Below are 134,028 nucleotides of genomic sequence, written 5' to 3' on the forward strand. Positions count from 1 at the left end.
ACTTTGTGTGTGTGCATACGTGTGTGTATCACTTGTGTGGTTATTAATGATTAATTTTCCACCATCCAAAACTTATATGCTCTTCACTTAACTTCACTGTTTACGTTATAGTAAAGTGTCTTTTAAAGCATTTCATGTCTGTCTTCATACCATTTCATTGGTCGACAGAATTATGATTCTCGCCTTTTGACTGGAAGTGAAATAGGCTACAGACTAGTGATTATGTTTTTAGCATGATCCACACGAAAATATAGTTTGCTTGCCAATAATTTCCCATTGATAATATCACATCAGTGATAACAAGTCAGCAAACAAACATGAGTTGAACTATCTTTATTAAATAATGTTGACTGGGATTAGTTCATATTTTGTCACATACACATGTTGTGGAGGATTAGGGCCTATTCTCATTAATTTAGGAGATTAATGTGGTAAATTTAAGCTCTTAAAGGCCTACACAGTAGTCTCGTAAATTAACGGGTTCGAGACCAGCCGGAGTGAAAATGATGAAAGGAGAACTCTTAACGTTTTTTTGAGAGAATAAAATCTTAAATTTACGACATTAATGTTATTTAGAAGATTAGCAGCCGCCAAGGTTAGAAAATGACACACGTGCAGCATCTGCATGACAAAGGTTTCACAAAGGAACTAGGCTACTTTCTATGTCGGTAAAAAAAACATGTCAAGAGGAGTGTTGTTGTGTTCGGGCTTTACAAATATGAACCACATTTCCTTTTGGCACATCATAATCTTCACGTCATGCACTGTGTAGATTTGATAGTGAAATTTGAACGTTTGAGAAGGGAGACAATTGTATGCTATATTTTGTTAACTGAATATACAAACTTTATTCAAGAAAGATTGAGTCCCTGGAACACTGGGACCATTAAGCTATGAGTGCTCTGGTTACAGTCCGGCCTTGCCTCACCTGATTCTGAGATTTCTTCCAGAGGGAATTGGCTTTTCTTTTTCTTTTAACTTATATTAACATAGATGCAAATTATGTTGCATTGATGTTACATTCTTTATCAGTAAACCATCAAAAAATATAAAGAAACAATGGTGTGATTGTGTTTGATGGGAATTTACACTGCAACAGCCTATCACGAACTGACTAAAAAGAAAGTTAAGCTATGTACGAGATGTAGCCTACGTCACTGCAGCCACTTGACGCTACCGCAGATTTTTGAAAACTGGATCGGTTTGTTGATGAAGCAGGTCTCGCTGGTGTGTAGCACATGTCCTCCATATTGTGTTTCCTTTTCTGAAAACTGTAATTCAACTGGTCCTCCAAAGATTCTCCATTCAGGAGTTGATGGCTTTGGATATTTTAATAAAGAAAACTGAGAAAAATAAGCAGTAGCATATTTTTAGAAACAAAAAACAAACAACCTAACATACTACACTAGTGATCACGCTCCAAGTTCCCAAGGCAACACCTTCTTTTAAAAAAATAAAATAAAATAAAAAATGTATATATATATATATATATATATATATATATATATATACATGAAAATTGTATATATATATATACATGAAAATTGGCCGTAGATTAACAGCAATTGCTTTCAATGCGCTTTCAAATAAAGCTTATTGTTTTTTTGTGCAAATACTCGTGATATCGTTCTGATATTGTGGTGCAATATCATCACACTATAACCTACATTAACATAACATGTATAGTTTACCTCAACTGTGTCTCTGTCTCTCTGGATTACTTTGCTTGCTAATTTTGTTTTGTAATGTAGCATCATAGACTGTAAATATTACGCGCAGCATACACCCACAAGTTGTCATTAACATTACAATATTAAAAAAACTCTCCTTTGTCAACCAAATGAAATTGTTGAGTTAAATTATTCAGACTTCTTTATGTATTGTGACAAGACGTTAGCTGATGTAAAAATGTTCTTAATTTAGAATTACATAAACATAAAGATTATATTCAATGCAACCAAAATAATCAGATACTTAAACATTTTTGTTTGAAAGTTACTTAAATAATCGCCACAAAATCAAGGACGCATTTATATTGAATACATTTTATCAGATATATTAAGTTAAATGTACATGACTACAGAATCATTTATTAGTGTACCGGGTCATATTGCTGGTGGTTATGTTTAACGTGATGTTTGCATGCTGCACGAATACAGTACAGGATTGTTAAAATATGCGTACCGGCTGATAATAATTGTGCCCCCCCCCATGCATTTCATATGCCCCCCTTAGGACTGAGGTCTGGCGATGGGTCTGAACGTCTGTATCCATATGCAAACAGTAAAAGCACAAACACCACAAGTTGCCCCAGCTCCTAGTCCTCACCGTGGCCAACAGGCAGGTCCTGTGCCTCGGCTGCAGCTGCAATAACTGTAATTCTGACCTCTGTAATGTTTAAGTTTTGTGTTATGTTGTAGTTTGGTAATGTTCTGTTTGGCCCACAAGGGGGCCCTCTGGGTTCTTCTTTCAAAAAATATGAGTTTGAAAACGAGGAAGAATAAGGGCACAAGATAATGTGATGCAAGCTGAAATGAAACTAAAGAACCTTAAAACTATACTCTGCTGTGTGGAATATTATTCAACAAATTTATAGATTCTAACTTTTTTTAATAAGGGCAAACAGGAGGGCTTTACATTGTAGTCTGAGAAATATTGAAGACTCTACTGGGCCAACATAGTAGCAAAACAGAAAAGTACATCGAGTCATTAAAGCACTTGATGCTTCTTTTTCTTTTTCACAGGGTGGTGGACTGCAGGGTACACACAGAGTAAACGCACTATTTTTTCCAGTGTCCATGGCAAAGGGTATACCCACTTCTAAATTCTCTCTAATTCACACCAATAGTTGAATGACAATATGTGTGTGCTTGAATTTTTTTTTTCCTAGTATGGTGGTAGGATGACCCTCTCCTCTCTCTCTGTGACTCTAATTGACTCACATGCACTTAGTAAATATTAAAAATCCTCTAATGGGCCACATTTACCCAGGCACTACTACACCACTGGACGCAGCGCTGTCCTATTATTAGTCATACCAATGCCATAGCATCTATGCCTCCTGTCTTTCCTTATTTTTTCATAATCTTCTCTATTCATTTCTCTCTCTCTCTCTCTCTCTCTCTCTCTCTCTTGTTTTTGTTCCAACATCATCCCCCAAGGTGACATTCTTTCGTTCACAGACACTGCAGCTCTTCCTTGCTTTGTTCTGGAAGGCCTGAGTTTGGATGAGAGATGTGAGAGAGGCAGACCGGTGGAACAAAAAGAGAAATTGAGTGTGATTGGTGTGAAAGGGGAGGATATTGATGAGGTTATCAAACAGGAGTTGGGAAAACATGTGTTAAATTACTGCAGAACTCAGTAAAGCAACAAACACACACCATGTGTGTTGACAGATTTGTTCTGGTAAAATGAAACATGGAAAGTTAACATCAAAAGAGTATCTTAACAGATGCTTACCTGACTAACAATTTGCATCTTCATAGTACTGTTGATTAGCATGGTCACATCACAGGGTATGTACAGTGGGGATTCAGCACAGTCATTACCAAATATTGCAAGAATATGGGACTGAGTTTCTCAATTTAGGAATTAGAGAAATAGAAAGTGGCAACAAGAGATGTAGAAAAGTATGGACAGTTGGACAATAGACAGAAGTAGAGGTCAAAGGAGAGGGAACAAAATATATCTAAGCAGTGTCCTGCATGACACATAACAAGACTACAAACACTGCTGCATTTGTGGTGAAAGCACAGTGATAAAGCACTTTATTTATTAAAGGAGTCTTACATGTGACAAATTGACAAAGTCGTTCTTTTACTGATAGTAAATAATGGAATTTGTTAATCTTATGATTAGATTTCATTTTTCAATTCTTATTTTATCTAAAATATATTGTGAATAATATGTTTATGACAACAAAGTATTAATTGTATAATATGAAATTGATCATACAGATTATACATCTTTTACACCTACATCTTTTCATTTTATTGTTAATGCTATTACGTCCTAAAACAAAGGATGCACATAGGGATATTCCCTAGCAGATAAAATCTATGCAGACATCTTGATAAGTAAAAATCAATATTTGATAACAATTAATACACTGAAAATAAATCTATAATCTATAAACTGACACAGTGAACAGAGAGAGATCAGTTCTTAGATAGATCACCTTTTTATTACAGATTCTTCTCTATACAATAACACTTAATATAAATCTTATACAATACTAATTTTTCTCTATACACATGGTCATTATTGTACAGTACAGTGTACACACATACAGTATTAACACAAATACAATTATTTGTCTTTACAGCAACTTTCCAACTCGCATAGAGTTTATCACAATGGCTAATTTTCTGTCCGGCAGATGATTGTGATGATTTCTTTTAACTAAAACCCAGACACTTAAATATTTACATCCCTGAAAAATGTACATATACGAACAAGAATTATTGTAATCTGTCTGGGTCACAAGTAGTGTAAAAGAGGTTTGAATGGAGGAGATAGTCCAATGCCCAAGCTCTTCCATACAAAGTTTTCAATGTACTGTATCTACTTAATGACATAAATCTTTACCTACTGTAACACCCATTGTACAAGAGTAGATTGCGGGCTGGTTTATTGTTTCATTTCCAGCAAGTTTGGATATGAGACACAAAGCCCTGAGGAGATAGAGAGACACAGATATATTGTAATATGGACACCTGTCTGCTTTTGCAGTCGTCCAAAGTGCTAACAAAAGCAGCAGCACTGCCTCAAGAGCTCAAACAGCCAACCAAAAGTAATGTCCCAAAGCAGATTTGGGGACTTCTCTGGTTAAAGATGCTTGTTTATCTTTAGTGACACAATTTTGATGACGTTTTTACAAAATGTTGCCCTTTGATTTCCACTTTTAAAAACTGAAGTGATACAATACCAATAGTATTACAGTGAACTGCATTGTTACAATTGCTTCTGGTAATTTGCTTTTGCTGTTAACAAGAATAATTAGTCTCTTTTCTTTTCCCTTCTTCCATGTTATTCAAGCCATTTGTAGAAAATCTACAATTATGTGTTCACATTCTGTTTTAGTTCACATCCTAGGGGTCATTGCTTTGCTCATGATTTATTGCACATAATCATGGACACACACGCACACACTTGTGTATCCTTACTTGCATACATGCATGCACACATGCAAACTTCCAAACAAAACCACACATCCTTGTCTTATTCATAATAACTGATAAATCAAAGTTGATTAAAAAAATAAAATCATGCCTTAAAATTTAACTTCCACACATTCTATGGTGCTTAAATGAAATCTGATATTTATTTTTTGCAGTTTCCTGGTAGTTCACCCTGTAAACTTTGAATCTGAACGCTTGCATTCACCTGCTAATTTGCCATACCATACAGTATGCATAAACATTGTTACTCTGATACATTGTTGTAAACATACAGCAGGACACTCAGCACCATAAGATCATATAAATAACTCAATAAAGGCATGAACAAAAATAAGGAAAAGAAAGAGAAACCTAGACTTCCAATAATATTCTCATTGAGAATATCTGTGCAGGTAGATATTGGTGTGCTTTCACAGATAATTACTTAATATAGATCAGTGTGCAGTAAGTGTGTATATGTGTAAGTGTGTGTCTGCCTGTTTGTCTGTGCATATACTGCATACATGCACATGCAAGTTGAAATTTCACAAAGGAGCAATAATTTATTAGTTGGCTGTTGTCTAACCCTAATCCTGCACATGGAGTGTATGCTAGTATTTTCAGTGACTATGGCCAAGGTGTTGGCCAGAGTTGCTATGGAGACACAGTGGCCACCTTGTCAGTCAGACATAGACTAATGAGGGCATGTGAAAGGAGAGCTGAAAGAGGGCTCTAATTAGAGCTCAGGACTCACCTGTCTCCACATATAAATGGAACCACAGGTCATGGGATTTGTCCTGACCTTTGTAAACTACCTGGGACTCATTTTTCTCTCATTAATATACACAATGCTTCTCTAACAAATTGGTAGGATGCATTCAATTCTTCATATTCAGACTCACAACCACACGCCTACCAAGACCAGCCTCATTCCCTCACTGCCTCTGTGAGGCAACGATCAGTACCATCACTAGGTTCTACCCGTGGCTTGCGAGTCTTCTTCTGAGCTCCCCCCTCCACCCAAGAGTTATGAATAACTGTACCGCCACTTGGAGCTGGGTCCACCTGAAGTAGGGACACTACCCTTTTCTTTACTCGTGTTTTGAGGGCACGGCGCAGTTTTTGCCTGGTGAAGGCGTAGAGCAGAGGATGAAAAATAGTGGTTCCATAAGCCATTGCCAAGAAGCAGAGGCGTAGCCGCACAAGGCCGTCACTGGGACCCAGACAAAGGATCAGAACATTGACTGCAGACAGAGGAGCCCAGCAGCCCAAGAAGGTGGATATGATGAGTAGGGACATTTTGAGGACACGGCGTTGACGTTCTCGACGGTCCCTGTGCCTACGCACTGCCCTCCTCAAGGCGATGATTGCAGAAACTGAGGCCTGTACACCCATGGAGGAGGCTGGCAGTGGGGTGGTGGCTGGGGGCTGGGTTGAGGCTGAAGTTGGGGTCGGAGAAGCAGGAGTGGCTGGTGTGGTGGCGATGGGTGTGGTGGCAGCAGTACTGACAGTAGTTACTGTTGCACCACTGTCGGACATGCCCTGGGGCATGGAGGAGATTGCTGGGGGTGATGTTGGTGTAGGGGTGGGTGAGGGGATGAGAGGAGGATGACTGAGGTTCTGATTCTGATTTGAGGATACTACCTCTGTTGGTAGGCTGAATTCTTTCTTTCTCTTCCTCCTGCAGCGTATCCTGCAGGTGGAGTCCTTGGTACGTTTACCTCTCATCATGTGAGAGCCAATGCGAATGTTGAGGGCCTGAAGGATCCTGGAGTAGGTGAACAACATGACGACTACAGCGATGAAAAAGCATGGCACTTGGAGTAACAAGTGGTAATACATAGCCAGACCTGTGTAATACCCTTGCCCACCTACACACAGTAGTGTCCTGTTCTGCCATACTGGAGGCAGGTGGTGTGAGGGGGAGGGAGGATCAGTTGATGGTAAAGATGAGGGAGAGAGGGAGGGAAAAAATGGCATCTGTCCAGTCGTGAGTTCAGAGTCATTTTTGTGCCTTTCAGAGTCCTCACTGCCCTCAGCCCTCAAAGAGAAGAAGTCCCCCTCAAGGAAAGGCAGGAAGAAAACAGCAAGAGAAACAGCCCACACTGCTGCAAGGAGCAGTGCTGCACGCCTTGGGGTCAGCAGGCGACTGGCTGGACGGACTGAGATGTCGTATCTGTCCAGACTGATCACCAGTACATTGACCGCTGTAGCCACGCTAGTGAATGTGACACAGGCCTCATGAAAGCAGCACAGTGTTGCCAGGCTGCTGACTCCACTTCCATTGGCTGGTAGCAAGATCACAGCCACAGTCAGTGGCAGACATAGCACACATACTAGTATATCCAGGACATGAAGGTTGACTGTAACAAGGTTGCTGACTGAATCCACCAGATTGGACTGGGCACAGTAAAGCACAAGCACGGTCAGGTTGCTGCTGAAACCCAATACAAGCTCCAGTATCAGCACAGTGGTCAAAGATACTTGGAAGCCCAGAGGGTAGGGTGTGCTCCAGCCCTCCTCTGTCCCCAGCTCACCCCCTCCATCCAGCAGGCCTACCCCCTGACCATCACTGGTCTCCAGGAGTTCACGATAGCCTTCGGTCTCCATTGATGCCACAGCACTCCTTCACACATAGCAACAGTGGGGGCCACACCAGACCATGCTCTGCATTTCTCTTTCCTCTGGCTCGAAAGTGACAGTCATGTGGCCAGATCTGTGGTGATTCTGAAATATAAAAAAAGGCATATAAAGAATAATCAGAAAACAGAGAACGATTAAGTTATCAGTCAGCTCTTTTAACAACAACAAAATTATGTACAACAAGTACAGTTAAACATGTCTTATTTTACAAGAAAAAGGAATGCTGAGTCGACAATGATTTAAAAGGGAAAATTGGAGACATTAGGTTGCAGTTCAAGCTAGTGCTGATGACCCATGATGCCTCACTGAGTTGAAGCAGTTAGATAACAACATACTTATCATAAACAATGCTCAGAGAGAAACGGAGCAGGTTGTCTCTTGGGCTGAATTTGCAGGTATGAGTGCATTTAACAGGGACTCAGCAGGAACCCGAGCAGTCAACCACTGGGGATTTATTCCCTGACTGTGCTTACAGTTCATGCACTACAGTATTTTCTCTTACAATGATTTAACTCGGCGTGGATTTTTGATCCATTATGATATTACATCGGTTAACATAAAGAGTGCAGAATTAATTATATGGACTTGTGACATGCTACATATTTTTCACATAATTAATAAATATCATAGCATGTATTGTATTTTACTGAACTTAATGTACAGAACTTTGGTCCACCTTGGCTGTTATAAATGTGCTATATAAATAAAATTCACTTGACTTGACCATTTTTCCTTCTAGATTGATAGACTTTATCACTGGACAATATCAGTAACTCTGAAATGATAATTGACCAAAATCAATGAATGTATATACTGACACTAGTATCAGCATCCTAAACTCGCCCTCTGTGAACATGATTAATACCTAAAACGTTTTTTTTCCTTCTTTTTTTTTTAACAAGTTAACTTTAAAAGTCTTCCTTTTCAATCCTCTGTTCCCTTTTTCAAAGGAACAGAGGATTCAAAGAACTGTTCGCATCTACCTGAAAGAGGAGAGGTGGCAGAGACATTTGTGGGCTGCAGGAGGACCGTGCACTGCATGTCAACATAGCAGGCCCCCAACTGAGGATGGCAGCAGTTAATAGTTCTCACAGGGAGTCGTAATAAAGACGAATGGATCAATGATCCTCCGACAGTGGCACATAAACAAAGCTATCAGAAGAAGACCGGCTCCCCTGGCATCTTCTCCCAACACCCACTTCTTTTCATCTGCTGTCCTACATCCATTCTGGCTCTGTTCTCTTTCAGCTTACTGGCTGGGACAAATGACTTTGCATGTAGAGCATGTCACTTGCGGCTGGTTGGGTGTTCTCTTTTGCTTAGAAGGGAATTATACAAAGTATTTGCTGATTTCATAGGACATCTGGTTGAAATACAGTAAGAAAAATATTGTCACTGTAGTCTTTGAACCAGAAGCTGCAGGTGTGTCTCAATATTGACCCCTGCCTATTCTGTCAACCTGTCTACTGTCACGGCTCTTGTTCACACCCTCTCATTCGCCCTTTTCGCTTTGTGTTATTTCACAGTTTTTTCTCCCATTTGTCATGTGGAAAGGACCTCCAGGCAGAACAAGACTCAGCGTGGACCAGTGGTCTATTTTAATCCACTAATGGGTTCCACAGGGTTTGCCTTGTTGCTGGAACATTGATTTAAAGCATCATCGAGCTTCCAATTTAACAAACCTGAGACAAGGGAGCACAGAAGCACACTACCCATCTCATCCTTTCACAGGTACCTGTTGACTCATTTAGGCACTGCATAAAATAGCTGCAGGCAAATTAGATATATCCCCTTCTTTAATCACCAACCACATTTACAAAATGTATTTTAATGTTGACTTTGTCACAGATCACAGGAATATGAAGTACCTGACATTAATGAAGAAATATATGTTTTTATAATGTTAGGCCTATGTGGAATTCCCTAAAAAAAACGGAGCTCATCATGGAAATTTGCCTTCTGTGCTACAAAATTACAACAGAGTTTAATTGACATTCCTCTGATTGTAAAAAGAAAATCTCGACTCACTCTGTGTTTGAAAATATTCATAGCAAGCACAAGAATTTTCAATAAGCTGTGACCTCTTCCAAATCCAACATGGTTTACAACGTAGGGTTTCTGACAGTCAAAGAAACACTGATAATTTAACAGTGACCACTTCCACTAAGCAATCACATCACAAAAGCAACAGGCACGTCAATACTGCATTAAACAAATTGCATCTTCCATCTCTTGTTAGGGGTATTTAAAACATTACAGAACTAAATCATGTGCTAATACATACTATGTTAATGCTGATCATGTAAGATGATTGAGAAATTATAAGGGAGACATGTTTATTTGTTCTTTTTACTTGAGTTAAATTATCCATGGTGTTGTTTTATAACTGATTTGATCGGTCTTATCCAACAACATGCATCATCTGTTCCTCTTAACAGTACTGCCAATGATTATAAGTGGACGTGTGCGCTGGTGAAATAAGCAAGCTGAAAAGCTCTCAACAAAAGAAATTTATCCTATTCTATGACTAAAAGAGACAATAACCCACAATCAGTGTTATGACGATAATGGATACTAATCATGTGGTGAACTAGTAAGAGATATGAAGGGTCACAGACAAAACAGTAGAAAAGTCTCTGTTAGCATTTGGATTCGACGCAGACCAAACGTCACAATCCCAGCCATTAACAGATATAATAAGCACATTAAAATGTGTAGGCAGGGTGTGTGCCTATTTTAATTATCACTAAAACTGGTGGGAGAATTGTAAATACTGGGTTAATGGATTTGCAGATTCAGGTAACATAATTTGTGGCGCTGGTTAATGATCAGAACAGGGCTGCCGAAAAAGTCTGTGAGTATGTGAGTGTGAAAGCTGATGCACAAGTTATATGTTGCAACAGAAAATAGCTGGGAACAAGGTGAGGCTCATAACACACAAGCTAGGGATCAATTTAAAAGTCAAATAACTTGGAAGAGGGCCCAGCAAACTAAATTACTATTGGAAAACATGTTACATTAAGAAATAACCCAGACATGCAGGCATAAACATCTTATAATAACTTTACATTTTTCTATCAATTTAGTTATGTTTGTAGTTATTCTTGATTATAAACACGTGATGCATTTTTTTTTTTTTTTTAATCGTAATTTTGAGTTCAGTCAAATTTGTTCGGGAAAAAAACATCAGTAAAAATTACAATAATGCAAGAAAGTTCAACAATGGGCCTTGTTTGTTCAACATAGAATCAAATAAGTAACTGTAAAATACAGATTTAATTTATGATCATGACTTAATGATTTCATTTAATCTGTATTTTGGCTTTGAAATGAAACTTTGTGTTCTGCCCCAAAACAACAATAATAAACAAACAGTGTCTAAGATGGTATAACTTCCCGGGCCCGGCTGTCAGGGTTATTATATGGTGTCTTGTAGAACAAGTTGTCAAGCACCTTTTCACAATATAAGAGAATAATCCTCTGCTACATCCTGTTTTCTTCAAAGTTCAGTTTCTCTCCTTTTCTAATTTTTTCTTGGCTCTTTCACTCTTGCATGCTCTACAACACACACTCTAAGCTATCTGTGTTTTGTTTTTTTTCTCCTGACTGAACAGTTCCTGCCAGAGGCTAAATTACTGCTTCCCATCATAAAAAAACGGTAAGTATGTTCTTAGCCCAAACTGTGTCTAAAGGTAGTATAAATCAAAGGGAGAGGTTTGACAACAGGACAAAGGCTCAAGCTTATATTAAATGAAAATATTTAAATAACAGTATTTAAAAGAATGGTGGCAAAGATGTGTCTTATGTCGCCCTGTCTTTCCATGATGACTGCTGCAAAGAATAGCAAGAGTTTTATCAGGAGTGCAATCAACATGGTGCATAGCTGCTTAATAGGTATTCCTTTTAGTTCAAAGGAGCTGTGGTTTCTCCAGTATAATTTCCACAATACCTTCTTGATTAACACAATCCCACAACTGAATCTTCCCAGACTCTGACAAACGCTTACATACACCCAAATGTCATTCCTGTATTCCTGCCTCATGGATTAAGGCACACTTCAACTATTTCACATATGATGCACCTAAGATGACAACTGCACTTCCAGGCCAGTGCACCTGTCTGATAAACAGCACGCACAAGTTTCCCAGCATGTCTGAACTGAAGCAGAAAGGGTTTATTAAATCTGGCCCTTTGTGTCATCACTGCTGCCCATCCTGCTGTGCTGAGAGTGCTTATCCTGCACTGGGCCTGAGGGCACCCTTTTGCTTGAGCCTCAAACCAGGGCAAATACACAGGAGATTTCAGTTGGCTAATTATTTAAATGTAAGTATTGCCTGAGCACTCTTTAAAACCTTTTTGTGCTTATAGGCTGGTTGGTGCAACTTTCTACAGAAGACACTGCCAGTTAGTTTTAAGACTGTAATTGTCTTGGTATTGCTTATTTTACCATTAGCAGTTTTTTTTTTAGGAATCTCATGTAAGTATTGTTAACTTGAGCACATCAACCTACAGAGTAAGCTACACAATGGAATTCTGATAAAGACAACTTGTTTCTTCATTATACCTGCTGCTTTGGTTTGAATTCAGCAGTTGGAAATCATCCAACTACTCAGTGAGCCACTGCGCCTGGGTCCACCTCAGGGACAGGAACCGTCAGTACTGTTTACTTGCCGATAACAATAACCAAAGTAGATGTGTGTGTATTTTTCACACAAAAAATAGATTGGAAAAATAATTGCTATAGCAGGAAACGGGGCCTGGCTTTTCAGATAACAAAAGAGACCTCTGTAAGAGGGCATTGTATCTGACTACAGATGCACAAGATGAAAGTGTAGCAGCATTGTATGGTGGTTTATTTTAGGTTACTATCCATAGAGATTTTCTTATCTGCCTCTGCTTTGATGGCTTTCCTCCTTGTTAAAGTGTAAAATGTCAGTGTCACATGTTGGGACTAGAAAGAGGCCTTTGCTCTTTTGATTCTATGGGACTGACACCAAAAGTTGACATTTGGGGTGAGGGGAAGGATACAGAGGAGAGACAGAAAGAACGTGAGTGAGGGGAATAAAAGGGGGGAAAATGAGGAAAGAAAAACAGGATGATGTTGCATCCAACAAGCTGACTCATGGCTGTCTTAGCTATTCCTAATGTCCGCAGTGAGACAATCGATCAAAGACTTAATTTTATCACTTTATTTCTCCAGCAGCGCTAAAAGTGAGCCACCACCTGCTGGAGAGCAGCATCTCTGGCAGGCTCCCAGAAGCCTGTCTGGGCCAGCAACACAACGAGAGAAAGTAATAACATCACTCCCGATGACATCTTTCTGATATAGTAACCTTAAAGGGAAATTCAGTTATAATATGAGAGCATCCAATAAACTAAATACTGTATGTCCAATACAAGGTAAAGTAAACATGTTTAAACCAACACTGTGATGTCAAGCAACACTTAGTAGTGTAACACTTTGATAGGGTTTATTATAATTCATGCCAAACCTGATGAAGATGCACAAGAACACCATGTGGTGTGCAATGTGTTCCTATCTGCCATTCAGCGATCCACACAACCACCCAACACCACCCAGCTCCAGCCCACGTCCCTGCACACTCTCCCTGTCCGTATGCTCTCTGCAGAAACATCACAAGATGGATTGCTGACTGAAGTAAATGACAACTTGTGTGCTTAAGAAAGTGCTATATCCCATTCGTACTTTTGCTTGAGTCTTTTGCTTGGGAAAATGGTGCTGCTGGTTAACGGGAGGTAAGATGAAAGCGTGAGTGCAGTGAAGGAATGATGGATGGGAGGGAGGCTTAGTGGCTGCAGATGGATGTGGAGCCGCGTGCTCACTGGAGGGAATGTTTGTTCCCTGCTTACTCCCTCTATCCATCTCTCTTTTGAACGGTCTCAGATGCACAGCCTCAACTTCCCTCTACACAATCCATCTTATCTCAAACTCATGACTTGACTACATGGTGCAACATCTTTGTGTAATCCTCCCAGATTGTCTCGAGGGACTGTTCTGTGATTTTTAAGGTAGCGTTTCATGATGAAATAGCGCAAGTAGCCTCTCACAGATTCCTGTTGTTGCATAATAGATATTGTAGTTCAAATGCAGACTCATGAAGAGTCACACTCTACATGACAGGCTGCTAGCAAATCATTAATAAGAAAGATATGTACAAACTATGTTAAGCCTATAATCTATAGACACAGTTATGGAAAGAAAGAAGACCTTGGATTTAGACAGATTTGGTGTGAGGCATTACTATCATCAGTCAATTTCATTTGGCTCCACCATTCATTCATTCACTATTTATATCTAATAGCAAGCTGATGTTCAAAGCATGTCATTTTGGTGTTACATGCACAAGCCATCAGTGAGGACTGTTTTTTTTTACTCACTCACTCATTGAAAATGTTCATAAGTATAAATATATTTGTACAGTATACTGTATACTGTATGTGTGCCTGTTTTGCAAACGCTGCTGTACAGGACTGCTCGAAACAAAGTTTTGTTGTGTTCTTCATACATTGACAATGAATAGTCCATCTATCATATCAAAGATCTCAGGAAATCATTGTTCTTTCAAACGAGAAGAAATCATAATTAAGTTGGGAGAGCTTGTAAAATGAAGTATTAGTCAGAACATGTGATGTTAGTAATGTAAATCAGCGATCATGAAGACTGTTCAGCTCAATTGAACAGAATAGCCTTGAGTGGTGATAATTATAAGACAATAAAACCAGGATAGAATTGAGAGGCATAGAAGTATGTATTTTATTCCTATCATACCATTAATAACTCACAATTTTCTTTTCAAGTCAAGTGATTGGATGTGATTATTAGCTTCCCCCCTTGATTTAAACAGTACTTGTCATCAGGATTTAAAGGATTGTCCAATTACAGACATTAAAATAACCTCTTTCCTGCATCTAGATATGCTGATTTGTGTTGTGAGTGTTGTAAATAAATCGTCATGTTGCAGTGCAAGATCTGTGGCTGCTTCAGTGTCCCTCTTTTGACAAACCACCAGACCATAGAGTAAAAGCTGTGACCTGTACCCACATGAACAGAGCTGCATTGATGTGAATGCAAAGACACAGAAAACACAACATATCTCAAAGTGCTAGAGGTTCTTATCTTTTCTGATGTGCATTTTTACAGTTTAAGTTACAATTTCACTCTCATGGTTAAGTTTATATGACACAAGGAGTTTTAAACAGCCTGTAAAATACACTTTGTTAATGTCTTCTGTAACTCTTGAAAATGCGTTCCAAAGCTGAAAAAAAGCCCTCATGATGTAATAAAATTGGACTTGAGAGTTGGAATTTTTCAGACAAGGAAGGTCAAGACTACAACTGCTTGAGTTTAACTAGGTACTAAAAGTTAGATATATTGGCCACAGTGGCATAGATTTTGAACAACAGTGACTCTTGGACTAATTTTTTTCATTCTTTTTATTCATTCTTTTTAATTCATTCTTTTACAATGTCAGTTGAGTTGGACATTTAGATGTTTACCTGATAATCTTATTATTATTTGCACCTTTAATGTATGCACCGACTGTTGTTTAAAGTCTTTTTATATCATTTCACACTACCTTTATTAACAGATGTTCCTTTTTTTTTTTTTATCAGTGTTGTTTGCACATGTAAATTGCACATATTTTGATCCCCACACAGGTTAAGCAATATTCCTTTGTATAGGTCTATTGTTTAATTGCACATTTTTTAATTTTAACTAATGTATGGGCTTACTTAAATCTTTCTTTTAGGGTTAATATACAGTATGGAGGGCATGGGAGACAGCTCTCTCACAAAGTCAGCAATGACCCAATTATCTGATGCTTCCAAAGATTGTCTTGCCAGATTTAACTGTGCTGTAAGTGATTTTACCTGATGTGCTTGGAAGATGATCAGGGCGACCCCAGTTCAAAACTGCAAATATTTAAGTAGTCAATATTTGCGATCAGAAGTCTTGTTGTTTAGGAACAACACTGAGAACAGCCGAGCACAGACTATATGTATTGTCATGTGGAACAGAACAATACATTCAACAGTAGACAGAGGTAGAGGAAGAATGCTGCATGTCTAGCCTTCAATCTGGAACGTTACAGCTTCTGCTAGAACAGTGTTTGTTTATTAAACGTTTTTATATGAATAAGCAGCATTTGTAGAATCAATGTTTAGAGGTGGCTGATGAGCAGGCTTGATAGCGTGGGTTAAGTTTCCTTAAACAAACTATTTTGTTTTAAGATGAATAAATTTGTACTAGCCTGTGTCTATATTGTTCTTTTTCAAGTCGAAGTGATTTGGAAAATGTTATTATTCTGTAAATCATTTTCAACTAATGTGAACACCAGCTCTTTTGAAGTATGAATCTATCTTTTGACATGAAATGTTGTCGTTTCAATCCCCATGAAATGAAAAATACTTTTACTTTGTCCATGTGTATTTAAAAGCATTATCTGAATATTTTTACATCAATAACTGTAATTTCCCTTCCAACGTTTCAAATGCCTGATTCTGCATACAGTGGCCAAATTCTTGACCAATTCAAAAGATTTGTTGGAGCTAATGATCCAATCAAATACATCCCAACATTATGTCTTACCTTCTTTTATTGTGACTGGTTGTATCTCGCTTCAGAATTCAAAATTCTGCTTTTCATTGGAAAGTTTTTATTGTTCTTCATATTTATATTTTGACATTACACAGGTTTTAATGCCTTTTATTTGTTACAAAAACGTGTTTATGTCACAATTTGTTTTATTTTTGTAAGATTATCTATAAGATAGTAGCAATGAAAACTGGTTGTAGGGTGCCCCTTTCACTCAAAACAGTAAATCAAGTGTAGTGTTCACCTTCAGCTTAAGTTTTGTTAAATGTGAAGAGAAAAAAGATCTTTATGACCTTGACTATGTTGTACATCTCTTTTAAAAAGGTTCCTGCTCAGAATTCAGGGTTTATTGGACTATTTGTAGCTGAGGAGGTAAAAAAAATGGACTTGAGAGCAATTTGATAACAGTGGAGGAGTAAATGGTCCTGATTGAGTACAAGAAAAATTAAGACTGAAGTTGTCTGCAGCAGGTTAAAATGATTAAGCTATTTCACTGCAGAAGGCAATTAGAAAACAATTAATGCAATTTATCTTCCACAGACAGGACATCATTGGCCAAGAGAGAGGAGGGCACCACCGCAGGCATCCTTACTCTCAGAACTAATGACAGGCAGAGGTCTAACCAGAGGGGTGTTAGACCAACACGCACACATAAATAAAGCCAAATATTCAGACATAGATTTACCATACTCACATTAAGAGTCTTCATTAGAAAACCAGTGAGTAAGCGAGAACAATTTACACCTACAGCTAATAGCAGACAGCCGCCAACTAAAAAAGCTGGTGTGTCCAGCATGCAAAATACAAGTGATTACATCAAATTAAATCTAAATACAAAATAAATATGCAAGACAGCAGCTGTATTTCTGTTAGCAGGAGGAAACAGAGACAAAACATGCAGCAATAAATCATTGGAGGACAAGAGTGGAGTGACCAGGACGAAATAGGCTATCAAGAGGAGGGAGACAGGGGAGACAAGACCTGTAAACAAAGACTTTACTGACTCAGTGTGGAAGACTATAAATATCTGTGTCTTACATTTTTTCACCATCCTCCTGCTTTTGCTTTGTCTGTTTCAGCCCTCTGTCCGTGCACCTAAAGGAACATCTTTATTAACTATTAGCTTAGGGAGTAAAGTGCAGTGTGCTGTTCTGCTGTACACAATGTGAACATGAGTGTTTACCAGAACAATGTGCTGTCTCAGACTTCATTACAGAAATGAATCTACAGGAAAAGCTTCTACTAAGATTTATGTAGATTTTTTTTCATTCTAAAGGCTCCTTCTTTTAGGACTGCTCAGTTAATTGCAATGAAGTCATTGTATTATGAGTGGTTGCAATAAGGAAACATTTTGCAATAAATACGAAAAAAAATTTTTTTAAACAAACAATGTTTTCTCATTCAGATTGCTTTTATGTTAAAGGGATACTTCACCCATTTACATGAAGCTGTGTATCATTAGAAACATGGTAGTAGTGTTGAATGGTTGTGAGTCCAGCCCTCATTTTGCCCTGAGACGAGACAAATATGTTTTTCTTTGCCTGGAAGTTTTCTTCATGTGATGCAATATGACGCTTTTTGCATCACATGAAGAAAACTTTCAAGCAAAGAAATACATATTATATATATTTTTCTCGTCTCAGGGCAAAATGAGGGCTGGATTCACAACCATTCAACACTACTACCATGTTTCTAATGATACAAAGCTTCATGTAAATGGAGCTCAGCGTAAGTTCAGACAGGAAGACTGGTGTTATTCTTTCATTCATTCACCTCTTCATTCATTCTTAAACCACACCCCCCTAATACTACCTGTATCTCTCTCTGGCAAGCAGGTGATCATGGGCGTGTATCATCTTGGAATTAACCAACCAGACTCTGCCACGACCTTTCTCTACCAATCAATGGCTTGCTGTCAATAGTTTAAAAACTCTCTCTCTTCCAGTCATCCTGTAGCTGCAGGCATACGCCGCAACCCTCCTCCACCCCAGTCACCTCCTTCCAGCTCGGCAGAGTCCAGGCCCAGGCTGAAACCCACTCCTCTTCTCAGCCTCCATCCTTTTCACCACCACCAGTGTCTAGACTCCACAGGGGGGCATCCTATCCCGCGTCGGCCTCACTACCCCTCAGAGCTCATGAAATCGTCATGATGGAGTCCAGCCCCCAAAAGACTTTGCACATTTCATTCTACAATTGTTGCACATTTCATTGTAATAAATAATTGTTCATTCTTAATTAAGTCTCTCCTGATTGAAATGGGTGAAGTATCCCTTTAACATAATGATAGCAGCTTGGGTGTTAAGGTCATGCTCGCAATATTTTGATGCTGTTAAGTGAAGCTTGTTATTTGGTGCTTATGTAGTAGTGGAAATAAAATGATGGATTAATTTTAATTTAGGAAGGTAAAAAAGAACAGCAGATAAGACATCGTAAACGGTTTATTAACAGAAAATAAGCACTATAATGTTTATTAATCACACAACTGTTGCAGCAATTTTGAACAATATTATCACACTTTGCATATTTTGTCATATTGTGCAAGCCTACTTCTTGTGATTTATGACTTAAACTATTTTTTCAATTTTAAATCTTGAAATTCATGTTCCTGTGAAATGTGTGGTTATGGCTTGGACAATTAAAAAGGATAAAGTCAAACCATTCTTATAGCAAGGGGTAATTAGGGAACATGGAGATAAAGTTTTATCAATTAATTAAACATATAATTAAAAAAGCATATTATTAGAGGCCTTTCAGCATAAATCTGATTCTGTCTATTTTTTGTGATATTTTGATTCAGAATCTGAGTGTGAAATAAAAGAACACAATGTTACACAAACCTTAAAATAACATTCGTAGTCATTGAAAATAACAAAAATCAGCAGATCAGCTGCTCTTGCCTATCTTGTGTGCTCTTCCCTTTCTGTTATTGTGCTATGATAACCTCAACAAGACTCTGACCAGATAAAATCCTTTCAATCAACACACGAAATCAGAAGTACAGAACTCCTGAATTCAAAATGATCTACCTCACCATATCAAACCATAGAGTGACAAGTGTGGAGGAATATTCCCCTCCAGCAGCATCAAAGCTTCTCTATAAATACATGCACAGACGCACACAACACACAATGACCCACATGCAAAGCAAACACACAGACTGCCACCATGACAGTGATTGGAAATGGGAAATCATGTTAAAACCATCGCCCCTTTGGGATTTAAAGCAGAGAGTACACATGGAATGAAAACACACATGCTCAAACACACACAGAGAAACGGAACATAACAGGAAAGGTTGGCTTCAACTCAATCTTGTGCATATTTCTCTCATAAAAAAAGGTTAATTCAAAGGAAAAAATTCCACATTAAAGCTCATAATATCAACCAAAATAAGTTAGTCGTATGAATAAGTATAATGACTATGAGCTAAAAGGACTTCTTGTTTGATAAAACCATAAAATAAAATAAAGTTGTCTATAGTTCTGCTGATGTTAGTGTAACCTACATGTTTCTCCTTTTTACATGTATTCTCAATATCCCATGTTTCTCTTTCTTCTAACCAACTCAGGTACATTTTCCAACTTCAAGATGCATTTTCCTTTTTCAGATTGTGTTGAAATTACTTAATAATGCTAACAAAAAAACAAAGCTGCACCTGTAGAAGTTGATTCTAAAATTTAGGGAGGATGTGAAATTCAAAGAAGTTTTGCGACCACAGTGGACATTTTGAGGGAGAACTAGGTAATGTTGTTTCAGCAAACCTTTCAGCGTTCTGACTCCAAAATCTCCTGCCTAGAGCAGAGATCCAAAGAATCAGCGTTTCTGTCACAATGCATCAATATGATGGAAAAAAAAATCTACAAAGAAAGCACTATATCACTTCCAACAAACATGTAAGCTGCATCAACAAGAGGAGAGCAGGGATCAAAACTGTTTGTCACACCTGGCAAGACAGGAATGGATCACAAATAAGTTTGTATAAAGATGTCCTAATCATTACTCATATTTGGAGATAAAAGAGAGCTTAACACTTTGCTGCACTCTTAAAACCGAACATTTCACAGATTTAAAATTTACATAAATGTAAAAGACAGGCAGGGAATATGCTAATTGTACTGTCAACCTCTAAAAAATACACATTCCTGGCTGTCTTCCCAGTTTTTCTAATGAAGGCAAATAACTGCAGAACAGCCCTGATAAACAATCCTTTGAAATCATGCTCTCGTGGGGTTATGCTGGACCAAGACTGACGGATCACGTGCTGTTTGGAATAATTGTAGGCTTATCTAATTTTAACATTAAATATCAAAACAATGGGGTAGTTGGAGCATTGCTTTTAAAAACAACCAGACGGCCACTTGCGTGTCAAGCGTAGCGCATCCATGTGACTGAAACACATCAGTGAGGGTCCCTGGGGGGAAAAAAGGAGTCTGGTACGAGATTACTATAACAGCGATCGATTCTGATCAAAAAACAAGTCGATGTAGATCTGTTTCTTCTCATGCGTATTTTGAGATTATAATTTACTCTATGGTACAAGTGGTGTCTGAACACAAGATGATCAAACACTGCGAAAGGATATGCTGCTGTTGTTTTTTTTGTTTTTTGTTTGTTTGTTTTTTGTCACGGAGACGCATCCAGCCTATCAAAAAGCGCACACAAGAGATCGGAATCACAAGTCCAGGAGCTGTTTTCTGGCCCCTCATAAGTCCTGGTCTGACATGCAGGTGGTTTGTTATTGTCGCCTCCAGTCCACCACAAAACAGGTTAGGACTGTCTAGCCCAACTCATGGGTCATTTTGCACAAAGACTGCATCCCTTAAAGAGCCAAGATCGCTTCCAAGTCATTTTAAATGAAATTTAAACACAAATGCTGTATTTGCAAAGACATGTTCTTAAATACTGTTGGATACATTCTTAAAAATTCAAGTATGCACAAAGCTGCATTCGAGTGATAAACTTACCACTTTGCTGAGTGGGATTTCCCTTTACATCCTACTGCAGGTGTCGGTGCGCTGCGCTATACCTCCAACACTGGACCCGGATTCACTCCAGCGCTCTCCAGGACAGCCGGCTGTCAGCCAGAAACGTGACCAGAATAATTTGCCTCCGTTTTGTCATAAATATTACAGCGGGAGGGGGGAAGCCCTCTGCAGCTGCAGATACAGAGCAGTAGTAGCAGAGGTTTAAACAAACAAAAAAAGACAAAAGGTAAAATCAGTCTTTAGGCGTTTTCTCTCTTTCTTTAATCTCCCTACTCAACACGGCGAGCTACACCTGTCCACTTGTATGCAGAGGACTTACACAGTATCCCACACCCGGAGAGACCAAACGCATGATTATGCGCTCAACGCTTGCTGGAGCGCAGTCGCTCCATCCCAGCGACCAATACGGTGATCTGCAGGAGGAGGAAGGAGGGAGGGAGTGGGAGAGGGATTTTTGTAGGAAGGGGGAGGAGACAGGGATGCGGGAGGAGGACTGGGTGGGGGGTGGGATGAGTAGTCTTTACAAGGACGACCTCAGATTCCTCAAGGGTGAACACTCCTATAGTCATTCAGATTTCCCAATTACTCCTACTAACCCTTAAAAAAATGTTAAACCCTTCACTTGATGTAACTTAAAGTAAAATGTCTTGACTCAGTCTTTGCTTGATACATTTTATCTCTCCTGTAAAGCAGGCTTCTGTCTATGCTCTGCTGCACAGTGAGTGCTGTATACAGTGAGTGTCAGACTCTAAATTTCCATGAGTTGACTTCATTGCTGCTGGTTTAAGGGGAGATTTGTGATGCTTGAAGCCATATTTTACCTGCAGGATAACCATCTCCTCATAACATGGATCATGTCTACCACCTGCTCACCTGCTGTCTGAGTACTCTGTCACTTGAGCTGAGTGCCGGGTTCAAAGTCATTGACTGTTAAATTTGTGAACTTGGGAACTCATACATGTAAGGTCCCTGTCACTGAAGCTCTTACCCTGACTCACAGATTGTTCAAGCAATGGGTTTAAATTGCTGTGCAAGAGTACAGCACAGTATATCTGCGAGATATACTGTTCAGAGGTGTATTTTGATAAAGGTGTGAACGTCTAGGTTTTTTTTAGGAGGTAGATTATGTCAACTGTTTATTGTGCAAGTAACATGAAAGTGGAAGATGGTCTAAAACACTCCTAAAACCTTTACACATTTGTTTTTCCCAAGGGGATAAAAGCCTGAAAACCAGATTCTGAATTTATAAAACCCATCATAGTCCTTCCTGCACTCTCAAACACTGAAACATCTACTGAACTATTAATTTCAAAACTTAATACTGTGATTATTTAATGCTGGATGTCTTAATTATGCTCAGATTTGGTTCAGGTCAGACCGACCTACTGCTGTGCTTCGATCTGCTGCTTCATGTGTGGAACAAAGAAATCTGTGTAAAGGGACCACAGGTGCCTATTCTTGGAGGGAAATAAAATGGAACATAATGACTGTGTGTGATCCTTTACAGATTGTATGAAATAACACATGGTCTAAATATTTAAGCAGGGTTTTATTTTTTTTAATCTTTTTTTTGCCCCAATAAACCACTTCACACTCTCTGCCCTCCATTACCACATCTTTTTCTGCAGCTCACCTTTTCCCCCTTGTTGCACCACATATTTTGCAGGAGACAGAGACTGAGGCCCCCCTGTGAGCTTTCAACTGTCTCTTTTTCTTTGTTCGACCAACACGAAAAACACAGTGAATTGCCCTTGCTACTGATCTGAATCTCTTGCTAAAACAGTCACATACAAATGCAAAGCTAGCCAGTGATTAGGAGCATCTGCCAAACACCCACATACCATATGCCTGTGTCACTCAGCCAAAGAAAAATACAGAAAATGTGCACTCACAATCCTAGAAAGCAAACCAAAACATTATGAAACCAAAAGCTTAGGAACAGACACGTGTGCAAGAAAACATACATGTAAACACTCAAAATATTGAAGTATCTCTGCATTCCATCACCTAATGTGTTTTACTGATTTCCATTATTTCCCAGAATGCCTTTCAGCACCAGGAGATAATGCAAAAAAAGTCTTAAGAGAATCGTGTATCTCTAATTCTCTAAAAAGGCCTTTTTGTATGGTTTTCAAATGTCAGTACAAAATGCTGAGGCTATAAAAGAAACTCTCCGGTGATGTTAAAATGTGCCCTTTCCTTGTGATGTGTCAGATCCCAGTAAAGTTTTTGGTCAAGCCTCTTTGTAGCTGCACTGGAAATTCAAAAAGCCAACCAAACCAAGATGTTAATTATCCTCTTTAGTGTATAAAAAAGTGGGAAAGCATGTGTATATGAAAACTGGACCCAGAGAAAATGCTTAGATATGTGTCTCTGTAGTTAATATTTCACTGTAACCTCCCTGTTTTTTCCCTGAAGAGAGATTTCCCCTTCAGGCATCAATAAAGCATCAGATCTATTTCTCTCAGTGGCTTTATATTCTTCACAAGCTAGTGAACTTGAACACTCTGCTGTCATATTACTAGATCAATGCTGAATTAAAACATTTATTGAAATGATAATGCACTTACTATTGTCTCTGTGGTGTGGGTTATTGCTTCAGCCATGTTTTCTGTCAACAGCATGCCTGGCAGCGACCGGATTTTGTGTCTTCATCTTTCTGCTACAGCGTCAAAGATGCCGGTACAACCTCTGGTAAACCTGGCCTCAACCAAAGATTTATACATTTTGGTCTCATTTATTTCAATGGTACCTTTAGGATGTCAACATAACATTAACTCTCGACCCAGAAATGTCTTTATTTGGAAACGCCTTAACAGTGAGAAAAGTCAAGCACAGTATGTAAAACTGTGCAACCCAAGTGTGAAGTTTGGCTATGGTAGCTGGTGGATACTTTACATGTAAAGAAACTGAGAACCCAATTCGCCAGCACATTAAGGACTGACAAACCCTGTACCCCACTTTAGAAGATGTACGTGTGTGTGTGTGTGTGTGTGTGTGTGTGTAAAGATACAAGATACAACACTGACTTATTGTAAAAGAAAAGAAAAACTTTTGTGAAGCCTTTGTGGTTCGTCAAAATGACCTTGAGCTGAGTTTTAGGAAGGCAAACACTGATCCTTGAGCACATGGTGGCCAAAGAGGATTATGAAAGAGATAGACTGAGAAAGACTGCTAATAAAGAGAGAAAGACAGAGAGAGAGAGAGAGAGAGAGAGAAGATGATCTACAGCAGCTGTTTGATCAGAGTCCAGCTATTTACAGTTTTGCATTATGAATGAACAGATTCAAATGTACCTTTTTCCCTCACAAAGAAGGAAAAGCGGGGCACAGAGAGGCAGATCACTAAATGCCACATTTGAAGTGTGTTTGTATAAGCTAACAGTGTCCTGCATAAGGAGGGGGTAGACTGACAGCTTGATTTACCCCCTCATTAGCGTACCAAGGAAGTAACCCTGGACCTGCACTCCAGGTTGAATATCGAGTGTGTCACGATGACTGTGCGACCTGCCATGACGGGGCGAATCACCTTTAGCCTATATTCAGTGGTGGCTGTAAACTATAATTTTCCTGATGCTCACTGTGAGTCTCCTGGCTCATGCTTTTCAAATATGCCTAATGGGCTGTGAAATTTGTTTTATCTCGACGCACAGTATGACTACAGAACAATTGTGTTCTCTGTAGTCTCCCAAAAGTCATGAATTTGAAAATTGTTTTTTCACTCTATATTACATAAAGCGAGTGATTCCCAATTTACATGTACAGCTTTTCTTTTTTAACAGTACTTTTTAAAGAGTAACATGACAATATATAGAAAGTTTAACGAATGGGTAGACACTAAATACTCTGGTTAAGTAATAAAACACTACGAATGGCTCCCAGAAGAAAGAGAGAACGAATCGTTGAATAAAAGACGTTTTTATTTGACTGGATTATATTTTTGTCTTGTATGCATGAGTGAGCACAGGTGTTTGCATGACTAACCATTCACCTGTGCTCCTGCAGTCAAATCCAGTCAAGATATTTCTGGTTTGATTGAACCGCAAAGGGACTTTTTGATTGATGGAAGATGCAACGTTCACTGACCTGTCACTTCTTCCTCCCCTCCACACTCTGTCTCTTGGCTCTCTTCTTCCTGACCCTGCCTGTGACATCTGGATGGCATCAAACATCATTGGCCCCTTTCTTCATAGTGGTCCTCCTCTTCCTCATCCATATCAGTGACTTGACTCTTCGTCTGTGGTTATTAACCACAAACAATTTAGCCATGCTGCCTCTTCTGTGTTTTCTTTAATAATTCAATTCAAATTCAAGTTAAAAAAAACGTCATTTGTTCCCGGAGGGCAATTCAAAGGCACACAGAGCAGTAAATGAATGCCAGTGCAGTTATACTAAAATTTAACCAAAGATAAAGTGTCAAAATATTAGTACAAAATTATAATAAAAAAATACAAAGTTAAATACAAAAAAGAAGGTATAAGTGGACTGTGATTGGACTATAGATTTAAACAGAAATATATGCAGTTGTGAACAGATGTAAACAGAGTCTATGAGCCCATTTGATCAAAAACAATATATTACCTGTAACCTGCCGGATAAAATATGCTGAGTAGAGACAGAGAGCCTCTGAGCTTGGTAATGCACACACATACGTCCTTACAGACAGCCTCCATACACCCGTCTACTACAGGGATAAAAAGGAAATAATCTCTCTTGCCTCTCAAGTCTTGCTCTAAATGTCTATATCTCTCCATCAGTTCTACCCTTTTCTTTGTGTTTTTTTGAAGTTGAAATGTTGCAACATGCCACTAATCAGTCAAATAAAGCCTTGGAGGTAGGATTTATACAATCAATAGGTAATTACTTAGGAAGTCGTAGTTCTTGCATGAGGTCAGTTAGGCAGCAGAGACCTGAAAGTCATTGAGGTAATGATCCCATGGGTCCAGAGCAACAGCACAATTTTTGTCATTAAGGGAATGAAGATAATATTGAATACCACATTGAATATTTCACAGAAATTACCCTGAATGGATGTAGAAGTTAAGCAGAGTAAAAAGCAGAGGACCAACCTATTCAAATTCAGAAATGAACTGTAAACTTGAAACTGTAGCAGGATCTCGCTGACAAAGATGTCTGGCTGCTCCATACGGGCTAAGTGGGGTCAGAGCTCAACAGGCTGTACTGCAAACTCTAACCCTGACCCTGTCTGAGAGAGTAGGGTGACCTTGTAGCCAGCGCAAACAAACTACGGAGGATTGAAGAGCCATAAGTGTCATTAATAACAAACAGAATAACTACAGTCTGCAGCCATACTAGCGCTGCTCTGTGAGACCGTGTACAAGTTGATGCAAAAGAATAAATGCTAACAACAACATTTCCTGGATGAAGATTTTCTTGAGAGAACTTTTTCCTTATGGAGTAGTAATGGAGTAGTGATGGTGAAGGGAAATTAAATGAGTGTCCTAAATAGATTGTCAAGCCTCTTTCCAACATGTTTTGAAATAATGCTCTGTACAATGGGTTCTTTACATAAGTGTCTCTGACAAAAGTACAGTTGATATTAAAAGTTATCATGAGAGGTATACATCTGCAAGATCAAACTATGGTCACCTGGTTATCCATGACATCGTTCTGGGTGTTGCATCAGTCCCAACAAGCAGGAACTGCCTACAGGACCGTATCTTATTACCATATCCCCCTCTCTTCCAGTAACCAACAATTTCCACCACTCTCTGCTTCCTAGTCAGCTGCAAAATTACAGATCACAGATTTGCTTACAGTCAAGAGAGGGAAGTAGGGACAGATTGAAAGAGGCAGGAGAGAGATGGAAGTGAGAGAGAGAATAATGGATAGGGAGAGAAACTTTAAAAAATGTCAGGCTGGTCGAAGTTTGAGCATACATTTAAATGGAGCATTGGCTGCTGAGTGACAGCAGGCAAAGATGAGAAATGGCATATGCTAATTTGGGTTCATGTGCCTGAGAGATCCTGGGAGATTCTTCTAATAATGCTGAGACATTGGGACACTCAGGTGGCCTGTACTCATCACTGCCATAATGAAGTGAATATGCTAATAGCTGACTCATCTGCTGGAGGAAAAATTAAACAAAGTAAACAACACCTTCACTGCTCCCTGTTAGAATGTGCAGGAAATGGACACGAGGGGAGAAAATGTGAGGTGGCAGAAGAGAAATGGTGGGAGGAGGTGCAGCCTGACTTTAGCAATGAGTTGTTCATGCAAAATCTCAAAAGTTAGCTTTTTTAACAGCTCAGACATTGGTGACCTTTCAGTGTCTTTAGATCTTGAAACAAATCCTTATGCACAAATCTGCATAAAAATCAGGCTTCTAGTTTGAAGCCAGCAGAGATAACATGGCACCTAATACATATTGAAACTGCTTTGTGTTAGAGTGCTTAGGTCAGAGAGGTTAACCCACTCTCTCAGATCAATAGGCCGAATAACTGCTGAGGACAGGAAAACTGTGAGTGCTCCAGAGAGAGACTTTCGAGTCAGAAAGAACCTCTGATGCCCTGTTGGTCAACTCTCAAAAAACTGATGAGGGATCAAATAGAAGAACCTGTGGTCAAAGTATCGGGGGAATCTGCTGTGAACAGCACACCTGAGATTTACAGTAATCCTTCAGTGGACTTTTTTTTTTCATCTTTCCTCTAACACACATGCATATGGCAAAGACTATGTGTATGCACCCAAACAGGATTCACCCACAGACAGCATAAGTCTTGGTAATGAGCAATATATGAAGAGAGTAAGATATAGAAATAAAGACAGAAAAGATACGGCTCATATGCTAATATGGCTCAGAGGGTAAAAGTGAGATTGAGCATATATCTAGCATGTTACATTGCTATAGCAACAGCCTTTGTAGTTGTGGAGGGAAGTGGGTGGCAGGAAAATGAGCAAGAGTGAGAGGAGTGATGGAGAGAAAGAGAAAGAGAGAGAGAGAGAGTTGGCTCGCTTCTCTCTCTGGCAAGGTTCTACCAATCCAGCTCTCTGCCAACGAGTGACTCCTAGGCTTTGAACAGTCAAGGTCACAGAGGAGGAAAAATGAACAACTCCTAAATGTATTTGTGCATGCTCGACATCAGTGAGAGAGCCAATGAAGAGCAGTTCTGGCTCTTACAGACAGAGGGAGCCACCACTCACAGCAAGTGCTCCTTGAGACCCACTACAAATGAGAAGCATGGTGGCTGTGAGATACCCTTGAAGGGTCACAGATTTGGAAAAGGGGCTTTAATCTTCATTGTTCATTATTCAGATGTCTGTATCTGGCAATTATTCTAAATTTTACATGGAAAAACCAGTAACAGCTAACAGATTTTTAATTTTTTTTTGTAAATTCAGGCAAAAAAATATTTTGCATGCACAAAATATTTTTCATTTTTTTATTTTTATTTTGAGTGGATCTTTATGCCAATAGTACTGCTCATAATGTTGAAATAACAACATTTATATAGCTCAGAACATTATGCAGTGAGGCATAGTTCATAATTACATTTCAGCGTTGTCCAATAGTCACACAGACACACACAGACACACACACACATACACACATTAGCATAGGTATGTGAAGGACAACCTTGAGTCACGAAACCAGAGTGTGTGTGTGTGTTTACAGAGGAAGCCCTGGAGGTGGCAAAGTGAATATCAAATTAGATCAAGTTATTAAAACCCCTTGTTTAATAGAGACCTACATTTGCAGCCTGTCTTCTTAAAGCCACCCACTCCAGATACAAACACAGGTTTTTTATCCTCAAATGTCCTTTCAAAGACTTGTGAGAGTGCTCTGAAGGCTTCGCTGGCCGTGTAAAGCTGAGTGGTTACGGCTGGTGTGCTGATATCAGTAATGGCAGCTATTTTTAGGACATGTGAAATGTATCTCCAACGCACAAGCGATGAAGAAATATGTGTGAGTGCCAGTGAGCACACAGAGACAAAATCACACAGTCTAGAACAATTGAGCAGATTTAGGAGAAGGAAGGGAGAAGTGCGTGAAACCTATAAATGTATGCAAGGCAAATTCAGGCCTGTTTCTGCTGCGGGCACTACAGTGCAGTCATGTAAGGTGTATGTCACGAAAGCTGCTCATTACATAAGGCAGGTGATGATGAAGATTTATGGATAACTCTTGCTCAGACTAAGATAGACTCTGAAATGAAATTGCTTAATTACCTTTGATCCCAAAACACTCATCACATAAAATGTAAAACTAATCTCAGCTAATGACATTTAATTAGAGTATGAAACAGCTTTTAAACATTTTCTGGTCGCCTTTAACTCAACAGTCTGCTGCAGAATCTGTTTTAGAAACAGATCTTTTAATATAGATTTGGCCAAACATAGATCGAAGGTTTAATCCTGAGTGAACTGTAGCTACATTGCCATGTGGGACAGGAAGTAAGCTAACTCTAGCATACTATTCATTGTAATTTTGAGCGTCCTGTGCTTTCATGATGCTTTCTGTTTCGAGCTGCTCTTCATTCTGTTCTGCTGCATGTCAGTGAACATGTTAATCATTCTCATTTGAAAGTGGCATTTAATGTAAATACTTTAAATGAAAGACTCATCCACATAATGTTTGTGTATATTTTAATACAAACTACTGTACCATTGGAGTAACTTGTCAGTCAAAATGTTAGGTGTTCTGATATTGTTTTCTATCCTTTCATAAATCTTCACGTTTGTTTTAGAGCTGGTTACTGCGTCCAAGACAGTAGTAAGCTTTCGTGTTTATGTAAAGTCCTTTATGAAATGACGTAAACCCCATTCACAGTTTTAGATTAACTAATAAGCAGTGAGCCTGACCATATCGCACAGCATTATCATCAATTTCAACAGAGCCCTGTTTCACAACGCCCAAATAAACAGCTAGAAAAAAACATGTTTGGTATTAAAACATTTCTGGGGCACATGTGACCTCATGGTTAGTTCACACGACCCTTGTACAGAGGCTGTAGTCCTCAAAGTGTGCAGCCAGGGCTCAAATCCAGCCTATAGGTCTAACCACTGTCCTGTCTCTCTCTAAGCCAAACATGAACTCTTCCTTTCATTCCACTTTACAAAAGGTAAATCTAAAATATCCGTTTTAAAATGTAATCATTTATTGAAAGGTATATCTATATCAACGTTAGCCATAGCTTACTGGCCTGGTTCGGTGTATGCCAGTGTGATTGTGCTTGTATAGGAGAGACAGGTTCTTACCCGCTGGTTTTAACTATTGCAAGCCACCAGCAAGTTTGCAAAATTTAAAAAGCTACTCCCCGCCTTACATACTGTATATCCATTATTAATACATAAATGTTAGTAAACATATAGTGAACATTCCATGTTTGAATTGCCCCCCGGGGACAAATACAGTTTTTTGAATTTGAATTGAGTTCCTTCAGGGTTAATGATTGATTAAATCTTGACTGTCCTCCTACTATTACAATTATATGCATTCATTTAATTACTGAGACCAAATATTGTATTTTTTAGCCAAATTGTTGGCTTTAAGAGGCTAATGGAAAACAATAGTTTTAAGATGGAAATTAAAAATGTCAACACTGAATACCTGAATAATAAACAGAGCAAAATGTCAACATCATTGCTATATGTTAAAGTGTGGCACAAAGAACTGAGTGTCCTGTCATGGTCTGTCACCCTTTCAAAGCAGTTAGTATTACATCCACATCACTGTCAGCATGTAAGATTGTCCTCGACCAGAGTGCACATCATCTGTGAAAGCTGTCACACAGCATCTTGAAAACACATATAATCCAGCCTGAGAAGAAGTGGCCTGAGAGAACATCTGAACTCAATTCAGTAAAGGAAAGGCTCGAGGTGATGGTGAACTTGTGTGTGACCTGTTGGAGTGTGATGAAGTGGACTTGCAGTCACTGTTTTTTTACACCGTGGGGAAATCAAGCGAGGGTAGAGAGCATATGGAAAAACTGAGGACGGAGCAGTCATGGCCAACATGCAGAAAATCCTCTCATTAGAAAAATCTGCTGATGAAATTAAAACATCTTGATCAGTCACACACACATCTCTCTCATATCACTTGATCTTCTACATTAAGCCCTGCATTAAAAACTCATGCAGTGAATTTCCATTATTAAAGTATTCATTCATTCATGTCATGTGATGTGATTTAAATGTGTTGTCAATTGTTGTTAGAGCTAAGCTGCTAACATAGTGTTAGCATTAAAATATGAAAATGACAGAACTCCAAACGACTGTACTTTAAACTCAGTTCTTTGGTTTATTAGAAATGCTTATATGTTATATAATACAACAGATACCAAGGGGTTTCTCACTATATAAAAACACAAGCTTCCATCTTCAATACACAGTATAAAAATACCGTTAAAAATAGCACCTTTTTCTCTGGCAGGTAAACATGCAGTCAAGATCACAAACACAACTCCCTCCCAAAAATATAAAAACACATTATTTACAAAGCATTGGCAGAACACTGTGCTTGATTCTTCATATTTAATACAAAAATGTTACTATTATTTCAGCCAAATATATGTTCTTGTGAAGTTAATAATTAATAAAAAACTATGTACTATTATAGTTAATATTAATTTTTTTTTGAAGGCTTCAATCTACTTGTTGGCTTTTTAATTTCAACCAAATGAAAAATACATCTGGTCTTAAATTAAAAACAAGAAAACGAGACAATGTGAGTAAAAAGAATCCTGGAGAAGTACATTTCTTCCTTAAAGGGACACTGCAGTAAGAAACAATCTGTGCATGTTTCTATGAATCTGAAGCTACTTGTGTAAACATTTTGAAGTCAAGGATTAAAGAGGCTGCTAGTAATTGTCTCAGAGACGCTATGCTCTAAATAAAACCCTCCAGAACACATAGCTCTGCAAACTTTGTTATTTTTTACGATGTAGTGCTGATAGTTATACAGTCTGTACATTAAAGCATGGGCACAGTGATAAAGAAAATTATGAAGTAGTATCCATGCAGTAACCGCCAATTTAGTGAGAGGTGTAAAGTTTGTGGAGTTTGTTAAAAAATGGGCCTTTTTATATAATATTACCATCTGGATTAGAGAGGGTCTACAAGTGCTTTCATTTATTGGTGATTATTATGCATCAAGTAGAAAAGTATCAAAATAAATTGTCTTTAATTTTATGGCAGCATAATATCATCATGAAGTCATTAGGAAAACACCTTCATTTAAAAAAGGAAACACTGTTCAAATATAAAACTTTTTTTTCCTTTCATCAATTGATTGACCTGCGTCTCAAACATTGAAGCTCTATTCTCTCACAGAAAACACTTTTAAGATAATGTTCACCTAATAAAAAGGTTAAAACAAAGCTCTGGTAAAACAAAAAACAAAAAAAAACACTGAAGTCAAAGAAGTCAATCTCTCTCAGGGGTGAACTCATTTAACTGATCATCACTTCCAAACAGAGAGAAACTTCAATCAGATAGTTTGTTCTGGTAATTAGAGGAGTAAAAGGCTCGCCATAATGGTATTTACTGAAGGATTATTGCATCAGACTGGAAGGTGTCAGATCATTTGTTCCCTTTCTCTCTGTATGCAGAAGGAAATCTCATTATCTTTGTGCAGCATGAAATGGAAAAAGGTCCTGAAGCACCTTCATACTTGGGCATAGTTATACCTGTGAAAATCAGAGTGAAGGCTGATAAAAATGTTGCTTCTAGGTGTGCAAATGTTTATATTTCTCTTTTAACTTAATAAACCATATATATTGTCTTTTTCTTGGATTTGAGGACATGAAACAAGGAGGCACTTTGGCATCCCCTCTCAACCTACGCTTAAGTTTGGTCGGGTTTACAGAAACAATAAATAAACAAAAATTGATCATACATGTGACAAAATAAATGATCAATAAAAGATAAAAAAAAAGGCTAAAATTCCTGCGCTGAGGAGGGTTAGGCCACAATCACCGTGCTGTCGTCAAGGGACCTGACAACAGATCAGTATTTAGAATGCATATGTTCAATATGTAGGAGAAGTTTGTTCGTGTGTGTTTGTGTTTGTTTAAGTACCTTTGACCTCCCCAAGGCACGCCTCCTCACACTCCTCCAGCTGAAGGAAGCGGTTGCTGTTTCCTTCACAGCCGCTGTAGATGAAAGGCCTGCAGGCCTGAACCTGATTGTTAAAGTACCAACGCATAGTGTATCGCCCACAGCTGCCCTCCTCCAGTGGCAGAAGGCACAGGTCTGCTGGAGCTGTGGAACACACACACACAGACACACACACACACACACACACACACACACACACACACACACACACACACACACACACACACACACACACAAAAGTGAGGGAGAGCACATACAGACTGACAAGAGGCTCATGCAGTAAGAGCAGACGAGGAGAAAAGGAGCAGAGCAGCAACACAGGGCAACAGAGACCCAAAAAAAAGCATCCATCACAACTGAGCTATATCAACACCAATCTTTCTTTTTTAAAGATTCTTTAGATGCAAAGTTAATCATTAGTACTCTTTAGTTCTACTCGATGCATTTCAATAAATAAACAGCCAATGCAGCCTGACACATGCAGGGAGGGCCAAACACCAGACAGGCAGTAACCCTTTGTAAATCCCCAAAGAGGACAACAGCACGAAGAGGTTTACCTTCCCCTGAGACTCCCCTCTTGGACCTGACTGATTTGGGTTTGACTTCTCTCAGAGGTGCAACTCTTACTGCTTTCTGACCATGAACTGTTGCTGCTTTCTTAATGACAGCACTGGCTGAACTCTTTGCTTGAACTCTGACTGTTTTGTCAGTTTTATCTTTGACAGCCTCACCTGTCCAAACACACACACACACACACACACACACACACACACACACACACACACACACAGACACACACACACACACACACACACAGACACACACACACACACACACAGACACACACACACACACACACACAGAAAAACACAGCATTAAAACAAAAGAAGGGATACAAATACATTATTGTGTAAACGGAGGTTTATAGATCATATATCTACATGAAAGAACATGGACTGAGGACGGTGTGAGCCTGTAGCAGGATGTGTTCAAAACCAACACAGCCTCAGAAAATGACAAAATGAGCACCAAGGGAAATGCATAAATAACATGAGACACGCTCCTCCAGCACAAATTGGATTATGTGCTGATTGATTAAATCAAATTATGGGTCATGAGCATAAAATTTGTAACGCCCTCTTCTGTTTATTATCACACGAAACAGCAAAGTTTATAGCATGTAAAGCAATTGAATTAATGTCGGGGTCATCATTGTGTGACTTAAATTAGTTGGCTTAAGGGGAATCTCGGAATTACAAGATGTGGTTGTCTTTCCATATTTTAGTTTGCTGTGCTCTGATCTGAATACTTAATTTAACTCCGGGATTTCGAAAGAGATAAAAACCAGTTTGGAAGACAAACACTTGGCGGTCTAAGTTAGTGAGACAAAAGTTGTTTGGAGTCAAGTATTATTACTGATCTGACTCTCAAAGAAAAACCTACAAAAACAAATGTATACTGTGCTGTATGATTAAGGTACTGTTTAGATTCTTGACAAGTTGTCTTATTATGGACCAATGCAATATGAATACAAGGCAAAAAGAGACAACTGTCAAAATGAAAGTACATCTAAGTTTAGGAACTTCAAAAAAAACAAAAAACAAAAAACATTTAAGGTGGTGCTGCTTTCGAACTACTCACTGAGCGGTCCAATAGTTTGTGGAAACAGCTTAATGTTCTAGGGCAGACTGTCTGCACCTTTTCATTTAATTAATAGATTATTGAGTCTCCATCCTCTGTGATTGTCAGAGAATTACATTGATTTCAATGTTCTGAGCTGGCACAAATAATTTGGTCGGACACATCATTGTATAAACTAGTTCCTCAGGCATAAGGGGCTCTTAAGGATGCAAACTGTGTGGTCTGATGAGAAACAGTTTGCTACATAGGACTCTGTTTTCAGCTGTACTTTTAAGTTTGTAAAGCTTTTCAGACAATATATTTAGGTCACAGTATTTCCCCTGGAACCAGAGTTTGTTAGGTGACACTCAGCATGTAGGAAAAATGTCATTTCCCTGCATGATAGCATTGGACACAGTACCATCGCTCTGGTTGGCAGAGGGAGCGAAGAGGAGCAGCTCATCCAGGGGCTCGTCGTAAGCCTCGATTGAGTAGATGTGTTCATAGTCCGGGTCGTTGGTGTTCACCACCACATGAAGCTCACGGCCTGAAGGAAGAGCAACACCACACAAGTCAGAGATCCTTCAAATCAGATGGGGAACAAAAAATGAAATAGAAGCAATAACCAAATACTTGAACACGTCCAGATATGTTCAGTGACAAGAAAAAAAACATATTATGCAAAAATGGAGTCCTCTGTTTTCCTGTTGAGAAAACAACCCAGTGTTGAGAGGTCTCCATATGTGGCAACACCGAGTCACACCTTGTTGTTAGGCACGGACACAGAGACAGACACATACACACCGAGATCAAGGTGACAGACAGAGCAACAGACAGACACACTCACCCTCCTCACCCTTCAGGGCCACTTGTTGCTCCGCAGCAGGCTGAGCCCTGACCGTGGGCGGGAAGCGACTTACTGGGCCTGAACCTGAGAGAGCCAGATACAAGACAGGGGAAGCGAACATGGACACAGAGGGAGCAGGGACAGGATTCAGGGAGTGAGGGAGACCAGGTAGGTGTTACATAGGAGGGAAAAGAGGAAGGAACCAGAAACAGAAGATACTGGTAGTAAAACCTTCAGCCAAAACAACCCCCAAGACATCACAAAAACCACTCCAGCCTTCCAACATACACACCGGCTAAAAGGATTTACAAAGTTTTTGTAAGAAGTTCACACGGGGCCATCTTCCAAAAACTAACTGTAATCCTTTCAGGACTTGTGTCACCAACAACCAGTCCAATATTTTTTTACTTGAATCAGCACTGATTCAATAAAAGCTCGCTTAATCTGACTTATTTTTATTATGAAACACACATCTGATCACTTGGAGAGTAATACACAAACATGAATTAAATGTTTGTCTTGGCGTTGTTTTCATCAAAGCTCCATATTTGTTAACAGCCTGCCACACAGCACTGGTCACATGCTGCTGCTGCAGCTGCTGCTTCAAAACACTGATGAAGTCTTGCAGCAATAAAGCGCTCAGACAAACACATTAGTTCAAACTTAGTGTGTGTCTGACTTTCTTTAAATACATGTACTTAGAGTTGTTTGTTGTCATTCACTTACACTGTGAGAACATTTGACATTCACATTTCTTTAGTTAGGGCAAATAAGGTAATTCAAAGAAAACAAATGTGTGCAGTCATATAAAACTGATTTGAGCTGGCATATAGCACATAAATATTTTAGTGTTCTCAAATAAATCCCATATAATAGAGGGGAATTATTTCAGTCTACAGAGGCTTGAATGGTGAGGCATTTTAATCATTCACGTCCCACATAAATGTGTTACAACTGCTACTGCACTAGAGCAATTGATATGAGATACTGTATATGAGCCTGACTGCTCTGAGTACAGACTCTGCAGCAGCATATGTACTATACTACAATGCTGTGACTCATGCTCAATCACGGCCCGTCTGTCCACCCTTCTCCCTCTCTCTCCTACTGCAGCCGAGTGGCTCACTCACCTCCGCACGCTGAGGATCCGACAGATGGACAGGACGGAAGCAGAAAGAGAGGAGAAAATAAAGGTCAGTCAAAAAGAGTCACTGCTGTACTTCTCTGCAGCTACTTCGAAACGGTGTAGAGTTGCGCTGGGAAGCTGTGACTCACTCGCTGTGATCACCATTTGAAGTTCAACTCGGGGACAACTCTTTTATAAATTAGTAATGCAGGCTGCATGAAAGACTCACCACAGTGCTGACTCATCTCAGAGCGCACGTACTCTCTGACCTCATCTTCCTGAATTCAAAATAAAGAGGGGGAAAAGGAGGAAACTTAAAAAAAAAACAAGAAAACAAACACAACAATAATATAAGCTCTGTGCAAGTGTCCTTTTGTGATGGCGTCTTCAGATTGAGCCCAAGGGTTGGGATCAAGCACTGACCGTCATGCCTGGCTCTCCTCTCTCTCCCTTGGCTCCATCTGGACCAAGCTCTCCCTGCAATATGGACATGTATCAGAACACACAGACCCACAGAGAGGCTGGCAGCACATTACCGTAAATTCCGTACTATTGAGCGCACCTGGATATAAGCCGCACCGGCTAAAAATAAGTACCGTAAATTCCGTACTATTGAGCGCACCTGGATATAAGCCGCACCGGCTAAAAATAAGTAAATAAATGTATTTGTACATATATAAGCCGCACTTGATTATAAGCCGCAGGTGTCCACGCTATAACAAGAGCTATTTACACAGACGTAGGCTACCGGTAACATCCGCAAATACTGTAGCGTCCGTACGGACGTTAAAGGACGACGAGAGCGTTCAAATAATAACTTTTAATAACCCGATCACTGTCGGCCGTGACCACGCCGTTTACAGCGGAGAACAAAACCATAACTTGCCGTAACAATCCAACTCTCTCCCCCAGCGTTCTCTCATACAGCCACTCAACACGTTCTCGCTGGTGCATTCACTGACTCTCCACATAATCGGAATTATGAACACATTATCAACTACTGACTTTACAACATGAACCGTTACAATACGAAGCCTAGCCGACGGTGTCTGTAACACGGCTGATGAAAAAGATGACCGTAATATATTTCACAAGAAAAAGTCCATCCATTCACTGCCTCAGAATGACTTCATTACTCACTTCCTCAGTCTCTGTTGTCGCTGTCAGTGTCATCTTAACGTGCAGCAGCTCTGTTAGCTTCTTTGACAGCCAGGTCGATCGCCTTTAACTTGAAAGCTACATCATATGTATTTCTCCGTGTGTTTTCCATGATGAGGGTGCGTGCATGAAGCGCAAAATGACTGATATTAAGATCCGACGTGACGAAGTCAAATGTTTTTGCGGCAGAAGCTCATTGTCCCCCCATAAAAAATCCATGCATTAGCCGCACCGGAGTAGAAGCCGCAGTGCTCGAAGTGTGAGAAAAAAGTAGCGGCTTATAGTCCGGAATTTACGGTAAATAAATGTATTTGTACATATATAAGCCGCACTTGATTATAAGCCGCAGGTGTCCACGCTATAACAAGAGCTATTTACACAGACGTAGGCTACCGGTAACATCCGCAAATACTGTAGCGTCCGTACGGACGTTAAAGGACGACGAATAATAACAAATAATAACTTTTAATAACCCGATCACTGTCGGCCGTGACCACGCCGTTTACAGCAGAGAGCAACACATAACTTGCCGTAACAATCCAACTCTCTCCCCCAGCGTTCTCTCATACAGCCACTCAACACGTTCTCGCTGGTGCATTCACTGACTCTCCACATAATCGGAATTATGAACACATTATCAACTACTGACTTTACAACATGAACCGTTACAATACGAAGCCTAGCCGACGGTGTCTGTAACACGGCTGATGAAAAAGATGACCGTAATATATTTCACAAGAAAAAGTCCATCCATTCACTGCCTCAGAATGACTTCATTACTCACTTCCTCAGTCTCTGTTGTCGCTGTCAGTGTCATCTTAACGTGCAGCAGCTCTGTTAGCTTCTTTGACAGCCAGGTCGATCGCCTTTAACTTGAAAGCTGCATCATATGTATTTCTCCGTGTGTTTTCCATCATGAGGGTGCGTGCATGAAGCGCAAAATGACTGATATTAAGATCCGACGTGACGAAGTCAAATGTTTTTGCGGCAGAAGCTCATTGTCCCCCAAGAAAAATCCATGCATTAGCCGCACCGGAGTAGAAGCCGCAGTGCTCGAAGTGTGAGAAAAAAGTAGCGGCTTATAGTCCGGAATTTACGGTAAATTAATAGACTGACACCGGTTACATTTACTACATGCAAAGTCAAAATGAAAAGTTCAATATGTCTTATGTACTAACTGATGAAAATAGAACTAATACAGTGTATATATATTCCTGTTTTAGTTCTGTATCGTTGTCTCTCTGGGTACTATTACAATTCAATTCAAAAAAATTATTTGTCCCCGGAGGTCAATTCAAAGGCACACAGAGCAGCAAATGAACGACAGTGCAACTATGCTAAAACACTTGTATGGCCACAAAATATTTTATAACGTTTTCAGATGTTTTTGATGGAGGTCCTGAGAATTGTTAGAACTGAGGGTGTATTTGTCTGTCAAAGATTGTTCCTAAGAAACAACAGGAGACACATACCTGTTCTCCTCGCTCCCCTGGGATTCCTGGGACACCACGAGGACCCACCATGGCGGGACCAATTGGACCTCTCTCTCCCTGACAAGTTACAACGTACAAGTTTTCAAAAGTAAGACAATTTTAGTGAAAAATTAAAGTGTAACTAGGTTGAATCTAGTGTATCTGGGTTTGAATGTTGCCCTGCTCTGTCACCTGTTTCCTTAGTTTACTTGACGATCCAGCGAGTTGTTGGATCGTCAAAAGGAGTTGTTCTTATATCTTAAATCCCAGACCTGTTTTACATGACCCATACATTTCTGTTACGAATACTGTGTATGTTTGTACATAGCCTGTCTGCTGCCCTTATGTCTTCTTCTCACTTGTATATTGTGTATTGACATTTCTTTTTTTATACCTATGTTCTTCTTCACAGTGAAGTCTGAGTACTGACATTTCTGATGTTGGACACATTTGCTTGTATAAGGAGTGATTATAAAATGCATCTTGTCTAATTTTCTCGTTACCAGACCAGTGAAGTAAGGATAGTCACCTTCTGACCCTGGAGCCCCTCTGGACCTTTAGCACCAGTTGGTCCCTGAGCTCCAGACAGACCCGGAGCCCCATCCACTCCTCTTGGACCAGGAGGACCAGGCACCCCAGGTGGACCCTACATGAAGCACAGAGACTTTAAGTTATTTACCCCAGGATTCCTATAGTTTTTACAATATTAGGCTGATGTCAGTACATTTAATTTCATTCTGTTTGCACTGTATTCAAATTACATTAAGCTTCTCACCCTTTCACCTTTCTCTCCCTGAGCTCCTTTAGATCCTGCAACTCCGTCAAAACCACGGTCACCCTGCGCACAAAACATGTTGAATTTGAAAACATTTATTTTTAAAAAAGATAAATCAATTTTTTTTATTAAGAAATACACAGCACAGACCTTGGGACCAACTATTCCTTCTTTTCCGGGTGTCCCTGGGGGGCCTGAAGGTCCCAGTTCCCCCTGGAAAACACAGACATCATGGATGTAGAGATGCTATGTCTTTAAAAAGCACGCACAAGCTTTTACAAGAAAATATGATTCCTGGTTCTCTACCATAGAGACAGCTCATACCTGTTCACCTTTTCTCCCTGATAGCCCTGGTCGTCCATTAATACCAGAATCCCCCTTAAACACAAGTACAAGTGCAAGTACTTAGAACACAGTACAGAACAAGATAAAGGAATTTCTGACAACTTTCTAACATTCACACAAAATCTAAAATTGCCTAAAGACAACCTTGTCTCCTTTGGGTCCATCACCTCCACAAGCCCCCTTGGGTCCTCGGTCACCCTGGAAACAAAAAGTCCATCACTGAAGATGCTTGTGAAACAGACCACCAACTCTTCATGACAGATATTCCATCCACATACAGATGGACTGTACATTGCTGTGCAGCGAGAGGGTGCAGTGCTATAATTTAACTTAAATGCAGAGAACTCTGAGAGGTTGTTGCCCGCTTTTATCTTGACAAGCGCACAGTAAATAATAATAATAAGTATAATCATACAGGCAGTTTTAAATACAGTTTTTAGTTTTAGACAGGGTGCGAAATACAGGGAGTCTAGGAGGGTCTGAGACTCCTTGAATGACACTCAAGCCCCAAAGCCTCAACAGCAACATTTTGGGGGGGTCTCTGTAAAAAAATCACCTGCAATTGACTTTATATACTGAATATAAAGAGAAAAAGAGCTACGCCCGCAGTTAGGTCTTTAAAGGTCCGTGGCAAAATCTTGATGCATGAGTGGCATATGCCGTTCTGGTCTACTTATTTACATATGCCACTTACAAACCACTCTATGGGGAGGACCCTTGAAAATGTCAAGGTGTGCCACTGAACCATTTAGCCACACTTATTATACCAAAATGAATAGTTTTACTTTCCCACTGGGATGATGGGTATGAAGCTTTGTCTGTAATGTGGTGACAATAGAACACTGCATGTCAGTTATTTTTTTGGCGGCATGCCAACACGTCATCAAACTTTGAGAGCCCGCCATGGCCATGAAACCTTCTGGATTGCGCAACCTTGAATCTTGAACTTGTTTACTTTTATTTTTACACCAAACATAAATTGATTAGATGAACACTCTCTCAAAAAGTGTGTTCAAACACCTGCACCCTGAGTGAAGTGTCTTCAAGATCTTCAACTCAGTTCAGTTGGTGGTAATGTCATTGATGTCATTTATTTGTTCAACATCATGGCTCTGAAAATCTGTTCCGACTCTTATGAGACTGAGCGATGCAATGCACTACAGGCCAAGACAAAAACCCCTTACAATTTGGATTCAATGACTCTCAAGCCCAAATAAAACCAGTTTGAATTGTTTTTATTGTTTTTAAAATGTATCTAGCTTTGCTCTGGTACAGCTATAATTGAAGAACAGACTCAGTTACAACTGTTACAAAAAAAATTCAAACCAGTGAATTTCCCAGAAAGTTGACATTTTAATTTTCCATAGAGTTAAAATGTCCCATCGTATCCCTGACGATTTATTTGAACTCTTCCAGAGAGGTCTGTGCTGCCTGTTACACTTCCTCTTGTGTGTCTTTTCTTTATACTTCTTTCTCCTGCTGGCCTAACCTTTCAAAAATAAAGACCCTTTACTTTACCTCATGTAAAAACAAACCAGTCAGATGTCACACCTCTAGGCAATGGCCCACGTCTTTGATTGATTCAATGATTTAAATAGAATTCAAATGAATAAATGAAGTGAGAGAAAATGTCTTTCAGGATGAGCAAACAAATATTTTCAGGTATTAATCATCATAATGCAAGAATGAAAGCAAATGTGCTGCTTGAATATTTATGACACGTTTTGTGTGACTTCTTTTCAATCATATGAATTTCATGCTACTATGAAGTTGTGATAATCACCACCCACCCCTGAAAGGGCTTCAAGGCTTCCAACCGCACACAATGAACACGCATCTGTCTCCTGCATAAACACACAAACAATGCCGATACCTTGATTCCTCTCATTCCAACGATGCCAAGCTCTCCCTTATCCCCCTTCCGCCCCAGCAGCCCGTCTTTTCCTGATAAACCCTGGAAGAAGAAAAAGAACAAAATCGTCCCCTATTTCGTCGACAAAATAGTATATAAACAAAAAATGTGCAAATGAAAGAACACAAACCGGTTCACCGGATACTCCTGGTTGTCCGGCTTCACCCTGAAGACAGAAACAGAATTATAGTGATTAGAGCAGTAAAGTTTTTATCTTTGCTATCTATAGAATCTGAATAATCACAAGGACCATTTATGCTCCGTGTTACTCACCTTCTGACCCCCGGGGCCACGGGCTCCAGGAAATCCAGTGGATCCTCTTTCTCCTGGTTCTCCCCTCAGACCCTTAAATCAGATACACACACAGAAATATTGGTATTGATAATTTGTAATATTTAGACTGTGACATCTTATCTCTGGTCTTGGTACTGCAACTTAAACATATCGTTTAAATGTCATATTTTCATGGATGAAATACAATTTAGAGATTCATAGCGCAAAATCTTCTGGCTAAAACAAAACAATGTACCAGCTCCCCAGGGGGTCCCTCTTGTCCTTTAACCCCTTTTTCTCCCTGCACACCTTTGGGTCCCCTGTCACCCTAAAAAGGAGCAAGAGGGAAATCAAAAACAAGCAAAACCAAATATACGAAGCACAGACATTAGTGGATGTTTTGTTGAAATAAACATTGGGACCCCTGTTCACTGACTGTTTCTCCTTTGTTGCCCTTTTCTCCAGCAGGACCTCCAACCAGCACAGTGTCCCCCTGTGAGAGACAAAACAGATGGCTTAACACCCAAAGCTAAAACATCACATCACAATGTTTCATACAGTTTTAGTTAAGGAAGATGTTTGGCTTCAGGCCTTTCTGACAGACAGCCTTAAGGCAGCAGCAGGTGAGGGAAAAAGAAAGCAAAAAAATAAAAAAATAAAAAAAATAGAAGGAAAAAAGACCAAGTTGGACAAAACCAATGACTTTCACCAGGGATGCACTTACCTTACCCTAACTGTAGTTATTAAAGTGGTGAAATGTGTTAGTAATGTTGTGAAATTCTCAGAAATCAGGGACCAAATCTACTTGTTTGGATTACGGAACAGATCATGAAAAGTTTGGCCCCCTGGTTTTATAGAGAAATACCTTTCATGCAGAAAGTCAGACAGGCAAACCCTCTACAACATGCATCTGATATCTTTTCTTAGAATACATGACTTTTTGTATTAAAGCCTGTTAACACTGTGTGTATTCATATATTCCTCCTGCCATCAACAGATTAGATCTTATGAAAGAGCTTGTGCAAAAAGGCAACATGAGTACAATGCATTTTCCTCCTCAATTTTTATTCGCCTGTCGTCTTTACAAACACAAACAAATACACAAGAAGAGAGCGAAGGATCAGGAATGCAGCTTATTGGATATTAAAATGCGCACACACCTTCTCTCCTTTGTCACCTTGCAGCCCTGCGTCTCCCTGAACAAAAAAAGAAAGATTGAATGCAAAATATTTCATTCAGGCGAGTAAATTTAATTCACTACTTTACATAAACGCTCGAGGGACAAAAGCTAGCACAATGTCACATAAAAATGGAGAATAGAGAGGCAATGTTCACCTTCTCTCCTCGAAGTCCTCGAGCCCCTGGTGGACCCTGATGAACACACACACACGCACACACACACACACACACCATGCTATCTTATATACATCTTTAAATTGAAAAAAAGTTTGAGCATTTTTCAACTTTGCACCCATTTCTTTGGACAGCAAACTAAACTGACCCATCAGGGTGTACAGTTTGATTGTGCAAAACTTGATTGGACTGGAAATGTTCCTAAACCCTGTGAGGGGGGAACATGTCTTGAAGCAAAGACTATTCTTGTGTGTTTCCCTTTATACCTCTGCAGAGACCCATTACTGGTGAATTAAGCATTTTAAAACACTCTGAAGAGGATCCTAAAAGGTTTAAGTACGAAGTACTTCTGTCAGCAAGGCACGTTGTGTTCCAGCGCGATGGATTAAAAAAGATGACGTAAAAAAAATGGTGATTACCGATGACCCTCTCTCCCCATCCAAGCCAGCACGACCCTCTTCTCCCTAAGATGTGACGAACAGAGAAAGGGAAACAAGAATACACAAACGTAAGGATCCATCACCTGAAGGCAAATTCACACCAGGTCACATGTTAATGACACACTCTTACTCTGGCCCCCGAATCTCCTCTCTCTCCTCTTGGACCGGGGACCCCTACACCCACTTCTCCCTGGAAACAGAAAGAACAAGTACACCCTTCGAACAAGTCCATTTAAAGTCTCAAGGTATGGAGCCAGAAATATGTGTAGGCTTGGACAATCACCTTGTCACCTTTGACCCCATTGGTGCCAGGGGTGCCCTAGAAAACAGAGTATCAATCGTTAAGTCCTGAGCCACACTTGTTTTCGTCCATTTACCTAAACTTTGCAACTAATCACACAATCTCAAACACAGGATTCAAACTCACTGCTGGTCCAAGAGGTCCAGGAGGACCAGGAGGTCCGACGTTGCCTGCTCGGCCTGCAAATCCTTGGAGACCCTGAAATGACACAGTAATAGTTGAAATAAATAAAAAAACTGAATACAATTAAAGACCGAAATAAACATTGTTGAGTTATCAGCAAATCCACAGACCCTCTCCCCTGGTGGTCCTAGAGGTCCTGGTTGTCCAGCTTCTCCCCTTGGACCTGGCTGCCCTGCCCCACCTGGCTTGCCCTGCAGCCCAGGAGGACCTGCTGAACCAGGAAGGCCGGGATCTCCCTGGATTAAAGTGACAGCTATATTTTAGAAGAGTGGTAGATTGGCTAAATCTAATCACAGTCTCTAGATGCTTCTTACCTTTAAACCCTGAGGCCCATCCCGACCAGGAGGACCAGCGAGTCCAATTCCCTTCTCCCCCTGAAACACATATTTTTACAAACATTTCACACGGTTCAGGTTTGTCATCAGGGAAATAAAACTCAAAAAAACTTACCTTATCCCCTTTTGCACCTGGAGATCCTTTTGCCCCCTGCAAGGAAAACAATATTAAGTTGTAAATTCAGAATGGCTGATGTCTTGCATTTAAAAATATAAATCACTGCTTTTTAACAATGTACCATTGTTTAAATAGTTTGACAAATGTTTGCCTTCCAAATAACAGCGTGGCACTCATTATTATTCTTGTGCAGACATGTTTATTTATCATCAAAGTTAACATGCCTTGTTAACCTGAAGGTGAACAATCAACACGTTGGACATCACAGTAGACTACAATTGACACTTTAAAATAGAGAGTCTGGAGATTGAGACTTTAATCACACTGTGGGAAAGTTAACAAAACAACAGCCAATGCCCAATCTAAACCTGAAACACATAGAAGATGAAGCTGATTACTTACCTCTTCTCCCTGCTCCCCTTGTTCACCAGCCACTCCCTAAAAAGATTAAAGATGAAAACATGTTGTTTGATTGACATTTTGAACACCTGTTTTTTTTGTTTTTTTTTCATTGGAGTATGATAATACTCACTCTCTCCCCTTTGGTACCAGCAGCACCTTTATCTCCCCTGGTACCCTATAAGACAGCATAAATCATGTGAACATAACATAACATAACTTCACAACATTTTCAGTGAGGTTTGGTGTCTCTGACTGGGAATGAACTTCTTTTGGTTTGACCAGACTCACCTTTTCTCCAGCTAGACCTCTCTCCCCTGTCACACCTGGCAGCGTTTGGCCAGCCAAACCCTGCAACAACCAAATTCATGTCATATGTGTGCTTCATTGTATACAGCTTTCAATTTCTTAACTAGGCTGCATTTTCTGAGCATGTATGGCTACATTTGATACTTTGATTTAGCATTAAATGTTAAAGACTAGTCAGTGACCAGTCAAACTGCAGGTATATTTTTTGTATATACAGCTTTGAACGCTGTGGACTGATGGGACATTCACAACAAATGAAGAGTGGACGGCAAAGTTTCTTGGACACAAAAAATGTAATTAATATGGTATGATACAAGTTGCAGTGCTGAGGTTTTAGTTTGTGGAATGGGATAGACGTGAAGGTCCAGTGACCCTGAAAATCTTATCAGATCATCCTTTAGTTCAAGTTTAAATTTTTGCTGGATTTTAAGTTTATCTTCTCATTTCTGTTGCACCAAAAGGAGAAGGCTGTACACGTGTTCGTACAGATGGCAGATGAAAGGACTCGAAACAACCTGAAAACATAATGTCTCGGCTGTCACCAGCACAGTTTAAAAAAAGATTTAAATAGCTTCCTCATTGTTAAATGAAGGTGACTCACCCGTTCTCCTTTGGGTCCAGGGGGTCCAGCCACAGCCTGTTAGAGGGAAGAAAAATGATGGACATTAAATTAATGACCTGCTCTGTGCCATATAGCATAGGGCTCTCATTTATAAATACATGTATATGTACATAAAAGTCTTGGTATACCCAGCCTACAATTCAGTTTTCCAGCTGTTAAAGGTAAAGATCCTTTACATGTACAGAGATAACAGATAGAACAAATCCTACTATGTAATCATTACATTACAGGAAAAAGACTTAAGATTTTTGGAATCAAAGCCAATCAATCCTTTAGTAACAAACTAAATTGTGAATCAATACTTTCCTTTGCTAACCATAAAACCATGAGGCTTAATTTCTAGAACATTGTGTCAATGTACAAATTCCTGACTCAACATATGAACCAAAGTGGAATCCCTCTTTATGGGACAGACTGTAACAAAAACAGTTCACTTCATCCTTTGATAGTAGAAAGTACAATGTCACTTAATTCTTGTTTCTATGTGTTTGTGCATGCATGTGTGAGTGTGTGATCAAATAGTGGAGCTGCTGAGCAGATGGACAAGTGTGGCCTGGTTATTTATCAAACCGGTGAACTCTCTGACAGTGTCATCGCAGCTCTGCTGAAGGTGCTGAACCTGAGGCTGTCAACAATGAGGGATCCGTTCAATACAATCTGTTGACACAATTCGTGTCAACATCACAAACAGCAGGAGTGACAGCAAAATAAAGAGCATCTAACACTATGGTAGCTCCATTTTTTTTTCTTTTTGAAAGCAGAAACTGCAACACAGGCAACGAAAAGGACCCAGACACCAATAAGTAATCCATCCGGTCGTGTGATCCCTTTGTTTTACACCAAATCAAGAAAAAGCATAATAGGAAAACAAACAAGGGAAAGAGCATAAGAACAGCGGGGCCCATGTGGGTCAGATATGGGCTGGTGAATGGGCCCCATCTGTGCGGCCTGGCTGGGTCCTGGTTAACTTTGTCCAGGGGTTCCATGGTGGCCCCATGTGGGCAAGCCCAGATGGGCTCAAGGTGGGCATTACATGGGCCCTAGCTTAGACCCACATGGGCAACCCAGGATTCTCCCATCTGGGGCCCAAACTAGCTGGGCCCCATGTGGGCTGAATATGGGTCCCTGATGGTACTCATAAGGGTAGTAACCATTATTATTATGGGCAAACAAAGGCTCTTTTTACACACTCTTGCAATACAGTTATTGTGTTAAATGCTATAATAATAATAATAATAATAATAATAACAACAAAGAAATCAGTATTACAATTACTTCCTTTTTTATTTTTATTTAAAAATGTATCAAAGATATCATTTATAAAACATCTACAAACATTAAAATAAAATCATGAAATAGAAATTGCTTTCACAGCTTTTATTGTCCTTTGTTTCTTGTAATGTTTAGAAAATGATCTGAAGTAATCTTAAGATGCACTGGAAGTTTGATTTATTTATTTTTTATTTTTTTTAACTTGCATTTAATGATAGACGGAAGACATAAAACAGGACAAAGGGGAACAGTAGGGGAAGGGCAGAGGAAGAAGAAAAAAGGTTACACCCCTCTTCCTTCTTCCCCCAACTCTAACAGGAAGGAAACACAAAAAAATGACGTCAACAGGTCAGGGTTGGTAGGGAAGGGAAAAGGTTTGGCCACTTTTGGCTCTTTTAAACCCTGACCCTCAAAAAGAAAAAGGTAAGAGGATGACGTTTAGGTAGGTTAGGAGGCAGAATGAAGGATGTTTGGGGGAGGACAGGTGTGGGAGGATGGCTGAATAAGAGTCTTGCTATAGGTGGCCTGAGGTTGGAGAGGTGATTTCTTTGTCTTTTTTAAAAAAGACCTATAAACTTTTTCTTTAAAGACTTTTTCTTCTTTTTCTGAACCTCCTTCACCTGACATTCAAGGTTCTCTAGTTTTTCCATCAGTCCATCTGTTGACTTGCAATTCTCTTCATTCTTCTCCTCGAGAGTCTGCTTCAAGATCTTCACAGACTCCAGGAGACAGGCTTTCTCTTTCTGCCAATGCAGCTGCTGACTTTTTAGCTCGTCTTGTGGCTGGTTCAAGGATGCTTTTATCTTGAGGGATTCTTCAACGAGCTGTGAATCCTGCCACTGACAATTCTGCTCTGCCAGGTTCTTTTTGGCCTTTGTTAGGGCCTCATGCATCCTATTGATTTCTTCATTGTGTCCATCCAGTAGTTTAGACCTTTCTTTCTCCCATTCTTGTTTCTGCCCTTTTTGGCACTCTTGGGCTTGGATCAGATCAGTCTTAATCCTGAGAATTTCCTCGTCATGTTCAGCTAGAAGACTGGACTTGTCCTCCTCCCACTGGTGTTTAAGGTTCTCAATGTTCTCTTGAGCCATTTCCAGTTCAGCCTTATTCTTGCAACGTTCATCCATCTGAGCAACAAGGAGTTGAAACGTTTCTGTCTCAAATGAACAGGTGTAGTTCATCAGGTTCATATGGGCCTCTTTCAGTTTCTCCTCCACCCAGCAGGTTTTCTGATTTTGCTCTTCTACAAGACGGTATCTTTCCTTGCCCCACTGCAGCTTCTGCTGCTTTAGGTCCTCTTGGGCCTGAACCAGAGCAGCCTTTATGCTGCAGGTTTCTTCCTGTTGCACCAACAGAAGACAGGACCGTTCCTTCTCCCATTGGTTGCACTTTTTCAGCAGGTCTTCATGGGCCTCTTTGAGTGCGGCCTTTAGGGTGCAGGTTTCATTTGTCACCTCAGTCAAGGGACGGGACATTTCATCCTCCAACTGGCTATTTTTGTTCTCCAGGTCTTCATGGGCCTGGTTGGGTGCAGGCTTGATGGAAGAGGACCACTGGTCGTCTGCCCACTTTTGCGCCTTGAATAATTCAGCGCACAATCTGTTGATTTCTCCCAGGAGAATGTTCCTGTCCTGTCCCCACAGGCGAGCCTGTTGCTGCAGGTCCATGTCAGCCAGGGCCACACCAACCTTCAGTCTGGAGTTCTCCTCTATTTTCTGGGCGAGACACTCTTCTGTCTTTATACGCTTCTCCTTTTCAGTTTCAAGAGTGTTCTTAAGCTTCCCTACTTCCATGACTGCTTCTCTTGCTGTGGCCTGCTTGATTGAAACCTCAGCAATGAGTAGAGCCATGTTAGAGGTTGACTTGGCTTCCTGATATTCAAGCAGTTGTTTTAACTGCTCTACCTCAGGGATCTGAATTGGGGCTTGGTCAGTCACCTTAGTGATAATCTCAAGCATATTCAAAATTGTCACATTATTGGACTGCTGTGACTGATCAACTGTACCTACAGACTGTGGCTCTTTAGGAGTCTCTGCAGGCTGTGGATCAGGCTTGTCTTCAGTCAGGATGATGTGTGTCTCTATGGGTTCTGGTTGAGGAGTCTTTGAAGGTTGTGGATCATGCTTGTCTTCGGTCAGGATGATGAATGTCTCTAAAGGTTCTGGTTGAGGAGTCTCTGCAGGTTGTGGATGATGCTCGTCTTCATTCAGGATGATGTGTGTCTCTACAGGTTCTGGTTGAAGAGACACTTCAGGCTGTGGTGTTTGAGTCACTTCAGTGTCATCATTCCCACCCAGGACATTTCCATCCTTCTGTTGAGGTGTCCCCTTTGATGGCTCCTTCTGCAAAGAAGGAAACTCTGATGCATCCATCGTGTTAACCTTCGCTTGAAGAGGCTTCACAAGTAGTGAAAGAGCCTGTTCATCGTCTGACATGTCATCGTCAACAAATGCGTACATCTTCTTTTCGTCCTGGTTGCTGAGGACTTTACCCTCTTGATTCCAGGAGCAGAAGATGACGTTCTTTTTCATCTTAACAATGAGCATGGTCTTGTTACCTGCCCTTTTGTTAATGTTAACAGACAAACAGTAAGGTCCTTTACCTGCTTTTGTAAAGTGTCTTGAGATAACGCCTGTTATGAATTGACGCTATATAAATAAAGATTGATTGATTGATTGATCTTGTTTCTGCCTTTTTTGGCGTTGTTCTTCATGCAAACTGCTACTTAGGGGCTGTTACCCTGATGAAGATCTAGTATGAAAAGATTGCTGATAAACGTTTAGTTGTAAGTTAGACTCAGAAGTCTCTGTCTCTGCACCTGTCCTATGAAACACATAGGAAATGATTTTCTTTATTGTATTTTATTGAATCTTCTTTAAATAAAAACAAAGTCCTTAAAGTGAAACATTAAATCGACAGTTAGTTGATTATTTGTCCGAAAGAATCTCTATAGGGCTTGAATAAAAGCCAAGAACGCCCCCTTAAAAAAGATACCCAACACAATATTATTAAACATTGAAAAATGTCCTCACCATGAGCCAAAATAAGGATATTTACCTGTGTCTAAATACATTTTTAAATACCGATTAATTTTTGGGGTTTGGCCCATGGACTAAATGAAGCATCTCTTCAATGTACTGTGTGTAAATTTTGTTATTCCCAAAACGATAGACTCGCCAAAATTCTTTGAATTTTTCATCTCCAAACTCTTTCCTAAAGAGCCTCTGAAGTCCAAAAAAAAGTTGAAAATTTGTATCTTGTTCACAGTTATCGTACTTATCCAAATGGGGTTGCTGATGACCAATAGTGGTAAGGTTGTGCCCCATGTATGGATTCCTAGGTTCGAGTCCGGCCTGTGGCTCCTTTTCCATGTCATTTCCTACTCTTGCGACCTGATTTCCTACTCAATGCACTAAAGCAGGGGAGCCCAATACATCGATCGCGATCTACCAGTCGATCGGGATCTACCAGTTGATCGCAAAGGCAGCGTGGGTATATCACACAGTATTTTTCCCTTAAGTTTTGTTTAATTAAAACCAAAAGTAAACACAGTCGCGATGTGATTGCAGGTATATATTTAAAACAGCAAAAGAGTCTCTGTCTCTCTCTCTCTCTCTCTCTCTCTCTCACCATAGCCTATATCAAACACTTAATACAGTTTCAGAGCTAAATTCTAAATGCATGTATTGTAGAACATTTTGACTTGGTCATTTTATAACTAGCTCCCATGCCGATAAAGTGTTAGCATCCTTGGTATACAATCTTCCAAGTCACCTTAAGAGTCTAGAAAATGAAAGGAACATTTACATTTAGGGTAGATTTCCTATTTTTGCTTATCTCGTGTATGTAAGAACCTGGTCTACTCTGCCAGATAATTCCATCTTGCTCGGTAGAGTCTCCTTGTGCTAACTTGTTAACTGAACTATTCTTGTTGCAGAAATATAAAATAAATATTTGCACATTATGAAATGTGAAACTATGGCAGAAATATAAAGTACAAATAATGCACGGTATGAATTAAACTATTGCAGAAATATAAAAGGGATTTTATCACTGTTAGTTGTTCGAGGTTGTCATCATACTTCGTGTCTTTTCCTGTACACACGCAACATGTGCACCTTCCACTGCACATGAGAGGTTGCCAGGTCTGAAGCTATACTGCAGTATTTTTATGTGGTCAAACAGACAGCAGTGAAAACTTCTAGAAACATGTTCTTCAATAGAAAAGAGCTCCATGGATCAAATTACACAGACAAAATAATCCAAATAAGAATCTGGATATCGGCTGTTTTGGATTTGTTGGTGAATTGAGGCCAGATTCTTTTGTATTTGTCAAGGAGTAAAAACGAAACGTAGGGTTGCATGTCCCTTTATGTGCGCATTTCATTAGCGCAGGTGTGCCTCTCTTATGTCAGCTTCATCCTTGATCCACGTGGAAATTACTTCCCCCTGACCTACAAATGACATGGTTGCCGTGGAGATAGCTAGCATCATGTAAGGAGAAAGCATGACAGACGTTCTGGCTCGGGAGAAACATTCCTCACAGGATAACCACAGCGGATAAAAACTGTTTGAGACTGTTTGTCTCTCGGCTGGTGAAAATCCTGTTCTCTCGTTTTCTCTCACACCAGAATAGACTTCTTTTTTCTTTTCTTTTTTTTCGGTTTGAAAATAAGCATGGATACTTTTAAGCAGTCTCTTTGTCTACCTTCCTCTGATAAGTGCAGAGCGATTAGTTGTGATTGTGTTTTTTTAGGGCAGACGTTGAGGGGTTTGTCACTAGGATTTACATTGCTGCACCGTTCACAGACAAACTTGGACTTTGCACATTCATTCCACTCGTGTCACTTCATTGTGTTTATTAAAATTATTGTTAAAACTGATTAAGCTGTCTCTGAGTCATGCGCCTGGGTCCAAACATTCAGTGATTCGTAACACAGGCAACACCTCAACAAGGACTTTGAGGTGGAAAATTACTAATTCAAGGTCTCATCTTTGTTTGCCGTTAAATAAAAATAAAAAAGTAATTAATTGTAATACTGGTCTCTTTCTTCTTATTATTATTATTATAGCATTTAACACAATAACTGTATTGCATGAGTGTGTAAAAAGAGCCTTTGTTTGCCCATAATAATAATAATGGTCCCATAATAATAATAATAATAAGGGACCCATAATAAGCCCACATGGGGCCCAGCTAGTTTGTACCCCAGATGGGAGAAACCTGGGTTGCCCATGTGGGTCTAAGCTAGGACCCATGTAATGCCCACCTTGAGCCCATCTGGGCTTGCCCACATGGGGCCACCATGGAACCCCCGGACAAAGTTAACTGGGACCCAGCCAGGCCGCACAGATGGGGCCCATTCACCAGCCCATATCTGACCCACATGGGTGTGTTGACAGGGTCTACTGCCCACCTACTGCCCATTTGGGGCCCAACAACAAAGCCCACTCTAAGCCCATGCCCACCCAAAGCCCAATGAGCCCAAGTGAGGCCAACTGTACGTGTTTGCTTGGGATCAGTTAAAAAAGAATATGATAAAACATTACCAAAGAGGGAAAGAATCGAAAAACAAAAACAATTGGGAATGATAACTTAATGTGAAAAAGGTTACAAATGTGCCTTTGATACCTTAATTAAGATTTCAAACTTTTTTACCTATTACTAAACAGGTGACATTTTAGGCGCAGAACAGTTGTTGCACATTTAATGAAAAAGCAAGTCACAGAATTCCTGTAAAAATGCCTAGATTATGAAATCTGGAAGCGCATCGGATTTATTCAAGAGTTATTACAAAAAGCTGTGCTGCAGGCCAACCACTTTAATTTCTCTTGGCTGAGTAAAGGGGAGAAGTGATGCACCAGCAACAATGGCAAAGCATTTAGAACGTGCATGCCATTTTTGCAAGATCAGATGAGGTTACCGTAAATTCCGTACTATTGAGCGCACCTGGATATAAGCCGCACCGGCTAAAAATAAGTAAATAAATGTATTTGTACATATATAAGCCGCACTTGATTATAAGCCGCAGGTGTCCACGCTATAACAAGAGCTATTTACACAGACGTAGGCTACCGGTAACATCCGCAAATACTGTAGCGTCCGTACGGACGTTAAAGGACGACGAATAATAACAAATAATAACTTTTAATAACCCGATCACTGTCGGCCGTGACCACGCCGTTTACAGCAGAGAGCAACACATAACTTGCCGTAACAATCCAACTCTCTCCCCCAGCGTTCTCTCATACAGCCACTCAACACGTTCTCGCTGGTGCATTCACTGACTCTCCACATAATCGGAATTATGAACACATTATCAACTACTGACTTTACAACATGAACCGTTACAATACGAAGCCTAGCCGACGGTGTCTGTAACACGGCTGATGAAAAAGATGACCGTAATATATTTCACAAGAAAAAGTCCATCCATTCACTGCCTCAGAATGACTTCATTACTCACTTCCTCAGTCTCTGTTGTCGCTGTCAGTGTCATCTTAACGTGCAGCAGCTCTGTTAGCTTCTTTGACAGCCAGGTCGATCGCCTTTAACTTGAAAGCTGCATCATATGTATTTCTCCGTGTGTTTTCCATCATGAGGGTGCGTGCATGAAGCGCAAAATGACTGATATTAAGATCCGACGTGACGAAGTCAAATGTTTTTGCGGCAGAAGCTCATTGTCCCCCAAGAAAAATCCATGCATTAGCCGCACCGGAGTAGAAGCCGCAGTGCTCGAAGTGTGAGAAAAAAGTAGCGGCTTATAGTCCGGAATTTACGGTACTTAAAATGAGATACAGGTTTATATGATGAGATGAGCCTGATTAGAGATGAAATGATTTTGCCTCTCTTAGAGAAGCGCTGCTCACAGAACTGATTTGACCTTCTCTGTCATTTTCAGTCTCACTGAGCTGAAATAATGCTAAATCAATATACTTATTGGCAGAGTGTGTTCAGATATTGTCAACCAATCTGTCTTAACAGATGTCTGCAGTCACTCGAAAACAAACAACTGGCAGGCATACATAAACAGTGTTAGTTGCACAATGCTGACATATCATGGTAAGCTCAGTTGAAGTTCAGGCAAATGGGCAAAATATTCACTCAGCCTTCCCATGCTTTATCAGAAGTCTGTTGTGTACGGCAATGCACGATTTGACAAGTTCTTGAAAGGTTAGCCTGGATATGAGACTTTACAAATCAAATTTTGAGCTATCAAAGCTCAGGCCATTGGCTTAAAGAAAATCCAGGCAAAGCACTAGAGACAATACTCCATAAATATATGAAAGGATTTAGCTAAAATTCTCCCCATGGTTGTTTTTTTTTAGGCTCTACACAACACTCCACAGGGCTTTTCTCCATTTAGCAACAAGTCTGTAGAAAAAATCTCATGGGCTGCACTGCAGATTAAACAGACTCGTGTGTGAGGGAATGTGGACACAAGATGGACAGACCAAATATATTTGACATGTGAAAAACTCATTTCGGTGGGTCAATATATGACCGAGAGTTTGTTCTTTGAATGTCAATCAATAACAGTCGTACAACGGAAAAATCTCGAGTGTCAGCTTGCAGAAGAGGACGTTCTTACATTACTGCCTAATCCTAGTTCGGAATACCTACCAAATGGCATCTGATGTTTGTGCTGGGATTGTTTTATTCTAGCAGGAAAATGAATGACAGAATGGACAGTAGAACGTAAAAGCAGATATGTCTTTTGAAAAAAGTTTGTATGACATTTTCTTCAAAGGCTATTCTGACTTTAAAATTTTGAGACAGCAAAAGTAGCTGTGTGGCAAACAAAGCCAGAAAAGTACTTGACCAGGACATGCAAAATTTATTAACCAAACCTGAAGTTTACTAAGGTTGGAGGTCTGTCGCATATTTAGAGGAAACAAGGGCCAGTCTGCAATTATCTGGTCTTTTCTGTTGGTGGTTCTTAATCATGGCTGGCTTGCACTGCTACAGCAAACTCACAGATATCCCAGAAAAAAATGAACTTACTGTAAATACATTTTTCACATCAGAACTTGAGGCAGAAAATCTTTCTGTAGCAAGGATCACATCCAATAAAAGGTAGCGCAAAAAGCAATTTCATTCACCGTCCTTTAAGCCAGAGGCACCTCTGTAGATACGCCATGTTCTCACCTTCCCTGGAGGGCCGCTGTCTCCCTGCTCTCCTTTTAAGCCTGCCTGGCCTGGAGGTCCAGCGATGCCCTGAGGAACAAATTACACAATGAAGACATCAATATCAATTGTATCAGCACAGTACACACAGGAAACTCCAGGTACACAGTTGACAACATGGACACAAACACTTGTGTCTACAGACACCCACCTGCTTTCCTGGTAACCCAGGTATTCCCTCTTTGCCAGGTACTCCGTCTCTCCCAGGGACTCCTGGTTTACCCGATTCACCCTAAGGAGAGGCACAAGTTAGGTTTATAATTCATATTTTATCTGGAAAAAACAGATTCAAAATGACAAAGAATAATAAATAAAATACAAAGAGAAAAACGCCAAAGCCATCCTTTTGATGTCACAGAAAGCTTTGCTTTCTCAGTGCAAGTTGTGTCAACTAGATGCAAGTCTCCCACTCCAGAGTTAATGTTCGTGCACATTGTTGAATATAACCTTTTTTTTTCTCTTTGTACATATCTACAAACAACATAATTTGAAGTTATAATAACATTTGCAGCAAAATTGAAGGAAGCAGTGTGGTGTAGATGACATGTTGAGGTGATTGCTGGGTATTCATCTGAAGGTAAAGCTAATCACATGTTGTGTACCCTGCTGTTTAAGAGATTGGACACAAAACACAACTGAAGCCAACATTTATAAGCAAAGCTTGGTACACATGTTTTGGCATTTTTATTTAATTACCTTCATATTTTCAGCAATAGCTAAAAAGCCTTAGGCTTTAAACAATACTTCAGTTTTACACTTGCTTGTTGCGCTCTGCAGTGTGTCAACAGAACAAGTAGGATCAGGATTGCATACTCACCACCTGCCCAGATAGTCCTGGAGCACCCTGTGGACCCTGTAGGGAGAAACATATGAAGTGTTATAAGGCAGCACAATATAATACACACATATGAGTGAAATTTATGAGGAAAAACCATCACAATGATTCTTCCCTGAGGAAAAGTTGTGATTTATAGGGACACTTACTACAGCTCCTGGAGGACCTGGCGGCCCTGGCAGACCTGTGCTCCCTTGGGCTCCAGGTGGACCCTGTAGAAAGGAGAGATAAAGTCACACAATTGAAATCTTTACACAACATCATAAATGAGACAATTTGACAAGGTATAAAGGCAGCTGAATTGTTTCCTAATAAAATGTAAAATACCAGTAAAGCTGTTTTACCTGAACGCCAACTCCGGCCTCGCCTTGATTACCCTGCAGAAAAAGAAATAAAAAACAACAACACATTTTTATCATTTCGGTCAGTATCAGTGAGAAAACAGCACATTGCACATGACGTAAACTCACCTTAACACCTGCTGGGCCGGGAAGTCCGTTGGGTCCCATAGGGCCCTAATTGAAACGCAGAAGCATTAATATGTAACCTGGGGCTCGTCACAATGAACTATGAATATGTGCATGCTGCATCAAAAACACAGAACTTACAGTGGGCCCCCTTACACCAGGCTCTCCTGGGTTTCCCTAGAAAATAAATACAAGTCAGATACACAGTATTCCTACCGGAAAAGTAAATTAAACTTTTTTGAAATGTTTTAGTGTCTGTTAATGGTGACCATTTTTCTCTCCGACTTGTTTTCTAATCCTCTTCTTTACGTGTGTGGTATTCTCTAACCATAAATCTAGTCCCGTTTCTTTTTTACTATCTAATCTTGGTGGGGTAGTTATGTTTTGTAGGTCATAAAAAGCATTGGTCTTAAATTGACTGTTTCATAAACTGCGTAAAACTCTTCACAGTATCTTTAAACTGAATACGCTCCCAGGCCAAGTTTTGAATTTGAAAATGCTTATATTGTGATCTTACTGCATGGTGTGTAAAAAGATGACGCATTTTTGATTTTGACATTAATTTCTGGGTTCATTATCACTATACCTGGTAACCTAAAGTGATACATTAAATTCCAAGAAGTCACGGCAGTTAGCTTACAAAAGGTTGCACACACAACATATTTATGCCTAGATAGTTTTAAGCACACAAAGATGGAGTTTTAGATTATGTTCTAACAAGGACATACAAACATAAAACACAGATGTGTGACTGCTTCACAAGGCGACATACATATACAAACATCGGACAGACAAATGACAAAAGGTTTGACAATAAACAAAGAGAATCAACAAAAGACATTTTCGGACCGAATAGTTCACGAGGCTCTTTGAAGTGTAACTATCCACTAAGTAGTTCCCTGAGAACTACAAACCATTTAGATTTTTTTTTGTCTGTTTTCATGGTACCTACTCTGAAGCAGGAGCTTAAAAGTTCCTCTAAACAGAGCTCTAGGAACTAAAACTATTCATAGTTCCTGCAATGCAGACTCAATAAAAAAGGGTAAGGGTTCCAAAAGGTCCGAGAACTATGAGAAAGTTTCTGCAGTCCGAAAACACCAAATGTCAAAAAGAGACAATCACATGGCAAACTCTGAACAAATCAAGGCTATAAGAGGGATAAGCACACATCAGACAGCAGGCACAGCTGCATGCACGATAAGCAGACTCAAGTGAATCGAGCAAATCGACAACAGAGTACTTTTTGGAGTGCACCCAATTTAATTTTCCTCTCTCCTTTTGTAAATTAGATCCTTGCAGCGGCCTTCAGTTTGGGAAATCAGCTGACTTCCTTTCATTACCAGCAAATCTGTGGTTTTTATACATTCAAATCTTTTACTTTAAAGGTAGCTCTTGAGTTTGAAGTGGATTCTGTGAGGTTAAGTGGTCCTGATTAATTTTACGACGAACAGATCAAAGTTTTGACCTTTATCTCAGACTTCATTCGGATCCAGCCAAAGAAATGAATTCAGATTAAAGTGGTGAAGGAGGCACGTGATAATGTGTGCATCCTGAGGATTTTGTTGTACTCTACTGTTCTAATGTGGATGCATCTTACAAGCTATCGTTTCCCCTTTTGCTGTATCTACTGTAATAGCAAAAGGTTCTACCAGCCCCCCCTCCTCCAGAGCTGAAGCATGCCAGCCAGCAGCAGAGAACCTACCGGTCTGCCTAGAACTCCAGGGAACCCAGGCAGGCCCTGGAAAGGATGAAAGACAGAGGAAGGTGGATGACAGGAGGGCAGGGGGGACAGAGGAAATGGGGGGCAGTGTTGAAAGAACACAAAAAAAGGACATGGACAGAGATGAGGCACATTTCAGGAGAGAGAGGAAGTCAAGGAGTGAGCTTTCAGCCACGCAGCTGCAAAATGTTACTGTCTGAGTATCTAGGAAGCCTTGGCCCAAAGGGGTAAAGGAGAGCTCCATCATTAGTGATCGCAGCCAACCCAGAGTTTTGCTCTGTAGATCAAGCCTGGTAGAAGGCCCATACGCTGGGTTACTGGTTACTCACTGGTTGGCCTCGAGGACCAGCGGGCCCCATGGGGCCCTGCTCCAACATGGAGGGAAGGAAGACAAAAAGTGTGAGGAAGTGCTAAACATCTCTCCTCTTTGACATGTATTCCTGCTTCCAATCAAGCAATCACATACAGACAATAAATATTCATACAGATGGTGCCTTTAGGCTTCCATAATCACTATAAATATGATGATAAAAAGACGCCTTCTCAAATGTTACCTGGAATCCTGAAAGAACTTTGAAAAAAGGAAACCAGCTTGGGTTATGTACAAAGTAAAATACTGTTGATCAATATAGAAAAATGTGAAAATATCAAATACATTTGGCCATCTTCATCATTACTCTCATCAGAATGTTGTTTTCCACGTCTTTGGAGCAAATCATTCAATTATTAATTATTTACATAATATTCTTCAAACCACACAAATGAAACCATATCATGTTGATAATAAATTGTACAGTATACTGATAATCACAATTTAGGCACATCCAGCACTTCCCACTCACCGGCTTCCCATCAAGACCAGGTTTTCCTGGTTCACCTGGCGTTCCCTGAGATGGAAAAACACAGTGTACTTATTATTATGATTATTATTATTATTAAAAAGAAAAGTATTATTGCAGTTGAGTGTGGCAACTATAGTAGTATTAAAATTGGGCTACAATGGACCATCCATCTAGTCAAGTACAAACATTTGATATCCACTTTAGAAGTTTGTAATCATTAAAATATTCTAAATTTAGATTACACTTGAGAGCTGGCTTACCTGCGATCCATCACGTCCTCTTTCTCCAGACTCCCCCCTGTCCCCTTTATCGCCACGAGCTCCTGCAAAACCCTGTAAGAAGAAGCTGGTAAATCTACAGAACCACATGCTAGTCTTTGACCTGATGTTTAATTAGACATTGTGACTGTATTATTTCTACATCTTACACGTTCTCCTTTTGGTCCTAGAAGTCCTGGAGCACCAGACTCTCCCTTTTGTCCTAGAAGTCCAGGGGGCCCTCTGACCCCAGGTGGACCTGTCAGTACTGAGTCAGCAGATGCTCCCTGCATAATCATGCATAATAATATGTTTAAGAACTCAATTAAATGTACTTTTTATGTATATCAAGTGAATGTGGACTAAACATGATTTCACTACAACAAAACAAAGGATAAAAAGTTCACCTTTTGACCTGGTGGGCCGGCTGGTCCTATTAGCCCAGTTTTTCCCTGAAAAAGCACAATTTGTTCTTAGTGCAGTGTGGAAGTGATTATAGTATAACATAACATCAAGAAACAAAGCAATGAGAGTAAACAGAATTTCCTATAGCAGGATCAATCAAGTAAATCTAAATATGGGGTAAAACCCTGTGACACGACGCAATGTATGATACAATACAATGCACTCCATTGTTAGCATGGGGAAATGTATCATCGACCACAATACGACATCAATCTGCCCTCAAAACAGTAGTTCTTAAAAATGTATGAATAAACAAAAAACAGGTCAGCAAAGTATCATCAATCAATCATTTGCACGGGACCCGAATCCAACATGTTCCACAAAAAACAGAGCAATAAGAAGTAACTATAGATGACAACACTGTGGGGCCACAGCACAACTCCTCAAGGCACGTTATTTGTGATTATAGTAAGCAATTACTGTATTTAAGTAAATCTCAATACCCAGATGTGAATGACCAAAGAAACATCGTAACTTGAGCACTTACAGATTCACCTTTGTCACCTCTCTCTCCCATACTCCCCTGAAAAACAAATCAACACAATATGAGCATGATATTTTTCCTGTTTTTTTCATTTTTAAATCAGACTCCCATCTATACCTTTTCCCCAGGTCTCCCAGCTTCCCCAAGTTCCCCAGCTCTCCCAGGAACCCCTGGTATTCCTGGCTTGCCTGCTTCTCCAGAAAGCCCCCGGGGTCCCTCTGGCCCTCGCTCTCCTATGGCTCTTCCTGTAAGCCCAGGGGCTCCAGCAGGACCTCGCTCCCCTTGGTCCCCTTTGATTCCTCTCTCACCTGGAAAACCACGAGCACCCTGGTGCGCCACAGGGAATGGCCATATTAACAATGTTAGCATTAGCTTAATGTATATTGTAATATTGTTACACGTGTTTCAATGCTGCATTCTTCTAATAATATAAAGCTAGAGCACTAATTGGACCTGCTCTTATTGCACGGATGTCTTCAGCAAGTCTTCCTTGAAAGATGTCAAAATGTGCTGAGTCATACTTACATCTGCACCAGATGGTCCTCTCTGTCCCGTTTCACCCTTGTCTCCTTTTAAACCTTTCTCTGTCTTCTGCACTAAGGGGGCCAGTAATATGTCCTTCTTGTCTGTCACCTCCTTTAGATCAGACACCTTTGTGCAGGGAGAGAAAAGCTTTGTAACTTTCCATCACAGTTGTTTCATTTTCATCCCATATAACTACCGGTACTTGTAATCTTTTTCTTTAGTGATATTCACCCTTAAATGCAATGCCTTGTTCTAAAGCTAAACTTAAACATTGAACATTGACTCAGCTGTTTATAGTTTGACAGTGTGAGATAGAGATTTGTATGTAAAAAGAACACTGAATAAGGTCAGTCCACTCGCTAAGTTTATCCTAAAATGTAAAGATATCAGGGATAGTCGTAAATCAATCATTTGTGCCTGCAATCAAGAGGTGGAAGTAAAGAAGTACAGCTACTTTGTGGAATAACTTTGAGTCATATCTAGTGGAATCTGTACTTAAACCAGTAAAGAATGTGTTATTTTGTGATCTCTGCAAACCTCACATGCTGCTGCAGTGTTAAACTAATTGAAGTTCCTATTTTTAGGAAAATCTCACACTTGACCGTGGAAGCTTTGTTAATCCACTTCCACTGGATTGAAGATTTCTTTTTCCCTAAACTAAATGAGTTTTCTGACGCAAGAGACAAAAGCTGAATAGGAGTTATAAATAACGGATCTGTAAGTGGCATGACGATATTGCCAAGAACTAATAGAGAAATGTAACATTCTGCACGAGTTCAAGAACATTTTTCATTTAGAGGAACACTATGCAAAATGTACGTAGTCATTCATCTACAATAGAGACGAGTCACACATGAGATGGGAGCTTATTTTACATTTGTATTCATTATTTGGTTGATAATGTCGTTGTTATGAGTGTACATCAATTACTTGCATTTTTCAAATTAACTGCACAAACACAATTCCACATTTTAAATGTTATGATAAATAATAAGGCCAATCATAGTTTCATTCATCAATTAAATAGCATTTAAAGGCACATAACGTGTATTAGTAAGGCCATGAAAAATCTCTACTGATTGAAGATGAATAAGTAGTTTGGTTCTTATCTTTTAAATTCCCAACAAACCTTTTCTTTAAAAAATGTAAGATTTTTAAAAGAAATTATTAAAAAAAAACAAAAAACATTGTGTGCAGTAAGATCTACATACCACAATGCCAAGGATGCCCAGAGCTTTTTGTACATCCTGTTAGAGAGAAGAATAAACATTATTGAACAGAGATGATCAAATCTGAGAGCAAATGTTTCCTGAAGTCTCAGTGCATTGACAACATGTCATGTCCTGACGTCTCACCACGGCTGTTCCAGGTTTGCCAGGCGCCCCGTCCTCTCCTGGGTCCCCCTGCCAACAAAAAATCTCATATCTCAATCGCACATAAAACCTTGCTCTTGTCACTCTTTCACAAAAAAGGAAGATCAAAGTTTACAGTCACTTACAGTTTCACCTCTAAGGCCAGGCACTCCTCGATCCCCCTGAAACAAAACAGTTAGAAGGTCAGAAAACGCACTAAGTGGTTGCCATGTTTGGCAAAGTGAGACTGATAAAGACAGGGACTTACTCTTGGTCCCGCAGCTCCGGGTAACCCAGGTACACCCTGAAGGACAGAGCAAGGGCAATGATAAAAACATCAACAGATTAGAGTGTGGGAGGGACGCAGGCTATACACAGATGGGTGTAGATAAAACACACGTCTCTGCTTCTGCACGAGGGAGAAAGGTGCAACATGGGATAGCAGCTACAGCACACACAAGAGCTAAAGGTGATTCTGGCTTTAATGTGAAATGAACATACATGTCTTAAATGTGCAAAAACCAATCCTATTGAAATAATTAACCGCAGCTTTTTGTGTGTGTGTGTGTGTGTGAGTAAAATGAGCCCTGAGAGGTTCATATTATTCCGAGCTATAATGTGGGTGTTAAGTGTAAAATACATTTAAAGAATGTAATTAAAAAGAATACATCAGGTCATGCACACTCACAGGGGTTCCTGGAGGCCCTTGAGGACCAGGGATTGATGCTGTTTCTGCGCCTTTAACATAAACAACCTGCCAGACAGTGAATAGATCAAAACATATTTCAAACTATCGTCCTCATACACAAGTATACAGAAGATAAAGATGTCATTTAAATGTGTTTTTATAGCTTTAATTGTATGGCCTAAATCATATACTACACTGTTGTATTTGTTTAATGTAAGATAGACGACATCGGGCAATCTTACTCAGAACAGAAAACATAATTATTATTGCAATTCTTATAAATCTTCGTAACAAGCACCTGTCCAGGAGGACCAGTGCTTCCAGGTACTCCAGGGGGCCCAGATGGTCCAGCCGGTCCAACAGATCCAGCAAGGCCCCGGTCTCCTTTTTGCCCATCACGGCCCTGAAAATAAAAGTCGACTGGATGACACAACTGGGACTGTGGGAGCGCAGGGTTCCTTCCTCCTGTGCTACAGAAGAGAGTAATCTATAAAATCAAAGCAGGTGGCTGCTGCCACCCCTCCTCTGATGTTCTGAAAATAATTACTATGAATTTGCACATGAAAACAGCTCTCTGACATTTGGCTCCTCTCTGGATCCCTCTCAGAGGTGGTTCCCTCTTAAAGGCTAAGCTTCATCATTAGAGGCAAGTGAATTTATATAGCGTCTTCGGAGAAGTCTATTGATTCTGCAGTGAGTTAGAGTGTGATGGTAATGTCAATGTCAGAGCAAACTACAGTTGATAAATACACACTTGAGGGGGAAAGTGATGAGGAGAAAAGAAAAGAGGAATGCTGATGTATGAAACGATAAAGTCGTGGAAGGCAGGATCAATACAGGAAGGAGGGGTAGGATGCAGCACGGTCACTGACAGAAAGCAGTTTAGAATCAAACAGACGACAACACACAAAGAGATAATGAAGAAGTGATTTGGTCAAACTGACATCTCTTCCTGCCGCTCCGGGTTCTCCTTTGTCACCCTGCAGATATAAACACAGCAGAAAATGTAATAAGACTTGCTTAATGTTTCATTATGATGATCCATGCTTTAAGAAAACATGCCTCTGAAAACGGTAAAATATTGGGAATATTGTTGTTGGTCGACTTACGTTACTTATAAATGACAAATAAACCTTATGACAATGCCAATAATATAAAAAAATCATATGAAAGGATAAAGAGCCACCACAAACCTTCCTTCCATCTTCACCTGGAACACCGTCCTCACCCTGTAAGCCAAAGCAGAATGCATTAATATAAGGAGCATGCTGAATAATGGCCGGTCCACTGCAGGAGCACTCATATAATTCACGACCATTTTGCCAAGAGAGCCATTATGCAACAGACTCCAAAATGAAATACACTGCTTCTGATCAGTAAACATAATTCATAGGAAGTGCACATGTAGTCCATTTCTGACTAGAGAAAAATGGAGTGGCATTGTGAGAGGAAACACTCATCTCAAGGGTCATACTCTGACTGAACTTGTGTATCTATTACATTTGGACGTACAATTTTTCCAGGAGCACCAGGTTTGCCATCTTCGCCTGCTTTACCCTGAAAGAAAAACAGGAAGGATGATGACGCACAACCAAGATCTGAAGATGGGATAAGATGGACAAAGATGAAAAGGAACAATGGGAAATGTGAAAATATAGTTTATTCGCTGCTATTTGTATTGTGTACTTACAGGTACGCCTTGATTCCCTGGGGGCCCAACAGGCCCTGGGGGGCCCTGGTCCCCTCTAAGTCCTGGTAAACCCTAGAAAATAAAACACAAAACTCAACATGGAGTTGTTGTAGCTTGCTTTTACTTCGACTAAATATCTAGTAAGCATCAGATTCAGTTAGGTAAGCACAGAATTGTGGGAGATTTAAAGGATTTTTTTTTTATTGAGTCAGATTAGGTATCTAAGTGTGTGTAGTAATGTGGAATATTTACAGTTTTTACTTTAGACTTTTATACAATTGCATTACAACCCAGACCGTGAAGTTATTCTGTTTTTACAGAGCAGAGGTCATAGAGCTGACATGTGTCTGCCTCTTTGAAAGAAAAAAAAAAAAAAAGGATTGAAACTCTTAATCAGGACTAATTTGAGCAGTTGGAGACTTTCAGAATCAGAACACAATCGTCTTTTGTGAAATTAGAACGTGAACGTCTGTCCCTGCTGTTGGCTTATGCAACTCGCCACAGGAGTGAGGACAGAATTTAAACATCTCCACAGCGCCCTCTGCATCACAAACACATAAAGTGCTCATATGTGAGAGCGGGTGCAAAGGCAGACTTGTTTCCCTGCTATCAAAATAGTTTTATATAATGTACACTGTAAAGTAACAACAAACCTCTACACTAAAATTGGCTTAACACAAAAAATATCAGCATTTCTGGATTGTTCTATTGCAAATAGTACATGTATTTTTAAACAACCACAGAGGAACAAAGACTGCTCCCACACTTACATCTCTCCCAGGATCACCCTGTTTCCCAGGATCACCCTGCAAAACAAAGAAAAATAAGAACAAACATTCACCAATTACAATAACTCTACATACAATGCGTTTTAAAGTTGAGAATAAGGAGGCTGAAACTGAAGTACCCTCTGACCAGGCGGCCCAGCAGCACCTGGTTTACCATCCAGGCCAGCACGTCCGTCTAAACCCGATGCTCCTCTTTCTCCCTAATCGCAGAGTCAGGTTACTTCAATAGTAGCATGTGACACAAAACAAGAGTTTATTATTTGAGAATGTGAAGAACATTTACACCTATTGATCACAAACCTTCTCTCCAGGCGCTCCTCTCTCTCCTGTGTCACCCTGGAAAAAAACAAATATTCATAGTGAAATGAAAGTGATGCGTGCGTGTGGAAGAATGATTCAGATACTTCCAGCATTTAGTTTTGATAGCTTAAAAAAAAGAAACAGTGATTGGACGCAAACTCACTCTTGTGCCTGCAGGCCCACGTTGTCCCTCGGGACCCTATAGGCAACGGGGGAAAGAACAAGAAGTCACAGAAGAGAAGCAGTCACGCATATTAAATCGACGGAAAAAGAAAAAGAGCACAAACAGACGCATATACTGGATGAAGGCTTATCGGATGCTCATAGCAGCGTTTTCACATCGCAACAATGATGCAAACTCACTCTAAGGCCCGCGGCTCCAGGATTCCCTGCTTCGCCTTTCTGACCTTTGCCGCCGTGCTCTCCTGGGTCACCATCCTCGCCCTGGGAATCACAGCGAGGTACGTCATTAGCTGATCTCCTTCTATTCTCTATGAATTTCATTATCAGCCTAACATCATCATGTCCCTAAAATAACAGCACTGGGACTGACTTTATAGGTTCAGTGCGTACCTTATCTCCTTTTTCTCCTCTCAGCTGGCCCACCATGTCAGTCTGTTGAGTAGAATGAACAGATATGGACCGTCGCCTTATAATTGTATCATGGATAGCGCATTAAACGGTAAAAAGAAGCTTGAAACGATTTTGCTCCTTAATCTAAATTTGCTTTGATTAATAATTTTGATTTATACAAATGATCAACTGAAACAGACTCACCACTTTTCCGGGAGGCCCTTGGGGGCCCTACAAGAAGAGATATTAGTTAGAATTCACCCAGCCAAAATATATTAAACATATATTATATAAAAGTAATTTTTGAAGAAAGTACCACATCGCCTTTTTCTCCTCTCGGTCCAGCAGGTCCAGGGCTTCCCTGTGTGCAAACAAAAATCAATAAAGATGCTGAGCGGCTGACCTCCCCTTCTTTTTCAATTCTCGGGGCCTCTGTGGAATAACACTAGAATATATTGAAAATCTGTCTGTATGATGAAACGTGAGTGTGTTTCTCACATTTCGACCGTGCTCTCCCGGGTCTCCCATGTCTCCCTTCTCTCCCAGCCGTCCTGGCTGACCGGCGAGTCCCTGAAGGGGTTCAATAAAAATGTCTGCTAACTGAACTTTCCACTGAAGTACCTTTGAAGTTTGACACGTTTCAGAAAAAGTGTCCTACCCTCAGTCCTCTCTCTCCTGTTTTCCCTGGTGATCCAGACTCCCCCTGAAGAACGTGAAAAAAAAAAAAAAAAAAAAACAATTTCACATTTAAAGAGATGTTGTCAACATGCAATATTTTCAGAGTTGTCATTAATATGATTGCATCAAGTCCCTCCCCACTCAAAGAAAGAAAAGAGAGGGAAGCGACATAAAAAAAAAAAAATGAGTGCGGAAGATGATACTTACAGGTGTGCCTTCATCACCCTTCTCTCCTCTCTCTCCCTGTAATACAGATGTTTAAACATCTCTTGGTTTAAACTGGCAGGAAACCGAAGCAGCATTACATTTCAAAACGTACGATTAATACAAAACAAATAAAATCTTCAAGAGAAACTGTGAGGTGACTGTTTATGTTTTTACCTCTAAACCAGCATCACGAGAAAGAGATGCATGTTGGGATGGAACAAAAAGAATCTTAACAGGCACATTTTTCAATATTTATATATAATTAAATTGCAGAGAGCAATAATTTTTTACAATAATATAAAATAGTATCTTGTTAATTTGTGCTTAGAATAAAAAAACAAACCCAGGTTTTCATAAAATGACTAGAAGTGTTTTCTGATTATTTAAGATTATTCACCAACATAAAGTTCATAGAGTCACAATAAAAATCAGCTTATTCTTTAAAAGATTATCATTAATCATCACCCAGCTGCTTGCTGTTCCTTAGTATGCAGCCTGAACAAATACGCCACTCAGAATCACAATCGGTACAAGTACAATTATGAGGAATTTGTCTTGGTGTATTAGCGTGAAAGAAAAAAAAAACAAGGCTAAAATAACTTAAAAGTACTTAAATAAAATAGACCTGACCTCTTTACCGGGAAGACCCAGCTTTCCTGGGGTTCCTGGCCGCCCGTTCTCCCCTCTCTCTCCTGGGTCACCTGGATCCCCCTGAAGAACAGTTAAACAATGCGATTAATAGAAATAAACAGAATAGCTGGGAACATAGATAAAATAATATCAGGTCTCTCACCTTGGCACCCGGCCTGCCGTTGATACCAGGCGGTCCCTAAGGAAAGTGCACATGTTTTATGTATTTTTTTGTGCAGAGATTTTTTGGGGCACGACTTACACTGACAGGTGGCACTAGGGAATAACTTCATGAATAACAGGATGCTCCAGCCAGGAATATATTGCAGAAGCTGTGAACATTATGAGTGTGTCGTTTGTCGTTATGATAAAGACGTGTAACGATGACCTCACCTTCTCGCCCGCATCTCCTTTAGAACCAATAACACCGGATCCTCCTGACCCTGAATCACCCTGGGTAAATAAAACAAAAAAAGCAAAGAATATTAAAGCCAGACATTTCGCTTACACCCGACACACACACAAACAATGATGTGTTTGTAGAGCGTCATGCCCTTGAAGCTCACTTTCTCTCCTCTCTGTCCTGTCTCCCCTTTTTCTCCCCTTGGCCCCGAAGGACCCAATGGACCTCGCTCGCCCTGTGAAAGAACAGCAGGGTAAAGCAAATGCATCAGATTGAAAGTTTTTGTGTCAGCAGACAGCTGTATGTGCGCAGTCAGTCTTTGATAACTCACCTGATCCCCTTTCTTTCCAGGAAAACCTGGAGTCTGCATGATGTAAAAAAAAACAAAAAAAAAACACAGCGAAGACTCAACATCACACACACAAACACTGTCATGGATGTAAAGAGTGGAAAAATGACTATTTCATGATCACTTTTGGATCTGATAACTCACACTCCTGCCAGGCTCCCCTTGTGCTCCTTCGTTTCCCTGAGAACAGACAGGTTCACTTATGCTTCGGTACTTGCTATGAAATTCATTAGAATCAGATTATGAAACGTTCTGTGATAGAATCACGTTCCTGTTGACCTGCTGCTTCCCGTTTGATTACATTTAATTGAATCAGTCTCACCTTTTCTCCTGCAGGTCCGCTGGGCCCCGGTAAACCCTAATGACAAATGGAAAAGACGAATTCATGAGACTGAATGTGCATTTGTAAAAGTCAGAGCATGTGACCAATATGAAAGAGAAATGGAATGTGATACCATTAGCCAATAATACATGTCAGCCTGTCACTCACTCTTAAGCCTGTTGGTCCTGCAGGGCCTGGCTTCCCTGGATCCCCCTAAGACACAACATCATTCAGATAACAGCTTCAAATCCCACTGAGAGAGAAAAGTTGTCAACACTCAAACTTCTTTAAATTAAAAGCTAAACCAAGACTGCCACACTCACTCTCTCTCCAGTTTCTCCAGCTGGTCCTCTCTCCCCCTGCAAAGAGACACACATTGACGTTACTGATTGTTTTGGGCATACATTTGCCCACTAACCCACAACACTTCCTTCAAACGTGCAAACTGGACAATCTGACTGTTGTAACTGGAGACTCCTGTAAGAGTTTGACTTCTGACTTCAATCTGACTTCATGTTTACAGTAGTACTGGCCGACATCCATCTACTACAAAAAAAAATCATAAGAATAAGAATAACAGAATCTCTATTTCAGCTGATTTCAGTTCAGGTACACCAAGTTCTCTGCAGCTTATTTCTTCAAGATTGAAAAAAATGACAATCTAATGAGCCTCCTCATTTTTTAAACAACATTTTTATAAGTATGATGAGGTGCACAATAGGCTCGCTGCATTTTTAACATCATGTTCATTTCCCCTGTTGTTAGCTCTATTATTGAATCTGGGTTGAAGCTCTGAACATGGATCACTAACTTTAGATCGAGAAAAACCCACACTTGAACCACACAGACATGCACATACCCATCTGACTCACTCTGAAATCATATGACTCACCCTGTCTCCCTGAGATCCAGGCTCACCTGGATATCCTCGGTCACCCTAACAGAACAGAGAGTGATGGGAGTCACTGTTCTATTTCTGCTTATATAGGAAGTTCTTTTGCTTCTTTTATCTTACCTTGCTACCGATATCTCCAGGAGGCCCACGGGGACCCTGAAATACATCATGAAATGTTGAAACATATATGTTTTCTATCCAACAAGACATTATGTGTTATTCCTGTTTGGAAATCTAAAAAGCAACGTGAAAAAATTCAGCGAAGGTTGAGTCAAGAAAGATATGAAAAGCCTCAACTGTTGATAGCTTCCACATGTGGCCATTTATAAATCACTTTAAGTCACTGATGCTACTGTATCTCATTCATTCTGAGGCTCAGAAGCAGAAATATATTTCACTTGACCTCACGTTAGTTAGTTTATTGGTTGTCCCCTTAGGGAAATTCTTTTTCACAGTTCAATAGGTTTTCATGGGACAGATTCAGAAAAAGCTTTTTAGACAGAAGCATACACACATACAGTTTACAGTTATACATCAGTTCAGGTACATGGTAGACATATAGTTGCATACATTCGTCTGTGAGGTTTTGCTTTGTTAATTATTTGGACAGCTCAGGGAATTAGGCTTCCTGCAGATTTGGTGTGTGCCGACCAATAACTTTGGTGGCAGTATTGGTTATCTGGGTGTGTCTGTTACGTTTTGGTTTTTTTTAGAGCATATTGAAAAAGCATGTGGAACAGTATAGTAAAATGGGTTTAACAGTGCTGGTGTACAGAAGTAAGAGTAGGGGGGGGGCAACATGAAGTCTTTTGAGTTTGCACACTGCTGACAGTCTCTGGTTTCCTTTTTTTGTGGATGTCTGTTGTGTGGTGTTCGAAGGTGAGGTTGTTGTCAATTGTGAGTCAGAAGTATTTGCGAATATGTATTAATTCAGTCCCCAAACATACATTCTCCTCAAGTATCTACATGAACATTAAATGACAATGAAAACATTTGGTTCCTCAGCCTTCCTTTACATGAAGCATTTGAGTAAATCTGAAGGTTTTTGGTAAACACGTGGCACTACATGTATTCAAACGCACACAACACATCTGTCATTACTTGTAGTAGACGTTTGGTACATAAGCTCTTCATGCAAAGGCAGAGGAGTAATATATTCTGCAAAGGTCTGAGGGATTGTCATTTAGTTTTAAAAAGATGAAAACCTTGAAATTTTGAGGGGCTCCATGGATTGAGCTGACAGGACGGAGGTTTCTGGTCTCAGCGCTTTCTAATGTAAACCCAGATTTACCTCCATGACATCAGCTCTTCAAAATCTCAGTGCGTTTAACCTACCCGGTCTCCAGGCTCTCCCTGCTTGCCTGCGGGTCCAGGTGCCCCATCACCACTGTCGCCCTAAAAAAGAAAGCCATTTCTCTCACGTAAAAAAAAAAAAAAAAAAAAAAGCTAACTGAAACACTCATAGATACTCGTACAGACTCTCTGAAGTTACCTTGTCTCCCTTGCTGCCCGTAGGTCCTGTCAGCCCTCGAGGGCCCTGAGTCCCTGGAGCACCTGAAGTACCCTGATAATAAAAATTCAATTAGCAAATGCAAAATTCACTCAAACACGCACACCCAGTTCATCTGCAAACCAAACATGTCAGCAGATAGCCAGTGATTGACAGTTCTTACTGGGGAGCCCTTCTCGCCCTTGACGGCCACCCCGCTGCCGACTCCTGGAGGTCCCTGTTAGCAAGGAGAGATAAAAGCTTAGGATAATTATGCGTGAGCTCCTTGGGATATTTCTGCACCGAGAGAACAAGCTACTGATGGTGTGACTCACCCGTTCTCCCGTGCTACCCTTGTCCCCCTGCAGAAAGATGGAGACACACACACACACACACACACACACACAAGATTATTGGTGAGTGTTGATTGTTTTAAGGGCAAATGTTGCACAAAATATTCTTTAAACAAACTCAAGCTGTTGATTCAATCAAAAACCCCACAACACACACACTCTGGACCTCCATTCAGTCCATTACATTACACCAAACTAATCAATGAAATGGAAAAAAAAAATCAGAGAACCAAAATCCAAAAGAATTTTTTTCTTTAGAAAATTAAGAACTTGTGCTTTTTGTAATCCATAGAATCTGTTTCACTGTTTTGGGTACTGAACAGAAATTATATCTGCTGTAGCATTAGTCTGTACAAAACGAGAATCAATATTCCATACCAATCACTGTAAGGTGCATGAAACATGTAGAATTTTGAAGAGCCTATCCGTCTTCATCAAAATACCACAGATAAAAAGCCTTCAGTGTCTGAGTGAAATGAATACACAGTTTTGGCTTTACTGGACAAAGCTGACGAGATGAGTCAGTTTAATGTCTTTCTTCTCAAAACTGTTAATGAATAATAAAAAAATTAAGATCTCGCCAGGAAGTGAGACAATGTAACAAAATGTTCTCTCTAAAATCTGTTTCTCTGACTCAAAGAGTAAACGCTTGAGCCTCAACTAAAAGAAACATGCAAGCGGCTCAATGCTACCACCAAGTGCACGAGTCTGAAAACAACAGTGTCATCTGAAAACTAAAAGCCATCAAAAAATCCATTCAACTCAATAGTGAGTTTTGTTGTAAATGTAAGCATGCCTGTTGAGTCTGAATCGTGTCCTGTCGTCATGTGATCATGTTCAAGACAGGCTGATAATTAAAGCTGCCAAAGAAGGTCTGCACGTTTTTATTGTTGAACTGTTTGAATTATTAGTGTAAGTACATTTACATGATCGTTTGAATGGGCGGATTAGACACAGAACAATCACATTCACACACTTTTCCATTGTTAAACTCAAATCTTGCCCCGTGCATGGTTGAAACGTTTAGAATAAAACATCTTTTCCAAGAGCTTTTTTTGAGTTTCTCTAAGATTTTTTATCCTTGTCAATTTAAATGGAGAGAGTTAGAGTAAAGGGCAAACCTTGATGGAGAGTCCTGGTGTTCCTGGTATACCGGGGCGACCATCCTGACCTGGCGTCCCTGGAATTCCAGGCGAACCTTTGGCTCCATCGCTCCCAGGCCGACCTGGAGCTCCCTTTGCATAAAAAACATTGTTACATCAAATTAAATAGGTAGGCTACATTTAAAACATTTATACAAATATATCTAACTGCTTTACTGCAGTTGGACGTGATTTTACCGACGAGAGTGGTGGTTTTATGTGAATCACTGTGAGATTAAATTGGTTTCACAAAGATAATCTGAAGAATTTTGGTGACAGTCAATTGTCAAAAAACCCCCCCCAAAAAAACCCAGATGATTGGTTCGATTGTTGTTTTTTTAATAATATTTGGTGTCAGCTTTTCTTTTCAGTTTCTTACAGGTATTGCAGGGATTCCTGGCTCTCCCTTTCTCCCAGGAAGACCCCCTCCAGACACAACCGAGCCTGGTTCACCCTGAAGCATCCAGAAAGCAGCATAAAGAAAACACACAAATTCACAATTTGCAGCTCCTTTGAAACTGGCACAAATCAAGTATACAAGCTGAAAAGATTGCTCACCCTTTCACCTTTACCCCCCTGTGGTCCTTGTGGCCCTGAAACACCCTAGAAAAACGCAAACACTTAAAAAGCTTGGAACTTTGCGTACCATAAACAACTCTTCAGGACAGAGGAGCGAGGATAACTTACTGGATCTCCTCTGATACCAGGCAGGCCCTGCGAGCCCTACGGATACAAAACAACATGAATCTTCTACAATGGTTCAAAGTTGGCAATATGTGCGTGTAAATTGGTCCAGGGGTCTGTCCATCTACTCACCGGGAGCCCTGCATTTCCTGGGGCCCCTGGTCGTCCTGGCAGGCCTGGACTTCCATCAATTCCAGGAAAACCCTAAAAAGAGAGAACAGACTTCTTGTGACTTAAGTTCTTCTCAGGTGTTTTTCTATACTTTTGGTATAGTGATAGTTTTACTAACTCTCTCCCCCTTCTCTCCTTTCACACCCCCCGATGGGGTAAAGGTTCCATCTCGACCAGGAGAACCTGGGCGTCCTTCAGGTCCTCTGGGACCTTCCCTCCCAGGCAAGCCATCACGACCCTACACGCACACATACATAAAATACAGAATACACATTATAAGTTAAAAATATTATTTTAATGAATCACTATACGGTGCTATGGAATAATCATCTCGCTCATTGTCAATGTTTGACTTACAGGCTCTCCCTTACGTCCGTCTGCGCCATCTCTCCCACTGTCACCCTTGGGAGACAGACAAAAAAGGAAATTGTCAGAAACAGATCAAAATCAGAGGAACGGTGGAAAACGTCAATATTTTTCTTCACTGTACCTTATCTCCTCGATCTCCCTTCTCTCCCTAAAACAAAGGGGGAAAAATAAATTTGGAGATCAAAGTGTTTTCAGGACAGAGAAGGGAAAGAATGTGCAATGTTTCTGTCACTCATATAATCTAAAGTATGTTTATGAAATCTGGAGGGGTACAGTCCCAATCAACTTAGCCTGGGACCACGAGGGTCACGTTGGAGAATGACTCACCCTGGGGCACTGGACGGTGCACTGTTCAGGTCTTGGAATTACCTAATCAAAAGGAAGATAGAAACATCAGTCTGGGATTAGTTTGTTAATTTCCCTATTATAGTATTTCAACTCACTACTATTACCATAAAAAAAATAATAATAAAAAAAACATCAAACCAAATTTCAAAATTTGCCCTTGAATGTTAAACAGATGTCAAATTACTCATTTTAGTGAATTTATGAATCTAGGTTTAGAATTTCAAGCTTGAAAAAAAACAAAAAAAACAGGTTTCATCATACCTCTGGTATTCTGGCAACACCACAGAGCAAGTCTGCCAGATCAGTATGTATGTTGTCCAATTGTGTCGCATCCCGCGCATACAGAATGTTTTGGGGGCTGCTGTCTGTCACTGCCCGACGCAGCTCCTCAGTATTTGCCTGGTCTATTCCAACAGCTAACACAGTCACACCTAGCAGACACAAAGACACAAAAACTGTAGCTTAATATGTTTTATCTTTTCCAGCTTGTTTATGTTCCATCTAGATGATTCCTGGAGTGTCACAGTACAGTTTAAATGAAAGCAAAAGCTTTTTTTAAATTTTATATATATATTATTTAGTTTTTCAAAAACCACAGAACAGAAAAATCCCAACACCGCAGGATAAAACACACAGGGGGGGTGCCTATTCTAAGTTGCATGCCCACACAAATAATGCTCCAGTATATACACACTGTCTGCACACATACCTTACAAATCAATTTAATTTTAAATCTTTTTCTTAAGATCAGACAGGATAAGGCTCAGGAAATGTTCTTTGTCGCTGCCCAGATCCTGGAGAAGAGATGCTGCTTGCTCCATAGATACAAGCTCCAAGAAATCTTTAAGCCAGCTATCCATGTCAAAAAAAAAAAAAAAACCTTTTAAAGAGTAATCCTACAGATTTCTTCTGCGTACCTGGTGCTCTAAGACTGCTAGCTGCCTGGGTGAGGTTGTCAGTCGACTTTTGGTCGGAGATGATAACGACAGCCGCGGGGACCCTCGGCCTGCGTCCAGCTGTGGGGGTCAGGAGGTACTGTCTAGTGAAAGTCACAGCTTCACCTGAAGGGGGATTCAGACGATATCACAACTGCTGACACACACAAACAGACAAAAGAGAGGAAGCTCAAAGAGAAAAAACACCAACTGACCGATGTTGTTCCCTGGGCTCTCATCAAACGGTGTAGACTGGATCTCTTGCAGAAGTGTGTCAGATCTACTGTGGCGATTAAGCAGGAACCATATTTTGGGTCTGTAACCGTAAACCACAACACCAACCTGGAACAGGTGGGAAAAAAATGATTAAACTTGGGAGCACACAGCTAAAAATGTGCAGGCATTCAGATATTGTGAGCAAACAGTTTGTGCATCTCAACACGATGCTTGGAAATCAATCTTTAGGGAATTTTACCTGAGAGTCCCGAGGCCCGATTGTGTTTAGGGACCGTGCTGCACTGGTGATGAGATCCCTCAGAGGTCTTGCCATGCGAATCCGATCAGTAGAAGCCGGCACCAGAAACACCACATCCAGACGCCCGCTCACACACACTGTGTCCAAAGAAGTTGGTGCGGGTATGTCAGGAATCAAATAGGTGTATCTAAACATAGTTGATGTAAGAATAGGAATGTGCTGTTGTGTTACCAGTGTGTTCATCCACAGAGCTCTCTGTTCCCAATCCAGTTTGAAAGGTCGGCTGCACGGTGAAGCGATATTGACGACCCAAACGCAGCCCAGTCACCTGATAAGAAGTGGACGTAGCAGGGAGAGAAACAGACAAGCCTCGCCCCGGATCTGAGAAACGTTTACAGACAAAAGGATTAAACTGTTGAGTATACCAATAAGCGCCTCAAAGAAATGAACTGTAATCTGTATGACGGCATGTTTTACCTGTTACATCTCTCCAGCGTAGAATATATCCCGTGGCATCGCGGAGTGGATTCCAGTTGAGCCTCACAGAATTCTGGGTAACCTCCGCCACTCGTAAAGTTGTGGCAGCTTGCTGGGGGATTGTGCTGGTACCAGCTGTGTGCACAGATAAGGAGAATCAGCAAATTAACAGGGACACATGAGATTGAACTTTTCAGGAATCCCATTTGTCCACTGAATGATCTTGTATTAAAACCCCAAATAAATCCATCCATAATACTGATCAGACGTTTAAGGCGTTCAAGCAGTTCAAACAAATTTTACAGTCCCTGCACTTTCTAGGATTATTTAAATGTTTGACAACCTTCATGTCTGAACCTAGGCACACTGTACTCACGTGTGGTGACTCTGACAGACACAGGGGTTCCTTGTCTGTTCTGAACCAGAGCCATGACCTGCACCTCATACTGGGCTCCAGGGTCCAGCCGCTCTAAGTCCACTGCTGTCACGTCTCCCCCAACCAGCTGACTCCTCTCTTCACCACCTTCAGCAGCAGAGTCACATCGATGAGTAGTGTTTATACAGACAGCTTTTACACATCATGAAGAATCATCACCAGACAAACATCATCATGACATGCATCGCATACGACACTTACATAAGAGGATTTAATGACAATATATATAGACTAGATTTACCGTCGGTTCTCCTCCACACAACACGATAAGCTGTTGCTCCCTGCACACCGACCCAAGTAATTCGGACAACCTCTCCACGAGCCTCCTGGACCTGCAGTGACGTCACGGTCCCGACCACAGTGCGATCTGACTCTGACGATCAACACAAGGAACACTTATTAAGTTTGTTTATTTTCCATCCCTTTAGTCCTTGTAAAGTCTCGTGAAAAAGACACACCAGACTACAGAAACGATGTGTATCAGACAGATTCACCTGTTTTGACAGTCAGAGTGGAAGGACTCCCCTCACGAGAGCCGCTGAGTGAGGAAACTAACACACTGTAGGCTGAATCTGACTGCAAGCCATCAATGGTGTAGGAAGAGATGTCGGCGGCCACGTTACGAGTTGTTTCAACTCCTGCACGAAGAATAACAAGTAAATAAAAAGGAATTATTTTTCAACCGTAGATACATCAGTATAAAAGAGGCTTGACAGCCTGATCATTGTCAACATCTAAACACTTTTCCAATTCATCATACTGACCTATAATTATGTATTTGGATTCATCTACTGAGTGTAAAATTGATGAATATTGAGGAGCTGGATAGCTGCTATGTTGCACATCCCATGTACAGACTCTATAGTGCTCGAACAGGTGGCCCGGAATTTACAACCTATGGCACCTTTACTACTTGTTATTTTCAACACTCTCATACCAGTTTCTACCTCCATCCACTACCCTTCTCCCAAAAAAAAGTTACCTTAAAAAAAAAAACTCTACTGAATATTATTGCAAATTATGCTAACCATCATCACGGCGCCAGGTGATTTTATAGCCTGTTGCCCGGGTGGATGGTGACCATTCAATGCGAATCCTTTGAGATGTGACATCGATGATGCGAAGGCCAGACACTGATCCTCCGTTGGGGCTAGTCCGAGCAGACAGTGTGACTGTCTCTCCGACGCGTTGGTCAACCACAGCTGAAACACCGATAACCAGCCCCTCATCTGGCTGCAGGCTGTCTATAGTGAAGGATGTGGCCTCTGCCCCGAGCACACGACTCTGCTCTGCGCCTGCAAGACAATTAAAATGATGCTTTCAAAAATTCTGATTTCAAATCGAAACAATAAAGATGTGGAGCTTCAAAAGTCTGTACTTCCTGTTTTCTAAATGACCATGGGGTAAGACTGAAAAATGTGCTTTGTTCAACTGCATTAATGACAAATTCAAGTGAACAAGATTAAAGAAATTCACACACATCGACAACAACAAATACCACTTACTGTTTCCCTGTCTCCAAGTTACCCTGTATCCGGTTGCCCCAGTAACACCTGTCCAGGCAATTCGGAGTCTCCGACTGTTTGCATTTGTCACTCTGAGGTTCGTCACTCTTCCAGCACCTTGCTCTAATAATACAATCATTTTTACAAAACTAGTATTTCACAAATACAATTGAAAAAAACGTTGAAAACAATTTTCACAAGCAAGACTTCAGGCTTTCATACAGTATATTATTTCAAACATTTTGTAAATCGGGTAGTGTTGACCAAAAACCATTGAAGAAGAAATGCTTTCTAATTGCATATAACTAGGATTAAATAAGGAATTGACAAATGTCAACATAAAAAATGAATCATGTAAATGGTTAAATTAAAAAAGCAAGGGATGAATGTTTTATCTGTATTATCTCATCCAGGATTTGTTAATGAGAAGGATCAAGCAAACAACAGTTTCACTACTCAACCCACCTGGTTTGATGTAGACAGTAACAGGTTCTCCTTCATTTTGTCCCACCAGCGCAGTGACACTGACACCGTAAGAAACTCCAACTGTCAGGTCTCTGAGGTCAAGGGTCGTCTGGTTTCCGGGTATACTCCTGATTTCCTCTGATCCCGCTTAAACACACGGCCACACTTTTTTCAGAGCCAAGTTTTCTTTCAAACTTTTAGATCTAAAAACGCATTCATTACTAGTAAATAAATTAATTAACAAAAGAAATGTACCATCTGTGTTCAGGATGACGATACGGTATTGTGTTGCCCCGGTTACACCTGTCCAGCCGAGTCTAACTGTGCTGCCCAGAGACTCCACCACTCTCAGGTTAGAAACCCTCCCCACAGGCTGTTCCTCTGCAACACCAGAGGATCAGGACACTCAGGACAGTTGATATAAGGAAACTTTTAAAGCAATGACGTCTACAAAATACAAAAATAAAAAATAAAAAAATAATAAAAAATATTTGAAAGTATTGTAATTCAGCCATTGCACATATTTGGTCCATAAATCAATCAAAACTGAATCCAGGGTTTGGCTAGTCCAGCTGGGTCACAGACCTCTGGATGCGGTAGAGACAGGTGTCGCCTCCTCACGACCTTCGTACAGCGTGTACAGCTTGATGACGTATTCTGTGTTTGGCTGAAGGCCTGTTAGTTCATAGGTGGCAGTGTTTTTAGGGAAGGACAGGGTCTGGACACGACCTCCTGAAGACAAAGAAAAGATCAAAGATCAGCACGTTTATATTATACTACAGGGGTGCTGGCATCAAATTCAAAATGGAATAAACACAAATTCTGCATCATTTCCTTTTTTTAGGGGTGTATAATCAATATATACAGTATAATATGTTCATTTCATCACAGTGATATTTTCTCCATCATGCCAGTGCTGTGTAACATTACGTAGAAAAAAGGAGATCAAAAAGCTCCAACTGAGTGTTTTTCTGCCACATCTGACCTTCTCCCTCCCTCCACTCCAGGCGATACCCTTGAGACGACTGAATGACTCTCCAGGTGAGGCGAATAGTGGAAGGGCCAGTGGTAGCTGCTCTGAGGACCTGCTGCTCCTGACGCTCTGAGAGAAACACAATGAATGAATACAACAATCCCACTCTTTTCACATATATCCATCCTTCAAAAACTTGATATCTCAAAAAATGGCAATATGTACAAAGGTACAGATGTTGGTCACTGTAACAGTTACCCGTTTATGCTTGCCCAGCATGTGTAATGTAAATGATGAGGGATGAAATTCACATTACAAGACAGCAGACCCTTCACAAAACCAAAACACATTCACTTTGCTTCAAACAGGGGTTTCAAGGCAAATATGGACCAAGAATGAATACAATAGTTTGAAAATCATGTAAATACAGGAAATAAGACAATTATTTAGCTTCTTGGTTGATAAGCTTATGCATAGATAGTAGATTATGAAAATCCAGAGGAACATTTGATCACATTCAATTTAGAACAACATATCTGATAACTCATTAAATAGGTTAAATCACAACAGCTAGTCAACAGTCATCCAAGTCCTCTGTAATATTACTGCTTAGATCACAGTTAGCGTCCAAACTTAATTCTAACTAGTTTGGAAGAGATGCCTTTTCTATTGCAATCATTAAAAATATCAAGCAGTAATGGTAGCTAGAAAGTGGTTCGAATCTAAAGTCATCATAGCTAATGTGCCTGATGGCCCTCTACTGTATATTTCTATCCATTGTCTTTTCAGCTCCAGATTAGTCAGAATTTAAGCACTGATATCAATTTCTTAGGTTCCCTTGAATAAAGCAGAATTAATATGTGAGCTTTCTACCTTGAATATAAAAGGAAAATCCCTGTTGTGTGAAGAGTTTATAACAATAATAATGTTGGGTCAGATACACTATTGTATAACTGTTACAGTATGTTGTGTTTATATGCTGTTTATATTACAATTTTCTTTTAGACATTTACTAACAAAAACATTCACAATTACAGGACCCCACACAGTTCACACACGCAGGCACATGAACTCACAGTTTAAACATGCATACTGCGCAAACTTTACATACAAATAGCCAGTAAAAAAGGCTTGGATGAATTCAACAGACGGTTTACAAAGAAATGGGAAAACAATGAACATCTTACAAGGCCCTTCACAGGAAAAACACTGAAACACCTGGATCAATAAAAAAAAAAAGCATCAAGAACTGTGTACCCCACTGATCTGTGTATGTTTGCTGTTTGCTTGTTTGTTCTTTTTTGTCTATCCAAAAAATAAATAAATCAAATAAAATTGTGGTTTAAAATAAAAGGACAGGCATATTTAAGTACACACACACGTTCACCATAACTGAGTATCTCACTCACAGGCCCTAATGCAGCCCAGAACAACTACACTAAGGGCCTGATTTACTAAACGTTTGCGTGTATTAAAACGTGTGCAAACTTGATACCACCAGCAAAAAATGTGCTATCTGATTTACTAACAGCGTGCAGTGAGGATTGTGTCTTTCATATGAGCAAAACAACACGTATTGTCCAAATAGTACGTTTGCCTTAATGAATAAGAAACGAGGCGTTTCTGCAAAGAAGTTAAGTTAGTACACGCAATGTGATTTACCAAGCCAGGTAAAAATTGCGGTGGTTGTGACGGTGTCTGAATTTAACACCTTTGAAAAGAACGTGCTAATCCAAGAGCCCCAGTGTTATGCACTGCAGGCTGCAGTTAGGAGGAGGCACAATAAAAGACGTGCTAACATGTTTAAATGACAGAAAAATAAATGGTATGCATTTTTTTTTTTACCTTGCTTCAATAATAGTATAAAAGAAATGCCATGATTAAACTGAACATTCAGAGGAGTGGTCCTGCATTCTAAAGAATTTCAACGTTGACACTGTTGTCTTATTTCCCTCTTCTCGCCAACATTACATTTTAAACCGGGCATTTCCTTTTCTCGGGTTACGCGTCTCTGGTGCGCTCCAGAGCGCGCTCGTCTCTTCACTCGACAGCCCCCTCCCCTGCTGCTGTGCTGTGGGACGCTTGAATGGGGGGCTCATCATGCTTGTACCCCCAACTTCAGTACCTGTTGCCATGGCATTTATGTCCGATCAGACACAGCGCTGTGACCAGCTTCTGGTGCGCAACGATGGCACAAGTGGCACACACACTGCGCACCAGTGCCACAGAGGACTCGCTGCTCATGCGCAATGTATTACAATTCATTCAAAAGAGGGAGGGAAGAAAAGAGAGGCCGTGTTTCATACCAAGGTTTTCTTATAAGCCACTTTTTCCTTTTGTTATATTCAGATTTATCTGCTATTACTTGAAAATACTGGACGTTCATTTGCCTATTTTGCGCTTGCAGTCGTCCAGTTTTCCGTCCAAACTCTCTGTGACGTCAACCGGTGGAACGCGCAAACGCCTGACAGAAATACTACCGCCTCCACAAGGTTTGCACCTGACGTCATTCACGCAAATGTTCTTAGTAAATCACCCGCAAAACGTCCACAAGCCAAACGTGCAAACTTTTGCAATGAACACTCAATTTAGTACTCTTTAATTGAGATCTTAGTAAATCAGGCCCTAAATAGTTAATCCTGAATAAATATGCATGCCTCTATAATACAAATATGAACGCATCAGATGCAATATTTCACACATCCACATTCCCATGCTACACATGCTAATGCCAGAACTTTCACAGTTCAGAGAGCTGCTGAAAAATGATACAAAAACTACTGTTTTGATGATGTGCCAATATCTGATCATTGGCAGAGCAATACATTACACACACAGCACCACTCCTCTGGCCTGAGGTTGCAGGTGTAGTGGACCATCATCGTGTTCGAAAGAGAAACGCACACCTTGGCAAAGAATAACATATTCACATAGGTAAGTGAGACAAGACAAATAGTTTCTCTTTTAAACTGCATGTGGCCGCAGGGCTCTGCTCGTCAGTGTGAGGAACATAAATCAGGAGGAACATGTCAGTGTGGAGCACACAGGCCAAAGAACAAGGTCCCAGATCAGTGTCAGAGCAACTGGCACCAGCTGATGTCCTCCCTGAGCCTGAGAACCAGACTAAACACTAACAAGTTCAACACTCCCACGCTGCTCTTGTACACACTTGTGTTCTTGACCAAATTTCATTGAAGTGGTTGAACATGTCGAAGAAGATAAACATAACAACATAGATAAACATAACTTTTTTTTTCCATCAGATTTTTACAGGATTTTAAAATATATATGTTTTAATTGTAGGTCTTCTGCATGATAGTGATTTATATGTAAATAAACATTTGGGTTTCATACAATTTGGTCCCCACTTAGACCAAAAAGAAAAAGAACATTTTTTCCTAATGAGAAGGAGCCACCAGCTCATCACTAACCACAGACACAACAAACTGTTATTACTCAGCTGGTTCACACAGGAACAAACAAGAGAGAAAGACGTTCCACTGTACATTTGGGAGTAAACTGTGTGTAGCACACTGTGTATATCACAGCTCTTTGACAGAAGAACTGGAACAAACACAAGTTTACATTCAAATAACATCCCGACCTTTGTGACTCGACATGGGCATTACTCACAGGAGACAGATGGTGTGTGTCTGTGTGTGTGTACAATGAGTGTGTAGGTGGGCCAGAAATGTTTCTTTATTTAGACAGAGCTAAACAGTAACACATTTTTTTTTTAAATTAGAGACAAACATTTGCAAAGATTGTTGGCCATCTTCTGTCTTTGCTTCCTGTCCCTTTAGTTAGTATGGCATATTAGAAAAAAAAGGAAACCAGAAACAATGAATGCATTTGGACTACAGCACTTTCCCACACTGATGGCAAAGGCTGCTTTATTGAGTGCCATACTGTCCAACTGAACTACACAATTGAGTATGCAGCAGAAGCAGTTTGGGGTTTAGTGTTGCCCAAAGACAGTTCCAGATATGGCTGCAGGAGCTGGGGATTGAACCCCCAAACTACTGGTTGTGAGAAGGCCGTCACTACCACTGAGCTACCAATGACTGTTATTCTAAAAAACATATTTGAGGGGAGAAACTTGTACAGCAAAAAAATTCGATCACAATAATTATATGGTGGCAATTAAGTTCTTTGTTGTGGAGGGTATAAAGAACACAACCTTCAATAGAGAAGAGAAAGAAGTTCAGAACTGGAATCACACCTACCTATCTTAAACCTGGCTGTTGTTACAGGCCCCTCAGTGTTCTGCTCATACAGTGGGATGATTGTGACGATGTACTCTGTGTCAGCCTGCAGTCTGGACAAGATGTGAAACTCACTGTCACCAGCGACCTCCACCGTTTCCACATTTCGGCCTTTGTAAACAGAAAAAACGGAAAAACGGACAGGAAAAAGGGAAATAAGTTTAAAAAAAAAAAAAAAAAGATGCTGACTGTGATAAATGCAAGATGTTTCTTTGAAGTTTGATGCTTGATGTTTGTTCCGGACCTGTAAATGGTCCCCAGACCAGACGGTACGCCCGCGCACCACTGACGCCTTTCCACCGCAAGCGAACACTGCCCTCTGACTCCGTCTCCACAGATAACTGCTGAACTGCATCAAGGCGCACTGACACACAATAACATGAACACACAGACAATTTGAATAACACCGGCTAATTACACTGAACCCCCATGTCAACCTGAAGGCCTCAGTATCACTATATGTATATAGCCTGTATCTTACATATGTTTGAATAAGACACATTTTGAACCTGAATGAACACATGTATGAGATCACACTTTGCGTTTAACACATTTTACATCACCCTATCAATAAACAAATAGCATTTTCAAAAGGTGATCTCACATGTCCGGGCATTGAGGATGGACGGGGACGCAGAGTTTCGGGGGAACAGCGGGTAGAGGCTGATGACGTACTCCGTGTCGGGCTGAAGAGACTCCAGAGTGATGGAGTTAGAGTCTGCAGACAAAGACTTCTCCAACAGCTGAGCGGCTGGCTGACCTGCTCTTCCAAGCACAGAAAAAGAGATGGAGAGCACACAGGAGATTAATTAGTGCACTTAAAGCGATGAAAAAGATGCAGAGTTACAGCATGTCATCAGACGAATGAGCTGACAACAAGCTGCTAATATACAGGTTGCGTCCTCGCTTCATTAAGTTTGCCTCCCTTGCTTCTGCATACAAAGGTTGGCCATGAGCCAGCTGTAGATGAATGAGTGTTTGTGTTGTTTATATATGCATGTGTCCAGTGTCAGTATCTACCTTGGTTGTTCTGTGTCATGCGTACACGCTTGGCAGAAACAGATACAAACATCTCACCTCTTGTGAGTGAGTATCTTGAGAATACCCACAGATCACATTTAAATACTCTCATGCGAGCTCCATGTGAGACTGGCACTCCTGCCACAGGTTCAGAAGGAGAGAGTGTTTATATCAGCCCTAAGGGAATACTTTTCTCTTCACCTGAATCATGCCATAAGCACCCAGACACCCTTACTGCGCTGTGATGTGTGCCACACCCTGTCTCTAAAACACACAATAAAGGGTGGTAATCAGGCTCTTGCCTATGGCTCATCGCAGAGGGGGCGGGGACTTAAAGTGGGCCCTTAAACTGTCTATAAGCTACTATACAGCATATGCTTTTGCCTATATCCAATAGTAATAGCCAATGATAGGCTGTAGTAGGCTTATCGGCTGTATGAAGATGCACAAAGAGGCAGAAGGAAGATAAATGTGCATTACAATTAGTGCTATCTCAGAAACATGGACAGTGACAGGAATTTATCATTAAACAGTGACCTGCTGATATTTAAGCAGCACAAGTGCTGTTACATCGGTCCGCATATGTGACCAATTATTTCCTATTCAACATGTAATGTAGTCAGCCGTGCCAGAAAACCAAAGATAGAAGACGACTGATTCCGCTACAGTTCGATATTCAGTGAAGTTAGACGCCCATCAGGCCACACAGCCAGATAGATTATGTGTGACCATATAAAATCACACATAATCAACAGACTTTCTAAGTGTGCAAGCAATGGCCTGCCGTTCATACAATAACATAGCAGACACAGTCTACAACACATGCAGCCATAAACAAAATGCAAGCATCGAAGCATAAGCACAAATAATGATGAAGCAAATTACCAATGAAGTGTTCATCCAGCATCTGTCAGGTTTACTGTAAAGCATTTCTGAACTACAAGTGACCTGCTGATAGCAGCACCCTATCCTTCATCCTCGCAAACCACCTTGTTCATATTAATGCCAATATCCGTCTCTATTGATAGTGAAGGTGAGCGTTGAGAGTTTAGCCTCATCATAGCGGGGGCCCAGCGAAGGGGGAACCAATGGGATGGAATCAATGACACTGCAAACAGGTCACAGTACCCTGCTGGTGCGGTTTGCTGCGGAAGTTGAGAACGCCCTTGGCATCACTAAGAGTTTTCTCTGTCTATGTTACTTCAATACCAGTAATGATAAAATGTATTTGATATTTAAGGTAATGAATGAGCAATAAAAATCCATCCTGACAGTCAGTGCCCGAGGGAGCTGAGGTGTTATAGAAGCTCATGTTCCTGTACTCAGCCTTAAATGCTGTACATTCTTGACATGTTTCAAACTCGCCACCAGCGGGTTAACTGTTATCCACTCCTGTCGCTTCTTTTACTTTAATCATCAGTCATTCTGCAAAGACTACTTGTAGGCAACACGATAACTCTGTCAGCAGTCAACAAAGCATGAAGATTATTTTGTGTCCGTTTTGTATTCTAAGGTTTCAAAATTCTGGGTCTTAAACTCTCAAATTATGTAAGATTAAAAGTTGAATTCATTTTGTCTTGTTTTTTCTTATGTATGAAAATGTATTTTTTCTTGATATTTGTTTGGGGGGAAGGGGGTTGTTTATTGTATGAAAGTTTAGAAATTAGAAATTAGAAATTTTATTTCTAATTCAAATTTTAATTCAAGAGGACACAGATTAGTGTGCCTGACCTCGTGGTCCATAAGTGAGTCTGTAGCCCTGGACAGGAGAGGAAGGCTGATCCCAGCCTACAGACAGAGAGAAGAAGCCGGCCTGGACCAGACGTAGACTGGAGACCCCTGGCAAAGACCCTGTATGGGATGAAAATAAGACATGAAGAGTGGACTGTAAGTGAAAAAAAAAAGATTGTGTTTTGGCAGATGTAGTTTTTTCTGTCATTTACTCACTGGTTCTTTGCTTGGCAGAAACAGACTCTCCCACACTGTTGGGGTACTGGGCGATGACAGTCACCAGGTAGTCAGTTCCTGATCTCAGCTCTCGTGCAATAAAGTTCCTCTGACTGGCAGGTAGAGTCTCCTGCAGGTGCAAAGGAGGGCTCAATCATCTCTGTACAGAATCATCTCTGAAGTCTCAAACAGGTTTTGGCGTAACGACGGATACAAAATGATAGATGAATACAGAAGGGAATTTCACCCTTCACCTTGCCAAAATGTAATCACTACAGCTTCTACTTGAGAAAGACCCACCCATCAGACGTGTTCCTACTCAGCCTGAATTGAAGGTAAGCATTTCTTTAAGACGCAGGACTGAATTTGGCTTCGCAAAGTAGCTGCCAGGGAATACAAATACTGATCATCATGCATCTGAAATATCTGTAACTTGGGCTGCTTCCCAAGACTCTCTCTATTTATTATTTAGTGTTCCAGAGAAATATTTACGAAGTCCCAATACAAGTCAGTTTGCCAAAAACACCAGGATCCAGCATGCAATTGAAATCCATCCAGTTAAAGACGTGTCAAATCCACAACTGCACCCCAAAGCAAATTAGGCTGTGAAATGACTGTGACAGTTGTATGCACCACATGGAGTAAATGAGTAAAAACTGTGTGACTTAGACTGTAGAGGGTGACCCACCTGGCGCATTTCAGAGGTTAAAGGCTGACCCAGGCCAGAGAGGGGGACATACTGGACCACATAACCACTCACTGGCCCCCCCGCCTGACTCCAACGAAACTTCAGAGCATCAGATGTCTGGCTTGTGAACTGGATGTTGGATGGACCAGAAAAAGCCTCTGAGTGGAGGGCAAGGGGGAGAAGAGAGGAGAAGAAGAAACAGATCGAGTGAAATGCAGGTTTCATGTCACACAAGTAAAAGTCACTGTGTATGTTTCATTATATTCATATATAAGTTAAGTAAACACACATACCATCACTAGCAAAGACTCCTCCTGCTTTTGAACAAACTCGTGGGCTCACAAGTGGAAGAAGTGTGTTCAGTAGTTTAAAGTCCCCAACAAAGGAGGTGAAATCACTGCTGGGCTGGGAAGAGATCTGAGCCAATTCATTCCTGTCTGCACTCTTAATACCTGATGAACACAAAAGAATTCAAGGAAAAACTTAAAAAAACACACAACAGTCTATCGGTAGATGTGGAGTTTAGGTCAGAAAGAAAACATACCAACTGCAAAAACATGAACTCCTTGACTGCGTAGCTTCTGTGCTGGTTCCTGCACACTGTCCTGTGACTTCCCATCTGTGATCAGGATTGTGATCTAAAAGTTGAAAAAAAAAAAAAAAAAAAAAAAACCCCGGGTAGAATTAGACACAAAACAAAAAGTATTCACTTTCACAACATGACAGAAAAGTTGCTCCTCAGACCTTCGGGACATCTCGGCTTGACGTAGGGTTGAAGAAGTTATCAGCGACGAACTTGAGACCAGCACCAGTGCGTGTGTTTCCCCCCTTGTAGTTTAGATTCTGCACAGCGTTGACCAGCTCAGTGCCATTCAGGTAGGTATTAAATGTAAATTCAACTCTAGAAGATGAGAATTGTGCATTCATATTTAATTCTGTACCTACAGTGAGATTCTGAGTCATTCCATGTAGAGGAAAGCAGTGATCAAATATTAATCCTGTTACTCACCTGGAGGTGTCACTATACTGAATGGTCCCAAACCGTATCCCTGACTCGCTGACAGCACTTGCAAAGGGCTTTACAATTCCAGCCATGAAGCCTTTGACCTGCAGAAAGTTAACTCTGCCGATACTGGAGGAGCCATCCACCAGGAACACAATATCTGCTGCTTGCACATTATTACACCTGCCTGTAAAGCACAAGTGTTGAGGATGCAGATGAGCACATAAGGATCCACTCTGTGTTCATGTGTTCAACACACAAATACATAAAGGAAAGATTCTATTATACCCTGAGCTTCAGTCTGTTTAAATGAGGAGACGAGGACAGCCACAGTGAATACCCAGCTCCACATCTTCACAACCTGCACACAGAAGAAAATATTCAATTACTACAACTGAAACAAATCCAGCTAATTTATCAGAAACTGTCAAGTTACAACATCATGATATTCAGCTTTAAAAAAAATCCCATCTAAAATAGATCCAATGTGCAAGAAATCTTTTTCAGTAAACATGCTTGCAGACTTTGGGAGGCCTTGTTTTTGTCTGCTGTCTCCCTTCTTCTTCTTTCCTTATGTCTTCCCGTCATATTAGTCTCTGTGTTGACCCAGTTCCACCCTGTGGGTAGACATGCTTCCGTCCAACAGCTAATTACTATTCATCATCATTGAATTTCCTGTTTCTGTTAGTTGCACGATCGTGTCACTTTCCTGTTCAGCTGCATCCCATAAGTCTTTTGTTTCCCACCACATGTTGGGTACAGAAGGTCCGCCCTCTTTCTGTCTGAGTGCCTTAGAGTTTCCACAATGGATCCTGCCTTTACCTGCTCTGAACCACCTACCAGCTTTGATATCCTGCTGCCCTGCCTCATCCCTCTGAACATGCTTCTTGCTTTCCATGTCTGTCTCACACCAATAAAGTTTATTTTATTATTCACGTCAAGCTTTATAAGTCTGCCTAAGGCCACATTCTGTTTGCAATAGTGTTAGCATTGTAGCAGCACTGTGAATGGCCAAGTCTTAATCTAGCAGAATGACAAAAATTTGAGCTTGTATTGAAAGCTTGTTTAGAGCACAGATGATCTGTCAGAGGATCCCCTAAATAAACATTCCCATAGTTCAGAGTTCTACAAAGTGCTATTGTTGTTGATACATAGCAACCCCTCTAAACAACAAGCCTTTATCAATCACAGACCTTTATCCAAATACAAAATACAGAGATACCATTTAGAGGTGATTTTGTTTTATAAAGGTCTTAACATGACCTTTGACGATGATTTCATTAATAACACCAACGCAAGGGAAAATATCACATGAAAAATGGTTGAATACTAATAGCAGATGCTTTACATGCATTTTTATAAAACATAGAATTATATAATCACAAGCACAGTACATAAAACGTAAAATATAAAACCTTTGAAAATGTCCATTTACTGGGCTCACTTCTGGCTCCAATTCACTTTTCAAACAAACTTGGCAATAAGAGAATTATCTTTTTATTTTTTAACTATCTCTGCTTGCTCGACCGGATGAAATTTAATTTAAGCTGTTCTTAAGATTTGTATGTTTTTGATTGCAGTGCCTTGTAAAAAATTAAATTCTGACTTTATAATGACTCAGGATTTATGTGAGCATTTAAGAGCTGTCACGTCACTTCCTCTAAAAACTGCGGAACTTTTAATAACTGAGTTTCCTTCCTTCAATGTTACAGCGTTGTTTACTCACAAGAATTATGTTCCAGCAGTTTAACCACAGATTTAGCTCTTTCTCTGTGACTTTACTGCATGACTTTACCCAGCACACACACACACACACACACACACACACAAACACAGTGAAAACAACATCAACAACATAGAAGATCTTAAAACCAGAGAACACATGAGTTGTGTCAACATAAGCGCACATGTAATTTATCTACATTTAGGCATCTCATTCGAGCCATGTTGACACTATTTCCACATTTTAAAATGAATGAATGAATTAAAAGGACATATACTGTAATCTAGAAAACACAGAAAAGCATGTGCAGAGAAACACAAACCAACATAAAGTTTACTCTCATCAGAACAGAGAAATGGCCTTTGGTCTCTTTTTCAGAATTGAAGGGGCTCCGACTGTTAGAGCATGCCCCACATCATCTTCAGACTTCACTACTGTAATCAACGGCAACTCACAGATTGTGTCTGTCTTTGGTTACTTTGTGTCTGGAGTGCAGATGCCAGAACCTTACGGACAACATGTTCCAGTCTGGAAAAAATAAACAGACTTTTGCTGTGGTTTTTTTTAGACCCTTTGTAAAAGATGTTCTCAATCTGGACTCCGGTGTTTTGGCCAGGGCCATCTCAGTTTTCACGACACTGACAACAGCAATAACACTCAGCTAATTTCAGTTCAACTTTGATCAAGTAAAGAAATCCATACTGATGTTTGGAAGCTGCCCTCTTCATAACAACCTCTATTACGTTCACCTTTTTCACAAGAGTAATGCACGACACAGTGGCTTCTGCAAATAGCTGACAGATGTTGACCCAATGAACCAAACCTCTGATCTACTTTGTAGAGCTAAGATTGCTGAAGTAAAGATTTTCAGGAGAAAAAACCATGAGAAATCACTTAGGAAGATTAAATCAAATGTATAGTATAAGAGCGATCAGCAGGATACCAGCAGACAGAGAAACATGCAATATTTAAGGAATATCAACGTCATCTGGAATTTGGTCCTTTTGATTTCTTGGCATTTTCTCAGGACTCTGACCCAAATCAGATCAGAGTGCCGACTTTAGAACCTGCCCACATGAAAGACATTTGTAGCTGACACATGCTGACAGGCTTGATAACATTCACAGCAGGCCCAAGACGACATTAAAGGGTTTTCCTTTTGTATGTGACTTTTATCACAGCTAGTATGGCAACAGTTTACAGCCTCCACCACACAAAGGTAAACATTCCAAAGATTAAGGGGTTGTTGTTCTTGACATTTTGGAAACACATTCAATCTTAAAATATTTTCCCAAATAAAAACGCTAACATCACTGTCATATTTACAGCTAGTGCACAGCCAGTAGCCTGTTAGCTTGGCTTAGCATAAAACAGGGAGGAGGAGCAGCTAGTCTGGTCCTGTACAAATGTAACTCAGTCAGTGAGCCTACCAAGAGTTCTAAAGCGGGATAATTCAAGGGTCATCTCTCTAACTGTTTTCATCGAAACTGAATAGAGAAATTATGCTGTGGTTTAAATTGCTACAACCAGCCAAAGACATGTTTGACAGAACACCTTTCATAAAACCACAAGACCACTGCTAAAAAATAATTAAATTGATAAAAAGTTATAGCATGTGAATTTGTTCGCTTTAGAAGTGCTGTTAAGCAGACCCTGGACAGAGGCTGGCGAGCTGTCAAGCACATGGCAACTGTTATGCTTAACAAAGCTAAACTAACATTAGCATCTTCCGGTTGCTGACTTATTGCATCACAGTAAACATTTTCTCATCTGATTACAGTGCTTATTTTCAAATAGGTTAAAAATATTTGGTTCAGGATCACAGGATGACTGTTCTGCGAGGTATGGGGGCTCTTTTTGTTTTTTAAAAAACATTGGCTCAGTATGTTTCTGTACGTGCTCAATACATACTATAATAATAAAGTCTTACTTACAACACAAAGTACTGCAGTACCTGTATTCGAAGTATGCAGTACTGATAATAGGCATTGGAATTTTCTGTCCTTATTCTCTTTTAATTTGTTCAAGTATGAACACTTCAGACACAGCCTGAAGTCATCAACTCCCTTAAATGTTTGTTCCCACTGTAATAGCCTACTGTTTGAGCATTTTGTCCCACACAGGCAGTTTCATATGTTCCAAAGGCCTCTTTCCCTTTTCAATATTGAACATACCTATTCTAGGACTTCTACCTATAAAATCAAATCATGTACAATTAGCTTTTGACAAACCACACCAGCTTGCACACCTTTTATGTGCATTTTTCCCCTGTAAGGAATCTAATGGAATGATGTTTACATTTTGCTAGCCCGGTGTTGAGACCACAGTATCTACCCACAGCAGAGTCTATTCTGAGCAGGTCCATATGAGCTAACTCAACAATTCATAATTATAAGGCCTTAATGATTCAAAGGCCATTAAAAACACCAGCTGAAGAAAATATGGGAGTTGTTTTCCTTTCTTAAACTTCCTGCCACTTTATCAACAAACCACAGACCCTACTCTATTTTAGGTCCTTGCCAAATCTGTGTTCTCATACAAGTAAAGCTGGTAATAGTTTACATTAAACCGTAAGCGTACAAAATTATATACCCTAATTTACCAATTGGGTAAATTAGATAGGGTTGGCAGACCCTGTTTAGATTAAATGTGTCTTCTATCATAACTGCAGAGCCAGGTTCTTGTTGAAGCTTTAATAAAACATGACCAAATTCAAATAATGGGCACATCTCGTCTCTCTGTGTCTGCTGAGGAATGTGACAGGTATACAATGATGCTGCATTATTTAGTGCCCTCATCATTTCTAATGAACAGGTGAGTTTGTTGTGGACACATGAAGAGCTATGCAGTGTATTCAGCTCCAGTTCAAAACCTTGTAAAAGATTAACCCTGAAAGACACTTAGGGTTAAACTTGAGCTGAGCAAGCAGCTTCTTTTTTGGAGCAAAAACAATAGCTGTATGGTAAAATAAGTAGATTGTAATTGTTGTTTTTTGCTGAAAAATCAGAACATCAGAGTTTTTTTTTTATAAATGGCTTCATTGCCAGATAATATTATTCATTATACTTTAGTAGGAATTACAACAGCTCTAAATACAACTCTTACAATATACGATGAACTAAATAACTCAGCAGCTACATCACATGTTCATTCTGAAACTTAACCACCTACATATAAATCAAGTTTTTTATGAAGTACATTCCTTCAGCCCCATTATACCTGGTGTTTTAATAAGATGTAGTAACTGGCCACACAACACTAGGCCACCTGGGAAGTGCTACTCCTAATCAGAATAATATGAATAGAAAATAAACCAGGACTGACAGCATAAAGAGAATGATTTCCTTAAGGCTTTTTGTGTTTCTTTGTATAGACATATATGATATAAGAGTAGATGTAGCTCTTCACTGCTCTTTTAGTAGATGAACATTTTTGAATCAAAGATTTCCTAAGCCAGAACAAAGCAGACCAAGACTCATCCTAAAGGTCAGGACTCATCCTTTTTTGAGCTGTTGTATCAACCACATGTCCCCCAATAAGGGGATCAATGACGTTTTTAATTTTGTTTGAAGAGCCTCTTGTGGGAGCTATGCAGAGTCTGGGCTTGGCTCTCTGAAAGTTCAGCTTAGGCAGGATCACAGGGCTGTGGTTTGGTACAGATGCCATTCTCCCAGGGGGGGTGACAGGCCACAGACCACTGCAATGTGACAGAGTGCAGAATTATGTAAAAGCCAGCACAACATCCACCTAGGGAAAGCCAGTGACACATGTGGGAGATGGAGGGGTCAAAGGAGGGTGGGATGTCACAGTAAATTACCAAAATCTGCTCATGCTCTGGCCGCCACAAGCTGCAGGTCACATGGGCAGAGGAGTTGAACTCTGAGGCTGTCTGGGAGTCTAAAACAGGGAGGACTGAGCCTGTCACCTATGACATCCAACCTAAAGTCAAGTACAGCACCTTTTGCTTCCACTAATGATGGGTTAGTACTGGGTTAAAGTACTAAAACAGCAACTTTTGAAAGTCTTCTGTGACCCTTTGTTGGAACAAGCTCAAGAGAGTTTCTGATTAAATATTGCTTAAGTATTTCACAAGATTTGTGTTATCATGAAAAGGAGCCAGATGGACTTAATCAGAGGAATAGCTGCATCAATGGGTTATGCTTCTCATTCAAGGACATGAATGTACTGAGATGAAAAGTCAATAACTCCACAGTTAAAGATAGTTAAATCTAACATAAACACAGTCAAGAGCCGTTTAAGCACCAGCAGCCTGCAAATGTCCCCTTACACAACAAATGCCTTGAATTGTTTTAAATGTCTCATTATTTATAACATATTTTAATCTAAACTTTGCGTGAAAACAAAGTCCTCTTTCTAAACCTCAAGCTGGGAAAATAAAAAATGTCCGGTCTCAGAAACACATCAAACACACTCAGTAACGAGTATCAGAACTCCTCAGATGACACACTTGGGATCATTCCAGACTGCAATCCCCTAACATGGTGGCACGCCAAAGCTTAACCAAGTCAGTCTGCGGCAATGCAGTGAATGAAAAGGTGAGAGAAAATGAGGGAGGGTTAAGGTGGGGCAGAGAGAAACAGTCTAATCAGTCATAATAAAGGGTGTCGAGATTTTAAGGGGATTTCTTGCCTTTGCGTGAGGTAAACCACAGCAAAGACATCGATGCCCTCAGGAGTGAGACAGGCAATGGAAACAATGAAGATACAAAGACAGTAGAGGAAGCTGAGGAGTGAGATTGCCTTCCTGTGCAGCATCATGGTCTGTAGCAGGCTTAGTGCCCAATCACAAAATGGGTTCAGCTGAGGTCATGTGCTGGTGTATCCCCCCACTGCCCCTTGCAACTGTAATTTAGACTAATGCATGCAGTGTGTGTGCTGGGGCAAAAGAGTGGGCTTACAGGCTATTACAGCTTTTACTGAGTTCTTAATTCTTACATGTAAAAATGAATTGCATGTTTTTTTTCTATCTTATAACCAAGATGAATAGTAACGGAAACTGAGCAAGGATTAAATGTCAGCAAGTTTGAAGGAGAGGGGATGAATGCTCTGCTCGGTCTTGTTCAAAGTGTTTCTTGCTGCAGGGAGAGCAATAGGCTTTGCAGTGATGTGTTGGCTCAGATAAGTCATCTATAGGTACAGCAGGCAATCAGAGATCATCGTTCCAGCATATACTTGCTGAGTCAATTAAATGTCATCCATCCATGAGCGATATCACAGACATACCACCAAGCTATGTCCCTGTAGCCTTTACTTCAGAAATACAACTTTTAAACTGTGCGCAACTTCAGCCCTAAAGCAGCAGTATTGCTTTTAATTTCACAGAATTAGTGTGCATTAAAGTTCCTACATAGCCTCGCATAGATCCTCCTCGCCTCGCCTCTGCTTCACCTTACCTGGGGGTCTTTGCTCCGTGCACTTGGCAACAGTCTGCCGCTCCCCACCTTTCCACCTGTGGCATATCCAGCCTTGTCTCTCCGTGAAGTGTCTGGACACAGAAGTAAGAAGTTATTCCCAGTCACCGATGTAACAACTTCAAAATGCTCCACAAAACTAATCCACGATCATGCACTGCGGCTCAATACGTGAACTTGTGTTTAGTGCATCCCGCTGCAGACTGTCAGCAGCCGTGTAAACGCTATTTCTGATTCCCGAGGCTGCCTTGAAGAGCGTGGGCTGAACACAGGCAGCAGCAGAACAGTCCAGACTTGTTCGGGATGCCTGAAGGGGAGTCTTAAGCTCTCCCTTTCTCTTTTTTTCCCCTCAACCTCTCATTCTCTTTGCCTCTTGTCCCTCCCTGCTCCTGTCAGTAACCAACGCATGTTACCAAGTGGAACAGAAACATAACATCCTAATAATAATTCATTTATTTATTCATGTAAAGCGAGACACTCAGGATCACATGATTTTATGAATTGTCTGTTTTTGCATGACTAGCCCACAGTTACATGTTTTTAGTATATTAGATGTTAATTGAATAACTAAACACACATTTTGGCATGATTCGGGCAATCCTAAAATAGCTTAATCGGGTCCAAAACAAGCTTACAGTTAATAATAATACAACATTTACAATTAATCTTTAATTATTTTTTGTTAGACCTAATCATGCATTTTTTTACAGGGGCCGAAAAAAATAGTTTAAATCTTAACCCGCTTACAAATATCTAAAAATGCAGAGTTATCAAACCTCAACGTGGTGCCAGGTTTTGTTGTGTGAAGACAATTTAGCTATCCATCCCCTATCTACCTTAAGTGCATGGCCCACTGCCAACCTCCATTCAAGTATCAACAAGCTATTAACTGATAAATGATACAGAAAATGTTTTTTAAAGACCTTGTAAATATAGCTAGCTAAGTATGTTAGCTACGAAGAGGCTGCATTGTTACATTAAGCTCTCCTCATGTGTTATCATGTAGTTTTACCTTGAAATGTGCCTTCTCGTCTTTGTTTCAATGTAGCCTACATTTTTTTGTTGAACCTTCTCAGTATTTTTGTAACATTTGGCCCTGTTCTCTGAAATCACAAATTTACATAATGTAAGGAAAAAATGGCCATCATGTTAAATGGTTCGGTCAAAGCCCATTTTTTGTGTTTAATTGGCAGGAAAGGCTGTAATATGTTTCTGATCTTCTGACTACTCATAACGCTTACACTAAACCCATTCACATAGCCTACAGATGGCAGAGGTTGCTATGTAAAGTGCCCATCAGTAAGCTATCACCAATCCTATTCATACATTTACATGCTGCAAACTAAGCAGCTCAAGCTACTTGGGGTCAAGTGTCTTGCTCAAGGACACATCAGACATGTGATGACATTAGCTGAGGATCGAGCCCTGAAACTTCTGGTTGAGTGAAGACTATAGTAGCTATTATTAAAATTAGCAATCACCTGCTTTTAATACTTTGTCCACGGTGTCACAGTGAGCATACTTTACATGTTTTTCTTTTCAGCCTATCTGACTCAAGTCCATCCTGTAAACATTGCACAAATTGAAGTTGTTTTTGGAGAAAATACAGGATTAACCATTATTCAATCACATGTACTTGATGAACTGTAACATAGTATGTAGAGGAGGCTGACTTCAACACTGTTTTAACAGATGTAGGTGTCGGACTACTTTAAGCACCATAGTCTAAAACCAGTGTTGCTATGGTTTATAGCTTCTGGTAGAGTATTATTATATTATATATTATATTTTATTTGATTATTTTTACAGTCTATGGTAGAGTATAGATTGGACTCAGAGTGACCACAATGACAAGAAACAGGTTGGCCTGGGAGGTAAAAGGGTGACACGAAAATTGAAATTCATGTTTCTTTGAAGCTGATAAAGCTGGTAACAAAAGTGGATGATGAAGAGGGAAAAACAGCTATGCTGAAGATTGTGTGAAAACGTCAAAATTCTTTGCATTCATCCAAATAGCAAAAAAGAACACATTTTCTTATTGCCCTGAACACTTTTCATAGAAAATTCACCAGCAAACACCAGGGCGCTGGTTTGAATTTAGTATTACCTTCAATAATAGGTGGCTCTGACATTTGAAACCCATCCATGTTAGTTTCATGATGAAAGTTTGTGACTACCTGACTTCTCATTTTTTATTCAGTGTGATAATAGGGGCAGATATTCAATTTACTCATACTTTAGTTAATAAATAAATTAACAAGACTACGAACCTTAAGTCACAATTAAAATTAATCTGTAATGCTGTAAATGCCAAATGATGGTTTAATAGTAAACATCAACATGCTAAAGCTGTGAGCATCGCCATCTAAATCGTGTGTATTTTGTTTTTTTTTAATGCAAATCTTTTCTTCATAATATTAATATTGCAGTGTATAATAATAAATCATCTGCTGGAACAGACACTCCTCTGTTCTATTATCTTTTTGCCCATCATCCTCTCTCGGCTCATCCTCTACAATACACCTTAACACAAAATAGACTAGCTGACTTTTTTTAGAACAGCTTCTCGCTGTTATCGTTAATTAATGTTCTATTTATTGTTGCCATGGAAATGCCTGCACACCTCATTCTACAAACAAAGCTGGTTCTTTCACAGCAATGTTGTCCTTATTGTCTCTTTACGCGTTTGATTTAGGCAAAATATGATAAAGCGCTGCTTATAAGACTGCCTTAACGTACACATGATAAACTGTTTACTTTTTCTTTGCAATGTGTTAAGTGTATTGTAGCCTTACACTATGCTAATATGGGAAATTGGACAGACTTATTTAATTAAAAAATTGGTTTATGCATTATATCGTTTTAAACTCCTTTAGGTTAACAGGATTAAATCACGTTGTCAAAGGATTATAATGAAATTATACATGTTGCTACAAGACAGTGAAGCCTTAAAATTAAACATGCTAATTTTAACCTTCTGGTCTATGTTCATAATCTTTACATTTATTACTTTTTGAATGAATGTGTGTGTGTGTGTGTGTGTGTGTGTGTGTGTGTGTGTGTGTGTGTGTGTGTGTGTGTGTGTGTGTGTGTGTGTGTGTGTGTGTCAGAGGTGGAGTTAAAATGATGCCATGTGGCAGTGATGACAAGTGTAACTAATTTTGTTGGTCACGCATGTCAGGGCTCACATACTTTGCAGTTTAGATGTATGTTATTGTTACTTCATCCAGTGCAGCCACTGATAAAAAGTCCCATGTCATTGTACTTTTAGAGAGGAGGCTTGTGTAAACAGGCCCGCATGGAGACTGACGTCTAAAGATTTGTGCGAGGCAGATGTGTTGTGTAGTTCTGGATCTTTTTGAACCAGCCAACAAACTGAAACTGTAACCATGCTGCAGTAATAAAAACACATTCCAGCACCAGAAACTATGTTCTCCTTACTCTGCTTTTTCAGTCTGTGTTGGTTAGAGACAATAGAGACAAGATGACTTGTGGTTTAAATTGCTTCAATTTGCACTTTGCACACAGTTTACTACCTTAAAAACGTCTTCTTCTTCTTCACACGGCATCAATTGACATTGCTCTGTCTTAATCAGAAACAGACTAGATGAAGGAGCCTAAAGGTTAGAAGGGGAGTTATTCCAAGACCTGCTCGAATCTTGCGGCCAGCGTGTGTGCTCTGCTCATATGCCCTCGAGTACAACATGTTGGCCCCTTCCAGACAGTTTCAGTGGATTTGTTCAAAACTAAGTTGCTGGCCTGTGGTTATGCTGATAGTTTCCAGTAGATTTTACTATAAGAATTTAACTACATCCTATCAAGGGGATTTAATAAAAACAAGCTTCCATGCTCAGCAAGCCCAGTTAAAAAATGTGGCAGAAAAATGATAAAGGATCTGATATGTAGGACAAAATAACATTTTATTGTAGCCGGGACAAAATGTTCGACAATGTGTCAACAGAGAGACATTTATATCTTTGCCTGCATGTGCTTCACTTTTAATACAACGGTTCAGTGTGGGGAGGCAGGCAGTAGGACCCAGGAAACCAGATATATAATAACCGATGTAGTGTAGTTTGTTGTAATATTGAAAATGAACTATGGGCAAGCCGCTGTCGATCAACAGGTGCAAACATGTTCTTTAATGGGGTTATGGTTGGAAGCTGATACTTTTAAAATGGAATATAATTTACATATTACAGATTTTTTTTTGTATTTGGAGTGGACAGTCTTATCATCTTGTAAAATACCATCAGTACTTTTCTAAAAGAAGCCATGAAATTAAATTTAAGTCTTATTTTATTGGGACAAAGTTAGGACATGTGTTCCTTTTTGTCGTTTGCATATTTGAAATGTTCTCTTCTTGAACTTGAAACACAAACAGCTGGTGGGCATACCATCTGAGAGTTTTATATTAGCTGTTTATTTGTTGTTCTTCCCATTTGTTATCATCAACTCAATATCCAACAAAGTTGTGACGCATTGCATTTTCCTCTCATGACTTGCAGGCCTTGTTTTGACCCCGGTTGTATTTCTGAAGTTGTACCTCATCGTGACGCAGGAATTTGCAGGAATTTGCAGGAATTTCCAAGCTTTTACCTCAGTCCCTCAGTCCTCGCGATGTAGAAAGAGTCAGCTGAACACGGAGGCACTCTCACTTTCTGTTGCCTGCAGCTCTGTTTAAATACCACCTGTCCAGGTGAAAAACAGCACAGTGACCTACACTCACCTTTATTACAGAGACCTGTCATTAAAGAAAGTAGAGAGGTAATGGAAAGAGAACATGGGATTGGATCAGTAACATTTGCAGAATCTACATAAGCTCCAAACTTTTTTAATTGAAGATGTTCTATATACTTACACGGTTTCAGAAGATACAACAGGCCCAAATCTTGATCAGAACAGATTGCATGGTAGTGATGTATGGAGTCAGATACTGTATGTCGTGTATTATTTCTGTACAGAAATTGAACTTGTGCAGCAGTTTACATTTTTATGACTTAGAAATTCTGGGATTCAGAAATTACAGTAAAAGAGGAGGAAATGAGCAATGAGATCTCACACATGAATAGGTTTATTTTTAGAGTAAGTTTGGAAAGCAAGTAAGAAACTGTAATGTGTCCTACTGTTTGAAAGCAGTAAGTGATTATGCTGTGGGAAGAACAGATAGGCTTTAATTGATGAACGTCAAAATGCTCTTCAAATTTTGTTTTACTTGTGCCAAGTTCATGTCAGACCTCGTTGTCAAAGAAAGGGTAACAACACCCCCAGGTCTAAGCCTAACTCCACCCACTACAACATTTTAAGAAATGTTTTAAAAAGTGGGCATGGGGCTGAGGAGGCATGGTAGGGTAGATAATGGATGTATGAGACAGGACTGACATTTTACATTCTTTTAAGTCCCAACCCCATCATCATAAAAGATCGGCTCAAATTCAAAACAGCTGATACTAAGTGAAGGCTTTTTTAAGAATTTGGTTGAACTGTTCCCTACAGAAAAGTCCTATGTAATGTATGATTCCCATTATTTCATTAAAGCTAATGAGTAAAAAAGTTCATCTTCAGCACTTAGAGTAATGGCTAACCCTAACCCTAGAATTAATAATAAAAGAAATAGGTCCAATAGTCTTGGTTCAGTCTTTAAAACTGTCATCCGGGTCAGACTCCGAGAGATTACAGAATCTTGTAAAAATTCCTTAATGTTAACACCAGAGTTTGAACAAACCTGACAAATGTACAGGTATCTTTTTAATGAGCTTTAACTTTTCGATTGAAAAGAGCCAGACTATTCTCCATTCTTAATGCTAAGCTAGGTTAGCATGCTGCATTGCTTAGCTTTGCACTTTGCAGATGGAGATGTAAGAGGGATCAGTCCTCTCAGCTCCCTTTTGGTAAGAAAGCAAATGCGGTTTTTTGAAAATGTGAATTTTCCCTACATGTTATAAAAGCTGCAGGAATGCATAATGGCATGATTTATTAGTGTCAGCCTACTAATTTTACCTCCAGATAATGTTATCGCTAATGGTATCTCTGAAAGACAATAATTCTCTTTGAAGATTAGAATTTGAAAATATATTAATAAAAAACATGGTAACATGTTTCATATATCGGAATAAAACCAAACGCAGCTGAGAGAGAGTGAGAGCACTTAGCAGCTGTTCTCTGTCAAGCAGTATTTGTATTTACATAGCACGTATACGAGGTATATTAAGACACTACACATGCTGCATAAAAGAGAGCAATAGAACATCAAGTAGATTGAGTCAAACAGTAAAGAGGGTGGATGACACATTGAGAACAGAGTGCTTTAATTAAAACCTGCATTCAAAGAAACAGACTTCCTGGAATGTGTTTCACAATAGACTATTCAGTAACTATTAGTAGTGCTCAATTTTAATTCTGTTTAGTTGTGTGTTTTTTTTGGATACACTGACACCAGCATAAAATGTTTTTTTTTTACTCATATTGGGTCTTTATTACTCTAGTCAGTATTGTATTTTTCCTTTAAGAAATGAAGTTGAGGTAGAGAGCCCTGTAAGCATAATTATAAGTTCTGCGAACAGTAAATACAAAGTTTTAAAGACATACTTTTTCTGTACAGTGATAATAAATTATTTTCTTTATTGTGCTTAATAAAATCTTCTATACATATTTTATTATGGTCTATGTGACCTTCTATAACCTCACAACTGGATGTACTTCAACAGATTAGGGGCTTTGATAGTCAATGTTTTTAATCTCCTTTTCTATTCTATTGACAATATTTTAAAAACATTTGCAAAAGTAGTTGTGAAAAAATGTCTTGACATTCATGCTTTGAAATTCAAATGTAAGCCAAGACTTTTAACAGAGAAACACTTTGAAGATTGACTCGCAGCCTGCCACAAATTATGAATTTTCATTCGGCTTCATTCAATTAAAAAATACCATATAGTATAATTGAGGAGGAATGTCTCATAATTTTGATTTTGAGTTTTCATCTGTTTCCAAAATTGTGTTTCAAAGATGTTTTACTTCCCTTGAAATGGCTTTTGTTTTCTCAAAACAATGATACAACATTAGGAAATGTTCTTCCTTAAAACTATGTAAGAGAATGATGCTCTGATATCGTGGCTTCCCAAATTTCCTTTATTGTAACAAATTGACATTCCCAACCTTGGCTTGTGTTCCCATAGACCTTGAATGGAAATGGGAGTGTGAGGTTCAGACAGAATCCTGCAGCTGGTATTAATAGAGGGTTTCTAAAAACAGAGCTCTAACATGTCTCAACAGTCTCACAATAGAACTGTCTTTGATGAATTACCAGTTTGGCTCGGTTCATTTCCTCAATAATAGCAGTGGTGAGCGCTGCATCATTATGGCTCGAAGGTCTATCATGTTCTGGATGATTCTAAGTCTAAGCCTCATGATGGAACACTTGAGTGTTCATTTGATGTCCTGAAAGAAAACAATGGAATTAAACATTGTTCCCTCCTCCATTCTTTTCTTCAATTTCTCGTCTGTATCTCTGAACATACTTTTGTGTAGGAAAAAACCTACTTTTTATCAACACTATTCAAGAAATGTTTTTTCACTACAAGTATCTCCAACATTTTTACTAAGCTGATTCAACCAACATAATAAGCACATTGTGGGCGTGTTCCTGTTTTTCCCTTTTTTAAGATTATACCACTTTACCTTTCAAACTGTCCCATAGCTCTCAGTAACAGCAGGGTTCAGAGGCTTTTAAGTCCTTGTTGACACGCAAATACTACAAAGACTGACACTCAGAGCTGCTTTTACAAGAGTTGTGTGTGTCTCTTTGTGTCTGCAGATACATATCAGCCCCTGTAATACAGTCTCTTTCTTTCAAATGACAGATGACCTGATCATATAGCTCACAGTCACCATAAACATGTTTATCTTTAACATGTGTTTCTGCTCACCGTGAGGTCCTGTTCAATAATCTCTACATGGAATTGTTTGATATTTTTTGAGTGGATCTTCACTTTCTTGTAATCACTAAGAACATGATCTTTGGTATTTTACAGAAGAAGTCCCTCTGAGGACCTTTTTTAAAGTAAGCATGTGCGACTTTTTGATCCAGTAGATGTCGCGCTTGAGCACCAGATAAAACCAAAAACAAACTGCTGTTTGGAGAATCCATCTCTGATTCCTCCCCTCTCCTACTGCGACAAACCTCCTACCCCTCTCCCCTTGTGCTTGCAGAAAGGATTCATCAGATTGCAACGTACAAGCAGAGGACAAAATTCTCCTTTGAGCTTATTGTGTTAGCAGACTAATGGTGGCACTCTTTAGTTTGCTGTAAGTAAGGTAAAAACCCTATTTAGATAAATCTGACATTGTATCCTATAAATATACAGACTACCCAAAATATAAAGTAATATAAATGGGCCCCAACATTGTTTATTTTATTTAAAGGTCATGCATGCATAAATACATCCATAATTTGAATATATTTATTGGCTTTTCTAATGGGCAATTCTAAGTCAGTGAGTAAAGCTATCATCTGTAATTTCTTGCTCACTTGTTTATTCTGACCAAACCCTTAGTATAAAAGCTAAAGAACAATTTCCTGAAAGCTTTGGAAATGACATATCCAACTTCTTTTCTTTGATACAATGGCATGATATCTTATATATTTCAGCCATAAGGTATCTAGCAAACAGCCTGTATGTACTAGAACAACAATCAAAACACTGTTACTGTATAAATTTTACAATAGTGTTCAAGCACTTATCATTCCCTCCTTCAACCTCTATTAACCAATATACAGTATGTTTCAATTATTATTATTATTATTATTATTATTGTTAATGTGCTATATAAATAAACTTGCCTTGCCTATTAATACAATACCACAGTATTTTCGTAGGTGAAATCTGTAATATAGGCAAAAATGTGTCAAATAAAGATCTAACACTTATTAAAAATATTAGTACTTGGATTTAGCTTTTTTATCTGCCCTGAAAGATGAAAGGAAAATGAAGTTGATAGTCGCAGTCGGGAATTGTTGATCTACAGTTCAATGGGTGTGTAGTAATAATTGAATCCTTTTTCAGACAGATGACTAAGAGAATCCACTCTTAAATGACTCAAAATGACTTTTCAGTGGTTTCCCATCTGTCTCATTTTAATGAATTTAGGTTAGAGCCAATAAAACAAAACAACTCTCTGAGGCCCTCTAGTGTTTAATTGGCTTATCTTCTTTTGCTTAAAATGGGCCATTTATTCTGATGTGTGGCAATGTTTCTTCTTTTAATGGTAAATCTTTTTAAAGACAACTGATGCATAATTTACCATAATAAGTGATGAGGAAATCAATGAGCAGTGGCACAAAGGCATGTAACAGTGCAGGCTACACCAATATCCAGCTGTCCAACAGCAGTAAATGTAATAATGTTCTTGGTAAATAGTGTATTCATGCATGTTTATGATATTAGTATCACACAGGGTCAATAGCTTTACAATTGCTGAATGGAATAAACTATATTATTCGCTTTGAGTAGCCAGTTGTGAAACACATCCCCAGTTGGCCAGTAGAGGGAGCCACAGCACAAGTTTGTTTCACTCAAAAAACTGTAATGCAGGAAAGTTTGGTTGTTTTCATATTTGACTTTAACTAATCAGTGGGGCGTAAGTAATAGTCTTATCAGTTAAAATATGCTAGGGAAGATATAATAAATGCGTGATATCAAACTGAAAAGACAGTTTGCAGTGAAGACACTCGAATAGGAAATTTCAGAGATTCAGCTTAAGATTTGGAGGATCAACTTGAATTTGTCAAACTCCCTTAATTAAATCAAATATAAAAACATCTATCAGTGGATACACATTATCTTATATAAAAGATGAAATGAGCAACAATGACAGCCAAGCATAGTATCTAGAGGATAAGTCATTCTGTAAATGTCAAAGTTCAGGTTGCTTAGAGGAGTTAGGCACGTTAAGTGGAAGCTTTTGTCCCACAACAAGGGCCAGTAGAGCAAAGTCTCTTTGACCTTTTGTTTAACTCTAACAGACAGCAATTTGACCAATCAGCTTAGCATGAGTGTGTTGTTTGTTTATTGTTTGACTAAACAGTTGCCCTGTACACTCATAGTTTTTCTTGTTATTTGTTTTCCGCCCGTCTGGCTCTTGCCCAGAGTTGTCGACCTTCATGTTCAGACCTGTCAGTTTGTGACACTGCACAAGGTGGAGCCATAATGGGCCTGATATGGATTAGTTGTCCCTACTCCCGCCCATTCCGATGTGTTTGTGAAATTCAGTCTGTGTTTTAATGAAATATCATGGGATTGTTATGAGTATGGTGCATGATGACAGAACTCAGCCATACAGCTGATCACGACCCCACTCAAACACTTTTGTCACATTGACATGATGTGAGAGCAGATGAATGGAGATCCATTTATCTTACACAGATTAATAATACACACACCCATTGAGATGTGTTCCTTTCAGGCCTCTGTGATAAATGAGCTCTGCAGTAGACAGCACACAGCCATGCATGAGGGCGTAAAAAAGGCATTGGGTATTGCTCATAATGGTTGAGAAGTCCTTTCTCTCCTCAAGAACCTTTTGAATAGACTCCAGCCTCGTCTCACAGAAGACTTCCTTCTACAGTCCTTTCAGTCCTGTTGGACACACACATACATGCACACATTCACACATAATGGAGCAATAGACAGCTAATGGCAGATTTACTCCCCCCCAATGAGCTGCAGGCTGGACAAATGCACATAAAAATACTAAGGAGCCGAGTGGAGGGGGATTTAGAGGGGGATTTGGGGGTATATCTGTGATAAGGTCCAAAAATTAAGCTGACAAACCTGCTCAGGTTCATGATTTATGCATGTGGTAGAATGTGTTAAGGGTTATTGTATGAGCGTTTTAGCAGGGATAAACCCTGAGGTTGTGTTTTTCAAATATTCAGTGCAAGGTTAGCCCACATCAAACCTTGAAAACACATGACTTTGATTTCAACGGTCTTCTATTTCGCCTTACTAGTTAAGCATGTTTAACCAGCTTCAAGCAATAATAATTTGTTAATTTAAATAAAATGGAGGAGAGTAATCTATGACGTCCTAAAGACATTTACATATAGATGCATATTGTTTTTGTTTTATACAAATAGTTTTTTCTGAACAAGTTCTCATACACTGAAATAATATATTTGTGGGAGGTGTTTCCAATTCAAAAGAGTAAAAAGAGTACCAAAATGTTTGCAGCTGTGTGAAACTGGAATTATTGGGTAATAAGCACAAAATAGTAAATGGCAACTTTCAATTCACTTCGGTGATGTGTAGCTCTGTTGCTGCAGTTGGTCTTATCTTAGTTTTGTTGATTCTAAACGGACATATTTTACCTTGGTAACTCACAGCACGGACGAAGAGTCTCTGTTTATTCCTGACAGGAATGTCTCAAGGCCTGGTGGCCGTCCTACTGTACAAGTGTGTCTGATAGACTGGTCTAACCCTGACTCTTGGTTGACCACCTCACACATCCATAAATAACTGGTACCTGAGAGATTTTGCATGCGTGTTATGTGTATTTTAGAGTATTTATGGATGTATCCTGAGGGTGCAGACTAGCAATAACAGTCACAACAATTACATGATGTGCATGCGCAGACTATCTTTACAACACACTTACACAAAGTGGAGAGTTCCAGGAAGAGTCGCTCAGTGCGTCACAGTTTCAGTGTGTGTGTCTGTGCTTGCCTGAGGTGAATTAACAGCTTTAGTCACTTCATCTCCACCTTCCTCTCTCTCTCTTCCCTAGCCTCTGTTTTCCTCTTGCTCGTCCTCCCACGTGCTCATCGTCTTTGTTTGTGTGACTTGTGTGTTTTAGGCTTCTCTTACTAGGCAAACATGCTCCATTTTCCTGAGTGAGGTTTTGTCACTTTGGCATAGCTCTGAGCCTGACCTCACACACACACACACACACACACACACACTCTCTTAGCACATGTCCAAACAAACATTTAAACAAGCTCATACTGTTTGGCCTGACAGCTTTAAAATGTCTTTCTTCAATATTTATATGACGACTGATGAATTGGACTTCAAAATGTTATTACTTGTACTGGTCAACTTTTGCAGCTCTCCCCACTTATTGCAGGGTGTTTTCAGAAGCCATGCTCCAGAGCCCACAACATACAACCTGTCTAACGCTAAACAACAGAAAGTTAGCAACTAGCAGGTGAACATACTGAAGAAGGCAGCAGTCAATATTTGACTCAAGAGCTGTAGTGTACAAAAAAGAGCTAAAAGGCATTGGACTGAAGGGACCTAGGTGAACTAAAAATAAAGAAACAAAGCTAATGTTGCCCCATATAAGCTAGTTTTGTAGGGCCTGTTTGCTAACACACAAATATAACTGCATTCCATATCATATCTATGGCAATTGAGTCCCCCATGCATGAGGTCTCAGCCCATCAGATGTTATCACGAAGACAGACAGAGAGACATACACAGAGGCAGCTACGTATTGTAAACTCTGCAGTCTGTATATAAAGAAGCCTGTGAAACTGTCCTGATGTCTATACCGGCTGCTGGGTCTGTTACCAGCATTGGTGGGCCCTCATGGTGTGTTTTCTTTGAGTCAGGGTCCTGGGCCTGGCACCCATCACACACAGGAAACAAGCCCTGGCCCTGAGCTCCACATTAAACACACAGGAAATACACACAGGAAACCGTGTCCCGACCCCTTGTGCATGATTCGCACGCTCCTCTGTCCTGCACTCCTCTCCTCCTCCAAATCTCAAAGGGTCGGCTGCTGAAGCCCTACTGCACACTCAGCTGACAACCTGTCTAATATCTGCAGTGTGTACAGTCTCCTGTTCATCCTGCAACCCCCCCTTTATCCAACATCCTCTTCACTCCCCACTACAGTCAGTTTTTAGAGGTAAAGACTTGTTTTTACAATTCATCTTTAATTCAGTAACATTAGATTAACGAAGTTCAAAAACTCCTCCAATGATAAATGACCAATCTGTGTGATTGAATAATAAACAGTTTATGAACACAGATCTGATGGAAAATAATACATTGTGGTAGAAACCATTTTGGTAAAGTTTCCAATTTTGATAAATTGTCTGCACAAACTGTTGGTTTGCAGCTCGAAATAAATCTTTTTATGTTTTAGAGTGTTGTAGTCTTAGTGTCTAAAGCTTGAAATAGACCCTTCCCCCTTTTCCCTCACTATCTTTCCTGAGCTTAACCCCACATGTCCATACAGAGAAACATGCAACACTATTTAAGTCAAAGTTTGTTGATGTAGAAGAACTGGATTCCTACAACAAACCGCCTCATCATGCAGGCAGTATAACTGACCTCATAATGGGTGTGAGAATAATATACGATGATGAAATTCATCAGTTTCAACCACAGATTGCTGGGTTACATTGCCTCTATGCTACACACAGATTAGTGAGGGTTAATAGAAAGAACCACAGTCTGAGAATAAGTCTGCCCTCCTGCGCCTCTGACACTGAGGCCAACCTTAAGTCCATGGGGAGACTGTGGAGACTTTGAATCTGTTGATGGATCAATTTGCATTTAGCTCTCATGTTCTCTGATGCTCGCTCTGAAAGCGTGACCTGTCTTCCTTATGTGCCAATAGGACCCAATGGTTTGTTAAACCAGGATGAAATAGTTACCTTGTAAATTGTCCTTCAAAACTTTATTAACATTTCCTTTACTTTGATCTTGACCATTATATTTAGAAAAAAAACAGATTTAAGTAGTACAATGGTTTAACCCTCCATCATCCTTTTTTTAAGCATTCACATCAAATTTAATTTTCTCTCTTGCATAGCAAATACTTTTAAATCTTAGTTTACCTTCAAACCTCCACTAAAGTTACCAATAATCATAAGTACAAACTTCAGTTTGTCTATGACCACATGCTACTTTATCCTGTGAACAGCAAGTGACCTCTGCGATGGAACAAAGACACATTATCACATTAGAGGTTCTCCCACATCTGACTGATGGTCACACAGAGGTTCTCACTAATTGGCCATTTAAAATAATGGACTCTTTCTTCCTATACTACATGCGCCTTCACAGAGGTATGAAGTCATGTCTTTTGCTTTTAAAGCCCCCAAACTAAAACAATTTTAGCAATGTGGTAATTACTACATTTTTTAGGCATTCTGTAAGTAAAGCTGGGTTTACCATTATTAGATGGACTATCTTGGTATGTTATACATAACACTGCTGGCTACTTAATATTTACTGTTGCAGTAACTTTGAAGATGTGCAATATTGTCTTCCATGTTCATATTTCATTTAAAGTCTGCTGAAAAATCCTCAATTAATAAATCACACATTTTTTAAATCATTTAACATGAACAACTTTCATCTTGTTGGTCATTATTTTTTTAAATATGAAAAAAGTATTTTATTTGACAAGGCGTCTTCCTCAAATAATTTGCAAATGGTTGTCAAATACATGGATAAGATGTAGTGCTTTAGTGGCGAGGAAAAAGAAAGAACCTTCTTGCTATCCTATCCATCATCAGAGTCCCGTTTCTAAACCTGTCCAACATCTGGTTCACATGTCTGAATTTCTCAGATCCAGTCATCCATCAGTGAGGTAGAAGTCTCTTGAGTTTTCCTGTATTTGAGGATGTCTCTTTTTAAGGTTTCTTTGGATTCCATACTCTGCTTTTTCTCTGTCATTATGCACACACAGACACATATAAATAGGTTCACAATCTGGGGGCCTATTCCGTTAACATTTAATCAACGAAATCCGTTCAAGTTAATGTAAATTATTTACAACATTGTTTGAGTGAAGGAAAAAGGGTGGAAAGCAATAAGTTTATTTTCTGGAGTTTACAGACAACGAAAATGCAAACCATAGTTACAGAAGATTCCTCAAACACACTTTAAGCCTTTCTTTGGTCTGAATTTGAAAAATGTGCTGAAGTTAAGGATTGCATACAGCCTTTAAGAACAAAAAAGAGAGTTTAGAGATAAAGCAAATAGCCGACTATGTCCTTTATGTGACCAGAGATCAGAGAACAACACGTGTCAGAGAGAATATAAGGGTGATAGATGGAGACAAGACCCTCGGTGAGAGAGTCTCGATCATGTTCAATGGAGGCTTGAGCGTCTTTGAGCTTTTAATGGAAAGATGGATAAGGAGTTTCATCTTAAAGAGAACCATCTTGCCCATCATATATCCTTGTGACACCTCGAGAGTTGGCTTAATTGAAAACCGACTCCTGTAGTTTCAGAACCTTCTGCGCACCCATCAGCCCCCTGAGGTGGAGTGACCTCTCCCTCCAACCTCTGGTGACCTTGTGTCGATAATCTCGTGGCTGACTGATACCCACCTGGTTTTCATTAACTGCAAAGTTAGAGGTAGGTTCATTCTTTCAATTTTTAAAATAAATATGGAAATGCAAAAAAACAAACTCTATGCAACTTGACATAGACGACAGTCAGTTTTCCAATTGGAGATGCCGCAGGAAGCGTGTGACCCTGCAGGGTCAGTGGCTCAACCTGGTGTGGAGAATCAGATAAGTGACAGGTTAGCTCCATGTTAAAGCTCATCATCTGTGCCTGTATTCAGTTACTCGGCACAGACTTACCTGACATGTGTTCAGAGGCCAGGATCCAGATGGAGGCGCGACACGTATGAATAGGAATAGTCACGAGGATCGCTATGACACACAAACAACACACACACACGTGCCCACAAGGACACACAGGCAAAAGTCTCAACTCCATCGGGAAAAAAAAGGTTCCAAAGGGCCCTCATTTTTCCATGTAGGAAAGTATTTCTGAAGTTCCTCCATGAGCAGCATGTTTTATGGTTGTGAGGCTGTACGTGATATCAGCCTGATGTTAATCATGCTCTCCACAAGGACTGATGGAGCATGTCCACAGGCACACTCTAACCTTCTCCTTTGTGTAAAGTTATTCCTCACAGTGTCTCTGCATAAAGCGATCGCTGCCTCTCTCAAGGTCCTGGCTGGCTGATGTTCACAAGCCTAATGATCTGAGGAAGGAAAACAGGACCATTACACTCTTAACAGCACTCTCAGTTTACACCCGGGCAATGTGACCTGTCTTAAAATCACTCATCCCAAGTACATTCAACACACTCCGATACTCCCTACTCCTTCTAAAGATGTTATCTTTTTTCCCCCAACATTGGATACTTCAGACCATTTTGTGTGTGTGTGTGTGCGTGTAAGAGAGAACGGTTTCACATATGCACTCCTGAAAATATCTAGATACATAGAGCCACATAGAGCTACTCCGGAAAATATCAGGAGTTTTTTTTCTGCAAGTGTGAACGCCCTAAGAGAGAACTTAATGTAGTGGGGCAATGATGTCCCATTAGTACGTACTTGTTATGACCTTATTAAGAAAGGGAGATCAGGCTAATGTGTTGAGTATTTGTGTATTTGAGTAGGCGACTTGGGCGATCAGTAAACACAACATGAGTAAATGTACAACATACTTAATTGGTCAGATCTATCAGAAATACACAGCCTTTCACACACAAAAAAAAGAACTGTCATGGGTGCAGTAGTGCACATACACTGACACAGCGTGTGTTAAAGCAGTTACACTCTGGGAAGAGAGAATTTTTTGCATATTCTCATTTCTTTTTTTATTATGAATAAGTGTTAAGGATTAGTTCTCCCATTTTCAAACATTTAAAAAAGAGCGGGTTATAACAGGTCGATCTTGATGTCAGAGGTCATCCAAATTCAGTTTGATTGACCAAAAGGAGCAATAAAAAGTTATCCTGCGAAGGCAGCCAGAAACATTGAACTTTAATGAGTATGTATCTGGAGGCCACGTTGGCCCTATCAGGTAATGACCTCATGGTTAACTACTTGGCAAAGTTTTACAAGTTATAAACGGACATGGGATTGAAGACTCTTCCTTCCCTGTTGCATTTTGTCAGATCTACAACAGGATGGGATCTCTCTGCAGGTCCAGCTGTGACCAGTGTCCAGCTGTGGCCTGAAGGAAACCAGTTTGATCACTTTGCACATTTCAGATGCTAAATAACACTTTATCTTCCATTTCGTCCATATTGAAAGAAGTGGGTGTTCAAACACACTCTTAATACTGCTTGCAGTAGCGTAAGTGGGAGTCCTATTTGATCTGTAAAAACAGTTAAGACATCCGACCTTGACTCTTGGCAGAGTGTCTGCACGAATAAGAAAGTATTAAAGCGGAGGATTTGAAAGCGTGGGGAAATCCTCTTTGATTCCTGTCACATCCTCCGGGCTGAGATGGAGCCCTGAAGCCTGTTGTGGTATGTGGTGGGTGCGATGACAGCCTGTCCCCAGGGAAATATTGTGTTTCACTTCTGGTTTTCACATCAAAAAAGAGGTTCAGGATTCTCTGGTACGGTAAGGGTTTGTGGATCACTGAAAAAAGGCCGAGAGTTTTAAAGATTGTTTTTGCCTTCTTTGAACAGGACAGTGAAACCAAAACTACCAAGGTTTAAGAGGTGTACTGATGTTACAGTGGGATGGTCTTCTTATCTAAAATAAGGCCAGGACAATCGAAGGCAGATTGAGCTGATTTTGGTTGTCCTAAATATACGACTCCCTTCTCACCAAAGAATTTACAAATTCCACCTATTTGAATTTTGGTGTCACTTTAAAGCATTAATTCTTGTTATTTTGGATTAAGATTAAGAGCAAGAGCGAGAGAGAGAGAGAGAAAGAGAGAGTTCTGTGTCTCCACACCGACTCCTCACAGGCTTCACTCTGTATGCAGGGCCGTTTCCTGCATTCACAGGAAGTGCTCATATTGGAAACAGATTTAGTCTGGCAGATGATTTGAGCCGCAGCCCGGCTGAAACCACTCTCAGCTGCTGGAAAAAAAAAGGGGGGGGAGAAGGAATCGAGGGAGGGGGCGGCTTTGAAACTCATCCCCCTCATCTCACAGGGTGTGAGGGGTTTTCTTCATTATTTATACTTTTTTACAATTGCATATTTTCTCTTCCCCCCCCCCCCCCCTGTTTGCTTTGCTCAGCTAACTGCTCCCCTTTCCTCCTGGTGCCTGAGCTCACGTTTCACTGCTGAGTGCTACTTGGTTTTTACAAATGTCAACACAGCAAAGGCGGAGGAGTTAACCTGAACTCAGCAGTACAGTGAGGGTCCATGTACAGAGCTCTGGTCACATAGAAAAGCAAAGACCCAAAATGTAAATCAAGAAAGCTACACTCTCTGCTTTTAAAGCATCAAATGGAGAAAGTTAAAAATCTGAGTGTCGCACTGCAAGCAGCCTGTCCTCTAACAGGTATATAAAACTGTCAGGAGAAAGCAACTGACCCTGGACTCAACCCAAACAATGTCTCTGCTGTTAGCTGCATTTGGAGACATGTGGAGGGATGATGTTCGTAATGTTACCGTGCTCAATTTCCACCATCAGATCACAGTGTCAAGCGATCCATAATTCTGAGGTTTCACCATAGACTGTGTGCATCCAGGAGCGCTGATAACATGTTATACCCAATTAAATACCACTTAAACACATCCTGGTCTTATAAAGTGTTTTCTGCAATGAACTCAAATTCAACAAATCCCTGAGAATTCTGCCCAACTATTCTGCAAAATAGACCGATAGCTTTAGTGTTTTTAACACACGTGGGTTTACCAGAAAGGTCCTGGTACTTTGAGTTGAATGGCCATGTAGCACTTCTTGATCCATAAAAAAAAACATGTTTTGGGGGAGCTTTTCTGATACAAAGTCTTGTTTACTAAAGCTCCTGAGGACAGAACAGACATTATGACATGGTCTAAATGCAGACTTTTTTTTTTTTTTTTCCAGTTCAGTTGTTTCTTGTGTTTTCTTGAATTGTGTCTGGTGTTGCTGTTAAATGTTGCCATGATCACCAACACCCTAATGTGAGAATGAATGAAACTACACGTCCATTCACATTCTTTAAATGACACCTCAGTGACCAATGCAGCAGAGCAGCAGCTGTTAAAGTCTGTCCAGGTATCACCCAGTAGCACCATCATCCCTCCTGGGTGCTGTAGCCGGGATTACCATGGTGATAACCCTGAGGTCAAGGGAAGTGTGCCGGGGGCGGGACCCCCCACGCAGCAGGCAGGGCCCTCTCGGGGGCCACACTTTTACCTCTTTGGAGACTATTGTTTACCTCATGTCTTCTTTAAGTGGCCAAATGGATCAAGCAGAACATAAACTCAAATGACTAATCTGCAGTCATTGATCCTGTCCAAGGCTCTTTGGGGAAGAAGTTATTGGGAAACATTTGTCCAAGGGATCATGCTTAAAACAGATTTTAAAATGTATGTCATAGCAGTAAATAAATGTTTAACAATATGGGATGTTTCTTCAGATTGTTTTGAGTTCCTACTCTGTGTGTCAAACTTTCCATCTCACATTTTCACCTCACCATTTGTGCTGTAAAAGTGACCCTTCATGCTATTGTAAACAAAAGCCTTCCTCTGACTACTACAGCCAGGAACATCTTTTTTGTTTGTCTCTAACGTAAACCTCTAGAACCAGATTATCAGATCTGTAAACTGACAGCACTCTTTGTATATCTTAAAAATAGACAAAGATGTAAAGAAATAATCATAAACATTTCCTTGATCGCGGCATTCATGATAATTACTCTAAAAGACTGTTTTATGTTCAAACTGGAATTAGACTACCCACTGATTTAGTAGCAAATGGCTACAACATACTGTATGTAGCAGTTGTGGATGTTTCTTGGACTCTCTGACAGAAATGTTTTTTTAATACTGAATCCTTAAGAATTTTCACTTTTGGGGCGGCAGTAGCTCAGTTCGTAGGGACTTGAGTTGGGAAGTGGAAGGTTGCCGGTTCAAGTCCTGATGCATACCAAAATACGGGTGGTCTGGTAGCTGGAGAGTTGCGAGACCACTACTCGAGCACTGCCAAGGTGCCCTTGAGCAAGGCACCAACCCGCACCAGGGGGGCGCCTCCAGTGGGGGCTGCCGCAGCACTGACATCTCTCCATTAATGCATGTCCACTACTTGTGCGTGTGTGAGAGAAGAATGTCTCTAAATTAAATATCAATTAAGTATATAACATTTAAAACATTTCCTCCTGGAGGTTTAGTTCTTCCGTCACATAAATAACTCCGGACATTTTCCAGACAGTTTAGGTATTCAGACCCAGATATTTGGACTTTTCATGTCATGTATTCTCAAAGGGACAATTACCAATCACAGAACACCCCCCCTATTTGGTTGAGGAGAGGGGGGCCACCTGGATACACAATGCATGAGGAGGAGAATTGAGAATTGGTGATTCAATAACACTAAAACATGTATAAAGATATTCTGAAAATAGTAAAAGTAAAAGAACTAAAGTACATATGGGCAACAGAGCAGAGCAGCAAAAAAAAAAAAGAACTTTGCAGGGAATAAATGAAAGTCAGGGTCAGATGTGTTCACAAATGCACCTGGAAAGTTTGAGGACATTTTTTTAGGAGTGCAGCACATGTAAAGGGACCCATTACTGATCCTCATCTCATTTTGGGATTTTAGTTCTCTTTTCTCCTGCTGCGTGCAGCTGGGTTGGCCAACTTCACCTCTTTTGTCCTAACATGCTGGTGGGCTGGTGCAACTTACCTTCCAGGTGTACTAAATGAGCTGTAGGAATCCTAGCAGCCTGGCATGGAGCAGCATGGGGGGAGGAGGCGCAGATGTGGGTGCACAGTATAGCCTCCATCAGCAACGTCTAAATCATTGAAAACAACTCTCTAGATTGTTTTCTATTTTCCCACCATGCCATACCTACATCCAAGCTTTAATTACAGTTCAATGTTGACATCAACCCCATACAACAACAGAGGAGGCATCTGTAGCAGGTTATGGAAAGGACAAGCTTCTCTGACTTTCCTGTGGACCAGGGTGAGTGTGTTCACAAAGCCCTAAATATACAGTCATAGAGCTAAACAGGGTTTAGTTGGAGAAGTTTTCTTTTCATCATATTTTTATTCACAGCAGCCCCACGCTGCCAAACATCATGTTGATTTTTCAACGAGGATTCAGGGTGTGTTCTGTTAACTTCTGCTGGGAAAGAATGTGCTGTTTGGGTTGTTTCGTGCCTCTCATCTATATTTGAACATAAGAAGCTCTGCTGTGGTAAACCAGATGCCTTGCGTTGGGGTTCGGATTGGGAGGTTTTCCTTGACGTGGCTGCATGGGGACTTAATACTGGGAGAGCAGCTGAGCAGATTGGGATCTGCCACCACAGGCCAGAATCCCCAAACTCCCCTGTGGTCACACTGGATGAGAACTTTTATCTTACAGAGATCATTATGCAATGTTGACTGTATCATGCTGGATTTGATTTGTCATGTTAAAAAAATAAAAAATATAAACGTATTGTTCTCCAACTTGCATAACAAGGTCACACTGCTACATTTGTACAAGACAAGGAGGCCTCTGTAAATAACATTCATCTGTTGAAGATAGCAACACAAATGTACGCAAAGCATTTCTGTTCAGCAGTTATTGTAAGCAAAGGCCACTGAGCTAAAGAAGCAGTTGTGTCCCATCACATTTCCTGTTTTCATTCCACAAATGTTCTATCTCGTACTCCCATCATGATATCGCTGTGATCTTGTCGGGGCTTGTCATCCCTGTGAGAACCAGAAAGGGCATATCCTTTACCCCCAATCTCCACAGTCTCCGTGCACCACCGCGGTCCTTCAGCGCACAAGGTCCGACGCATCCGAAAGAGATGTGATGTCACACCACTGTTTTTTGTTTTTTTTAAGTGTGGTTTTCACAGTTTATAGCAACATGCTAAAATGTGCTTGACCATCAGTCAGATCAGCCACGGCCAAAAAGTAATGAATAGTCTTTTTATTTTTATAGCAGACTGCCATGACACCAACACAAAAGGCTTTAGAGAAGTATGTGCGATTTTACACCATGTTGATCAACAGATCACGTGGCCTGAACCCTGGTTTGGTTGTATTGTTTATGGGCCTGTTTCCAAGGAGACTGGTCCAGTCCACCGCTGCTCTTAAAAGCTTTTGACACCTGGGTGTCAGGGGAGGGACAACTGCTCGGCTAATGTACTGTTCACCAGCTGGAGTTAAATACATGGAACTTTAAGAAAGAGGTCAGCATTTAGGTCTAGTATATCATTATATTAGAAATACTACATTAATTTCATATTTCATACACATTGTTACAACAATATAGGAATTTGAGGGTATGAAATGTTCGCAAAACGGGTAGAAAAAAACCCAAAATGTTGAAGGATTCTTTTAAGATTTTTTTTTTTTAAGGCATGGATGTTGGCTTGATATCAAAGGCTTTTGAGGAATATTGCAGAATTTGGTTGAACATGAGTATTTACTAGCATGAGGTGGTATTTTATGTGTAACATAGTTGTTGGTCACAGACTGAGCCACATTTGTGCTCTGTTGATGTAAAAGTGACTTTTCTTGCTTTTTCTATTGTTGAATAAGTAGCTTTCTCAGCTCTGAATAAGGTCAGTTGCCTTCAGTGCATGGCCCCTTTTAATTCTAAAAGATTCTGAACACCTTTTGTAACAATTAAATAAAGATTGAAACAGCTAGCCACTGAGGTTCTGAATAAATCTACATCATTGTTGCACTGGGTTAATGATTGGACTCCAGTGCACTCTCCTGACCTGTACTATCCACAAATAAACACATACAAGAGCAAAGAAGGGAAAACCCGAAGCTCAACCCTTCCTTTGTAGTTGGCAGTCTGGGGCCAATTATAATGATTGGACGGGACCGGCTGTATGATGGTGATTACGTCCTAGCACCAGAGCCGCACAGCATCAGGTGTTGGACCACATGCAAAACCTGAAATAAGAGATGGGAAGTGAAGGAGGTCAGGGAGTTTTCTTATTGTGGTATTCCAGCTGTGGTTCACTCACAGAAATTAGCTGCTCGAACTGAAATCTGATTCCTTCACGGAATGCTTCACCCTTTTCAAAAAGTGACAGACCAAGGAACTCTCATTTCCCTCATGAAGCAGGGTGTTACGAGCCGTAAAAACAAATATGTGGGATGTGTTACTTCCTTGGACGGGCAGGACCATTCATCTTGAAGAATAGCGCTCAACATGCAGCAGATTTTAATTTTGGCTAAGTGCAAGCATACAAGTGGTTCCAGACACAACAGACAATGTTTTTTTGGAGGGGGGCATGGAGTTAGTTCTTCTTCAGATTTCTCCAGCGGCACAGGGCCAAGTGCTTGATGGGATGCTTTCTCACTTAAAGCTGCTGTACACAACTCTTTTAAAAATGTGGAGTTCTTCTTGTGCTCGTTAACTTTTTTTTTTTTAAAGAGTATCTGCTTTAAATCTCCAAAGACATGCTTATGGTGTGCATGTTCACATTATCTGAACCAGCATGATAAGTCACAGCTGTCACTTTCATCCAAATATGGTATTGGATATATAATGCAAACACCTTGTTTCTCCACATCCGCCTCACTAGCTGTTGTTTGGACAAGTTGCTGTAAACATCTGCCCATAGGGAGAATAACTACACCATTTAAACTCAGCTGCTTGTAGTGCTTCTTCAGCCATTTCCTTACATAGGCCTATATCATCACTTTGTTTGGCTGCAGAGTCTCATTTCCTGCGGAGCCTCGGACAGTGAGCCCCTCTGACAGGGCAGCTCTCAGGGTCAATGGGGGTCAGTGACTGCAGGCGCCTTAGCTTAGCTCTTCTGGAGCCCTTTGTCTTCGTGAGAGTCCCTCTGTTCTTGTGCTCTTAGAATAGCCACACTTCCTCCTCTTATTATGAGCAGCAAAACTCCCAGTGCTGCACGGAGAAACGTGTAGTAAAAATGCCCGGCCACACTTTAAAAACCAGTCTGTCACAACTGACCCTATTGATCTCCTCCGACCGCTGTGACATCTGCTCACCACTAATTGAGAAGTTTCAAGTGCACAACTGTCAGCCGTTAAAGTGCCTGCTTGTTGTAAAACTAATTCTCTCAATGGTATTAACAAGTCTGAGTCGTTAACCGGCCGGCACCAGACTGGTACTAAAAAACAAGTCAAGATAAAAGTCCAAAAAGGTCCTGATGAAAACATATAGATGAGTCATGTGACTGCTGCATGTGTTAGACTAACTTCATCTCCCAGAATAAATGTATAAAGTATCAATATTACAAATGTATTATAAATGAAGCATTTCATGATGGCTAAATACACACACTATACATAATTCCATTAAGCTTTGCTAAGCGTAGCTATTATACTTTTTAAAATGCTTCTGTGTTGAATCTACGCAGAAGCTTCATGTAGCCCTGAACCCAATGTAGAAGCCTACCTACATAGCGAGGCATTCACATTCTCCAAACGTGTATAACTACAACTCTTCATTTCTGGTAATGCCGCTGTTTTCTACCTCAGGAATAATGCTACAACACTTCTTCTCAGCTCGAATTCTTACTGCATTTGCTCGGTTTCAGTCACAATGGTTACCTGGACACAAATAAGCATGTTGTTGGAACAGGGACACTGGGGAAAAGATTGAGAAAAAAACGAAACAAAAAGCTTTGCTTGATCAAGGTTGAATTGACATATCTTGGTTGTTCACAAGTAGAACATTTCGAAGTGCAGAGGCAAACCGTCCAGCAACATCATCTCTGAAGATGAAAAGTGGGAAAGCTCTTCATGATAGACACCTGGGTATCAGATACCTTATTACAGAGGGCAGACTGAAGGCACATATCACCTCGGGGTTCAGGGGTCAAGAGGAGCCACACTTCCTGTAGCCTGCACCTCGAACCCCTGCTGAAGGCTTTAGTGGCTCTCCCATTGTTCAGATTTATCATCCCTGCCATTGATGTGGCCTCTCGCAGAGGCCATTAAAGACCAAAGAGCATCACCCCGAACCAGATGTTTCACCTGACAAAGTCCTCGGTGCAGTCTGTCGTGGAGATATACAAAGTGGTTGAAGGACTGATGGCCTCATGAATACGTTTTAAAAGTCAGCCATCAAGAAGTACTGCAACTAATGAAAAGCTCTGTGCCGGTAGGAGACATTCCTGCTATGGTTTGAATTATGCATACTGTACATTACAAGCTAAAAGGTGATCTAGAGTGCAGGCAGCATTGCCTCTATCCGCCACTTTTTTACTCTGCATTATACTCTGCACTAAAATACAAATGCAGGTTGATTATAATAGAGGATCTAACGGGGTCGTGAACTCTGTGATCTACCACCAGTTCACTAAGAATGAGAATAGCTCACGACGTACGTTACACTTGTAATTTTTCTGTCAGAACCCATTACGCACAGCTCATTTTGGAGGTTGTTGAATGATCTGAGGGATCAGAGTTGTGTTTGTTGCAGTCAGGAGAAAGTCCCCTGCCAATTACTAGGAGAGCTACAAGAAGACAGTAGATCTGGTCGAATGAATTCAAAGCTCCATGTCATAGTTACTACTGTCTGTTTGCTTAAAAGGGGCAGAATATGGTTGCAGTCTTGGTTGTGTGTGTGTGTGTGTGTGGGGGGGGGGGGGGGGGGGGGGGGGGCAACAAAATCTATCTATTAGGAGAGTGCATGTGGAGAAAAGCATCTGTACACAAAGGAGCTCAGTGTTTGCTTCCTTTGTCTGATGGAGGAGTGTTTGAAATGCCAGTGTGATAATTACATTAGCTTCTCGTGAAAGGCATCAGTTTAGACTGCTTCCTTTGCAGATGATGCACATGAATACTTGTGATGGTGGTATGGTCTCTCATTTGCCTGATGGAGGAAGACGTGCAGAGCAGTAAACAGGGAGCATCATCTCAACACTCAACTCTTTGTCTGAAGGATGTTAAAAAAAAAAGAAAGAAGAGTTTGTTCCTGCGCTTGAATGAAAAACTCACTTTCATCTGGATGCATCCGATGAGGGAACCTAACGCTGACTATAAATTGATGACAATTCCCAAGTTGAAATCCCTACAAGAATAATGATCTATTAACACCTCTTGGTTTCACCGCCTCTGTCGGAGGTGGAAGTGTGACTGACTATGAAATAACGAGAAAACACACACACACACACACACACACACACACGCACACACACACACACACACACACACACACGCACACACACACACACACACACACACACTTCAACACTAAGCTCTGTGGCTTCAAGGGAATAGATTTCAGATAATTATCAAATAAAGGATTAAATTAAGGGGATGTTTGGATAATTTATATTCCTTCTCTTTCGCAGAGAGTAGGAATATAAAATTAGTATCAGTATCAGTCCAGGCTGAAAGAAATCAGCACTGAGAGGACATTATATCTTGTTTGTTTAATTTGCTCAAAAATTGGATTAGTTCTAATTTCCTGTTGTTTCCCATCTCAACAGCACGTTTCCAGCTTGCTGCTACTGTATATTGCTGCAAGCTCTATCTTCATGCAGGGCTTTAGGAAATGAGAAAACAATTTACTTTTTTTTTTTTTTTTTCTGAGATCTATTTTGCGTTTCTTTTGCAAAAAAAACAAAAAAACAATTCAAACAGATAAATGCGGTGGCATCAGCATACGAACCATCATGGGCGGATGGAGCTGACTCACTCATTTTTAAATCCACTTCGCAGGACTGAGTTTCTCTCTCGATCATCACGCCGGGTTGTGTGACTGCAGCAGCGTCTGGATGTCTTTGTTTTACAGACTTTAAAAAGGTAAACGGGTTTTGGTCTGAACAAAACGGAAAACTGGCAGCATGATTTCAGGTCACATGAGTGGTATCGCACGTCCTGTGATGTGTGACTGTGTCTACTATTCTAGCTCGCAGAAATACAGTGTACAGCGCACTCCCCAACTGTGCTGCTCCTTAGAAAGGGCTCATTGTCTCACTGCAGCAGTAACCTGACGTCCCACCCTTAGAAAACAAGTTTGAGTGAAAGCTTGAGTAAAATAATCTCATCTGGAACATGAAGTGTAAAAAACTCTTTCCTGCTCTGATTCAGCTGATCCTGCAGTCAAAACATCAAACACAGCATGCATGTTGCTTTACCACTTAGTAGGAATGTGGATGTTAATTGCTGCTAGGCATTAGACAAGTGTATTTGGTCGGTCCTAAGCAAAATGCATTACTGAGCCTTGCAGAGCCACATCAGTGAAAACCTGCAATGAGCACGACCTGACTTGACTGTGTCAACATGAGCAATACCAGCGTGTTTATTTGCTCTAGTTATGCAGATGTATGTGTTTGTATTCAAATACAGAAGGGGGAAAGGCAGTGCTGGTAACCAAATGGAACAGAAATGGACTCCTGATTAGATCACAGTGTTTATGTGATGAATAGTGCTGATGAGAGGAAGCAGGGGGTGAATGAGGACGGTAATTTGAGCTGATAAAATTCAGAGGAGAAGAAGAGGAAAACTCAATTCTCTTACTGAGGAATCTTTGGAGGTGACTTGGTCGGCTGTGAGACTGAATTGCCCTTCAGAGGTTAATAAAGTTGTCTGAACCTGAATCTGAATAACCTGTAACACAGAGGAATCTTTTTCTTTTTTTCCCCTTTAAGTTTATCAGCCACACGTCTGAGGCATTTAAAACCCTTTACAAACTGCCATCCTGCAACAATGCTGAGACGAGGCTCCGCCGTCCTTACTATCAGGCGTGACGGTAACAACAATGAAATGATAAAAGCGGGAAGATGAAAAATCGCATGAATTTAAAAAAAATGGAGCGACAGGTTATAAAGTGGGGATCCTCATCAGCGCTTCACACCTCGTCACAGTCTTCTACCGGTGGATAAGGGACTTAATGTCTTCGCCTCACCATCCGTGGAACTTTCACTTTTGCTATGAGTCAGGCTGTGTGCATGGGGGAGGGTTGACAGCAGTGTGTTGGGTGGGTGGTGACAAGTCACAAGGGGCCACAGAGGTGACAGAGCTCAGGGTCAGAGTAATTAGCAGCACAGCGGTCAGTCTGTGCTGTCAGATGTAAAAGCTGCTGTACTGTTCGTTCGGCCCTGCAGCTACACAGACACCACGGAGCCACAGGTCACTATGGAGCTACGGCCATAAAGAGGTGTACAGGCTCAGGGGGATTACTGTGTGTGTGTGTGTGTGTGTGTGTGTGTGTGTGTGTGTGTGAATGTACCATTGTGCCTCAGCATCATAGATAATATTATCAAGGCATATGTCAGTCCAATGTAGAACTCAGAAACATTCAAGAGGCACACTACCTTAAAATGTAAAACACTTCAATTTAAATGACTTCAGTCAATTTATCCTTCAGGTTTTAAGTGTAAAAACAGAAACTTTTCAATCTCCAATAATAGAAGTGGGGGGGAAAACTAATTCATCTAACTTCCAAAATTTTTTTTTTTTTTGGTTAATCAGTCACTCCCTGTTAAGTGTTAATGCTAGCTCTTTAACTCAGAATGCCAAATGGAGCAACGACAAATTCAGCCAGTGGTCTCACAGATGACTGGAATAGATCCTGAAGTATGAACTCATTCTGAAACCGACTTTGAATCCACGGATACATGAATCCGGAAAGGGATCGAAAATAGATTCTCAATCAAATCGTGACCCCGAAGAATCAAAATCGAACCGTGAGACACCCAAAGATTCCCAGTTCTGTCCACTATATGAGTTGTTTTTTGAGAACATTTCAGTTGGACTGGACTATTTGTGCTCCAGTGTTAATGTGTAATCACTAAAAGAATCTATTTCTGTATCAAAGAGGATAGCAGGAAAACAGACTGTTTAAGGTGTTTCCATTTTACCATCACATACAGTTTAAATAGAACAGATTCTATCGCTTCATAAACACACACAAATACTGTATGTGAAAAGATTTTAGCTTCTTTTACACAGCCTGCTCAGGCTGGTTCACTGTGAGGCATTATTTCTGCTTCGCTATTTTTCATTTAAAGGAGGAAGATGGACGTTGTTGTTTCGCTGTTATTCCAACAGTGGAGAAACTCTCAGGGCGAATCAATGTGGTGCAGTCATATTTTGGAACCTCAGTACTTAAAAACTAACTAATTAGCTAACGTAGCTGTTGTTTGTTGATTTGTTCGACCTGCATTATCTCTTTAAGAGTCATCCGTCCAGACTTGGAGAGAAAGTCTTTAAAAGCCCAGACTTTTCATCAGAGAACCATGGATGAAATGATCTTGATAGCAGTGACATATTTCCCGCTCTGCATTCTGCTTGCCGTTTCCCCTGCTTATGGGGCTGGTTCAGCCGGTCTAAAGAGATCACAGTTCCCACACTATATTCTGCCTTGGGTGTAAGAGTGATCCATCTTGTTTCCTGACTCATCATCCAAATCAAATCTTCTGTTATCCTGCCATTCATATCTATGCTAAGGGAGGGCGTGGCTGCAGGAGGAGGAGGGACAGCAGGACACCAATCTACGGTGGCAGTTTGGAGACTTTCAGGCTAACGACAATTAGGAGTGTTCTTGTTTTAATTTCTACACGTGGAGGTCAAATTAATCCACCTCGTAAGAACAAAACTGAGTAATGTACCAACCCTGAATGAAGATAACTACTGACAGGTTCACCTGGTTGTTTGTGGTTAAACTACAAGTAAATGTTTCATACTGTTTGGGTCAGTTTGGTTAGCGGTGTTTTGGAAAGTACTGGGGAAAGTAAAGTTAGCCACAAGTGAACAGCCAAACTTATCTGGGGTTTCTGCAACGCTCTTAATTTATTACAAACTACATGGACCTCACAAAGCCTGGCTATACAACTGCGAGCAAAATAGTTTCCACACAAACCCGTTACATTACGTTCTTAGTTCAAAGACAAAAGGAAAACAGGAGCTTGGTGAAGCTGGCTACATAGGAGATGATTTCAAACCTCATTTACCCCTTTCAACAACCAAACCATGGTCTGATTCACGGCTTGTGGCAACCGATTATTGTCATGATAATCCTCAGGTAACTGGTGTCACTGCAATTGTTTTACTGATCCCCATTGAGTCAGAGCATCAACGATCTACTGCCTCTGACAGAATACTTGCAGCCAATAAGAGCGAGCAGACTTGGAAGTGTCACCAACTGGATGTTGTAGTAATTACATGACTAGCTGCTGCTGTCTATCTGCCTCTGCCCTTCATCACCCGAGTGTGACTAACATTTTTAATAGGGAAGACTTCATTTACCGTAAAATGAAAGTAATCGTTCAGTTAGAGTAACTGTCCCTAGACACGATGACTCATCATGGTGTTTTTATGACATGTCACCTGTCTCGCTTGACTCAGATATTCAGACTATAACCCAAGTGAAAGGCTGCATTAAGGTCTGACATGAGTTATGTAACTGTTAAAGGCAGGGTCGGTCATTTTTTAAAACTAGCATGATTTTGAAAGTAGCATCCTCTTTGTTCTCTGTTTTTACCCCTCCCCTCACCTACATGCACGAGCCCCATTGGTCCAGAAGCAGATTTCAGCTCATGCTTTAAGTGTGGGCTCATGCATGCATGGAGTAGAGAGGCTTGATTGCTTTTAAAAAATAAAAAATAAAACGAACCGTCATACGACATCGGTTGAAGTTTTTACAGGCTTACTCTGCTACAGATGACAGATTTTTTCTTTTTCAGAGCACATAGGATCTCTACACTACTGTGTGTGTGTGTGTGTGTGTGTGTGTGTGTGTGTGTGTGTGTGTGTGGCTCCATTAGTGGTTCTAAGGGGTCACTCAGTCAGGTGATGTGGATTCAAACAGACAGCTTTCTTTAAAATCAACAGTAGTCCAGGTGTGGCTGGTGGCCATCTGGCATGAAACCAGCCTGCAGTAGCCCACCTCCATAAGGATCTGAGTTACCACAGGAGCCATGAAGCAGACCTTACTTTGCCAGCCTGGAGTTTTTACCCCAGTTGAAATTCTGACATCTACGTTGAATTCATTGGAATTGAATCACATATTGTTACAATCATTTTAATGCACAGTATGCATGATTGTCTAGCAGTATATCAAGATACTCCTGTTATATGAGTCAGGATTCATTTGGAGGAAAAAGGCAAATTTAAGTGAAATTAGACCATGAGCACCCCCGTATAACTGAACAGATTGGAATGATCCTTGTGTCATGTGCAGGTGTTACACTTTATGATCTCTACATGATCTCTACCTCTCTAACTATTTTGGGTCACCCTTACTTGTGGTAATTATATCAAACAATGTTTTGCTGTAAACGTTGCGTTTACCAGGGGTCTATGTGGATCATCTTGCTTTGTGAGCCAACCCTAATTTACTTTCTAATTTGCTTTATTCCCATGTTCTGGGGTTTTCCGCCTTCATCTTGTCACTCACATGACCATATTAAAATCAGACTTTGACCCTCCCTTTGCCCACATGATGGCGCGCCCTCATACCCTCCATTATCCCAGTGGATCCTTGATGACATTTTGGTTACACAAGACTGCTTATTTATTAGACTTTTTTTTAAACATTTGCTCAGAGTTGGCTGCCATGTCCTTGAAAAATGAATGCAATTCTTAAACAATGGTGGAGCCGTTTCAAAGAAATTGCTTCATCACTGACTGCATGAACGTCTGTTTTTAATCGAGCCTTCTACAATGAAACCATGGATGTTAAACGGGTCCAAGGCAGCTAACAGTGCTGGGGTCCATATTTGGAGACAAAGTCACAATATCACTTTCCTCCAGCATATGAGGAATAAATCTGTGAGAACGTAAACAAACAAGCAGTGGGGGTATCATTATGATTATAATTTGTGAATGACCACATGGCCTCCATTGACATTTTCTCTCATTTTTCACAACATTTCTATTTACGCTCGGCCTGCTCTGGCGTATATCAGGACAAGAGGTCACTAAACAAGTTCAGCCGTCATAACAAATTATCCATAGCCAGGCTCAGTGTGAGGGCGAGTCAGCCGTGACCAACTCGCTCGACAGCACAATAAAGCAAGAATCTGTGAAAAAAACAAACAGCACATCTTCCCTAACAAATGCCTGCGGGGGGTTCTTTCTGTGAGAACGCAAACATGATTTTTTTTTTAATGCAGTGAATCGAGATGACATCATTAGATAAAGAGGACGAGATGGGAAGAGAGAGATGCAGGAAGTGAAAATGTCAGAGAGAGAAAAAAAAGAGGGGACGGAGGAAGTGGGAGACGGAGATCTTTGAGACCACACAATGTCTGCTTTCTGTCTGCAGCCCAGCTCGGACTAAAGGATCCTATTGTGCAGTCGTCCTACTATAGGGGTTTTCTGTCTGAAGTCACAGAGGGACAGTTAAGATGCACAACCATGCTGTGGAGCACCACGGGAAGACAACTTATCAAGGTCACTCCTCTGACCTCCGTTTCCTGCCCATGAGAATCGCAGATTGTGTGTGACGGACGCAGCTCACGGCGTCGCATTTGGACTTTTGAGTCGTGAAAACGTGTCCGCTTTTGGTGGTTTTTCTTCGTCAGCATTCGCTTCTTCTCTCAGCGCACACTTATCTGTAACTCTTCTTATCTATCCACACCTTGACTTCATTCGACTGCGAGCCAAGCGAGCCGCTCTCCCACACTGCTGTCTACGATGCTTCCTGTGTCTGCAATATTTGGGCAAGACAGAAGTTTCGTTACCTCCCTGTGCTTTAAATGTCAATCACATGCACTACTTTTAGCCAAGAGTATGTAGAAATTGTCAGGTTTTTAATCAGAAGTTGAAAAACCGAGGGTCATTTTTTTTTTAAGGTCATGTTGCTCTCTTAAGTCATTCACATAAAAAGACAACATCTCTGCTTTTCTGGGTTCAGATGAGTTCCTCAGAGGAGATTCTGGTTTACTGACCTTCTTTGTCTATTGTATCAAGGTAAACAGAGTGACTGTTTGTGTGTATGAGAGTGTGAATATTTGTGTTTGACAGTGAAAGTGTGCGTTTGCCTTTGCCGGCCTGTTTGAGTTGACGCTCTGCCTCCGAGACCATAAACACACATTCAGCCGTGTGTTTGTGAATGGACTCTGAAGGCATCCTCCAACAGTAAATGCTTGAAATTGTGTTGAGTCTGTGTCACCATGCGTGGCTTTGGCCTCTTTAGCAGGCTTTGTTTAGAAAAAAAGAGCTGCAGTTTTAGCAGAAAGATAGAGTTCCAGTTTGATCCTATTTGTGTCTTTAAAGACAAAGAGGATGAAAAAACTGCAGCGTGTGCATGCACTGAAGAAACCACAAACTACGGAGCTTATATTTGTTTTCTGTTCTCTATAGTGCGCAGCTATTTGCTGGCTTTTCTGAGGCAGAGAGCGGCGAAGTCACGTTTGCTGCAGCCTGCGGGCTCTGCAGTCGTGTCCCTGAGACTGAGCCAAATGTGGGTTAACTGGGACACGACACAGGCTCAGGCAGGTCTGTGCTTACGCTCAGATAGGGTCAACTCCCACGAGGAGAAAAAAAAAAGAGGGCAGTGAATAGAACAGCATTCCAGAGATGGAAGTTGTTTATTGAGGATTAAAGATCTGCAGGCCTTGCCCTCAAAATGAAGAAATTGCTTCATGAAAAAAAGAAAAAAAAGAAAAGAAAAAAGGAAGCACTCTATGATCTATGAAGGATTTAATAACGATTGCACAGAAAGTACAGGCATATTGATTTTGAGCAGCGAATGAAGCCAAATATATGCAACAACTGTGCTTTAATTTGCAGTACGCTAACATAATACTTTTTCTGCTTCACTTTTTTTTTACCCCTTTATATTGTTTTTAGCAAATGATAGATGTTGAAATGTTATTTTAAATCAAATGTAATATAAAAAAAAAATAAAATCATCCAGTAAGTGGGATTGTGCTCATGTCAATTGATTAAGCACACAAACACACTTCACTCCTGCTATGATGGCCTCTAATGATGCCGTATATTTACACTGAATGGTGTGTTATAAATATGTATGTTATACTGAACAGAGGAAGTAGGGTCTGACCTCTGAGGCCATGTTTGGCCATGAGAACCAAAGCAATGTCCTCTGGGATATTTCCCCCTTGTCATCTCGTCTGTTATGATTCCCATGAACCTCTGGCTCCATGTATAGTCAGCACAAGTAGAAAGCAGCTCTGCAGATTCTAATGTGATGACTTTAATCATTGTGTGTCACGAAGGCGTGAAATATCAAACATTAAATATATTTCACTTTCATCTTAAAGAATCGTAGTGGGAGCCGCGGGGATGTGATGACTTTTAGAAGAAGTTGTGGCCAGGTTATAATGTGGGAGTTTTACTCTCTCAATTCATAGCCAACACAGAAAGAAAAAAACGTGAAAATAACATTAATCACATTCATTCTCTGCCAGACTGTGGGCTAGATCCACCCCCCCCCCTCCCCCCCTCGCACTTCACTTCCTGTCCATCTCTCTGGGTTAGTGAGAATGGCCTTCACGTGGGCTCTTCAGTAAACACCAGTGGTGTAATGCTGCCTTAAGATTACTCCTGATTTAATATGTTCAATAAACGTCTTGATCGCTTATTTTATTGTGTTATCAAATCTACTTCAAAAAAATTGATTTCTTGTTCCTTTTGTTGCAACAAAAAAAAGCCTGGATGCAATGCTCAGTTGCAGTTTGAATCCAAACAGTTGTGTGCATGAGGAGCTCAGGCTTAGATACACACAGCAGGATGGCAGAGATGACCTTCACACTGTGGATGTATTCTCTTTGCAAGGTCATTTTTTATATTCAAGCACATTTTTTGTTTGCGTTGTTTACTTCATTTCCTGTGCCTTTCCTCATATTTTATTTTTTTTAACGTTATCATGCAACGGGTAGGGACTACACAGTTCACTGCCTGAGCACTGCCCAGGTGCCCTTAAGCAAGTTCCTGAAACCCCCAACTACTGCTGATCATTCATTGTATAAATGAAGCTCTGTGTTACTTCAATAAGGTCCTGAGAATGCAGCTAGTACTGTTTGTTGTTGCTGTTAGCGCGGAAGCAGACTAAGAAGTGCCTGACACATAAAGGTGTAGCAGTGTATTAGAGCCTATGGTACAGTCTCTGTCTTGGCTTTATTTAATAGTGGTGTGCACATGTGGTTTAAAATCAAGGGAATTACAAATCCAAATAAAGAGGTATTTATAAAAGTTTACAACCTCAATTTCCTTTCTTACAATTCATTTGTTTAAACGTCTGCATCAAAAGCATCAGTAACATCATTTCAGAAAAGGACAATCAGAGCCCACTTATTGGAAACTGCCAAGTGAGGTCCTTTTTAAGAACCAAGAACAAAGTCCTGATTATCCTTTTTACAAGGGCTTGTTTCTCTGAAAACAGAGGAATTAAGAGTTTGCCAACCCTCAACACATGGTCCATCTTTCCCCTCTGTTTACAAAAGGGGTAACTACAAACGTAGATGTCAGGAGTGGAGGACTAATGAGGATGAGTTCATGCTCACTGTGGAAACACAGAACTATCAGACATGACAGGGAGAAAGTATACTGTACACCCTCTGCTCTGCTTCTTCAGTCATTAACTGGAGGTGTGTTGTGTATCCAGCACACTGGACTGGACCACCATGAAACTGAGTGATACCTCAGCAGACCTGCTGCAGATCCAGTGAGCCAGCGTCGTGAATATTGTTTATGGCAACAGGTAGCAGCATGTGTCAGATCTAAGTGTCACATGCTCGGATCAAACTGTAGCTGGCAGGCAGCCATTGTGTTTGCTTCACAGTGGGAGAGTCTTTATGTTGATGAGAGTGATAAATAATGATAAATAAAACTGTGTTACGGCTAAAGCTGCTCCTCTAAAGGGTGTTTGAGATATATTATCAAAGAAAGGGTGAACAGCAAGTAAGTTAGTCAAATTCTGGGTCAAGCTTTACAAATGTCAGCTAGCTACGATGTCACACATTTTTAATATTTAAAATATCATACTGGACACTTTCTGCACCCTAAAGCTGAGGCAGTTAGGGGGAATGGGCTATCTACAAAATATCTTAGCTCTAAGGGGGGAAATGAAACAGAAACTAACACAAATAATCAAACAAACAAAAGAAAACTCACCCACACCCGTAAAGCAGGTTCATCAAGCGCTGCCATGGCAACTGTCATCCACAGCTCATGCTAACCATCAGCAGAGCCATCAAGCCAGAGCTAACATTAGCCAAAACTAAATTTGACTTACCATGTGATGCGTGCTCTCTACTCACAGATTGAATGCAGCTCTTTCACACGGTCCTCTTTATCGCAGTCGTCCTCTTAAAGTCAGCCTTCACCATTGTTCCAGTTTTTTAGCAATTAGTATGATTGTCGGAATGAGCAGCTTCAATAAGACGCTATTTTTTATTCATAAAAAGGTAACAAGGTTCAAAAATGTGCACAGACTTTGCATACTTTATTTCACCAAACAGACTCGGCACTATGACGTCATTGAAACGTCATAAAGGCAATAATCGATATGTTTATAGATCGTTTAATGGTTCTTATTTACAATTTTCTGGGTTTAACCATTTCAACATTTAAGCTGATGTCACTATACTGTTTGTTTTTTTCCCTCAGTTGAGCACATCTTGGATTGGTCCCTCAGACCAACAGAAAAAAACAGATTTAAAAGTATTATCTTCCTCATCTATTAGAAATAATTTAATTAATTCCATATTCAGTTTGGCCTACACGATGAAAAATAAGGAGTGTAAATGAAAACCATCACCAATAAATAATAAACGTTATGCACATTTTTATCTTTTACAGTTGTGTATGGTTTAGTTTAATTAGGTGGATTGATAGTTGTAACACATATTTGTTACTTTAGTTTATAGTTGTAGGGAATTAATTACAGATGTTTGCTTTTTTGCATCCACTGCTTTCAATATTTTTTTGTTCATAACAGACTCTTCTGCTTGCATATATATGATCTGTGTTCTGGAGACTGTTGAGAGGAAGGTTTAGATTTCTCTCTTTCTCTCCCTAAATGAGTCAGCTGTGGAAAGAGATGTATTGATGTACTGATCCAGCTGCAGCACACTGGGATCTGGCATGTGCTAAAAAGGAAAAACCAGCAGTTTAAGCCAGAAAAATCTCAAAAATAGGGAATAACATTATTTCTGTCCAAGTTCTTTTTTTAACTAATGTTCTCTGTTCTCTATCATGGTCCTTCTCTCACTTTAGAAAAAAAAAACCTTCCACTTCAGTGTGAAAGTTACTTGTGTCTGATAAGGGTTTATTAAATCCCAGC

General features: G+C 40.2%; 2 protein-coding genes across 2 annotated transcripts; both read right to left on the minus strand.

Annotated features, from left to right (window-relative positions):
• Positions 1-3,744: 3,744 nt before the first annotated feature.
• On the minus strand, positions 3,745-21,796 carry LOC306822644 (G-protein coupled receptor 22-like). Its single transcript, XM_079341781.1, has 2 exons — positions 21,384-21,796; positions 3,745-7,886 (listed from the first exon to the last, which is right to left on the minus strand). The coding sequence occupies exon 2, from the start codon at positions 7,767-7,769 to the stop codon at positions 6,087-6,089; it is 1,683 nt and encodes a 560-aa protein (XP_079197907.1). The 5' UTR covers positions 7,770-7,886; positions 21,384-21,796; the 3' UTR covers positions 3,745-6,086.
• An 11,769-nt stretch (positions 21,797-33,565) lies between these two features.
• Positions 33,566-97,210, minus strand: col7a1 (collagen, type VII, alpha 1). Its single transcript, XM_079340721.1, has 116 exons — positions 96,881-97,210; positions 90,033-90,105; positions 89,751-89,931; positions 89,486-89,642; positions 89,286-89,379; positions 89,035-89,193; positions 88,742-88,899; positions 88,054-88,183; positions 87,838-87,957; positions 85,691-85,846; positions 85,331-85,450; positions 85,048-85,197; positions 80,834-80,950; positions 80,434-80,580; positions 80,104-80,229; positions 79,849-79,995; positions 79,384-79,506; positions 78,907-79,173; positions 78,373-78,516; positions 78,120-78,251; positions 77,819-77,965; positions 77,443-77,577; positions 77,197-77,346; positions 76,966-77,102; positions 76,706-76,832; positions 76,473-76,616; positions 75,817-75,986; positions 75,535-75,576; positions 75,329-75,355; positions 75,196-75,240; positions 74,957-75,076; positions 74,800-74,871; positions 74,671-74,706; positions 74,542-74,586; positions 74,363-74,437; positions 73,963-74,076; positions 72,824-72,850; positions 72,673-72,726; positions 72,492-72,563; positions 72,335-72,394; positions 71,120-71,155; positions 70,997-71,041; positions 70,428-70,463; positions 70,273-70,317; positions 70,105-70,140; positions 69,927-69,962; positions 69,765-69,797; positions 69,597-69,668; positions 69,424-69,483; positions 69,194-69,229; positions 69,031-69,111; positions 68,401-68,436; positions 68,174-68,218; positions 68,014-68,085; positions 67,832-67,876; positions 67,720-67,746; positions 67,516-67,557; positions 67,306-67,386; positions 67,106-67,141; positions 66,943-66,978; positions 66,762-66,842; positions 66,625-66,660; positions 65,855-65,926; positions 65,677-65,721; positions 65,358-65,393; positions 65,109-65,144; positions 64,463-64,567; positions 64,165-64,230; positions 63,745-63,780; positions 63,623-63,658; positions 63,480-63,527; positions 63,336-63,371; positions 62,125-62,250; positions 61,717-61,926; positions 61,603-61,638; positions 61,058-61,102; positions 60,821-60,937; positions 60,654-60,725; positions 60,394-60,438; positions 59,534-59,569; positions 57,973-58,008; positions 57,835-57,879; positions 57,709-57,741; positions 57,514-57,576; positions 57,347-57,382; positions 56,681-56,761; positions 56,491-56,559; positions 47,049-47,084; positions 46,430-46,489; positions 46,272-46,316; positions 46,142-46,177; positions 45,737-45,772; positions 45,601-45,660; positions 45,397-45,522; positions 45,230-45,301; positions 45,086-45,121; positions 44,933-44,992; positions 44,782-44,826; positions 44,345-44,380; positions 44,170-44,205; positions 43,446-43,502; positions 43,266-43,337; positions 43,010-43,081; positions 42,867-42,902; positions 42,698-42,778; positions 40,969-41,022; positions 40,804-40,857; positions 40,630-40,692; positions 40,480-40,542; positions 40,234-40,350; positions 39,705-39,782; positions 37,498-37,551; positions 37,304-37,352; positions 35,958-37,087; positions 35,523-35,648; positions 33,566-33,625 (listed from the first exon to the last, which is right to left on the minus strand). The coding sequence occupies exons 2-114, from the start codon at positions 90,094-90,096 to the stop codon at positions 37,071-37,073; spliced, it is 8,661 nt and encodes a 2,886-aa protein (XP_079196847.1). The 5' UTR covers positions 90,097-90,105; positions 96,881-97,210; the 3' UTR covers positions 33,566-33,625; positions 35,523-35,648; positions 35,958-37,070.
• Positions 97,211-134,028: the final 36,818 nt, after the last annotated feature.

Source organism: Symphodus melops (genome assembly GCF_947650265.1).
Source record: "Symphodus melops genome assembly, chromosome: 4".
Classification (NCBI taxonomy): Eukaryota; Metazoa; Chordata; class Actinopteri; order Labriformes; family Labridae; genus Symphodus; species Symphodus melops.

What these genes read in the sequence shown, in the direction of transcription:
- LOC306822644 (XM_079341781.1), bottom strand. Translation starts at nt 7,769, where the DNA reads ATGGAGACCGAAGGCTATCGTGAACTCCTGGAGACCAGTGATGGTCAG.
- col7a1 (XM_079340721.1), bottom strand. Translation starts at nt 90,096, where the DNA reads ATGTGGAGCTGGGTATTCACTGTGGCTGTCCTCGTCTCCTCATTTAAA. An exon ending in CACTCTGACTGTCAAAACAG is followed by an intron (nt 78,252 to 78,372) that starts GTGAATCTGTCT and finishes GTTGATCGTCAG; the next exon opens with AGTCAGATCGCACTGTGGTC. An exon ending in CTGGTCTTGATGGGAAGCCG is followed by an intron (nt 59,570 to 60,393) that starts GTGAGTGGGAAG and finishes CATCCTTTCCAG; the next exon opens with GGCCTGCCTGGGTTCCCTGG.